The sequence below is a fragment of the Zalophus californianus genome, chromosome 17 (genome assembly GCF_009762305.2).
Source record: "Zalophus californianus isolate mZalCal1 chromosome 17, mZalCal1.pri.v2, whole genome shotgun sequence".
In the NCBI taxonomy this organism is placed as follows: domain Eukaryota; kingdom Metazoa; phylum Chordata; class Mammalia; order Carnivora; family Otariidae; genus Zalophus; species Zalophus californianus.
Genome location: NC_045611.1, coordinates 55,199,992 through 55,344,170, shown reverse-complemented (window position 1 = coordinate 55,344,170; position 144,179 = coordinate 55,199,992). Strand labels below are relative to the sequence as shown.

General features: G+C 41.4%; 1 protein-coding gene and 2 pseudogenes across 1 annotated transcript; all 3 read right to left on the bottom strand.

Annotated features, from left to right (window-relative positions):
* Nucleotides 1-45,615: 45,615 nt before the first annotated feature.
* Nucleotides 45,616-45,927, bottom strand: LOC113935892 (annotated as a pseudogene).
* A 12,261-nt stretch (nucleotides 45,928-58,188) lies between these two features.
* LOC113935851 lies at nucleotides 58,189-105,996 on the bottom strand (annotated as a pseudogene).
* A 12,127-nt stretch (nucleotides 105,997-118,123) lies between these two features.
* On the bottom strand, nucleotides 118,124-134,772 carry LOC113935811 (zinc finger protein 677-like). Its single transcript, XM_027618329.2, has 4 exons — nucleotides 134,652-134,772; nucleotides 134,326-134,440; nucleotides 130,582-130,708; nucleotides 118,124-119,995 (listed from the first exon to the last, which is right to left on the bottom strand). Exons 2-4 carry the CDS (start codon nucleotides 134,338-134,340, stop codon nucleotides 118,248-118,250), a joined length of 1,890 nt encoding a protein of 629 aa, XP_027474130.1. The 5' UTR covers nucleotides 134,341-134,440; nucleotides 134,652-134,772; the 3' UTR covers nucleotides 118,124-118,247.
* Nucleotides 134,773-144,179: the final 9,407 nt, after the last annotated feature.

The following is a 144,179-nucleotide window of genomic DNA, read 5'->3' as shown; positions in this document are numbered from 1 at the left end:
CAGATGCAGGTACCCTCCTGCAGAGGACCAGCACAAATCATGCTAACAACACACCTCCTGCCCCACTCTTCTGCAGATCTCCCCCTACAGTAAGCTCTTGTGTGGAGCCCATCCAAAGTGATGCCACAAGCCTGGCAGTTTGAAAGAAACCTGAACAGGGATTAGCACCACTCCAAAGTAACCCCTGACCTGGGGAAAAAAGATAACCATACACACAAATCCAACTGTGGCTCCTGCAATGGGCTGGGGACAGACAGTTGGTCTGATTGAATATCCCACCCACCAATGAGAGCTTCTCAAGGGACAACACAGGGAAAGTGCCCAGGTTGATGCTCCTACATCTCTGGCAAATGCCTGGTCTGACTCAACTCAATCCCAACACAGTCCCACACTGGCCTACTAATACCACAGGTACCAATCCCTGACTGCAACAGACAAAGAGAGCCACTGCAGACGATTGGACTGAAAGAAAAAGTGGCTCAGTCACAACAGCAAGGGGCATGCAACACATGTAAGACACCCCTGAAACACCAGGTTCTGGTGAACAGGACATTGCACTGCAGGACACTACAGGAACTCTTTTTCATAAAGCTACTACTTTCAAGAACAGGAGACATAGCTGACTTTCTTAACCCACAGAAAAAGACACCGAGAATTAGACAAAATGAGAGGAATATGTCCCAAATGAAAGAAGGGAACAAAATCACAGCAAGGGAGGTAAGCAAAATGAGAGAATTAACATGCCTGATAGAGAATTTAAAGTAATGATCATAAAGAGACTCAACAGACTTGAGAAAAGAGTGGAGGACATCAGTAATAGCCTTAACAAAAAGATAACATTAAAAAGTACAAATCAGAAATGAGGAACTCAATAAATGAAATTTAATATACACTAGCTGGTATAAATAGACTAAAAGAAGCAGAAAAATGAAACTGCAACCTGGAGGACAGTAATAAGAAGCAATCAAACTGAGCAGGTGAGAAAAAAATAACAAATGAGAATAGGGGCCCTGGGCTGACTCAGTAGAGAACGTGACTCTTGATCTCAGGGTCATGAGTTAGAGCCCCACGTTGGGTGTGGAGCTTGCTTAAATAAATAAAACTTTAAAAAATAACAAATAAGAGGGGCACCTGGGTGGCTCAGTCGGTTGAGCATCTGCCTTAGGCTCGGGTCATGATCCCAGGGTCCTGGGATCGAGCCCCACATCAGGCTCCCTGCTCGGCGGGGAGCCTACTTATCCCTCTCCCTCTGCCCCTCCCCCTGCTTGTTCTCTCTCTCAAATGAATAATCAATAAATAAAATCTTTAAAAATAAATGAGAGGGCGCCTGGGTGGCTCAGTTGGTTGGGTGACTGCCTTTGGCTCAGGTCATGATCCTGGAGTCCCAGGATCGAGTCCCACATCGGGCTCCCTGCTCAGCGGGGAGTCTGCTTCTCCCTCTGACCATCTTCCCTCTCATGCTCACTCTCATTCTCTCCTCTCTCAAATAAATAAATAAAGTCTTTAAAAATAAATAAATAAATAAAAATAAATGAGAATAGACTTAGGGAACTCAGTGACATTATCAAATGTAGTGATATTTCCATTATAGAGATCCCAGGAGAAACAAGAGAAAAGGGGGCAGAAAATTTGTTTGAATTAAAAATACTGAAAAGTTCCCAAATCTGGGGAAGGAAACAAATCCAGATCGAGGAGGCACAGAGATCCCCTAGCAAAATCAACCCAAGTAGGTCCACACCAAAACACTAGTAATTAAAATGGCAAAAAGTAGGGGCGCCTGGGTGACTCAGTCAGTTAAGCATCTGCCTTCCGCTCAGGTCATGATCTCGGGGTCCTGGGATCTAGTCCCGCATTGGGCTCCTTGCTAAGCGGGGAGCCTGCTGCTCCCCCTGCCTGTGTGTGCACTCTTTCTCCCAGATAAATAAAACCTTTAAAACAATTTAGGAAAGGGGGGGTGGAGCAAGATGGCAGAGGAGTAGGAGACCTGGATTTCATCTGGTCTCAGGAATTCAGCTGGGTAGGGATCAAACCATTCTCAACACCTACAAACTCAACAGGAGATTGAATAGCAACAACTCTATGAACAGAAAAGCGACCACTTTCTGGAAGCTTGCAGGGAACAAAAGCTCCCGAGAGCAAACTCGACCAGATTGCTTAGCCTGGACCAGCAAGGGCGGGGCAATTCTGCCTTAGGCAAAGACATTTGGGAACCCCGGCAACAGGCCCCTCCCCCAAAAGATCAGCACGAACAGCCAGCCAAGACCAAGTTTACCAATCAATGAGAACGGCAGAAGTCCAGAGCTAGGGGAATACTGCATATAAAATTCATGACTTTTTTACCATGATTCATTAGTCTTTCAAAGTTAATTTAACTTTTTTTTAAAATTTTTCTTTTTCCCTTTTTCAACCATCTTATCATTTTTTAAAAAAACATTTTTATTTTTCATTTTTAGAGTCATATTCTATCCCTTCATAGTAGTTACCCTTATTTTTGGCAGATATATATATAAGTTGTTCTCTCTTTAAAATTTTGAGATACAGTTTCTTCTAACATATCAAAATATACCCTAAATCTCTAGTGTATGGCTTTGTTCTAGTCTCCTGCCTGATCACATTCTCTCCCCTTTTTTTTCCTCTTTCTTTCCTTTTTTTGAATCCTCTTATTTCTTTCTTCAAACATCTTATCAATTCCTTTTTAAAAATGTTTTATAATTTTCATCTTTAGTCATATTCCATCCCTTCATCGTATCAACCCTTATTTTGTACATATATAATTCTTTCTTTAAAATTTTAGGAGGCACTTTCTTCTAACAGACCAAAATACACCCAAAATCTAGTGTGTGGCACTGATCTATGCACTAGCCTGATCATATTTGATCATATTGTTTTTTTTTTTTGTTTTGTTCTGTTTTTGTTTTTTTTTTTTATCTTTTTCTTTTTTTTCTCTCTTTTTTCTTTCTTTCTCTTACTTTTCCCCTGGTTTCAGGTCTTTTCTGATTTGATTAGAATATATTTTCTGGGGATGTTATTAACCTGTTAGCATTTTGTTCTCTCATTCATCTATTCTCTGGACAAAATGACAAGATGAAAAAAATCACCTCAACAAAAAGAATAAGAGGTAGTACCATCTGCCAGGGACCTACTCAATACGGACATTACTGTGATGTTGGAACTAGAGTTCAGAATCATGACTTTAAAGATATTAGCTGGGCTTGAAAAAAGCATGGAAGTTATTAGAGAAACCCTTTCTGGAGAAATAAAAGAACTAAAATCTAACCAAGTCGAAATCAAAAAGGCTATTAATGAGGTGCAATCAAAAATGGGGGCACTAACTGCTAGGATAAATGAGGCAGAAGAGAGAATCAGCAATATAGAAGACCAAATGATGGAAAATAAAGAAGCTGAGAAAAAGAGAGATAACCACTGGATCACGAGGGCAGGGGAATTCGAGAGATAAGCGATACGATAAGATGAAACAACATTAGAATAATTGGGATCCCAGAAGAAGAAGAAAGAGAGGGGCAGAAGGTATATTGGAGCAAATTATAGCAGAGAACTTCCCTAATATGGGGAAGGAAACAGGCATCAAAATCCAGGAGGCACAGAGAACCCCTCTCAAAAATCAATAAAAATAGGTCAACACCCCGACATCTAATAGTAAAACTTACGAGTCTCAGAGACAAAGAGAAAATCCTGAAAGCAGCTCGGGAGAAGAGATGTAACCTACAATGGTAGAAACATTAGATTGGCAACAGACCTATCCACAGAGAACTGGCAGGCCAGAAAGGACTGGCATGATATCTTCAGAGCACTAAACGAGAAAAATATGCAGCCAAGAATACTATATCCAGCTTGGCTGTCATTGAAAATAGGAGAGATAAAAAGCTCCCAAGACAAACAAAAAACTAAAGGAATTTGCAAACACGAAACCAGCCCTCCAAGAAATATTGAAAGGGGTCCTCTAAGCAAAGAGAGAGCCTAAAAGCAGCATGGACCAGAAAGGAATACAGACAATATACAGTCACAGTCACCTTACAGGCAATACAATGGCACTAAATTCATATCTTTCAATAGTGACCCTGAATGTAAATGGGCTAAATGCCCCAATCAAAAGACACAGGCTATCAGATTGGATTAAAAAACAAGACCCATCAATATGCAGTCTGCAAGAGACTCATTTTAGACCCAAAGACACCCCCACATTGAAAGTGAAGGGGTGGAAACAAATTTACCATGCTAATGGACACCAAAAAAAGCTGAGGTGGAAATCCTTATATCAGACAAATTAGATTTTAAACCAAAGACTGTAATAAGAGATGAGGAAGGACACTATATCCTACTTAAAGGGTCTATCCAACAAGAAGATCTAACAATTGTAAATATCTATGCCCTGAACATGGGAGCAGCCAATTATATAAGGCAATTAATAACAAAAGCAAAGAAACACATTGACAACAACACAATAATACTGGGGGACTTTAACACCCCCCCGACTGAAATGGACAGATCATCTAAGCAAAAGATCAACAAGGAAATAAAGACTTTAAATGACACACTGGACCAAATGGACTTCACAGATATATTCAGAACATTCCATCCCAAAGCAACGGAATACACATTCTTCTCTAGTGCCCATGGAACATTCTCCAGAAGTGATCACATCCCAGGTCACAAATCAGGGCTCAACCGGTACCAAAAGATTGGGATCATTCCCTGCATATTTTCAGACCACAATGCTTTGAAACTAGAACTCAATCACAAGAGGAAAGTCGGAAAGAACTCAAATACATGGAGGCTAAAGAGCATCCTACTAAATGAATGAATGGGTCAACCAGGAAATTAAAGAAGAATTTAAAAAATTCATGGAAACCAATGAAAATGAAAACACAACTGTTCAAAATCTTTGGGATGCAGCAAAGGTGGTCCTAAGAGGAAAGTATATAGCAATACAAGCCTTTCTCAAGAAACAAGAAAGGTCTCAACTACACAACCTAGCCCTACACCTAAAGGAGCTAGAGAAAACACAGCAAATAAAGCCTAAACCCAGCAGGAGAAGAGAAATAATCAAGATCAGAGCAGAAATCAGTGAAATAGAGACCAAAAGAACAGTAGAATAGATCAACAAAACTAGAAGCTGGTTCTTTGAAAGAATTAACAAGATTGATAAACCCCTGGCCAGACTTATCAAAAAGAAAAATGACCCAAATCAACAAAATCATGAATGAAAGAGATCACAACCACACCAAAGAAATACAAACAATTAGAAGAACATATTATGAGCAACTGTATGCCAGCAAATTAGATAAGCTGGAAGAAATGGATGCATTCCTAGAGATGTATCAACTACCAAAATTCAACCAGGAAGAAATAGAAAACCCGAACAGACCTATAACCACTAAGGAAATTGAAGTAGTCATCAAAAATCTCCCAACAAAAGCCCAGGGCCAGAAGGCTTCCCAGGGGAATTCTATCAGACATTTCAAGAAGAATTAATACCTATTCTTCTGAAACTTTTCCAAAAAATAGAAATGGAAGGAAAACTTCCAAACTCATTTTATGAGGCCACCATTCCTTTGATCCCCAAACTAGACAAAGACCCCATCCAAAAGGAGAATTAGAGACCAATATCCCTGATGAACATGCATGCAAAAATTCTCACCAAAATCCTAGCCAATAGGATCCAACAGTACATTAAAAGGATTATTCACCACGACCAAGTGGGATTTATCCCTGGGCTTCAAGGTTGGTTCAACATCCACAAATCAATCAACGTGATACAATATATTAACAAAAGAAAGAACAAGAATCATATGATCCTCTCAACAGATGCAGAAAAAGCATTTGACAAAGTACAGCATCCTTTCTTGATCAAAACTCTTCAGAGTATAGGGATAGAGGGTACCTACCTCAATATCATAAAAGCCATCTATGAAAAACCTACAGCGAATATCATTCTCAATGGGGAAAAGCTGAGAGCTTTTCCCCTAAGGTCAGGAACGTGGCAGGGATGTCCACTCTCACCACTGCTATTCAACATAGTATTAGAAGTCCTAGCCACAGCAATCAGACAACAAAAAGAAATCAAAGGCATGCAAATCGGCGAAGAGGAAGTCAAACTCTCACTCTTTGCAGATGATATGATACTGTATGTGGAAAATCCAAAGGACTCCACCCCAAAACTGCTAGAACTCATACAGGAATTCAGTGAAGTGGCAGGATATAAAATCAATGCACAGAAATCAGTGGCATTCCTATACACCAACAACAAGACAGAAGAGAGAGAAATTAAGGAGTCGATCCCATTTACAATTGCACCCAAAACCATAAGATACCTAGGAATAAATCTAACCAAAGAGGCCAAGGATCTGTACTCAGAAAACTATAAAATACTCATGAAAGAAATTGAGGAAGACAGAAAGAAATGGAAAAACGTTCCATGTTCATAGATAGGAAGAACAAACATTGTGAAGATGTCAATGCTACCTAGAGCAATCTACACATTCAATGCAATCCCCATCAAAATACCATCCATCTTTTTCAAAGAAATGGAACAAATAATCCTAAAATTTGTATGGAACCAGAAGAGATCCCGAATAGCCAGAGGAATGTTGAAAAAGAAAAGCAAAGCTGGCGGCATCACAATTCCGGACTTCCAGCTCTTATTACAAAGCTGTCATCATCAAGACAGTATGGTACTGGCACAAAAACAGACACATAGATCAATGGAACAGAATAGAGAGCCCAGAAATGGACCCTCAACTCTATGGCCAACTAATCTTTGACAAAGCAGGAAAGAATGTCCAATGGAAAAAAGACAGTCTCTTCAACAAATGGTGTTGGGACAATTGGACAGCCACATGCAGAAGAATGAAACTGGACCATTTCCTTACACCACACACAAAAATAGACTCCAAATGGTTGAAAGACCTAGATGTGAGACAGGAATCCATCAAAATCCTAAAGGAGAACACAGGCAGCAACCTCTTTGATCTCAGCCACAGCAACTTCTTCCTAGAAACATCGCCAAAGGCAAGGGAAGCAAGGGCAAAAATGAACTATTGGGCCTTCATCAAGATAAAAAGCTTTTGCACAGCAAAAGAAACAGTCCACAAAACCAAAAGACAACTGACAGAATGGGAGAAAATATTTGCAAATGACATATCAGATAAAGGGCTAGTATCCAAAAATCTATAAAGAAGTTATCAAACTCAACACCCAAAGAATAATCCAATCAAGAAATGGGCAGAAGACATGAGCAGACATTTTTCCAAACAAGACATCCAAATGGCCAACAGACACATGAAAAAGTGCTCAACATCGCTGGGCATCAGGGAAATCCAAATCAAAACCTCAATGAGATACCACCTCACACCAGTCAGAATGGCTAAAATTAACAAGTCAGGAAATGACAGATGTTGGCGGGGATGTGGAGAAAGGGGAGCCCTCCTACACTGTTGGTGGGAATGCAAGCTGGTGCAACCCCTCTGGAAAACAGTATGGAGGTTCCTCAAAGAGTTGAAAATAGACCTACCATACGACCCAGCAATTGCACTACTGGGTATTTAGCCCAAAGATACAAATGTAGGGATCTGAAGGGGTATATGCACCCCAAAGTTTATAGCAGCAATGTCCATAATAGCCAAACTGTGGAAAGAGCCAAGATGTCCATCGACAGATGAATGGATAAAGAAGATGTGGTATATATACACAATGGAGTATTATGAAGCCATCAAAACGAATGAAATCTTGCCATTTGCAATGACGTGGATGGAACTGAAGGGTGTTATGCTGAGTGAAATAAGTCAATCAGAGAGACATATATCATATGACCTCACTGATATGAGGAATTCTTAATCTCAGGAAACAAACTGAGGGTTGCTGGAGTGGTGGGGGGGTGGGAGGGATGGGGTGGCTGGGTGATAGACATTGGGGAGGGTATGTGCTATGGCGAGCGCTGTGAATTGTACAAGACTGTTGAATCACAGATCTGTACCTCTGAAACAAATAATGCAATAGATGTTAAGAAAAAAAAGAAGAAGATAGCAGGAGGGGAAGAATGAAGGGGGGGAAATCGGAGGGGGAGACGAACCATGAGAGATGATGGACTCTGAAAAACTGAGGGTTCTAGAGGGAACGGGGATGGGGGGATGGGTTAGCCTGGTGATGGGTATTAAAGAGGGCACGTTCTGCGTGGAGCACTGGGTGTTATGCACAAGCAATGAATCATGGAACACTACATCAAAAACTAATGATGTCATGTATGGTGATTAACATAATAAAAAATTAAAAATTTAGAAAAATAAATAAAATGGGAAAAATTAGTGATAGTGAATTTTAAAGGCAGCAAGAGAAAACAGCTATATATGAGGGAAACCCCATAAGTTTTTCAGCTGATTTTTCAGCAGAAACTTTGCAGGACAGAAGAAAGTGGCATGGTATATTCAAGGTACTGAAAGGAAAAAACGTGCAGCCAAGAATACCCTATACAGCAAGGCTATCATTTACAATAGAAGGAGAGACAATGAGTTTCCCAGACAAACAAAAGTTAAAGAATTCTCGACCACTAAACCAGCCCTACAAGAAATGTTAAAGGAGGTGGACTGGGAAGATAGCCAAGTAGGAGGACACTGTGTTCACCTCATCCCATAGATACAACTAGGTAACACTCACATCAACGTAAGTAACCCAGAAAACCATCTGAAGTTTGGCACAACAAACTCCACAACCAAAGATAGAGAAGCGGCCACGTCGAAGAAGGTAGGAAAGGCAAAGATGCAGTCTGGGAGCAAAATGGACCCTGGCCATGTGTGGTAGGGAGGGAGCTGGTGGCACAGAGAAGGGCGAAATACAGCCTCTCACACCAAGGGGCCCACGAACAAGGAGGACAAATCCTCATAACATTTGCCACTGAAAGCAAGCGACGCCAGGGGCGCCTGGGTGGCTCAGTCAGTTAAGCATGCGACTCGATTTCAGCTCAGGTCATGATCCCAGGATCCTGGAATCCAGCCCCATGTCAGGTTCCTCGCTCAGCAGGGAGTCTGCTTGAGGATTCTCTCTCTCTCTCTCTCTCTCTCTCAAATAAATACATAAATCTTTAAAAAAAAAACAACGATGCACTTCGCAAACACTGTCCTAGTGGGTTGTTGCAGGTTTGGAAAGAATATAAAAGGTGCAAAAGGTCCCATTTTTTCGGTGTTCCTGAGGTCTGGAGGCACTAATATTCTTCCACATATGAATATGTGATCATAATACATGCATTGATGTGGTTGAGTAATGTGATCATATGAACATTGTAGAGGCCCCTTTTAGGCAGCAGGGTTGAGCTGTGGAAACCTGAGTAAGGCAAAAGGCCCCCAGTGACAAACAAGCTGAATGCAAACAGGCTCATTAAGTATTCCACCTTGAAATAACCATAGACCCTAACTGACCCATTTCAAGCAGGCACAGGCACATTTCCTAAGTAACCAGAAAAGGGAAAATTTCCTACATCCCTATGATCCCTCCCCCTGCCCTGTAGCTGCAACCTCCCACCACTGCCTCATCACAGTCTCTCCTTTACTGCCCTGACCACCACTCCTCTGGAGTGTATTCAGTAAACTCCTTTATTCTTCCTTGAGTGAATTCTTTCACCACCCACACCGGTGGTCCTCACCCAGTTGGGACACTCCACATTTGGTGGATCCCATCTGACTGGAGCACCCCACAAATGTGAGTACGATCGCATGAGATTGTGTGTGTTGTTGTGTAAATGAATCCAGTAGAGTTTGCAGTAATTGTGTGGATGACAGTACTTATGATAGAGAGCATGTGGTTGTAAGTAGGTATGTATACATGAATGTGATTGTGTGCATGTCCATGAGTATCTGCATCTGTGCTTGATGTGTATGTGTGTTTTCTCCACCATCATGACTCTAATCCCTGACTTAGAAATCAAGGATAATTAGATAGTGAACGAGGATCAAATTTTGGAATTGTTAATTTGAAATATCAAGGATTTGTGTGTACTCATATTTTATATTTCTTCATTTCTTACAAAAGTAATGAGTGCCCATGACAGAAGATTCAACAAGTGTAGAGTATGGTAATTATTCAATGCTCTTGAACTTAGTGAGGGGAATCTTACATTTTTTAAAGGGGAGAATCTGCCCATGAAACCATCTGATGATGGTCCTTTAGTTATTTACAATTCTTTCTCTGATGATCCTGATTTATTTAGACTTCCTATCACTACTGGGGTCCATATTGTTCAGTCATATCTTCCCACAAAAATTCCTTATCATTTAACCTTCAAATTCATTAGAATCTGCAATGAATCTAATAATTTTTTTAAGGTTTTATTTATTTGCCAGAGAGAGAGAGAGCACAAGCAGGGGAACCAGCAGGCAGAGGGAGAAGCAGGCTCCCCGCTGAGCAAGGAGCCTGATGCGGGTCTCGATCCCTGGACGCTGGGATCATGACCTGAGCTGAAGGCAGACGCCTAACCAACTGAGCCACCCAGGCATCCATGAATCTAATAATTTCTAATGCACATTAGTGACTTCATGTTCTTTTTTACTTGTATCTCAGTGAATATCCTTATCAAATATGTTGTCAGATTCTAAATTTGTGCCATAAATTAAGAGATGGTACCTCTCTGTGCTTGCCAATTAGTAAAGAATTCATTTTCAGGCAGAACTACTCAGCAAAGCAGAGTATCCAGTGAGTCAATGAGCTTCATTGTTATATTGCAGGCCATCACAAATCAGACCTCAGAATTTCCTGCTTCCTCTATATGAGATCCTATCTGCATCCAGGGATCATACAAAAGGTGAGCTTCTCCTAAGTTCCACACAAATGGTCTCTTCAGAGATGTTAATAGAAGATGGTGATGATTTTTAGTAGTTAGCAACAGGGATTTTTTCCCCCCCATAACGTTTCCCAGGTCCCTAACCCTGCACTGTCATTGCCACTACAGGTGAAATAATAATTTGCTGTTCTGAAGGGAGGTGAGGTCATAGAATCACACATCCATATCTCAGGGTCCGGCTGCCTCCCTGTCACACATGCAAGAGTTGTTACAACCTTCACACTCAATCCACCTTCCTGGAAGCAGAAAAGCATTATGTATTTACTGCCTCAGTGTGAGGAACAGAGTCTGTAAGGGAAGGAAGCAGATCAACAGCCTGGGTGATCATGTGAGTAAATGGAATTCTGGGGTGGACTGTTCTCCAGTTCAAAAGCTACATGGGAATGAGGAAAATTCCTGAGGCATGAGCTGAGCTGGTTGAAATGGAGCTTTCGACACCACACCAATCCCTGATGTCTCAGTGTAATTTACCACACTCCTTACTGGCAGTGGTTGTTGGTGTTGAATCCAAATAATAATGAAATCTGATTTTCAGGATTCTTAAGGTTTACAGTTCTTAATCTCTTCAGTTCATCTGGACTAACTTTTCAGGATAATACATCCATACTTGTAATAATGAGCAGGGTGGATCTCTTGGAATCACATAATCCTATACAAGAACAGTCTCTTAGTGAGTTTCTAAAATACATTTTTCTCTATTTATGGGTTAGGATACATATAAGGGAGACATTGATTATCTACTAGAACATGTTTTCTGATTATTATAGACTGTTCAAAGTAGGAATTTAGGGGGAAAGTATTAAAAAAAATACTTTGTGTTGTATGTTTCATAGAGCAGTTGCCAGGCTCAAATGCATCTTGAGACATTTTCTCTGGTTTAAGAATATTTTGGTATCAAACCTAAGCTCAACATGTATTTCTCTACAACTTTGTACCATGCACAAGATTTCACATATCTCACTTTCTTGGTAATAGTTTAACTCAGGTGTGAATAGAGTAATAGGTGCACTATTTGCTGCATGTTTCCCAACTGTCTGCCCCTCTCTTCTCATGAGTCATTACTCTAGTCTGTCTGGGCTCTGCTGGGACAGAAGAAGGAATACCAATCCCCTAATATAATCAGAGAGATGTACATTCTGTTTTACACAATGTGCAGCTATTTATTCATTCATCTCGCATTGAATCCTAAGCTCTATTACTGAACACATTACAAGCAAGTATTGACTAAGGAAGACTGAGCTTTGCCTCACTAAACTGTAATAGCAATTCTAAAGGAAATGCTATTTATTATGGACTTGTAGAATTCAAGTTTTATTAATGTTTACCATGGAAAAGTTCAGAGTCTATGCATTAATAAAACATTAGATCCTAAAACAATCTGGAAAATATAGAGAAATAAATACTTGAGCACTATAACTCTCAATGTGACAAATGAAAATTTTCCCAATGTTAACTGGGCATGAGAATTTAAGACAATTCTCTCAATAAAAAGGTGCATATGAGGTGGTCATTCAAGCAGCTGAAGAAAACAATAGAGCCACAGAACAATGATGTAAGTAGGCTGAGGTTCAGCTGGATGGCAAATTCAGAATTGCCCACCACAGAATGGTGGGTCAACAAGTTTTGCACAATCCATCCGCACTTGATCGTAGCCAAAAGGCTGAAAATGACTGCACAATCTTAGATAATATTCATTTGAAATAAAGTTATGGTAAAATATCATTAGGTACTTAAATTATACTCATGTGAAAATGGCCATATATAAACTCGATTATGTCGAAGAACACCACAAAAAGATGTGCTTGCTGATCTTGCAAAGATATCCAATGACTACCAAAAATTTACAAATACACAGTCTTGGGTCAAATGGCATAATTTAGGGATCTATAAAAGGTAATTTTTTCCCCTTTATTTAGTGATATGTAAATTGACTATAGTGGTTTTATGACTCTTTGGGGTTCACCATCATGGTCTCCAAACTGATAAAGTTTATTTTTTAATTCTTTTATAAAGATTTTATTTTATTTTATTTTTTTGAGAGAGAGAGCGTGAGTGGGGGGAACAGCAGAGGGAGAGGGAGAAACAGACTCCCCACTGAGCAGAGATCCCGATTGGGGCTCAATCCCAGGACCCTGGGATCATAACCTGAGCTGAAGGCAGATGCTTAACCGGCTGAGCCACCCAGACACCCCTAGAACCTACACTAACTTTAATGGCAAACTTCATTATAAACATCATCAGTTTTGGAGCCCCTGGGTGGCTCAGTCAGTTAAGCATGTACCTTCGGCTCAGTTCGAGCCCCATGTCGGGCTCCCTGCTCATTGGGGAGCCTGCTTCCCCCTTTCCCTCTGCCTGCTGCTTTGCCTACTTGTGATCGATTTTTTTTTTGTCAAATAAAATCTTTTTAAAAATAAAAAAAATAAACTTGGAGTAGGTTCTAAATAGCCATTTAACTAGAGGATGTTTTGTTTATGGGGAGCTTGTGACTTTGGGATTTCTATGGGAGCATAATGGATATCCCTTCAGTCCTAGGAAATATTTTAACATTGTTCTCTCTGTAATAACATTATAAACCTGACACAAAATATAAGCACTAGAGTCGGAGGGAAGATGGCAAAGGAGTAGGGGACCCTATTTCAACCAGTCCCCTGAATTTAGCTACCAAACCATTCTGAACACCCACGAAATCAGCCTGAGATGTAAGAACATATATCTCGATCTCTACAAACAGGATATCTCCAGTGGTCTCGAGGTATGAAGGTCAGAACCATGATTCTGCTGGCAGATATCAGAAGATAAACAGAAGGGGGAGGGAGCCACCATAAGCTGGTGCCAGGAAGGTGATATAACACTGGAGCACAAAAGCATCCCACAATGGGGACCTGGCACAGACTGGTAGCAGCAGGGAAAGGACTTTAGTGCAGCCCCCAGACAGGATCCAGGACCTGTGGGTGTGCACGCGCACAAACCGGGCCCGCTGGTGGTTTTAGGAGCAAAAAGGGCAGAGACGTGCTGGGCCCTGGGACTGACCTGTGGGAAAACTGCTGTGGGGCGCACAACCAGTTTTTTAGCAGTGCAGACATAAACAGAGACCATATGTCCTGGAGTGCTCAGTGTAGAGCAGACTGTGATTTCTCTGCTCTGGGACATAGGTTTCCATGTGGTCACTTCTGCTCTGATTCTCGGAAGCGACGCAGAAAGCCTCCAGGAAAAGCCACCAGAGAACAAAAGCTCAAAAAGACCAGTTTTCACTGAGCCCACCCCCCACCACACAAGGGGCAGGGCAACTCTGCCCAAGCAGGGTTGCCTGAGTAACAGCACAGCAAGACCCTCCCTCACAAGACAGGCTGGAAAAACAAGAGGACAACAACCCTAGGGTCCCTGTAAAACAGGTGCACCTTGCTTGGGTCATGGTTAATACTTTGGACTCTGTATATACCCTCAACCACCCCGCAACAAAATGACTAAGAGAAGGAACCCCCAACAAAGAAAAGAATCAGACTATGGCCTCTGCCACAGACCTAATGGATATGCATATAAGCAAGATGTCGGAGATAGACTTCAGAGCAATGATTATGGAGTCGATAACAAGACTTGAGAAAAATATTAGTGACAATATAGAATCTCTAAGGATAGAAATGAGACCTAATCAGGCCAAACTTAAAAATGCTATGAATGAGATGCAGTCTAAACTGGATACTCTGGCAGCCAGGGTAAATGAGACAGAAGAACGAATTAGTGAGCCAGAAGATAAGATGATAGAAAAGAAAGAAGCTGAGCAGGCCTGGGATAAACTCCTGAAAGCCCAAGAGATCAGACAGAGAGATTAATGATGCCATGAAACGTTCCAATGTCAGAATTATTGGGATCCCTGAGGGGGTGGAAATAGAGGACTAGAAGATCTATGTGAGGAAATCATAGCTGAGAACTTCCCTAATCCGGGGAAGGAAACAAGCATTCATGTCCAAGAGGCAGAGAGGACCACTCCCAAGATCAAAGAAAACAGATCAACGCCTCAACATATATGTAAAATATGTAAAACTCACAAATCTTAGGACCAAGGAAACAATCCTGAAAGAAGCTAGGGGGAAGAGATTTCTTACATACACAGGAAGGAACATCAGAATAATGTCTGACCTGTCCACAGAGACGTGACCAGCCAGAAAGGGCTGGCAAGACATATTCAGGGTACTAAATGAGAAGAACATGCAGCTAAGGATACTTTATCCAGCAAGGCTGTCATTCAGAATGGATGGAGAGACAAGGAGCTTCCAGGATTGGCAGAAACTGAAAGAGTATATGACCACCAAGCTGGCCCTGCAAGAAATATTAAGGGGGGGGGGGGTTCTATAAAAGAAGAAAGAACCCAAGAGTAGTCTAGACCAGAAATTTACAGAGACAATCTATAGAAACAGGGACTTCACAGGCAACAACAGGATGGCACTAAAATCGTATCTTTCAATAATCATTCTCAATGTGAACGGCTTAAATGCTCGCATAAAACAGCACAGGGTTGCAGATTGGGTCAAAAGACAGGACTCATCCATATTCTGTCTATAAGAGACTCATTCTGAACCTAAAGATACATCCAGACTGAAAGTGAGGGGATGGAAAACCATTTTTCATGCCTATAGACCTCAAAAGAAAGCTGGGGTAGCAACTCTCATATCAGACAAATTAGATTTTAAGCTAAAGACTGTAGTAAGAGATACAGAGGGACACTGTATTGTTTTTTTTTTTAAGATTTTTTTTTTTTTTTGACAGAGAGACATAGCAAGAGAGGGAACACAAGAAGGGGGAGTGGGAGAGGGAGAAGCAGGCATCCCACCGAGCAGGGAGCCTGATGCAGGACTCAATCCCAGAACCCTGGGACCATGACCTAAGCCGAAGGCAGACGCTTAACGACTGAGCCACCCAGGCACCTACACTGTATCATTCTTAAAGGGTCTATCCAACAAGAAGATCTAACAACTGTAAATATCTATGCCCCCAACATGGGAGCAGCCAACTACATAAGCCAACTGTTAACCAAAATAAAGAATTATATTGATAATAATACTTTAATAGTAGAAGACCTCAATGCTCCACTCTCAGCAATAGACAGATCATCTAAGCAGAAGATCATCAAAAGAAACAAAAGCTTTGAATGACACTTTGGACCAGATGGACCTCACAGACATATACGGAACATTCCACCCTAAAACAGAACACTCATTCTTCTCGAATGCACACGGAATACTGGGTCACAAATACATACTGGGTCACAATCAGGTCTCAACCGATATCAAAAGATGAGATTATTCCCTGCATATTTTCAGACCACAATGCTTTGAAACTGGAACTCAACCACAAGAAGAAATTTGGAAGGAATTCAAACACTTGGAAGCTAAAGACTGTCCAGCTTAAGAATGTTTGGGTCAACCAGAAAATTAAAGAAGAACTTAAACAATTCATGGAAACCAATGAGAAAGAAAACACATTGGTCCAAAACCTAGGAACACTGCAAAGGCGGTCCTAAGGGGGAAATATATAGCCATCCAAGCCTCATTCAAAAAAGTAGAAAAATCCCGAAATGCACAAGCTAACCTTACACCTTAAGGAACTGGAGAAATAACAGCAAATAACACCTAAACCAAGCAGGAGAAGAGAAATAATAAAGATTAGAGCAAAGATCAATGAAATAGAAACCAGAAAAACAGTAGAGCAGATCAATGAAACTAGAAGCTGGTTCTTTGAAAGAATTAACAGGATCGAGAAACCTGTGGCCAGACTTATCCAAAAGAAAAGAGAAAGAACCCAAATTAATAAAATTATGAACGAAAGGGGAGAGATCATGACTAACACCAAGGAAATAGAAACAATTATTAGAAATTATTATCAGCAACTATATGCCAATAAATTAAGCAACCTGGAAGAAATGGATGCCTTCCTGGAAACCTAGAAACTACCAAGACTGAAATAGGAAAAAATTGACAATCTAATAGACTAATAACCAGTAACAAAATTGAAGCAGTGATCAAAAACCTCCCAAAAAACAAGAGTCCAGGGCCAGATGGATTCCCAGGGAAATTCTGCCAAACATTTAAAGAAGAAATAATACCTATTCTCCTGAAGCTGTTAAAGAGAAACAAAAGGAAAACTTCCAAATTCATTCTGAGACCAGCATTACCTTGATCCCAAAACCAGGCAAAGACCCCACCAAAAAGGAGAATTACAGACCAATATCCCTGTTGAAAATGGATGCCAAGATACTCAACAAAATCCTAGCCAATAGGATCCAATAGTACTTTAAAAGGATTATCCATCATGACCAGGTGGGATTTATTCCTGGTATGCAAGGGTGGTTCAACATTCACAAATTAATCAGTGTGATAGAACACATTAATAAAAGAGAAGACAAGAACCATATGATCCTCTCAATAGATGCAGAAAAAGCACTGGACAAAATACAGCATCCTTTCCTGATTAAAACTCTTCAGAGTGTAGGGATAGGGGGAAGATTCCTCAAGGTCATAAAAACCATCTCTGAAAAGCCCACAGTGAATATCATTATCACTGGGAAAGAGCTGAGAGCCTTTCCCTTAAGGTCAGGAACACGACAGGGATGCCCACTCTCGCCACTGTTGTTCAACATAGTACTAGAAGTCCCAGCAACAGCAATCAGACAACAAAAAGAAATAAAAGGTATTCAAATTGGCAAAGAAGAAGCCAAACTCTCTCTCTTCGCAGATAATATGATACTTTATGTGGAAAATCCAAAAGACTCCACCCCTAAATTACTAGAAGTCATACAGTAATTCAGTAATGTGGCAGGATACAAAAAAAAAAAAAAAATCAATGCACGGAAATCAGTTGCTTTTCTATACACTGACAAAGTAACTGTAGAAAGAGAGATTAGGGAATCGATTCCATTTACAGTAGCACCAAAAAACATAAGATACCTAAGAATAAACCTAACCAAAGAGGTAAAGTATCTGTACTCTAGAAACTACAGAACACTTATGAAAGAAATTGAGGAAGATACAAAAAGATGGAAAAACATTCCATGCTCATGGATTGGAAGAATAAACACTGCTAAAATGTCTATGCTACCCAGAGCAATCTATACTTTCAATGCCATCCCTACTAAAATACCATTGGCAGGGTGCTTGGGTGACTCAGTCATTAAGCGTCTGCCTTCTGCTCAGGTCATGATCCCAGAGTCCTGGGATCAAGCCCTGCATCGGGCTCCCTGCTCTGCGGGAAGCTTGCTTCTCCCTCCCCGACTCCCCCTGCTTGTGTTCCCTCTCTCACTGTGTCTGTTAGTTAATAAACAAATAAACAAACAAATAATACCATTGGCATTTTTCAAAGAGCTGGAACAAACAATCCTAAAATTTGTGTGGAACCAGAAAGACCCCGAATGGCCAAGGAATGGTTGAAAAAGAAAAACAAAGCTTCGGGCATCATGTTGCCTGATTTCATGCTATATTACAAAGTTGTGATTACCAAGACAGCATGGTATTGGCACAAAAACGGACACATACATCAGTGGAACAGAGTGTCCAGAAATTCACCCTCTATGGTCAACTCTATGGTCAACAAATGAGGAAAAAACATGCTGTGGAAAGAAGTCTCTTCAATAAATGGTGCTAGAAAAATTGGACAGCTATATACAGAAGAATGAAACACGACCATTCTCTTACACCATACACAGAGATAAACTCTAAATGGATGAAAGACCTCAGTGTGAGACAGGAATCCATCAAAATCCTAGAGGAGAACATAGGCAGTAACCTCTTTGACCTCGGCCACAGGAACTTCTTTCATGACATGTCTCCAAAGGCAAGGGAAACAAAAGCAAAAATGAACTTTTGGGACTTCATCAAGATAAAAAGCTTCTGCACAGCAAACAGTCAACAAAACAAAGAGGCAACCCACAGAATGGGAGAAGATATTTGCAAATGACACTACAGATAAAGGGCTGGTATCCAAGATCTATAAAGAACTTCTCAAACTCAACACCCAAAAAAACAAATAATCCAGTCAAAAAGTGGGCAGAAGACATGAACAGACACTTCTCCAAAAAAGACATAGAAATGGCTAACAGACACATGAAAAAATGTTCAACATCATTAGGCATCGGGGAAATTTAAATCAAAACCACATTGAGATACCACCTTACACCAATTAGAATGGCAAAAATTAACAAGGCAGGAAATAATAAATGTTGGCGAGGATGTGGAGCAAGGGAAACCCTCTTACACTGTTGGTGGGAATGCAAGTTGGTAAAGGCACTTTGGAAAACAGTATGGAGGTTCCTCAAACAGTTAAAAATAGAGCTCCCTGGGCACCAGGGTGGCTCAGTTGTTAAGCATCTGCCTTCAGCTCAGGTCAGGGTCCCAGGGTCCTGGGATTGAGTCCCACATCGGGCTCCCTGCTCAGCAGGAAGCCTGCTTCTCCCTCTCCCACTCCCCGTTGCTTGTGTTCCCTCTCTCACTGTGTCTTTGTCAAATAAATGAAATCTTAAAAAAAAAAAAAAATAGAGCTCCTCTGTGACCCAGCAATTGCACTACTAGGTATTTACCCCAAAGATACAGATTTAGTGAAAAGGGCCACATGCCCCCCAATGTTCATAGCAGCAATGTCCACAATAGCCAAACTGTGGAAGGAGCTGAGATGCCCTTCAACAGAGATGAATGGATAAAGAAGATGTGGTTCATATATACAATGGAATATTACTCAGCCATCAGAAAGGTTGAATACACACCATTTGCTTCGACCTGGATGGAACTGGAGGGGATTGTGCTAAGTGAAATAAGTCAAGCAGAGAAAGTCAATCATCATACGGTTTCACTTATTTGTGGAACATAAGGAATAACATGGAGGACATTAGGAGAAGGAAGGGAAAAATGAAGGGGGGGAAATCGGAGGGGGAGATGAACCATGAGAAACTATGGACTCTGGAGAACAATCTGAGGGTTTCAGAGGGAGGGGTGGGGCGATGGGTTAGCCCGGTGACGGGTATTAAGGAGGGCACGTGATGTGATGAGCACTGGGTGTTATACACAACTAACGAATCATTGAACACTACATCAAAAACTAATGATGTACTGTATAGTGACTAACATAATAAAAAAAATATAAGCAATAAAGTAGGCAGAAAAATTTCACATAATGATAATCATATGTCATAAGTATATACGAACATATGTATATGTGTATGATTATATGTATATATGTGTGTATATATATGTGTGTATATGCATTATATGTATTTCTATCATCCTGTGCCATGAAAGGAAAAAAACACAAAATGAGGTTGGAGACTTGTGGAGCCAAAAATACTTCCTAAAATATTTTTCTTGGTTGCTAATTAACAATTGCAAGTTTCCTTCTTTTTTCTTTAAGATTTTATTTATTTATTTGACAGAGAGAGACACAGCGAGAGAGGGAACACAAGCAGGGGGGGTGGGAGAGGGAGAAGCAGACTCCCGCTGAGCAGGGAGCCCGATGCAGGGCTTGATCCCAGGACCCCGGGATCATGACCTGAGCCAAAGGCAGACGCTTAACGACTGAGCCTCTTAGGTGCCCCAATTACAAGTGTCTGTTAGGAGGGCATAGATATCTGATCAGATCGTTAGGGTTTGCAAAGAAATTCCATCCTTTCTATCATCGCTGGAGAGCAAAAAGCCTCTCATATAAAGGAGAGTAGACCATGCTGAGGGTGACACATGAGGGATAGGCAAAAAGCTTGTGTGTTTTACTGGATTCTATGTTTCCCTGATAAATTCTTCTACTGCAACTTGAGTTCTTTCCTCATTTTCAGACCACTTAACCGTGCCATAGTTCTTTAGCAGAGAAAAGCAATCAGACAAACAGCCTAGCAATTTTAGTACCAAAAGAATTAAAATGAAATGACAATAATTTGTTATGCTGATTTGCACAACTCCATGAAAATCAGTTTGGAAATTAAATAATATGGACATTTGGTGGGAAAATATAATCTAACAATATTGGTCCCAGGACTAATAGCAATTCTAAAGAGAATATCCATGAAGACAGCAAATGTTATAAAAGAGCCTCTCACAACAAACCAGGAAAAACGTTTAATAAGCAGATTCTGAAGGGGAATAAAAGCAGATTCTGCTATTTTAAAAAGTGTCATTAAGTTATTTCTACTGAGTTTAAGAGCACTGAATAGTTGGCATAGTTCTCACATTTTTGTAATGGGCTTCAGTTTTCTAATTATTGAAGAAACATTGAAAAAGTAACTTCAATCCTTTCAAATTTCAAGGAAACCTATCCATATTTGATCCTGTCTCCTTCCCAAAGCCACCACAATTGCCAAGGCATGGATTAGAGCCATAATAGGCGACAACTTATATTCTATACACATAGAGACCACATCTATACACAGGTACAAACACAAGCCTGTATTAACACTCAAACATTCAAACACAGAATCACATATACACACACAGTCACTTGCATACTCACTCAGTCCCACATTCACAGACACCCATGCAGACACACACCACATACAGGCTCCCTTTCAACATACTCCTAGTGAAACACTTATGACAATACAAACTCACACAGTCATTCTCAGATTCACAAAAATCTCATTCAGTCACATGACAGAGGTGTTTGTATATGGAAAAAATAAGACTACCCACGGTCCCCTGGATGTCTGAAAACAAAAAGCCCTTTCCACTCTTTACACTCTTTGCAACATAGCAAACCTCCATAAGGACCATACTCACAACATGTGCCACTGAAAGAGTAAAGAGCACTACCACTTTAGGTCGAGGTGCTTGGCATGAAGATGGGGAGTGATACAGTGAGCTCAGAATGAGGGCACAGAGTCTGGGCGCTTGGGGTAAGAGAGCCACAGGGGGAGAGACGACAGGACCTGTGTTAGGTTCCTAGGGCCGCTGTCACAAATTAGCACAACTGGGTGGCTAAACAAAAAATTCTGTCTCACAGTTCTGGAAGTTCTTAGGTGTCTGAAGTCAAGCTATTGGCAGGGCCACACTTTATCTTAAGAATTGAGTCTTCCCTCTACCTTCTGGGGTCCGTCAGCTGCCCTTGGCCCTCCTCAGCTAGTAGATGCAGCTCTCAGTCTCCGCCTTTATCATCACACACTGGGTGTGTGTGTGTGTGTGTGTGTGTGTGTGTGTGTGTGTGTGTGTGTGTGTGTGTGTGTGTGTGTGTCAATTTCCCTCTTCTCATTAGGACAGCAGTCATTTAACTCAGGTTTACCTGAAACCAGTATGACCTTGTATCAACTTAATTACATTTGCAAAGACCCTATTGCCCAGTCAGGTTACAATTACAGTACTGTGGATTAGGACTTGAGCATATTTATTTGAGGCACACTATATAACCCACAACAGGATTGAAAGGCATTAGGGAGTTAAATGTCACTGAGGGATTCAAGTGCACTACAGGTTTTAAGGTTCGGGTAGGTGTATGCAGGGGTATTAAAGATATGAGGGATATGTATGTTGAGGGTATAAAAGGGTGAAGGAAATCATGGGAAGGAAGGGGATAATGGATGAGGAAATAATTGGCAAAAGGGAATTAAGAGGCAAGATTGGGTAAAAAGCATGCAAACCTTATTGCCTATGAAGGGTTAAAGAACATAGGGATGGAAGGGGGATAGTTGCTTGTGAATGGAGTCCTGGGGGGTATTCAGTGCTCTAACCAGAGATAAAGGGTGGGAAGAAAAGCTGAGGCCTTGGGAACATAATGGACACAGGTAGTTAATGTGGGTGGAGGGGGATCATCAGACCTGGGAGAAGAGTGGGCATCAGTAAATGAAAGGGCCCAGGAGAAAGACTTAGGGACTGGGGTCATGAGGAAACCAAGGATTCCTAATACATTATGGCAGCAGACCTAAAGGACACAATAAATGGGCTGAAGTCATGGAATGGGGAAAGACATGGCAGTGGAGAAGGAGGAAATAATGGAGGATGGAAGATCTGAGGGCAACAGAAGGGGAGGAAGTCTGAGCCGAGGCCTCTGAGATCAGGCGAAAAGGAGTTTATTGGTATAGAGGTCCAAAATCCTGATGGACTTAGAAGAGCAAGGAAGAAGACTGGAAGGATCATTTGCAGGGAAAGATTGAGGTCTTGTGGCTATCTAAAGGTCAAAAGGGTGGAGATATTGAGGTCACAGTGGGGAATGGGGGGGGACTGGGGGTGACCAAAGTTGCAGGGGTTCAGCTGGAGGTCATTAATTCATTCTCCTACTCATTAATTCTCTGATTTGCACTTGATTCATAATTGTCAACGGTTTCTAATTTTAGCCCATGAGACAATAACCTTACATAAAATACCCAGAAATCCTTTCAATTAAATATACAGTAAAGGACCATAGGTCAAATTTTGAGTAAACAATGAGAGTCAATGTTTTCTCTCTTCTTTGGGGACGCCATGCACAAGGTATGACCATGTAGGGGGTCACATGGCAACCATGAGAAGAAAGTGGATTCTACTAACAGCTGAATGGTCCTGGAAGTGACTGCTGACCCAGAGGTTCCTGAGAAGATCCAATGCCTCATGAAGCGTTAATTTTAGCCTTATAGGGCCCTAACTAACCAGAAAGCCCAGCCAAACCCACTGAAATTCAGACATATAAACAACAAAGTCATGTTTTTGTTGTCTCTTAAATACCTGCAATTGGTTATGGAGTGATAGAAAACGACTACATGTGGGCATATCATTAATTATAAACTAAAAATTAAAAAAATATAAACTTATAAAATATTTAAAGTAAAAATTCCCATTAATTACCCCCAATCAATAATAGTTTGATCTTTAGACATAACAGTTTGTCAGGTTGAGGTGGTTCCTCCCTCTTATGCAATTTCAGACTAACAGACGCTGAAATATTTTGTATGTGGTTCATAGTTTACATTATTATATCAGACTTAATCAAATTGCTTTCCTTAATCAATGCTGCATGAAGGTGGCATTTTCACACCAGTAGAAATGGATCTACAGCAACACAAATACACATCATATCCCACGGTAATTATAAATAGAACACCCTGTTGAAACACTCTTATCTATACAATTACATAGTTGAATATTATCTGTCTCCTGCTTTCACACATCATGAAATGTGGATCTCCAATTTATACACATGTGACTTAACTGGGTAGTTCTGGGACATGAGATTGTTGCACCTTCATGACTGTGCATTCTTACAATGGGTGGACAATTGCTAAACTACCCTTGCAAATGGATTTAAAAATGTATAATATCCTACCAATTGTGTTTCCACTGTTAAATAAAATCTTAAAAAAAAATTTATGTATTTGGAAGTGCGAGTGAGAGTGCGAGTTGGGAGAGAAGCAGATGGAGAGGGAGAGGCACTCTCTCCACCAAGCAGAGAGCCCGACGCCAGGCTCCTGGGATCATGACCTGAGCCGAAGGCCGGCGCTTAACTGATTGAACCACCCAGGCACCCCAGTGTTAAAGAAATTTAACAGGGAAGCCATTGGACTCAGGTGGCTCTAATGCCTTGGTAACCTCTATAAACAAACCTCAACTTATTCCACAGTCACTGCACTGGAATGGAAGAAAATGAACTTAAGAACAATTACAGTCAACTAGGCCTTCCAAAAATAAGTCGACTGGGTAAGGTATATCCGATCAGACACCGTCTTTGCTTTTTGTTTTTCCTCTCTGGAAAAACCTTCCCGCTATCTCCTACAGGTGGACCATGCCTAACCATTTGGATAGACAGATTTAACTGGCCAATTCTTAAAAATCTGAATGTACATCATCAGTTCATCTTCTAACACCACCACCTTTCATTTTGAACACTTTACTCATCTGGCCTAAACATCTTGCCCACTTAGAAAGTGGAAACAAGACTCAGAGTAACGCCTTCCCCTGCCCCTCTCCACCCACTTTTGCACATGCACACCACACACCAACATAACTCTGCCCTCACTTGCTTGGACTTCACTCTTGGTAATGGCTCGCCACAGCGCCTGAGCAGATCGTGTTCCACCAAGTGTCACACATGCGCAAAGAGGACTTCTGGCGCATAGAGGACACTGCCGTTCTCAAAGCCAAACCTGCCGTCATGTGTTCCTCCCTTCACCAGCCCAGGTCCCCAGAGCACCAGGCTTGAATCCCATCTTAACCAAGCCCACATACCTGAATTCCCAGTTCAGGCAAGCTAGAACCAGAGTCTATGGACGGACCAGTCCTCCCTTTGACCAATGTTGTTATCATACCCAGAGTTTTTGATGCCTTCTCCCGTTTCTGCCTTCCTAGTGCCAAAACTTCACACATGCACACAGAGAACACGGGTGAACCCCTCAAGGACAATAATTCCACACCTCCCACAATGCAGGGGACCTCAAAGCAGATGGGGATCAGGGACTGGCCACCCAGGGTCACCCTGTGCAATATAAATGCATAAGGCACCCATCAGTCCCATCCCATCGGACTTTCTGATGACCCCAGATTCCTGTTTCATACTTCAGGCCTAACATTGTGGGCGCAGAGCTCAGCTGCCCAGAATTTGCATCCAGATACATTCCCCCTATGTCAAAATGGGGCTTGCAGAGCCTAATAGAGAATTGTCAGTTCAGATTCTGTCAAAAATGACCTCCGACCACAAAACTGTCCTCCACGGCCCCAGTGGCAGTCCCTGATCCTCCTTTCTCAGAACAGCTCGAAGATCAGAGTTCCTGGCAGGTCCACCTGCTGGGGCGGGGGGGCGGGCTGAGTTGGCATCCCCACTTTTCTGAGGCTCATACTGAGATAAAGGTGAGCAGAGGACTTAGAATTTGGTGAGTCAGCTTCACCTTTCTTGTTAAAACAAAGCTTCCAGAGTAACAGGTAGCATCCTGTCTTCCATTACCGGGTGTCCATTGGAAAGTCCACACATTAAAAACTGACAAAAATGCATATATACAAACGAATGACCCATCAAATTTCCCTCAGAACCCTTACCTACCTTCTGTCTCCCAGTATAACATCTATATTTCTGCTATCAAATACATTATTTTTATGATTACTGATAATGAAAAAGCAGAGAAAGACCCTCTACTCCCAGGAAAGCAAATCCAGTATCCAAATCTTCCTGGGAAAGATGTCTATATAGTATCCAATTCTCAGGGTATTTCAAAGATTAGCTCAGATAATATATTTATGATATCCAGCACAGTGTCCTGGACACAATGCATCCTCACAGATCTGTGAGCATGTAACTCAGTAAACATTGAATCCATAAAGGAGTACAATTTTTTCCCCCAAAAAACAGCCTATCTCAGATACCACAAGTCTTCCCAAATTGCAGGGAGTGAGCAGAGAAGGTCTTCTTTCCAGAAGCTGTTAGTGATCTTCACTGGAAATAAGCAGCATATGCATGGAGATAGGATGCTAGGTATGAGGGACTCAGCTGTCATCTTCTGCTTTCTCTAGCTTAGGGCTACCGGAAATTAAGTGTGGGGACAACCACCTCAGTGGTTGTTAAAAATACCAATTAATGGGCTTTGTCCCAGACCTAGGGAGTCAAAAATCTCTGAGTGTGGGAACCCAGAGTCTGTTTTTAATGAGAACCTCAAGAGATTTCTATATTCATGAAATTTTGATAAGCAAAGTTTAGCAAAGTCATTCTCACCTCGGGCTTCCCATTGGAATCTCCTGGGTAGTTTTTACAACTACCATCTCCAGTGTTCCAACCCCAAAGATTCTGGCACTTTGTACTTGATGGAGCCTAGCATCAATTACGTCTGAATGACGTGACCCAGGATGTTCCACTGTGAGGCCAAAGTAAATACTGTGAGGCTCCCAGGTACGTTTCTGGAAGATACAAATACAGGGTCTGATCAATGAGGAAGCCTCCATGGGGAGGACTGCTCTGCATAAGATCTGATAGGGAAAGGTCAGTCCACCCCATATTCCTGATGTTGTACCAGGGTTTTTGTCTCCGGAAGACAGGTACACCCCAAAATAAGGGAGGGGTAAATCACATTGGCGCTTCCACTTAGAAACTCCCTACACGTACAGATTTTCATATGCCGCCAGAAGCAACAGAAGAGCAGTCAGATCACATAGACCCTCACTGGCCATGGGGAGGCTCTCAACTCTCACTGGGAATGCCATGGAAGACACTGGAGCAGAAGGTAAATCCTTAGAGGATGTAGGAGCATGTGAAGAGTGAGACAGGAGATGTCCCTCTGTGACCACCAGAGAATTAAACCTAGGCTTCCAGAGTCATTCCATTCAAGCAGAACTTCCCAAACCACATTGAAGGCAGAGTTTTCTCCTTTGACCTTCGGCTCTCACCTGTGTCATCTGCTTTATTCATTCCCCCTTATCTGGGTGTGTGACTACCGTGTCCTTTCTCTTTATGTCCTAGGGCTCTTTCCTTTTCCCAACAAGGTGACCAGATTCAGGCTAGAAACAGCAAGACCTGTTCATGAGGAAAAGAAACATGACTCTTGCTGGAAAATCTTCAATTTCAAATCCAGCACTATGCTCAGTAAAGAGCACATCACAGAAAGTTATAGAAAATTATTTCTCCAAATGCTGTTTCCTGATGGCCTCTTCAGAATACTTAGGAGGCATTTTCAATTTCAGTTCCTTAACTCCACTTTCAAGAACTACTGAATCAAAAATAAGGAACAGATGTCTAATTTTGAGATGTGGGCAACAATATTCAATGCCATTTAATGAGTTATCACTAATCTAGAGTGATGGTTAGAGATAACTTTAGAAAAGGGGAAGATTCATGATGTTTCATCTTAACATTTCCTTCTTTACACCAACAAATGCCTAATTCCTTAGAATGATTTCGTTTATAATTTGTGCTGAGTTACACTATAGAATTTAAGATGTTTGAACACACAGAAATTATACAATACTTGCTTCCTTTTGCTGAAAATAAAAGCAAAGAAGAAAATATGTGACATTAAGGGTAATAAAATGGAAGCTTACAGGACCAAGGACGAATTTAGAACCTTTGCTTACAAAAGCCAGGATCTCCCCAAATCAAATATGAGGGACTTCATTTTCCAAAGCAAACTACAAGAAAGAGAAACTAGAAGATGGGAGTTTCCACATTAAATATGATGGTTTATGCACATCTTTCAGTAAATCCCCTCCAGATTCTTATTAACGATAATGGGAACAATACTAACTTTATTTTTTTTACAAGATTTATTTGACAGAGACACAGCGAGAGAGGGAACACAAGCAGGGGGAGTGGGAGAGGGAGAAGCAGGCTTCCCGCGGAGCAGGGAGCCCGATGCGGGGCTGGATCCCAGGACCCTGGGATCATGACCTGAGCCGAAGGCAGACGCTTAACCACCGAGCCACCCAGGTGCCCCGGGAACAATACTAACTTTATAGAGGGGAAATCTGGCAGAGAGACCCTCAACCAAGTTAACAAAATTAACAGCTGTAATGAGACAAACTGGTATCAGCTGCCTGATGCACATACAAGGACTCATCACTGCTGTAATATTGTTTGCAAAATAAATATTAATTCGGGCGCCTGGGTGGCTCAGTCGTTAAGCGTCTGCCTTCAGCTCAGGTCATGATCCCAGGGTCCTGGGATCGAGCCCCACATCGGGCTCCCCGCTCAGCGGGAAGCCTGCTTCTCCCTCTCCCACTCCCCCTGCTTGTGTTCCTGCTCTCGCTGTCTCTCTCTGTCAAATAAAATCTTTAAAAAAATAAATATTAATTCATAATAGGATTCTAATCATTAGAAAACAGTTTTATGCACATTTCAAGTGACACATAGCTCCCATATCCTGTAGTCTTTTTTTAAAAGATTTTATTTGACAGAGAGAGACAGCGAGAGAGGGAACACAGCAGGGGGAGTGGGAGAGGGAGAAGCAGGCCTCCCGCCGAGCAGGGAGCCCCATGCGGGGCTCGATCCCAGGACCCTGGGACCATGGCCTGAACCAACGGCAGTCTCTCAACCGAGCCACCCAGGCACCCCCATATCTTGTAGTCTTTAATGTATTTTAAATAGTCTTTCTTTGAAGCAATCTAGACAGCAAGGCTTTCTTTTTCAGAATGTTGAGTTATTCTGGGGACCCAATAGCCACCTTGTTGACCGTTTCCTCAATCCAGTTTCCATAGACTCAGGCCACACCAAGACAGAACCTAAATATTATATATAACCCTCCTGCACTGGGGTCCCCAAACCCAACCCATCTGCACTGAGAATCTTGGGTATCAACACATCCCCATGTTGATCCATCACGGAATAATTTTCCATAGTTACAGGTCGTGAATTCATGGTAGGAATTCTTCACACTGTATCGAAAACCTGGCTCAAGAGAATGGAGAGACGGCCCCAAGCTACAAAAGACTAATATCTCGGGGCGCCTGGGTGGCTCAGTCAGTTAAGTATCTGCCTTCGGCTCAGGTCATGATCCCAGGGTCCTGGGATGGAGCCCCATGTTAGGCTCCCTGCTCAGCTGGGAGCCTGCTTCTCCCTCTCCCTCTGTTGCTCCCCCTGCTTGTGCGCGCTCTCTCTCTGTCAAATAAATAAAATCTTTATTTGGGAAGAGGGAGAGCGGGAACACAAGCAGGGGGAGTGGGAGAGGGAGAAGCAGGCTTCCCGCGGAGCAGGGAGCCAGATATGTGGCTCGATCCCAGGACCCTGGGACCATGACCTGAGCCGAAGGTAGACGCTTAATGACTGAGCCACCCAGGCGCCCCAAATAAAATCCTTTAAAAAAACAAAATAAAAGAATATCTAAAGAACTTACTATTATAAAAAACAAATTTCCTAGGCAAGAACCCCAGAGGTAGAGAAGTCAATTTTTACAACTTCTAACTATACATTTCAGTCAGAAATGAGGACACAGCCCCTGAGCTAAATCAAGACAAGGTTTACCTGAGAAGCAGCCATTTCTTCCTCTCCCTTCTGTTACAGCTTTCTTTCCCAGGTGAGATTATATAGAGAAATCACACCTGTAAGCCTTTAAAGATCTCAGCATGGCCTCTTCACTAACATCACCTCAGAGGCAGAAGGATCCTGAAATGCACCAAAGGCCACCCTCTCCTTTGCTTTGTCACAGGAAAGCTTCAGAGAAAAGGAGCTCCTACGGGGACACTTGTGTGTGTTTCTCCTTCCCGGTTTCAGATGTCCTCCCCTCCCACAGAAAACCATAAATCCTGCCGCGGGGAACATGGGCTGCACTGACCCGCCCCTTCCAAGGGAAGCCCGAACACTCTGATACCTTCTCCTCAACTGAAAGCAGCTCTCACAAATATATCTGTGAATCCTTGGGCTTCACCCTGGTCTACCCGAGAAGCACCTGAAGCACACGGTTAAAGCAGCACTGATGTCCTCACCCTGACCAATAGACAGACTCTGGCAGAGGGCCCAGGTGATGGTGGTTCTTAAAACTCGCCATGGGATCTTTATTATAAACCCAGGCTGATAAGCAATGATGTGCTTTCAAGTTTTAATGTGCATAGAAATCATTTGGTGATTCAGGTTCCATAGAAGAAATGGTGATTCTGCAGGTTTGGAATGGGGTCCGAGAATTGGCATCTATCACAAGTTCCTTGTTAGTGCTGAGGCTGCTCCTGGAGACCCTCGTTTAGTGGCTACACTAGAGAATGCAGGCACAGCACACCTGAGCCCCCCACACCCACCATCTTACGTCAACACAAACACGTCCTGATGAGTTCCCCGTAAAGAGTGTACTTTTCACTGTTGTGAGTTTACTGTCAGTTCCCCACAAAGACTACAGTCACAATCCTGAGGGACTATATGCTTTCATAGCACTTTAAAGATTACAGAAAGAAGGCTAGTGAATGCACTGATGTCTGAGCAAGTCTCTTTTTGGAAAAGAACATCTATACATTGATTACTGCAATGGTGATTTGAGCCCTTGTGTTTACAAGGTTATGGTGCACCGTGTTGGGAACATCACACATATAATTTCCTCCCCATAATACCCTGCGAGCTGGGCACTACGTGTCCTATAATAACTATGAGGATGTAGATACTGGGCCCTACCTACCTGCCTTGTCCTCAGTTTCCCTATTGATTAAAAAAAAGCGTGTATACAATAAGAACTAAATAAATATGAATGGAAGGATACAGAAAGGGTAGATTAGAAGTTCAGAGTTTTCATTGTTGTGATTACTTTTTATTTTTATTTTTTTAAAGATTTTGACAAGGAAAGAGATAACTAGAGAGAGGGAGCGCGCTCTCGAGCACAAGCAGGGGGAACAGCAGACAGGGGCAGAGGGAGAAGCAGGCTCCCTGCTGAGCAAGGAGCCTGACTCAGGACTCGATCCCAGGACCTGGAGATCCTGACCTGAGCTGAAGGCAGATGCCCAACCAACTGGGCCACCCAGACACCACAGAAACCTTTTATTCTTAACAAGAATGTAAAATAAATGCTCCTACTACTGCTAATAAAAATGCTTTGGTTCATGGATGACCCGTCAGGGGTAAAGCAGAAACTCACACAACACAGAAAGGGAACTGTCCCGACTGAAGCAAAGTCCCCTTTTTACTACCGCTTCCTTGCACTGACCCTACAATCCTGAATTCAACCATGTACCCATTTGCTCTAGATTAAAGGTTCCTGGATGTAGGGATCATGACTCTTTATGTTTTTCTAATGACCAGATGCCATGGAAACAATCAGTTTCTATCTGTTTGCATCTCTACACTTGCTCAGTGTTCTTTACCACAGCACGAAGAACCTGGAGAGACTCCCATCTGGGTACCAAAGTCATGAACAAAGAATATACGGGTAATATGTAAAAGACAAACGTACACATAATTTTATTGGTAATTGATAGATGGCTGATTCCTATTTGAATTAAATCCTACACTGTCTTCAAATGTACTGAGTTGAAAATTGTTATCCAAAAACATAAAACATAGATTAAAAAAAACCCAAAAACACAGTAAATTAATATTGTGGAAACTGTCATACAAAAGGAAGCATTGTTATGGAATTGTAAAACAAGACTAGGAAAAAAATTAACCCCCCAAATTCTGAATAAAACGTACACTCTTAAAATGATGCTTCTATTTATAATTTTAAACTGGGGTTGTGCACCCATGAAAAGCAAGTATTTGAAGCACCAGTAGGTGTTGTATGGCAGTAAAATTGCTCAGAAAATTCATTACAATCAATCATAAAATGCCCAAATAAAAATTTTATGAATAAGCATTTAAATAACATTGAGAAATTTGTTATTAATATAATTCTCCCGGTTTTACACAGAATGCAAAGGCTGCGGTTCATCCTTTAGAAGCAACAAAACAAAACATTTCTGAATAAAGAAACACCATGAGTTGTAAAATATGCTGCACTTCACTGGTATAAAAACATTTAGGTATTAATTATGCCACATTTCAGATACATTTTGAGGAAAGTGGTTGCAAATACTGATGATTACATTTATATTTATGAAGAAAACCTTTTAATAAACATGGGGATTTTTACTAATTATCTAACTTACTTCTTATAAAACACATGTATATTTAAGCATATTCTATCAGAACTTTAGAATCTAAAATCACAGCTGAATTTCACAGAAAACTAATCACAAATTGAAAACATATAGGACACAGTCACGGGAACTTCATATAAATAAGACAAAACTAGAAAATCATAGTTTTTAAGAAATACGGTAACAACTGACATCTGTCATGATGCAAAAATAGAACTTAAGAAATGGCTTAGCATAGAGTTCCTCAGAAATATGCACAGATTTCCCTAGGCCCCCCAAAGTCAGAAAAGCAGATCACACAAGCCCTCACAGGCTATGGAAGGGTCTTTGGCCCTCCCTGTGAACATGATGGAAGCCCAGGGGGGCCGAAGGAGAATCTTAGAGGATGTAGGATGTTAGATAGGATTGTCCCTCTGTGATAGCAAGGGAAATGAACTGAAGATTCTGGAAAATTATTTCCATTCAAGCAGAACTTCCCAAACCACATTTTAAGTTTTGGCTTCCTCCTTGACCTTTGGAACTCACCTGTGTCATCTGCTTCATTCATTTCCACCTACCTGGTTGTACAGCTACTGTGTTCCTTCACTTCGCATCCCAGGACTTTTTTTTCTGTTCCAAAAAGGGTAAGCAGGTCTGGCTTAGATGTAGCAAGACCTGTTTATTTAAAAAAAGGAATATGAGTTTTGCTGGAGATTCTCTAATTTGGAGTCCAGTATTGTCCTCAGTAAAAAAAGAGGAGATTGTAGAATTCTAGAAAATGATTTCCCAAAATACTGTTATTTGATGAGCTTGAATGGAACAATTCTTATGGCAATTACAGGTTCTACTAGAACACCAAGAATGGCAAACAATAATCCTTTTTAAACATTTACTAGTCACTAGATAGCATTACAACAGTTTTTCATAAGTTAATGCAAAAAAAAACACACAAAAATAATTTGAGATCAAATATTTCTATTTTTATTTTTTATTTATTTGAGAGAGACACAGTGAGAGAGGGAACACAAGCAGGGGGAGTGGGAGAGGGAGAAGCAGGCTTCCCGCTGAGCAGGGAGCCCGATGCGGGGCTCGATCCCAGGACCCTGGGATCATGACCTGAGCCGAAGGCAGACGCCTAAGACTGAGCCACCCAGGTGCCCCTCAAACATATTATTCTTCCTCTTTTATGAGTCTTCTGTCAAACATCCAGTAAATGGAAGAAATTCGGTTTTAATCAAGGTCATCTGATCTAGAGTTTATGTAACATGACACACAGGTATATATACAGGGACTAAAGCAATGTTCCGCAGGGGCCAAGGGCAGGCTGTCCCAAGATGGGACACTTTGGCATGAAGTGTTTTTTGAGTTAAAGGCAACTGACATCCTGTAGGCCCAAGAGAAACTTTTGCCCATCTTAACTATGTAGAAGGATCTACATTCGGGGTCTTTCCCAGAATAAGGGCTATCATCAGAGATAAATTTTATCTAGGTAACCCATCTGTGTGCCAGGTCAAACATCTAATTACCAAACATCTGCTCTTCTTATTGCTTTGCAAGAACATCCCTATCTTCAAAGTACCAGACCATTCTTAGTCCAGGATGCCATATATACTTCATTTTGCCTGACTGACTTTGAGATTTCCATGTCTGTAGGTTCCCTTATACTTATGATATTAAATTTGATTTTTCTTTTCATCTGTCTCATGTCAGTTTTGTTCTTAGTCTAGCTAGAAGACCTTCTGTCCCCCAGCTAGGGGACAGAAATTCTTGCTCCTTGAAAGTATCAACACAAAATATATCGAATGAAGCCAGCATTGGTCTTGTCAGTTCAGATGACAGAATGCCCCTTGGCACAGCTGTACCAGGTAAGGAACATAGAGCCTAGGCTCAAGAGATAGGAATGTAAGCCACTAACTTACAAGTAATCAGCACTACCCTACAGATGTAACTACCAGATGCACCTAATAAAACCTCTAAGATAAAGAAGAAAGATATTTTTCTGATTCAAAGTCTTTTGAGGGGCGCCTGGGTGGCTCAGTCGTTGAGCGTCTGCCTTTGGCTCGGGTCATGGTCCTGGGGTCCTGGGATAGAGCCCTGCATCGGGCTCCCTGCTCCGCGGGAAGCCTGCCTCTCCCTCTCCCCCTGCTTGTGTTCCCTCTCTCGCTGTGTCTCTGTCAAAAAATAAAATCTTAAAAAAAAAAAAAAAGTCTTTTGAGATAGAATACACCTCCGGGGTACTAGGTGAAGTAGCACCAGAAGTTATCAAGGAACATCTGCTAACATGGCCTCATGGGTCTCCAACAAACAGCATCCATCTTCTCCGTGATACTGAACCAAACCGTGCCCTTGGGCTCTCTGAACAATAGAATTTGACAAGAGGCCAAACAGGAGTTTCAGGCAAGGCTTTACTGGGGCTTATGCTCCAGCACGAGGGAGAGAGCGCAAAAGAAAGTGTCCTCAGGCTGACTCCCTGAGGAGAGGTCAGGGAGAATTTTTAAAAAAGAAACTTAGGTGGAAAAAGAATGCTGTCTAAACATATAGTGGCAGGGATCTATTAGCACCTGCATGCTTAAAGGTCATGCTTTTTCACCTACTGCTTGTCTAATTAACATATTAAATCTCCACCCCTGGGCATGATTTTTGGTATTAGAATGAGGGAAAGAGTCAAAAATTTCAGCACTGTGGTCCATCGTGGCACAACCTGGTTTGGTCCAACCTTCATTAGTGTTCATAGTTAGCACACTTCCTCCAAATTCCTTCAACATAACCTACTTGGGAGGCATAAAGTTTTGGCTTCCCTCCCCGCCACTGCCACCCCCCCACCCTTTATGGAGGCAGCCAAAGAATGCTGGATTTCACAGTCAGTACTGACAGAGCCTGAGTCCAGTCTCTGCTCTGTCTCAACACTTGCCCCCAATTTTCCCCTTAAAATTCTTCACTTGCAAGCCATCAAGGAGTTCAGGACTTTTGAGCATTCACTTCCCCATTCTCCTGGGTGGTACCATAACAATAGCTGGAGGAAATATAAAATGGTGGAACTTCTATGAAAAACACTATGCAATTTCCTCAAAAGATTACAAATAAAATTATCCTATGATCCAGCCATCCCACTTCCAGGTTTATATACAAAAGAATTCAAAGGAAGATCTGAAATTGATATTTGCACATCCATGTCCATTGCAGTTGTATTCACAAAAACCAATAATAGGTAGAACCCACACAAATGCCCGCACACAGATGAATAGATAAATAAAATACAGCATATACATACCATGGAACACTTTTCAGTTTTCCAAAAGTAACAGATTTTGTGACGTGATATAACTTAGATAAGCCCTGGGGACAGTATGTTAAATGAAATAAAGGAGTCACAACAACAGATACAATAGGATTCCACTTTTGTGAGTAATCTAAGACAGTCAAACTCAAAGAAAATTGTAGTGGTATGTGCCAGGGACTTAGAGTAGAGGGAAAAAATGGTGGTTAAGAGGTCTTAAGTTTCACTTTTGCAAAAAGAAAAAATTCCAGAGATAGTTTACACAGTAATGTGAATATACTTAACAACACTAGCGTGCCCATCTAACAATGGTTTGATGGTAAATTTTGTCATGTGTTATTTTTAACCACAATTAAATTTGTTTAAATGCCTAAAAGAGAACAGATGAAACTGTCTTCATTTTCATGACTACTCATCTAGACAGAATAAAGCAACCACTGACCATTAACCAAGAATAGAAATAAACAAGAAGTCATGAACACACCAGGTGTAATATTTTTATAGACAAAAGCAGATATAATTTTGTTTGTAATATACATATAGATGATACACATTTGAATTAAACCTTACATTATCTGTAAAGTTACAGAGTTGAAAATTACGATCCAAAATTATAATATACAGGTAACAACCTAAATTAATCAATATTGGGGATCCTACCAAGAACAACACAAAGTGATAGTACTGGAACACAAAGAAAATTTAACAACCCAAATTCTTAATATTAAAACCAGTTTCTATTATAACTATAAACATTAACCATGACTGTGAATTCATGAAGAGTAAGCATTTTGAATCATGGGTATGTATTGTATGGAAGGAACTTTTCACAGGAAATGCTTTATAATCAATCATGAAAGCTCACATGAAAAGTTTAATGAATGAGAATTTAAAAGGCACAATAGACACTTACTATGGTGTTACTACAGCATTCCTACTCTTACACTACATGTAAAGGCTATAAGCCAACCTGTAGAAGAAAAAAAAATCCTAGATTTCTAAATAAAGGAACAAATGAAAGCTGTATAACATGGTGAACATCACTAATATATAAAATAAATATTTGGGATTAAGTTATACCACAATACAGATACACATTGAGGGAAGTGGATCAAAAACCTAGTAACATTTTGACTAATGTAAATTTAAATTTATGAACCAAATATTTTAATTTTTAGGTAATCTCTATATCCAATGTGGGGCTCGAACTCATGATCCTGAGATCAAGAGTCACATACTCTACCAGGTTAGCCAGCCAGGCACCCCTATGAACCAAATATTTTAATGAATATGCATGCCAACTATTATCTAACTTCTTATAAAACGTGTGCATTCAAGTTCTGTTATATCAGAACTTTTGAATCTAAAGGCACACACAAATTTCACATAGATCCAATCAGAACATGAGAATATTCAGGGCAGTCCCAGGAATTTTTGTACAAAACAATTATAAAATGACATGTTAAACAGAAATAAGGTAACAGAGACTGTACTATATGGTGGACAATGTTCTAATGTCCTCTATAGCACTCATTTAAGAATTCTATGAGGTTGGGGTGCCTGGCTGGCTCGGTTAGTAGAGCATGCAACTCTTGATCTCAGGGCTGTAACTCTGAGCCCCATGTTCAGTGTAGAAATTATTTAAAAAAAAAATAAAATCTTTAAAAAAAATTCTAGGAGGTAGATACATTAAGTATTTTATCATTGTGGATTTGAGCATATAAAAGAAATTTCAAATGATAGTGCATAACAAAAAAAGACATTTTGAAGTAAAATAGAGAATTACATTTTCTCATTTTAGGGAAGTGCTCAGTGCTATGATGAAATTACCGAGTCTGAATTTTGTGGGGTCATGTTTGAAACTGCCATAGGTTTGGAAATAATAAAGCAGACAACACATCACTTCTATCCCCAGTGTTTCTGGAATTTCTGCACCAAATCTCATTATCTGCACCACTCTTCTCACGCACTTCCAACAAATAAAACTTAAAAGATAGCTTAATATAGAGTTCCTCTATGTGCACAGATGTTCACAGATAATGAGGAGTGAAGAGCAAACAGATCACTGAGGCCCACAGTCCAAGGGAAGTTGTTGTTGTTGTTATGCACTGAGGATGCGATAGAGATCTCTGGAGCTGAAGGAGAATTCTTGGAAGATAGAAGAGCACAATAGTGTCGGACAGATGACCCTCTGTGAGATGAAGAGGAATGAACTTAGGCTTCTCACAATCATTTCTGTAGAAGTAAAGCTCCCCAAATCACATTTTCAGGTCTGGCTCCTTCCTGGAACTTTGGGCCTCACCTCCATCATCTGCTTAATTCAGTCCCACCTACCTGGGTGGATGGATACAGGTCTGGCTTTGACACAAGATCGGTGTATTAGAAAAAAAAGGAAAACGAGTATTGTTGGAGATTCTAACTTTCAATCCACAACTGAGCTCAGTAGAGAAAAGAGGACATTATAGAATTCTAGAAAATGATTTCCCAAAAGCTGCTGCCCAACAGCCCCTTTAGAACATGCAGGAGGGGGGCCCCCGGGTGGCTCAGTCAGTTAAGCATCTGCCTTCGGCTCAGGTCATGGTCCCAGGGTCCTGGGATCGAACCCCGCTTCGCTTCGGGCTCCCTGCTCCGCGGGAAGCCTGCTTCTCCCTCTCCCACTCCCCCTGCTTGTGTTCCCTCTCTCACTCACTGTCTCTGTCAAATAAATAAAATCTTTAAAAAAAAAAAAAAAAAAAGAACATGCAGGAGGGATTTCCAATGTTCACATCCTGACCTCCACTTCCAAGTACTACTGCTACAATAATAAAGAGTAGAAATAGGGAGTTTAAGATGTAGGCAATATCATTTTATGCCACTCGATGTTTAGAATTGCCACTAATCTACAGAAGTGATGATGTCACCCCTTTAAGGAAGGGGAAGCTAAGGCTGAAAAGCAAACATCAGGAAGATTTTTCTGTACATCTACAAACTCCTACGTATTTCCCTTTCTGCCTGGATCTGAATTCCAATCATGCAAAGAGGAATCTTCCAAGAGACAGTCTTCAAAGGAAGGAACAAAACCCTGAGTGTGGTTTGGGAAATCTGGAAGGAGTCATCCTCACCCAGGAAGAGGAGGTGTCCGTAGTTCTCTAACATCACATCCCTGTACAGTTCCCGCTGAGTGTGGTTCAGGCATCCCCACTCCTCCTGGGAGAACTCTATGGCCACATCCCTGAATGTCAGCAGTGCCTGCAATAAACACCACAGTGACCGAGTGGCTAGGCAGAGTTCACAGTCCCTAAGATGAAAGAGGAGGTTAATGTCACCAACTAGACCCCAAGACCCGACCTTCACTGCTTACCGGCTTTGTACCCATCGACCCTTGTCCCACATTTTAATCTCTTCTTTCCGCCTTATCTTTTACTTCAGGCAAAAGACCCCATGTGCATAGTCTCCTGTGATGGAAACAGAAACTACCCCACACGTAGTAACAACTGCCATGGCAAAGAGCTCATGCTGGTCCCTACCACCCAGCACAGTTTGAGTTTAACCCCTGACTCACACCTGCAGATGGACCAGAGTGACTGACACTTACTTTTACCTCATTATGATCCTAAAATCTCTGCTCATGCCTCATTTACATAATATACAAAGTATGTAAAGAACTATTTACTTAAGGCGCATGTGCAACCTATGCCCACCTCTACATATGATGACAAGGCTCCCATTTCTAAATATTCATCCTAACTCTAAGTAAAAGGAACCCTCACCTTTGCTTGGGGAGTCAAGGCTTTGGAAGTTATTCCTTGTGATCTCCTTATTTGATACAAAGTTTCGTTTGTGTGACAACCCCACCTGGTGTAGTTTCTATCTGATACTCAGCAAGGAGGGAACTCATGTTCATTTAGTTGTATTAGGAGAACTGGTTCTGGCTTAAGTGAGTTTCTTGCTTTATGCAGTAAGATGATTTTTAGCATGGTAATACGCTTGAATGTTTTCTCTAGCTCTGAGATAAGAGGATGGCATACGATCCACAAAACCAGTATAAATACTGTGTATTTCTCCAAGATAAATTGTAAAATGAAGGCATAAACACAGGCATACAGATTGTTGAGTATGTGTTTATATCATACAGTATAAATTGCATCTATTTCTTAGATGGAAATTTTTGGTGGGTTACAAATATACATATCAAATTCTAATGTGAGTTAGAATTTCACAATAGTGCATTGGAAATCTTGTTAAAATGCAGATTCTGTTCAAGAGTTCTGGGGTGTTCAGGGTGCCTGGGTGGCTCAGTTGTTACGCGTCTGCCTTTGGCTCAGGACATGATCCCAGGTCCTGGGATCGAGCCCCACATCGGGCTCCCTCCTCAGCGGGAAGCCTGCTTCTCCCTCTCCCACTCCCCCTGCTTGTGTTCCCTCTCTCACTGTGTCTCTGTCAAATAAATAAATAAAATCTTAAAAAAAAAAAAAGAGTTCTGGGGTGGGATCCTAGTCTGCATTTCTAATAAGGTAGTAGCCTATGGGCCAAGGGATCCATTTCTGAATAACAAAGAGGTAGAACTCAAAGGCAAGAATTCTTGGAGGACTTGGAACTGAACGAGTTTTATAGCAGTTACAGGTTTCTTACTAGTACAGCAAGAATGGCAACAATACTTTTTGAGCATTGCTAGTTACTAGATAGCATTCTAACAATTTTTCATAAATTAATGCAAAATAATAATAATCTAAGAGAGCAAACATACTATTCTTCTACTTTCATGCAAATATTTTGTCAAACAGCCAGTACACGGAAGGGATCAGGTTATTAACCTAACCTCGAGTGATCTCAAATGACACACAGGTCAATGTACAGAGAAGACTCTAAAGCAGTATTTCATAGCCAGTGTCAAACCTGAGAAGAGTGTTGGAAACAAGAAGGGATCCGCATAAAATCAGCCTCCCTTTTACATTTTATGTACACATCCATATATTTAAAAAGTAATTACATGATCTCAGGGTCCGTGGGGAAAATGTCATGGCAATTTACATTAAGGAACATTTTCAATGACATAAAATTTATGTATCTACTTGTGGAAGATGATGCTTCTTTTAATCACACTATAAAGACAAATGCACAGAATGGTATAAAGAAAATAGCCAGTTTCTGAGTCCAGTATTTCACTGACAGTTTTTGTTTCAATCATTTGTGCTACATTGTTTCAGAATTTTAAGACACTTGAACGTGTTAATTGAACGTGTTATGTTTTCTTTTTCTGAAAATACAAAGAGAAGATTATGTCTGTGACATGGGTGGAGTAAAATGGAAATTTATAGGCTCAGAACCACCGTTCCCAGAAGTCAGTAGCTCCAGTGCACAAAAGTGAGAGCCTTCATTATCCAGTGGAATTCATATAAGAAAGGAATTTCCAATTTAATTGTGGAGGCTTCTGCACATCTTTCCGTAAATCCATCTCACATCCGCATGAATGATAAAAGGGAAAATATTAACATTATAGAGGAGCAATCTGGCAGAGGGCACCAAACCAAGTCAACAAAATTAACACCAGCTGTAAGGAAGCAAAGTGGTACCAGCGCCTGAGACACACAGGACACATTATTACTGCTGTGTTCTTGTGGCCCCCCAAAATAAATCAGACTAATCTAATTATGAGAAAACAGTGGATTTATGCAAATTCCAAGCCACATACAGCTCCCATGTCCTGTAAGGTCTAGCATATTTTTTTTTAATTTTTATTTATTTGACAGAGAGAGACACAATGAGAGAGGGAACACAAGCAGGGGGAGTTGGAGAGGGAGAAGCAGGCTTCCCGCTGAGCAGGGAGCCCGATGCGGGGCTCGATCCCAGGACCTGAGCCCAAGGCAGACGCTTAACGACTGAGCCACCCAGGCACCCCATCTAGCATATTTTAAATAGAGCATCTTTCTTTCACATTCTAAAGAGCAAGACTATTTCTTTTCCAAAACTTTCTGAGTCATTCTGGGCCTAATATCCAACCATTCTGCTTATTTGTGCACTTAATTAATCCTGATCTACACAGAGCTCAAAAAGCATCCAGAAAGAACCTAAATGTGAAATGTTCTCCCTGACTGGTATCCCAGGATCTGACCCCACCCACAAGAGGAATTGTGGATTCAACGTCTTCCCTTGTGGATCTGTCACAAAGGGAGTATTTTCAATGGTTGCAGGACATTAATTCAAAGTGACAATTGTTGTCACCCTATTGAAAGTCAAGTTGGAGAGAAGGGAGAGAAACCTCTGAAATATAAGAGAGAAGTGGTCTAAAGACCTACCCTTGAGTATTATTTTTTAAAAGGTTTTAAAAAGTAGGTGAAGGGGCACCTGGCTTGCTCAGGCGGTGGAGCATGCGTGATTCTTGATCTCGGGGTTGTGAGTTTGAGCCCAACACTGGGTATAGAGATTACTTAAAAATCTTTAAAAGGTAGGTGAAAACACTCATGAGGCAGAAACATCAGAACTAGAGCAATAAACATTTGCAATTTCTAAATGCACGAAAATTCAGGAGGAAAAGATGACACTGCCTCTGACCTGGGAAGCAAGGCTTACCTGAGAACTGGCCATTTTTTTTCCTCTTCTGGTCCTTTAGCTTTCTTTCTCGCAAGGTATTTGTGGAAAAATCACAGCTGCATCAGGAGAATATGCCTTTAAAGTCACCAACAGAGCTTCTTCACCTGCAAACTGCTAGCCAGTGGGCCAGATTTGCAAATGTAGAAAAGGCCCAACTTCCTAGGCCTTTGTATCAGAAGCTATTCGGAAACTATGAGCTCCTACGTGGAAACCAATCTCTGATTTTTTCTTCTGTTTTCAGGGACTTCCCTCCCACAGACGCCCACAAATTCAGCTACAGCATAGGAACCCCTACAGCATAGGAACCGTGTACTGCTTGGACCTGACCCTCCCAGACTCATGTAGCGGAGACCCTGTTACCTCTCTGAGAGCCAAAGACTGCTCTCAACTCATAAAATATGGGAAAGCCCTCGTGCTTAACCCTGGCCTCACTTAGAATCACCTGGAGTCCTTAATTAACACAACACTGTTGTTTTCACCCAAACCAACTGACAGAATTGGAGGGGCACCAGCAATGATCATTTTTGAAACTCCACACATGATCCAGATTGAGATCCATGTCTTCTCCACTGGTCAGAGTTTCTGGAGATTGACACATTCTCCCTCTTTCCGCTGCACAGGGGGAGACACCCTTACAAATGGAGTTTTCCCTTATAAATGCAAATGTCTCTTTCAAGAGGAAACTTTTACTGGGTTTCACAGCTTTTCCTTTGCTCTTTCTTTAAAATAACCAGCCTAAAATAATTCTTACACCAAAGAGAACTATTTTGAGATGACAAATTCTGCTCTCCTTCCAGTAGGTAAATGTTTATTTTCATAAGTAACTGCCACACAGTTTTCCAAAGTGAATGTACAACTTACCCTCCCATCAGCAATATATGAGGATTTTAATTCTTCAACATTTTCAAGGAAATTTGGTGTTATCCTTTTTTCTTTATTTTAGCCATTCTAGAAAATATTAAGTGGTTTCTCACTGTAAAATATGAAGTGGTCTTGCTATATTTGTCCTGGTGACTGGGATGAATGTGTAGGAAAAGAAACTTTTTTTGTTCTTTGCATCTAGATTCTTTGGCTGGTCTAATGATCAAACTGACATAAGACAGATTCACGGGACAAAAACAAGTTTATTTCTTATTACAGGAATCCCAAAGATATGAGGCTCAAGATAGGCAATTGATGCTTATATGCCATTCTGACCTAAGGAGAAGAGGGTAGGGATTTACAATTTCAAAAAGGGGAAGTACATTCACAGGAGAATGGAAAGAACAAATGTTTGCCACACCAGGCAGGTAATTCTTTCTGATATAAAAAATTATCTCTGGTATTGGCTGTCTTCCTGGTAGAGGTCTCCCATCTAATTTCTTCTTGGTATATATGTCAGCCTCAGAAAAGAAGGAAATCCTACTTGCAGCAACAGAATAAAACTGGAGGAGACATTTGTTAGGTTAAATAAGCCACACAGAGAAAAACAGATACTGTATGAAATCACATATATGCACTGATACGGTTTGGAGTTGTGGGGTCTGGAGCCGATGACCAAGAAAGAATTCTTGAGAAGTCTCTGGTGCAAAAAGGTGGTTTCATTGAAGCACGGGGACAAGAAAGAGCTGCACTGGGGTGGTGAGGAGTGACTGATTATGTAAGATTTTCTATCCTATGAAGGGGATGGTGATGTTAGGGCAGGAAATTGAGTCTATAGGTTTCTGGAAGTTTGGCTATTGATAAAATTGCTTCTTTTCTTGTAAATCTTTAAGACAGTTGCAAACTGATGGATACTCCAGTCCTGCATGACTGTGATCTCTATCAGTTAACCATTTGTTTTTCCCTTTCCTTTATTCTAGGGCAGCCAGGGTGCCTGAGGAATGTCACAAGTATCCCACATGGTGGGGGGGGGGGTTAGGGGGAGGTGGCATTGCCGGATGTAAGCTAGTGCTTTGTCCTCAGCTTGCATTCTGCTCCCTCATCATGTGGGATCTTAAAAAAGTCAGAATCATAAAAGTGAAGATGACCATGTTTGTTGCAAGGGGCTAAGGGTGGGGCGTATGTTCAGGTGTTGGTCAAATGGTCAAAAGGTTCATTATGCAGGATCCATGAGCACCAACCATCAAAACATATAGCATGTATAGTTAATAATAGTGCATTGTACACTTGCAATTTGCTAGAAGAGCCTTTTAAGTGTACTCACCCCCCCCACACAAAAGATCTTAACTATGAGAGGTGAGGGTATGATCGTTAGCTTGACTGTGGTAATCACTTTTTTCTTAAAGATTTTAAGTAATCTCTACACCCAAAGGTGGGGTTCAAACTCACAACCTTGAGATCGAGAGTCGCATGCTCTACCGATGGCGCCAGCCAGTGCTCTGAATGTGGCAATCATTTTGTAGCTGGGGCCCAGGGGGGTCCCAAACAGACCAGGTTTGGCCACTGGCCCCTGACAAGATCCAAAGGCAGAGAAACAAGCGGAGGTGAGACAAGAAAGGGATTTACTTCGGTGACACCAAAGGGGGTGACACCAAAGGGGACATGACCAAAGGGGACGTGCGGGTGGGCAAAGCTCTGATTTCCAAACATCTGTTTTTAGCACCCTGTGAGGTGCATTCCTTGCCTCTGAAACCCAAGATCCCTACCCGTTTCTCCTTACTCCAGAATGACATATACATCTCATTCTGCCTGACTGTATTTAAAATTTCCGTGTCTACGTGGTATTCCCCATGGGTATGCTATTACATTTGATTTTCCCATGTTAATCTCTCTCGTGTCAATTTGAGTCTCTTTTTTTCCTTCCAATTTGATTCTCAGTCCAGCTAGAAGAACTCTTGAAGGGGACACAAATTCTTGCTCCCCCACAGTAGATTTCTGTCCTGCCAACAGATGGGTCACTCAGATAAAATTTATCTCCTGTAATAACCCTTGTTTTAGAAAGAGCCCCCAATTTAGATTCCTCTCTGTAGTTAAGGTAGGAGCAAAAGTTTCTCTTGAGCCCACAGGGTCTCAATTGCCTTCAGGTCCAAATAATCCACATGCCAAAGTGGCACATTCTGGGGGGGCCTGTCCCAACCCTTTTCAAGGCACTGAACTTAATGAGAAAAACAGAAATTAAGGCACCAAACCATACAATCTTTGCTCTCATATATCTGCTTTTGGATTTCAGCAAAATGTTAGCATCTACCATTGAGACACAGGAAGAACAGCAAACCAAACCTCTGACCTGCTCTAATCTGCTCACCAAGGGGAGAGCCCAGAGTGGGGCCACATATGGAAAAGCTTCAGAAAAGAGGATTCTGGATGGAGCTGGGAGGCAGAGGGCTCTAGGCTTCTGATCTCCCTGCCTATGGGATATTCCCAGTTCTGTCTTCCTAAATTTGCCTAGCATAAGCTTTCTATGATTGTATTCTACTTAAGCCAGTTCCCTGTCCATTTTATAATATAAAATAATAAGCAATTTAACATAAACACTTAAGAGTTTTTTTTTTTTAATTTTTGTTTAATCAAATGGTGGAGCTTCTACTGGTCTTTCAACTCCGTCGGTCTTCTGATGGCGGACTTTACTGTGACGGCAGAATTCACTGCGACGGCTGAAGTGGTGTTGTAGGTCCAGGTGCCACCAGTGTCAGTTTTCATGCAGAAGCCACAATGCCAGATCCCCACAGCCCGTCTTTTCATCTTGGTTTTGCCACAGAAGGAGCAAGTGTGCTTGGTGTGCTGGCTTATCTTATAATCTTCACCATTTTCCTGAGGGAGGCACCACAACAGGTCCCGTATTTACCCATGATTCTGACCTTCTTGGTGCATTTAGCCATGTTGCCGCAAGCCCAGAAAGAACATTCCTAGAGGGCACCTGGGTAGCTCAGTCGGTTAAGCATCTGCCTTTGGCTAGGGTCATGATCCCAGCATCCTGGGATCAAGACCCACGTAAGGCTCCCTGCTCAGCAGAGTCTGCTTCTCCCTCTCCCTCTGCACCTCCCCTCTACTCACGCTCTCTCTCGCACACTCTCTCTCAAATAAATAAAATCTTAAAAAAAAAAAAAAAAGACATTCCTAGAGCTGAAAGTTGAAAAAAGTTTCTTCAGCTTAAAAGGATTTATGTATATTTCAAAGATATGGAGAAGGAAATTACAAGATAGCTAAACTGAATATTCTAAGAAAAAGGAGGCGAAGGAAATCTTTTCCCTATTTTGAGCTGAGAGTATTACACTTCCTGTGTCGTATATGTATTTGTTCTTAGCACAACCAGGTCTAGGGCCCTGATCACCTAGGGCTAGTGGACATCTAGATTCCCACAGGCACAGGATTTGGGTAGCTAGGGGTGGCCTTGAGCTCACTGGGCTCCTGCACAAGGGTTTGAGCAGGGAGGAAGGGGTAGCACTGGACAAGGCTCAGCACGCACACAGGAGCGGGGAGACAGCACAGGCTTGGTGGAAGGACTGCTTTGTGCTGCAGACACTGACTCAGGTTGGGGCTGTGCTCTGCCTTACTCCTGGGTGCCTGCAAGCAGATGGCATCATGAGGGATGGTCCACAAGCCCAGGCTGATGGAGGGCCAAGGTTGCTGCAGGAGACTCGGGGCCAGGTTTCCTGTGGGCACTTATGAGGGTTTGGGTGGAATCTTAGGAGCACAGGCTCTGTAGCCCCACTTCACAAGAGGGAAGGTGTGTGTGTGTGTGTGTGTGTGTGTGTGTGTGTGTGTGTGTGTTGTGGGGGAACACTGTGTCATTGCTGAGTGCACAGAAGTCACATGGTGATAGCAGTGGGTGAGGGGGACTCAGTGCCAGAATTCTGTCCTCCAGAAACTCCCCAGTCTGCAGGCCCAGACGACTCCAGGGGAGACGTGGAGTCACAGGATGAAAGAAGATTTGAAGGCCTGGAGCAGGTAGCGGATTTTCCCTCCAGCCTAGGCGCCCGCAACCAGGTCAGATTCAGGGTAATGCACTCGTGTCCTGCCCTAACCAGGCTCATTGGCTGCACACATTGGGTCTAAATGTCAGAGCCTTAGAGCGACAGCACTTCTTTCCTCTGGGAATCTCCCAGGGGGTGGCATCAGGAATTATCACAGCTGAGCGTACAGGTGTCTTCACCACAGCCTTGTTTGAAATGAGCAAAGGACCACAACAGGGGACAGTTTAATCATCCGTGGTGGGAACAAAAGGAAGCCTTTGATGGTGGTGCCATAAACACATATTTGATTGTAAATTATGACTGATGTTTAGTAATAAAGATTATAACTGCACTAATGGACCAGATTTTGTTCACTGTTGCTTCGGTTCCATGTCTGTCTGTGTTCTCTGGGAGTTGTGCCACCATAGGTCTTTCATCTCCATCCTTTAGGTACTTGTATTTCCTCACATCTTGAAATAGGTAATAAAAAACTCGTTGAGGAAATACGTGATTTTAGGTCTGGGACAGAGAAAAGAGTCTGGAGCATCTTGTACTGGTATAAATATGGAAATTTCCCCAAAAAAATACTGGAACCAAAGCCACATGAAACAGAAACTTAAAGGGCTCCTGATGGCCAAAGCTGGAATAATTTGAGCAACAAAATAAATAGTATCATACTGGATTATAATACCTAGTGTAAGTTACTATATACCAGTTTACACTGACACGAATAAATAATTGAACAAATAAATGAAGAGACAAATCTTCCTGGCAGAAAAATGCTAGAGGATACGCACGCACTCACACACACGTGTGTGTGTATGCCTGGGTCCAGGGAATAGATATTAACTTAATTCCCCCCAGTTGTTTTTTTTTTAAAGACTTTATTTATTTGACAGGGAGCAAGAGAGCACAAGTAGGCATAGAGGCAGGCAGAGGGAGGAGAAGCAAGCTCCCTGATGAGCCAGGAGCCCAATGGGGAACTCGATCCCGGGACCCTGGGATCATAACCTGTCAAACAAGCAAAATTTAAATACATTATGGAGACCCATGTCCCATTAACCACCACTCACCCAGATCTGGGTTCCCCTTCTTTCTCCCCCCGAAGGATTTCTGTCTATCCATCTGTTCGTGTCTTTCTCTTTCCTGATTCACTCTACTGTTTCTCCTTTCCTGTGATTCCCGTCTCCAGTCTTGCTTTCTCCCCTTTTCTCTCTTCCTTTCCCTGCACCTACACTTTCCGGGGGCACTCCTGAGACCTATTTCACCTTCCCTTACTCCTTCTGCCCAGGCTTTCCGACTGCTCCGAGCTCCATCAATGCCGGCCTCGCTCTCCGCCCCACCCCCACCTGTGTCCTGCGCTCTCCCAGGTCCGCTCCCCGCGCCCCGACTCACTGGCACCCCCTCTGGCTGAGCTCTCGCACTGCTGAGTCTCTCTGCGCTGTCAGCCCCACCGCCTCAGTCCCAGCATCTTCTGCCCACAGCCCTTTTCTCCCCGCTGTCTGCGTCAAGTACCTCGCCCTCGTGGCCCCACCTCTGCTAACCGAGGGCCCCGACTGTCCTGTCCCCCTTCTTCTGGAGCGCCTCCCTTTCCTCCACATTTCGCTCTTCTCTTTTCTCCGCTTGCGACTTTCCGCTCTTACGGCCTCATTGCAGGTCCCTCCCGCGTCCTCTATCTTGCCGTCTCTTCACGGACCCTCTCACGGATCTCTCCTCCGCCATTCCCCTTCTCCTGCTCCCCCTCTCCCCCTCGTCTGCCGCCGTCCCGGCCTCCCTTCCGCGGTCCCGGCTTCCCCAAGGCCCCCCATCCTCGCGGGGAGGGGGAGGGGACCTGCTCCGTGACTCCCCGCGATCTTCCGTCCCAAAGCCCGCGCGGACGAGGGTGCCGTCCCTGGGCATCGGTCCTCTCACGCTACGCGGGGCTGCACGGCGCGGGGGCACCTCAGGAGGGCGGCGGGGTCTGCGCAATCCCAGGGCCAGGGCCAGACTCCGCGCCTCGACGGGCCGAGCCGGGCCAGGCTGCGGCGCGAGGCGCACACGCCCATCTCCCTGGACTCCCACGGCGCGGGCGGGAGGGGCGCCCAGGGACGGCGCGAAGCGAGGAGACAACGCGGCAGGCGGCGTCTGAAGGCCCGAGGCCCGGGGGACCACAGGCAGGGGCCGACTCCGAAAAATGTGAACCTAAACGCACCGGGACCCCCGGAGCCGCAGCGCCGCCCGCAGGGTTCCGTGTGTATCTCCGCGACGCCCTACTTACCGCGGTGGGAGGCGGGGGTGAGGGGACTCTAATGTGCGCGGAGACCCCAGACCCCAGGCTTGTAGGCCTGGGGACTGAGACGCTCACGTACAGAACAGAAAGGACCGAAAACAGTCGCACCCGTCGTAACCTCCCAAAGGGACCTAGCCGCTGGGGGCCCCGGAGGGCTGTAAAAAACTGCGCGTGCGCGCTGGCGGGAGGGCGGGGCTATGGCGTGGCCTGAGTAGAGCGCTTCCGGCAAAGGGAGGGGTAAGATAAGTTTCGGGCCAGTACGAGAACTCAATGAACCCGGGGTGGAGCGCGCCTGACGGAGCGATCCCGGCAATAGGCAGGTTGTGAAAAGTGGCCTGGCCAGGACGCTCCCCGTCTGAGGGCGGGGTTCGAGCGGGGCCTGGGTGCAGCGCTTCCGGGAATGACCCGGACACACGCACTGGCCAGAGCGCGGCCGCAGTTCCGGGAGACGGGATGGGGCGGGGCGCTTCCGGTAATGGGAGGGGAACGGATAAGATCCGTCGAGAAGGGCGGGCGGGGCCGGGCGGAAGCTGGGCTGAGAGTTTCGGGGCCTGGGCGCGCCCCACCAGCTATGCCCCTGGCTGGACCTTCAGGGGAGCGGCCAGGACTGCCGGACGGGGTCTGGGTGGGGCCTGCTCTCCGACAGCCCGCCCCCAGGACGTGTCTTTGGAATTTCCAACCCCTTGAATTTCTGTTGTGTCCGGTGGGACCGGAGTACTGCCTGCCTATTTTAAGTTGTCTCCAACAGTCTGAGGTGGAGCTATAGTCGTCTGGACCACTTGTGTTGAAAGCTAACATGTTTACATTTTCTCAAGGTGAGACGGTTTTCGTTAAAAACGGTTTTGTCCTAGACGGAGAGACGCTGCTCCTTGGAGAGGCCAGCCAGACTCGGTGGTCTCGGACCCCCGTCCTCGGTGGGGAGTAGATGTGGGGCCGCGGCTGGAACCAGAATTTAAGCAGTTTAACTAAGTAAGGAGTGCACCTGTCTGTACAAGGGATGCAAATTGGAATGTGAAATGTGAAAACCTACCAATGCGAAATATGCCATTTTAACCAACCCTTTCCAGCCACAATGCTATGAAACTAGAAATCAGTCATAAGGAAAATTCTGGAAAGAGCACAAATACATGGAGGTAAAATAACATGCTACAATCAATGAGTCAAACAAGAAATCAAAGAGATAAAACTTACATGGAAACAAATGAAAACAAAACAATAGTCCAAAATATTTGGGATGCAGCAAAAGCAGTTCTAATAGAAAAGCAATACAGGACTACCTCAAGAAGCAAGAAAATCTCAAATAAACAACTTACACTTGAGGGAGCTAGAAAAAGCAGAATAGACAAAACCCAAAACCAGCAGAAGTAAATGATAAAGATTAGAAATAAATGAAATAAAAACTAAGAAAACAATAGAACAAAGAAACCAGGAGCTGGTTCTTTGAAAAGATCAACAAAATCAATAAACCTTTAGCTGGACTCATCAAAAAGAAAAAAAAAAAAGGAGAAACAGTGTACTCTGATAAACAAAATCAGACATGAAAGAGGAGAAATAACTGACACCACAGAAATACAAACAATTGTAAGAGGTTATGAGAAACTATATGCCAACAAATTAGACAACCTAGAAGATATGGATAGGTTCCCAGAAACATATAAATTACCAAAACTGAAGCAGGAAGAAATAGAAAATTTGAGCGACTAATTACCAGCAATGAAACTGAATTAGTAATCAAAACACTCCCAATAAACAAAAGTTCAGGACCATATGGCTTCACAGGCAATACTCTGATACCAAAACCAGATAAATACACCACACACACACACACACACACAAAAATACAAGCCAATATCCTTGATGAACATAGATGCAAAAATCCTCAACAAAATACTAGCAAACCAAATCCAACAATACATTTAAAAAATCATTCACCACGATCAAGCAGAATTTACTCCTGGGATGCAAGCATGGTTCAATATTCACAAATCAATGTGATACAGCACATCAGTAAGAGAAGGTATAAAAAACATGATTATTTCAATAGATGGAGAAAAAGCATTTGACAAAGTCCAACATCCAATCGTAAAATCCCTCAACAAAGTAGGTTTAAGGGGAACATACATCAACATAATAAAAAGCCTTATATGGAAAACCTATAGCTAACTCAATAGGGAAAAACAGAGCTTTTCCCTTAAGGTGAGGAAAACGACAAGGATGTCCACTCTCACCACCCTTACTCACCACAGTACTGGAAGTCCTACCCACAGCAATCAGACAACAACAAAAATAAAAGTCATCCCATTACTAAGGAAGAACTAAAACTTGCACTATTTGCAGATAACTTGATACTATACATAGAAAAACTGTAAAGACTCCACCAAAACACTACTAGAACTTATAAATTCAATAAAGTCGAAGGATATAAAACCAATGTGCAGAAATATGTTACATTTCTATATTCCAATAATGAAGCAGCAGAAAGAGAAATTAAGAAAACAATCCCATTTACAATTGCACCAAAAATAATAAAATACCTAGGCATAAACAAAAGAGATGAAAGACTTCTACTCTGAAAACTATAAAACAGTGATGAAAGAAACCAAGGACAACACAAAGAAATGGAAAGACATTCTGTGCTCATGCACTGGAAGAACAAATATTAAAATGTCTATACTACCCAAAGCAATCTACATATTTAATGCAATGCCTATCAAAATATCAACAGCATTTTTCACAGAACTAGAACAAACAATCCTAAAATTTGTATGGAACCACAAAAGACCTTGAATAGCCAAAACAATCTTGAAAAACGAGGGGAGGGGAAGGGAAATAAAAAATTAAAATAATTAAAAAGAAAAACAAAACTGGATGTTATCACAATACCAGACAGTTATATTACAAAACTGTAGGAATCAAAACCGTATGGTACTGGCACAAAAATAGACACACAGATCAATAGAACAGAATAGAAAACCCAAAAACAAACCCACAATTTTATGGTCAATTAATCTTTGACAAAGGAGGCAAGAATATGCAATGGGAAAAAGACAGTCTCTTCAGCAAATGGTGTTAGGAAAACCAGACAGCTATACATAAAGGAATGAAATTGGACCACTTACTTACACCATACACAAAGACTCACAATGGATCCATGATCTGTGAGACCTGAAACCGTAAAAATCCTAGAAGAGAGGCAGTGATTTCTCTGACATTGGCCATAGCAACATTTTTCTAGATATGGCTTCTTAGGCAAGGGAAATAAAAACAAAAATAAACTATTGGGACTATATCAAAATAAAAAGCTTCTGCACAGTGAAGGAAACAATCAACAAAACTAAAAGACAACCTATGGAATGGGAGAAGATATTTGCAAATGTCTTATCTGATAAAGGGTTAGTATCCAAAATATATAAAGAGCTGATACCACTCAACACCCAAAAAACAAATAATCCAATTAAAAAATGGGCAGAAGGCATGCATGAATAGACATTTCTCCAAAGACGACATCCAGATGGCCAACAGATACCTGAAAAGATGCTCAACATCACTCAACATTAGGGAAATGCAAATCAAAATTAAAATGAGCTATCACCTCACGCCTGTCAGAATGACTAAAATCCAAAACACAGGAAAAACAAGAGCTGGTGAGGATGTGGAGAGAAAAGAAATCCTCTTGCACTGTTGGTGGGAATGCAAACTGGTGCAGCCATTGTGAAAAACAGTATGGTGGTTTCTCAAAAAGTTAAAAATAGAACAACCCTATGATCCATTAATTGCACTGCTGGGTGCAGTGCACCCCAAAATACAAAAACAGTAATTTTCAAAAGGATACATGTACCCTGATGTTTACTGCAACATCATTTACAATGGCCAAATTATGGAAGCAGCCCATGTCCATCAACAGATGAATGGGTAAAAGAGTTGTGGTGTGTGTATACAATGGAATATTTTTCAGTCATAAAAAAGAATGAAATCTTGCCGTTTGTAACAACATGGTTAGAGCAAGAGAATACAATGCTACGTGAAATAAGCCAGTCAGAGAAAGACAAATGGCATATGATTGCACTCATATGTGGAACTTAAGAAGCAAAACAAACAAGCAAAGGGAAACAGATAAACTAGGAAATAGACTCTTAACTATTGAGACCAAACTGATGGTTACCGGAAGAGAGGTGGGGGGGGGGGGGGAGGTGGGCTAAATAGGTGATGGAGATTAAGGAATGCACTTCCAGATGAGCACTTGGTGAGGTATGGAAGTGTTGAATCACTGTATTGTACACCTGAAGTTTATTACACTGTATATTAACTGGAGTTTAAATTTTAAAAACTTAATAAAACAGAGAAAAAAAAAACACCTAGCACCAAACAATTTCAAGTTTCTGTCTTTACAGGGAGAGGGGAGAAAAAAGAAAGGAACATTGATGCTAATTTATAAGGCAAATAAGTTTTCTTTCAGCTCTTAAAAATCTGCCTGAAGACCACCAAAGAACATTGCCACATACTTAAAAATCAGCCTGGTTCTCCTTCTCACTCTCCACTCTATGCACTATAATTCAATAAGGGCAGAAGGGTGGAAGTGTGCAAGGGTGAGAGGAAACTGGAGACAGATGGCCTCAGGGTGACAGGTAGCCCCTGAAACCTGATGGCCCACAACAGTCGATCATTGCACACGTACACGACCTTAGTGTCTCACCCCAAACTCGCAGAAGAGGGTCCACTGAAAAGAAACCACTTTTCTTTCAGGGTTTATCCTCTGTTTGCTCCAGACTTAAGATTTCAAAGGCAGGTGAAAGGGGGGGGGGGGGGGGGGGAAGAAGACGTAAAAAGGAGGGTGGAGTAATTAAAAAGAAGAGATGATTTTTCCAAAGCTGTAGCCTCTGCCCTAAAAGTGATCAAATCCATACTAACTTGGGAGAAAGTGTTAAAAAGGGCTCCATCTAAGACCCCAAAGGAATACACCCTCGAGAGAAAGTACAGGAAGATAAAAATGTCAACTTGATTTTCAAGAAGGATCACTCCGCTGGTGTGACCCAGACGCCACCACCCAGCACCTGGACCCTGCTGTGCCCCCAGTGAAAGTGGGAAAGGAACTATATGGCAAGTTCCAAGTGCAGACTGTAAGGCCTCCGAGCACCCCGGACTCCAGAGGCCCTGTGTGGGGCCACCACGTGCCAGTTAAGGCCTGGGACTGGAAGGCTCTTCTGTGGCCGCCCCTGGTGGCACTGAGCTGCGGTTTTCCATCCCAGCATGCTCCCTCCCTCACAGGAGCCTGACTCCCCCTCAGGACGCCCCCTGCCCTTTTCCCAAAACATTCAGCTTTCAGCTAAGTTGCTCAGGAAACAGGCCAGCTTTCTTTCAATGCCAAACCTCAATCTTTAAGGCTCCCGGGGGTGTTGGGTGTGGGCAGGCATAGCATCCCCATGTCCTCCCTGGGGTCCAGCCAACACTGGCTATCATGATCACTGAAGTCCCCAATTCCCAGGGGCTTTGGTGGCTACTGGCAAGCTCTCCGGGATCCAAGTGGCTACATCTAGAAAGCATTCATGCAGCCACCACTGGGGTGGGTGGTGTGCCTACCTGGTTCCAAGGGAATATGAAAAGGGGACTCTCCCGAAGAGTCCCATTGTGAGAAAGGGAGAGTCCCAATATGTGGACCCATCCCAGGTACTGGAAAGTGGGAGCTAGGGGAGTTCCACCTGAAAGTGAGAAGTGCTGCTACCTGTGGGAGTTTTCCTCGGGTGAAAACGTAGACTAGGGGGCGCCTGGGTGGCTCAGTTAAGCGTCTGCCTTTGGCTCAGGTCATGATCCCAGGGTCCTGGGATCGAGCCCCGCATCGGGCTCTCTGCTCGGCGGGAAGCCTGCTTCTCCCTCTCCCCCGGCTTGTGTTCCCTCTCTCGCCGTGTCTCTCTCTGTCAAATAAATAAAATCATAAAAAAACACAAACCTTAGACTAGTAACATTAACAATAAACATGTCCAGGAACTTCGAAGATCTTTGAATGACACTAAAGGACCCTGCACTTTGATATGGCTGTTGTGTCTGTTCCTCTTATGTGCAAACACATCACCAAGGGGAACAATGCTGCTAAAAATTATAGAACTATGATCATTTCTAATGGGGAACCAACGTAAGTGGAGAATATTGAATTGCAGTGGACATGATAAATGTAGCCCATACATCATATTCCCATGCAGGATCCTCTGACTCTGAAGACAAAAGAATTTCATCAGTCACTGTAAGTTGGCAGGATGGCTTCAGGAATGTGACCATCGGAACAATCTTCTTATCACAGACAGGATTCAGAGTGGGAAGGGGTGTGTCCATCAGCAGCACCTGCCTCTTGAGTCTCTTCCAGGCCATCCCAGTCAGCCCCAGAAACTCCACATGGGCAGAACTGGGAGTAAAAGCTCCCAGGCACACTGGCTCCTTTGTTTCGTTGTGCTGTATCCTGCCAATACTGGTAAATATCTCTTTTCCTGTGTGTGTGACTGGCAAATGGAACAATGCAAACATCACAATGAAAAAGGATTTGGGATACTGTTCTGGGGTAGGTAATAACAAAACCACACTATCACTACAGGCAACATTGTTATCATTCTCTGATATTTGCTGCTTGGGGGTCGGCTGTGAGCCCGTGGCTCCATGGTTTCCATCTTGCTTAAGCACAAGCAGTGGGTCAGGCACATTCATACCAACAATCTCTCCCCAAGATGCATCCCCGGGTCCACAGTCACCCAAAGAATCCTTGTCCTTGGGAGCACCCTTGTATCATTTTATACCGTCTTCCACCTTCCAAGTCTGCACTGTTCTTATTAATAATAAGACCAGTTGGTTGCTGGTGAACATCTCTGCCTTAAACAACAGATTTTTCCCAACTGTAGGCCCCTTTGTTCTCATGAGCCATGGCTCCAGTGTGTCCAGGCTCTGTTTTGTCTGGACAAACGACTAAACCTCCTGATGTCATCAGAAATGTAAAGTGGGGCACCTGGCCAGCTCATTCAATAGAGCATGCAACTCTTTTTTTTTTTAAGATTATTTATTTATTTGAGAGAGAGAACGAGAGACAGAGAGCGCATGGGGGGTAGGGTCAGAGGGAGAAGCAGACTCCCTGCTGAGCAGGGAGCCTGATGCAGGACTCGATCCCGGGACTCCAGGATCATGACCTGAGCTGAAGGCAGTTGCTTAAACAACTGAGCCACCCAGGCGCCCGAGCATGCAACTCTTGATCATGGTCGTAAGTTCGAGCCCCACACTGGGGCTTGAGTTTAATGTAAAAAAAAAAAAAAAGAAAGAAATGAAACATATAAAGTTATGTTTATGCACAGCATCCATTGTTTATTCACTCCTCTTCACCGAGTTCTACAGTGATGACACAATCACCTCTTAAGTTGTGTGCAATAATAAACCATAAACACAACAACTGTAAATGGAGTTACTATGTAATTATTATTTAAATCCTTATGTAATTGTTAGTCATGTTTATAGTGGAGCAGTTCGAGTCTATGAAATAAAAAAGACATGGATCTCACACAACCTGGATATTATGGGGATGTCTTTGAGCGCAGAACTTCCAGTTTGACATAATATATTTATCCAGAAATTAACTAAGCATGGAATATCTGGTAAAGTTCCATGGAAAAGGAACAGTATGTGAGATGGCCATTCAAGAAACTGAACAAACAAAATGTTCTCTGGGAAAAATGAAATAGAATGGGGTGAAGCGGAAATGGAAATCAGGTTCAGGTAGTAGGTGTATGTGGGGGCCAAGGTATGAAATTAGTACATTACAACCTTATAGAGATGGTGGTTGTTGGAAAGATAATTATATGGAGGGAGAGAAGCACAATATTTTTTTTTCTGTAGAAACATCCAGATTAAACTGCAGTGGGAAAAATGAAAGCACGAAGATGTATGGCTAATTGTTTAAACGACATCAGGTGAGTGAGAGACAAAAAGGCAAAATGTCTAGGGTAAAGTGGCATGGGTTTTGGCAACTGCAGAGGATAGACTTTTCTGTATCACGTGAAGATGACAATTCTCATGTTGGAAAGAAAGAAACCTGGGGGCACTCATGTCAGTTAGGAGGAAGTAAGTGGAGTTTTTGACTAAACCTGTAGCAGCTCAGGAACAGTCATTTAGAAGGAAAGTCAGGAATCCTGTTTGTTTATGTGCAGTTTGTGGCAGGAGGATTTCCACAAGGACAAAACAGTTGTTACTCAAGTACAGGAAAAATTACAATATAGCTAGCTCTGTATTTACCTAATGAAGCTGTAGTAAAATATTAAGGATTCAATAATTTGAAGAGAATTCGTTTGACATAATGAATCTTGTTATATCGAACCCTATGGCACAAAAATAGAGAAATACTATTTTTAAGATTAGAGCCACTCAAATATTTACCACACATTAGACCACAAATCAAGATGCAATACACACACACTCATATATGTCTGTGTGTCTGAATGCGTACGTATGGTGAGTTGTTAGTCAGATTTTCTGTTATTCATCAATAGTATTGGCAAACTGTACATTAATAAATGAGAATAATACCACTTACAATGATTATAATGACAACCTACATTAAACTCTATTATACAGTCCTGTTGGCAGTTTACTAGGTTGAAATGCCATGAGATTATATTTCATTATTTTACTTTAATCCTAATGTTTTAACTCGTGAAAAAAAAATTACTGGAGTCAAACAATGTTAGATTTTAACAAGAGCTATTACCAATTTATGTTCAATATAAACAGTGGTAAGTAGGGATTAGATTTACCAACATGCAATAGCATGTTCTTCATTACCCATGGTCTATTTTCTTATTTTCTATCTTCTGTGTAAATTTTCAATAATTCTCTACTTTACCTTAATTTAGGAGGTTTTACACTCAATATCTTCATGTTTCACCTAAGAATTAGAGCACATCTTTTAAAAAACAAATTACAGTACTATTTAATGTCTTTACAATAACAAAAGGACGTGAAAACATTAATCTACTTACCTTCTCCTGAATTTTTAAAAAATTGGTGACAGGTATTTCAAAACAATTTTCAAGATATACATATAGGTCTTAAGTACAAAGCACAGTAAAATAGCACAAAGTGAACACATCTCTGTATGTATTTTGTAGTTCAAAAAAACCAGAAGATTTCCAACCCAAAAAACCTCCCAGTTACTATCCACCACAGTAAACAGTAATGTGACATTTAACAGCACAGATCACTTTTCAAAGTGCCTGTTTGGCACTTTATAGAAATGGACCCATACAGAATAGAATCTTCTGTATTTGGCTTCACATTCCAAATGATTTCATGAACTCATTCCTATTAACACAGGTTGTAAGTCATTTACTAGCATTAGTTCCATTGTGTGGACTCTTAACATTTAATAGAATTCCATTGTATAAATATCTAACAATTACTTTAACCTTTCCACTCCTGATGCACATGTGGGTGGTTTTCAGTTTGGGGCTATTATGAATAGCTCTGCTACGTAAATTCTAGAATTTGTGCTTTGGTGACACATGCACAAATTTCTGTTGGAATAGTAAATTTCATGGTCATAGGCTTGCAACTGTTCAGCTTTCATTCATACTTCCAATACTTTTCAAAATGTTTTACCAATTTTCACAACCATCATCATTTGTATGAGATTCCATATTTATCCACATTCTACAGGGTAGGCTGAAGGGAGAACAGTGTTAGTGAAGCAAACTCCCCAGGCATTTCCTTTCAGTGTATGGGTGAGAATATACTACATTTATCTCAACCCTCTGCTGTCAGTGTTTCCCTATGTGGATGAATTGTTTGTTGGAAAGTTACAGACATTAGTCTCAAAAGCCCTGTCTAGGACATTCCTTCTCTGCCAGTAGGTAAAGCTGATAAAATGTAACAAATTCAGAGTCCTTTTCCAATTACAGTTTACTGGAATTATATGGGCAATGTGCAATGCTCATTCTAGCAATAAAGAAAAATACACTGTTGTATCTTGCCCACAACCACCATCAAAAAAAAAAAAAAAGGCCCAGCCCTTTAATAGACTTCTGGAGTATCAGAGACAATGCAAAACTGTGCCAGATTCCACCATTTGGAGTCTCTGACAAAGGCGGGCAGTCTCCATCTGGAAAGCTCCCTTGGGGTTTGGACTCAGGTTTGTTTGTTTTTAAAGATTTTATTTATTTGACAGAGAGAGAGCACGAGCAAGGGGGAGGGGCAGAGGGAGAGGGAGAAGCAGACTCCCTGCTGAATAGGAAGCCCGAGGCGATGCAGGGTTCAATCTCAGGACCCTGAGATCATGACCTGAGCTGAAGGCAGATGCTTAACCAACTGAGCTACCCAAGCGCCCCAGAACTCAGGTTTGACATAACCAACAGGTAAATTGCTTTCGAAAAGCAGCCATTAGCTTGCTACCAAACATTTGTCAAAAGTGAAGCATGATCCATTCAGGACTTGTGACTGTCTGGTGTAACATTCCCATGTTGATGAGGCAACTTGAACCCTACAGCCAACAACGCAGAGAGGTCCTAAAAGACTTGCTGGTCAAATGGAGAAGGTATATTTAAGGGTGAATCCTGACTGGCATCAGTAACATCTCAGCTCTACAGGAATAAATCATATCTGCAGCCTGCAGCAGAGCCCCTGGCACCGTGAGGACCTCAGTGATCCCAGATTCCCCTCATTGTCTGACACTGGTCCACTGATGGTTCACCAAAGCTGAAACCTCGTGGATTCACTGGGCTGGATGTTTAGCCTCTCTGTTGGACATGCAGAAATGAGAGCTGATGTGGTTGTTTTACTCAGTGGTCAGAATCCAGGATCTTGGGCTATCGCCCAAGCTGGAGTTATTGGACCTGCCACTTGAAAAACTACAGACTGAGATTAAGGGCACCAATCTTTGTGTAAGATGCAGAAACAAATCATTGGTGCTGACATAATCATCTGTGTTCACTCATTCAGAAGCCATGGTGGGCGAACACCTGTTCACTAAAGAAATGGACTATATTCAAGCTGTTGATCAAGCCTGTATTTTCGTTTTTAAACTTTCATTTTTTTTTTTTTTTTAAAGTAAACTCTGCAGTCAACGTGGGGCTCAAACTCACAACCCCGAGATCAGGACTCATGTGCTCTACCAGGCCAGCCAGGTGCACCAAAGCTGTTTTGTAACTGCCACCGCATGGTACCACTGTGGGTCTTCTGTAGGCTGACACATTTGGGAGGCCCTCATCTGTTTAAAAAACCCTCTAATCTCTATCCTAAAGCTTTCTTTCTTCTAACATTCCCTGTGAATTCTCTCTCCTATGACAACCCCAGACTCTACTGCATTCCTGGGACTGCATTGGTCATGTGAGGAAAAGAGATTAATCAGCTGTGTCTAAGAAATCGCAGGTGACATGTTACCTCACTTTTATCCTCAGGCAAACCCTCCAGGTTAGGACAACAGGAGATTAGGTTACAGGGGTGAAGGTAGAATGCAGAGGGATGATGTGGGTGACTGAGAATAGCTTTTGGGGTGGTATGCTCTCAAGATGAAATGGAGAAGCACCTGAATTAGGATACTGTATCACATGACCTGTAACTAGTATAGGAAGGCACATGCATGTACAATGCCTTCCATCAATCATATGATTTTACAGAAAGGTCCCCACACAATGTGCAACTGAGCCTTACAGGGAAGGCACCACCCTGAAGGAGCAATCTGAAACTTCTCCAAAGTCAGGATCTAGAAGTTCTGCCACCAAACTCAAGTAATAATCCTCACACTACGCCAGAACCAATCCTTATACTCCTATTCTTGTCTCATAATGTGTGAAAACAAAAGAATCTTCCCATTGCCACTTTAGGAAATGTATGTGTATGTGTGTGTGTATTTCATTTCAGGGACTGTGACGTTCACCAGTACTCCACTGTATTCTCCTAGAAGCACAGGGACTGCACAGACCCTGCTCAGAGAGCTTGTGTGCACAATCATGATATCAGAGACCTACACAAAACTGGTTGTCTTGTGTGAGGGCAGCTTCCCTCCCCAAGGCAGGACCTCTCCTTGTGTAGCTCTGCCTCTTCTATTGCGTCTTGAGAACCTCTGTCCAGAATGAGGAGTTTCTGACCCTGTTCTTAAGGGAAAGATGGAAGCTTCGTTCATTCAGACAATAAGAGAATTTCAGTGGTACTTCCGGACTCATCTTCCCCTTTCCTCAGACCCTCTGCCCACTTCATGCAAGATTAGAGGTGGTTCCAGAACAAAGTATCCACCAATGCAGAATAAAGCAAACACTTTGAACATCCAATCCTTTGGTTCTACTCCTGTGCTGCTGATTCAGTTCTTAGAAGCAGAGTAAGCCGCACGTTATGTGGGGTGGAGGCATATCTCATTTACGGTGTTCTGGAAAATTACCAAGGAGGTGACAAGTTTTCAGAATTTAAGTTTTAAGAATGACTTCTGGATGTACCTATAATGTCCTTTATTCTCATATGAACAAAGAGCTGCCCCTGAACTTTCTAAAAGCCACAGCATATCATGTTGCCTTTCGTTACTCTTTATTTTGAAGTAATTACAGATACACAAAATGTGCAAAGACTGTATGAAAAAGTCCTTGTAAACTTCACCCCTTCACCCAGGTTCCTCAGATAGTTACATGTTACATAACATAGCACAGTATCACTCTATGACCCAGGAAACAAATTTACATCCACAATCAGCGAAATGTTCCTACCCAAAAGCTGTCACTGTGCTGGAGATTCCTGTAAAGATGATGACTAAGGAGCTGGCTATAAACAGGTGCTTGACACTCAAATCTGTGGATCTTAACCTTCACCTATGACAAAAAGGAAGATATACTGGTAAAGAAAGAAGAAATTCCCCAGGATTCTAATTGGCACCTGTGGTAAGAAGACCATTCCTACTGCCAAAAACCTGGAGGCCATCTGATGGTTCACAATGAGTGACGTTCTTCCTTTGGGGGATGCTGCATGGGAACCTGAAGTCTCGCCTACATTTACCATTTCAAGTGTAAACCAATATTCTTCACATAGGCTTACTTCCCATTAAGACATATTTACTTCAGGGGCGCCTAGGTGGTTCACTGGGCTAAGCATCTGCCTTCAGCTCAGGTTATGATCATGGGGCCCAGGACTGAGCTCCATGTCAGGCTCCCTGCTCAGCAGGGAGTCTGCTTCTCCCTCTACTGCTGCTCCTCCCCGCTCTCTCGTGCTCTCCCCCTATCAAAAATAAATAAAATCTTTAAGAAAAAAATATTTAATTTTAGCTTCATTAAAAGCCTTCTAAGAGTTGAATGGGGAATTCTAAAGAATGCTCACAACGTAAGAATCTCTGCTGTCAAGGCACTTGAAGTCTTCATCAAAAATCAGGGATGGGACTACTACTAGTTTCATTCTAAGGAGGAGAACTTAGGCACACAGGGTTGAGTGATTTCACTATCTTCACTCCTTGTTTAGCAGCAGACTGGGGACTTAAAGTTACTGGGGGAGGTATCAAAGCACATGATTTAACCATTATGGTATACTGAAAAAGCTGGATGGCTATGTTCTTATAATAATCTAGCTCTACACTTGGGTGTTTTCATAACTTGTACTATTTTAGATTAGTGGCGTATTATTTATAATTTTGGCTGGGACCAGTTTCCATTTATGTGCAAAGATTTTTTTTATATGCCAATACCAATGATGCATGAAGCTTCCAAGACCTTAATAAACCGGATACTCTGACTGCAACACAATACATCCAGAATTTGCACCATGACCAAGTTGAACTTAATGACTGCAAGATTTGCTTAATATTAGTACAGTAAGAGAGAGTCCTGTGTTTTTATGCCAGGAACAAGACAGAGTGGCACCTGTCACCAGAACTTCGGAAATATCTCATATGATGCACCACAGGTATGGTAGAGAAAATGCTAATGTGCAATTATACCAAGACTGCAAGATACAAGGTCATAATACAAAAGTTAACTATCTTTCCTAGATATCAGCAAGAAACAAGTGACTTGAAAATTAAAAAAAAAAACACCATTCACATCAGGACCAAAACAAGAAGTTCCATCACAGACATCACTGTGGCAACACATGGAAAGTCTGTGATGGAGACATAACATCATTAACAGATTTCCAACTACAGGTCCAAATTCAATAATAAAGTAAATAAACCTCATCATGCAATCTAAATGAATAAAATGACTGTATAAACTGAAGATACGTGGGCATTTCCACAGATGCCCCTGCTCCTTTGATACCCATTGTCTCAGGAATTTTCAATCATTTTGACTTTTAATTTTCGGGCAGAATCTAACATTTGATTTGATTAATCTTCAAGAACTAGATTTAGTTCTCACTAGTAAGAATTTTCTCATGCACAGTACATTGTACCACCTACTTAAGCAATTTACCACATGTTGTGTTTATAGGGTTTTCCCCAACATGAAATCTTTGGTGATTCCTGAGGTCAAGTCATGGCACGAAGGCCATGCCATTCTTTTGTAAAGTTTCTTTGCAGTATGCATTCCCTCATGACTCCAAATGTGAGAACATTTAATAAAAGCCTTACCACAGGTTCTACATCTTTATCTTCATTCTGTGTATATTCTGGTGTCTACTCAGGCTTGAATACTGCTTAAAGGCTTTCCCACATTCCTGACATCTGTAAGGCTTCTCCCCAGTATGAATTCTCTGATGAACTGTAAGGCTTGAATTCTGACTAAAGGCCTTGTCACATACATTACATTTATATGGTTTCTCTCCAGCATGAATTCTCTTATGTTGAGTAAGATTTGAACTCCCGGAGAAGGCCTTTCCACACTCATTACACTTGTAAGGTTTCTCTCCAGTGTGAGTTCTCTCATGACCCCAAAGGTGTGAACGGGTGATAAATTCCTTACCACACTGATTACATTTATAAGGTTTCTCTCCAGAATGGATTCTTTTATGTTGAACAAGATTTGAACACTCAGAAAAGGCTTTGCCACACACATTACATTTGTAAGGCTTCTCTCCAGTATGAATTCGCTCATGTCCCCAAAGGTGTGAACGTATCATAAAATCCTTACCACATACATTACATTTATATGGTTTCTCTCCAGTATGGATTCTCTGATGCCTCGTGAGGTTTGAGAACCTGTTAAAGACTTTGCCACACTCATTACATTTGTAAGGTTTCTGCTCAGAATGAATTCTTTGATGAGTAGCTAAGGTTGAGCAATGGCTAAAAGTCTTCCCACACTCTTTACATTTGTAAGGTTTTTCTCTTTTTGGTGTTTTTTGGTGTTGTGTCTGTAATGAAGAATGTGTAAGAGCCTTCCCATATTTGTTAAAAATGTTGGCTTTGACACTAGAAGGAATCTTTTGAAGTGAAACTGAAGTCTTTTTGGTAGACTTCTCAACTTGATTACTTTCATGAATTTCCTCTTGGGTTTGAAATCTTTGCAGTTCAGCCAGATGTGAATGAAAGCTTAATCCAAGCCCACTGTCCAAACAGTTCCTATACTTGCTTCCTGAAGAGCCTACCTTGTTTTTTAGTGTCTTATTCATATCATGTTTATAATACTGAGATTTACTATTTCTTATGGAAACACTATGCTTTACAGGGAAATTATTCCAGAATTTGTGATGTTGTTGGTCTTCTCTACAAGTGAGATTTTTATAATGGGATGTAGTCACTCCTTTGTAATTTTTTTCTTCATATAGCCACTGAGTCTCAAATTTGTTCACATCTTGCTGGACTTCCCTCAAACCAAAGTCATCAAAGTCATGACTTACGTGTCTTTCCAAAACCAACGTTTGGAATAATTCTCCATTATTAATGTTGTCTTTTGGTGGTAATTCTTTGCTCATACATCTAGTAGAGATATCTGTAATATATAAATAAAGACAGGCTTCATATTAACCAGAGTTTATAAAGACGGATATTTTATATGAAAAAGTATTACACCAGGGGCACCTGGGTGGCTCAGTCATTAGGCGTCTGCCTTCAGCTCCGGTCATGATCCCAGCATCCTGGGATCAAGCCCCGCATCGGACTCCCTGCTCAGTGGGGGGCCTGCTTCTCCCTCTCCCTCTCAAATAAATAAAAGATTAAAAAAGAAAATAAAAGAAAAAGTATTATACCAAAAGTAGAATTCATAATTAACAGAGTTATCAAGCTTCTCAACCATGGTGTGCAAATGTTTAGAAACACAAAAAAACATAAGATTCCTCAGTAATGAAAGAGTGATTACATGTAGTTCAAATTATTTTCAGGTAAGCCTATTTAAATGCTCTGTGATCAAAAGTTCCAGTGCCCTGAAAGACAGGAATTTTCCATAGGCACCCCAAAACCTAAAAACCTCATAGGAGGGATAGAGGTGAATCATACTTGAAAAAAAATATATATATATATTAAAGTCAATTCTTGAGGGGCGACTGGGTGGCTCAGTCGGTTAAGCGTCTGCCTTTGGCTCAGGTCATGATCCCAGGGTCCTGGGGATCGAGTGCCCGCACTGGGCTCCCTGCTCAGTGGAAAGCCTGCTTCTCCTTCTCCCTCTACACCTCCCCCTGCTCATGCTCTCTCTTGCTCTGCAATCTCTCTCTCAAATAAATAAAATCTTTAAAAAAAAAAAAAGGTCAATTCCTGAATACTTGTTGTCTACAATATTAAAATAACATTCAAGGATAATAAAATATTCTTCTGAATACTTCTTCCAAAAATATACCCAGGCAAAAGAGGCATACTGCAATGTAATAATCAGTGAATTGTGATTATATACCATAATATATGTAGAAATTAATTATGTGTCAATCATAATGAAAAATAATAAACATGTTAGTAACCCAAGGCGAATCCAGAAATAATAAATACGGTCATTTATTAAAAAATGTATATAGACTTCAGAATTCTAAAGAGCTCACCCATAAGAGAAAAAGAAAGAAGTTGTATTTCAAGAGAAGCACACAATATCATAAACGGAAAATATGTTGAAATCATCCATTGTGAAATAGAAGTTCTGATAAATATGTAATAGTATAGAGATTAACAGTGGGGCTCTGTGACATGGAAATGGCAAAGAAGGGAACTTCAGGAGACTCCAGCAGGAGATGAACTACCAAAAACTGTCAGAATGAACTTTATAAGAACCCTGGAAATTAATCACGGGATTCCAGCAACAAGGCACCCTCTTCATCAAGAAAAAGGTAGCTGTTTTAACTTGCCCTGACTCTGTGCCCTGCACCCCAGCTAGGAAGTGGCCTTGAAGATGGCAGTCTGCAAGGGATACAGGCTTCCCAAACCTCAGGGAAGAGATGGCATCTTCAAAGAACTGTGACTGGTTATTTGTTTGTTTCTTAAGTCTGCCTGCTGGCTCCCTGAAGGAGTGGCTCAAAATGCTTGCTTTCTTTGGCCTACCTCAGATCTCTACCTAAATGGAGATAATAACCAGGGGCCATTCGTCACAAACATTTAAAGGTAAGTCTAGTAGCCACTGCCACCTAGGGCAGGAGAACAACTGGGGCAAACAATGTGCAAACTGAAAACCCTGAGGAAAACACTGGGGAGTGAGGTGCACTGGGGAGTAAGGCTTTGAAAATTCCCCACACATTTTAGGGACCCTAGAAGGTTGCGGGCATGCCCAGGACCAGACACATGAGAAAAGACCTGAGAAGCCCCCAAGCGTTCCTGCTGACCAGCAGATTGTGAGCAAGCAGAAGTGAAGGATAAGACACTAAGGCACTGTTGTCTTAAACTTCTACCCTGTATGTTTCATGCACTCCCCAACACACACACACACACACACACACACACACACATACACACACACACACACACACACACACACACACACACACACACACACACACAACTCATCTACAAAGAGTGGAAAGTTGATTTGTTTTGTGTTTGGTTTCAGCAGTTTCAAGAAATCTGTTGAATCACTAGCTGACCAATAAGCGAACCAAAGGCATCAATGGCTACACGTAAAAAAGAAAATACACCACACAAAATTTGTTGAGGGAAACAAACAAACACACACACAACAACAATCACAAGAGACATAAAAAAATCCACCACCCTCGGAAGGGAGAATATTATGATTTCCAAAGTTTCAACATATTCAAAATGTCTCATTTTAAACATGAAGTTACAAAGGAGGCAACACAACAATAAAGCAGGACCCATACAGAAAAATATTTAATAAATGACAAAACTTGGCCCTAAGGAAGCCCAAACTTTGGACTTACTAAACACACACTTTAAATTAACTGTTTAAGCTAAAGGGAATGATGGACAAAGAATTAAAGAGCAATCAGAAAAACACTGTATCAATAAACAGAAAATATCAATAAAGAGATAGAAGGTGGAAGAAGAAACTGAACATATATTCTGAAGCTGAAATGTAAAATACCTGAATTGAAAAATATCATAGAGAGGTTCAATATCAGGTCTAATGAGGTAGAAGTAAGATTCAGCTAACTGGCAGGGAGATCAGTTGAGATTACCCTGTATGAGGAGCACAAAGAAAAAGACTGAGTATAAGCGAATAGAGTCTAATGGTGCTGCAGGACAACATCATGTGGGCCAACATATGAACAATGGGAGTCCCAAGAAGAAAGGAGAAAGAGAAGGAGCCAGGATTATTGAAGAAATATGGTAAATAATTTCTTAAATGTTAAAGACAAGACTCTACAAATCTAAGAACTCAGTGAACATGCAATTAAGAAAAACTGCAACAGAGACGCACACTGCAACAAATCATAATCAATATGTGGAAAGACAAAGGTAAAAAAGAGAACTTTGAAAGCAGGAAGGGAGAAGCATGATATACAAAGGACGCACAATAACTTGCAGAGCTGATTTTTCAGCCAAATCATGAAGTCCAGAGACAATGGCATAACGTACTTAAAGTGTTGACAAATGAAAAAACAAACAAAACAAAAATCTGTTATCAATTCTATCCCCAGAAACACCGTCCTTTGAGCATATGGGAGAACTTAAGGCTTCCAAGAGAAACAAAAGGTGAGAAAGTTCCTTGTAAGTAAAACAGCACTATAAGAAATAAAAGATGGAACACTTCTTACTTTATTCTCAGAGGCCAACATTAATCTTATTGCCCCCAAAGATTATTTATTTTAGAGAGAGAAAGTGAGTGAGTGCTGGAGGGGAAGAGCAGAGGGAGAGGCACGGAGAGTCTTAAGCAGACTCCACGCTGAGCGTGAGAGCCCGACAGGGTGCTTGATCTCATGACCCTGAGATCAGGACCTGAGCTGAAACCAAGTTGGACCCTTAACCGACTGCACCCCCTTGGTGCCTCTGAGGCCAACATTATTCCGATACCAAACCAGACAAAGACATCACAAGAAAAGAAAACTACAGAATAATATTCCTCATTAATACAGATGTAAAAGTCTTCATCAAAACACCAGCCAACTGAATAGAAAGTTTTATTAAAATTATACAACAAAGGGACACCTGGATGGCTCAGTGGGCTGAGTGTGTGCCTTTGGCTTGGGTAGTGGTCTTGAGTCCATGTTGGGCTCCCTGCTCACCAGGGAATCTGCTTCTCCCTCTTCCTTTGTCCCTCCCCCCATGCTCTGTCTCTCTCAAATATATAAAATCTTAAAAAAAAGAGAGAGAAAAGAAAAAAACTTACACAACATAAATAAGAGGGACTTGTTCCAAGAATTCAACAATGGAAGTTTCAACCTATAAACGCCCATAAACATAATAATCCATATCAACAGTAAGACAAACAGAAAAAAACCTACATAATGATCTCATTGTATGCAGAATATCTGAAAAATTCTAAAACTCTTATGACAAAAACACTCAGCATACTCAGAAGAGAAGGGACTTTACTCAACCTCTTAAAAGATTTACGAAAACCTATAGCTAATATCCTAGCTGAAACAGTAAAGATTTCCTCCTGAGATAAGAAATAAGACATGGACATCCATTTTCATTGATGGTATCTAACACTATTCTGCAAATTCTAACCAGAACAATAAAACAAGAAAAAAAAAAGCCCAGATATTGGAGGGAAAAAGGAGAATTATCTCTGTGTGAAGATGTCATAGATTTACATATAGAGAATTCCATGAAATATCCCCTGAAAGAGGTAAACACACACATACAAAATCTTATAATGTTATAAGTGATGTCAAGAAAGTTGCAGGATACTCAGTTGTGCTTTATACAATATACTGAACAACCGGAAAAGGAAATTTTAGAAATGATACTATGTATAATGTACCATCCAAAGAATAAAATGCCGTGAAATAAATTTAACCAAGGAGGTGAAAGGCCTGTAAAGCTGAGAATTGTAAAATGCTGCTGAGAGAAATTAAACATGTTTACATAAAGGGAAAAAACAGAGCATACAATGGATTGGAAGATTGCATATTTTTAAATGCAATGTAAAATACCTGAATTGAAAAATGTCATATTGACCAAAGTGGTCTGGAGATTCTATACAGACACTATCAAAATTCCAAAAACCATTATGGTAGAAATGGAAAAACATGATCCAATAAATACGGAACTGCAAAGGGCCCCTAAGAGTCCAGACAATATTGAAAAAGAAAAATTCTGCAGAATACATAAACAGAGACAAAACATAGGCTGGTAGTTTCCAGGGACTGGGAACAGAGGAAAATGTGGAGAAACTGCTTAATGGGTAAAAAACAGTAAATTGGAGGGTTGGAAATAAACAACCAGACAGAGGTAGTAGTTGAACAATTGCTAAATGCAGTGAAATGCCAATGAACTATTCACTTTAAATGGTTGGTTTCATGTTATGTGAATTCTACTCTAATAAAGCGTTCCTTTTATTTTTTTAAAAAGATTTTATTTATTTATTTGAGAGAAAGAGGACGAGCAAGGAGAGAGGCAGAGGGAGAGGGAGAAGCAGGCTCCCTGCTAAGCAGGGAGCCCAACATGGGGCTAGATTATGACTGGAGCTGAAGGCAGACGCCTAATGGACTGAGCCACAAAGGCACCCCTAAAGTGTTCTTTTTAAACTAGCTAACAATCTAAGTGATTTATTTTGCAATAGATCTAAAAATAAATATTTTCCAATTTTAGTATGTTAAATTTGGAACTAAGTCTGATTATATTAGGTAAAAGTAATAGTTTTTCTTAGGCTGGCTTCCTCTCATTACCTGAAATTCTATCATGGATCTCTCAACATAATTCCGCACGTGAAACAGAAATGAGGGGAGGGAGGCTTTTACTATATTAGTAAACATATAATTATCATGAAGAAAAATTACTGTGCACATGCCCAAAATTATTAAGTCCTGAATTCACGAAGATTATCAGGAGACTATAGGTAGCCTTGAGTCACTGCATTGAAACCACAAGGAATAACTTCTAATGAAGGCAGTATTATCAGCAGCAGTTAGGGCAAAAACAGTATTTGCCAGTGCCAGGGGATTCATGCAGCAGGTGGCTGTGCAGGGGTAACCCAAAAATGTAAGAAACAAAAATGGCCAGAGAACAATAGAACACTGAGCTATGGGACAACAAGCACAATGTGAACACTAATTAGAGTTCAGCTTAAATAAAAGATGGAAAACAAAACAATCATCATGAGTTAGCTGAAAAATGGGATTTCCAGGACCTTACAAAATTTTGTGGAAAACTGTATCATGAGTAACAGTGATGAGGTACACGAAGTGCAAGAAATTGGGATTTATCTATAAAATAAAATTAGATATTTAAGTATTAGTTTAGTATGCGAAGAGTTTCATGGCAAATCTAGATAGGGAAATGATTTCTTAAAACACTTGAACCAAAATAAAAGTCTATAAAACTCATATAAAACCCAACAAGATATGTTTAGACAAATTAAAATATACCACAGAGAAATGAAGATATCTTATGTAACTAATTATGGATGAATCACCTCTAATTCTGGGAGGAACACAGTCACTTCAAAACAAAAGTATATTCTCAAGATATCCAAGTTTCCCAATTTAAAAAATCCCAATTCATTCAAATGAGAAAAGTATTTTAAGTTTATTTTTTTTAGCAATCTCTATACCCAAAACAGAGCTAGAACTCATGACCCTGATCAAGAGTCACATGATCTTCCGAATGAGCCAACCAGGCACTCCAAGAAAAGTGTTTCTTTTCTTTTAATTTTTTTAAAAAGATTTATTTATTTATTTATTTATTTATTTATTTATTTGAGAGAGAGAGAGAATGAGAGCTAGAGAGCACGAGAGGGAAGAGGGTCAGAGGGAGAAGCAGACTCCCTCCTGAGCAGGGAGCCTGATGTGGGACTCGATCCCGGGACTCCAGGATCATGACCTGAGCCGAAGGCAGTCGCTTAACCAACTGAGCCACCCAGGCACGCGAAAAGTGTTTCTTAATAACCAATTATAAAGTCAAGCAACACTCATGGAAAAATTTAACTATGAATATATTTTCTCTATTCTGGAAGTTATATAGGTTTTGGGAAAACAGCTGATCATCTACAACCCTTAACATTCAGGAAGGAAATCTTTTTTTTTTTTTTTTAAGATTTTATTTATTTATTTATTTATGTGACAGATAGAGACATAGTGAGAGAGGGAACACAAGCAGGGGGAGTGGGAGAAGGAGAAGCAGGCTTCCTGCAGAGCTGGGAGCCCGATGTGGGGCTTGATCCCAGGACCCTGGGACCATGACCTGAGCCGAAGGCAGACGCTTAACGACTGAGCCACCCAGGCGCCCCAGGAAGGAAATCTTATAAAATATATGAACCAACATTCATTCTTTGATCAGACAGTCCCACAAAAAAAGGGTATAAAATAAAGAACACCGAGAAGTGTCATCAAATACATAACCAATGATTAAATACAAAAATAACAGGTTTACAATACCCTGCAGATCAAAGTACAAACATTTTCAAATACAGAAATGTGGTAGAGTTCAATAAGGTAGGCACCATGAACTCATAAGTTCCCTCAACACAATAAATCAAATCTTATTTGTTGAAGAAGGAATACAGCACACACATGGAATGAACACTGTTGCATGAACAATAGTTTGGACAACAGCCTCACAGATAAGGTTATGAAGGCAGACAATTTTCTCCCTAGAATAAATTCCTGTACTTGTTCACGGGGCCTGGGTGGCTCAGTTGGTTAAGCCTCTGCCTTTGGTTCAGGTCATGATCCCAGGGCCTTGGGATCAAGTCCCGAGTAGGGCTCCTTGCTCAGTGGGGAGCCTGCTTTTCTCTCCCTCTCTCCTCTCTCTGGTAAATAAATAAATAAAAGACTTTAAAAAAAAAAAAGGGTGCCTGGGTGGATCAGTCGGTTAAGCATCTGCCTTTGGCTTGGGTCATGATCCCAGAGTCCTGGGATCGAGTCCTGCGTTGGGCTCCCTGCTCAGTGGGGAGTCTGCTTCTCCCTCCACTCCACCCGCCCGCCCCCCCATTCGGGATCTTTCTCTCTCAAATAAATAAAATCTTTAAAAAAAAAAAAAAAGAGCACAATTATGTTAAAAAAAATTTCTGTACTTGTTCATGCATAATCAAGTATACTCCTTAGTGTACTCCATCAACATTGCCACAGTGTCCTCAAGACACACTTTGGTGACACGCCAAAAACCGGAAGGACAACTGGAGCCATCAGCCAGGCTCTCGTGCCACACTCACTGTCAGCATCCTGGAACATGCTGACCACACTACTCAGGTGCTTCAGGGCCCACGTCTCTACTTAGCAGGGTGATGCTCTGACATCTAAATATATGTACTCTCCATCCAGAATGTTCTTTTACCCAGTAAAATTCTCCTGGGAGAGTTCACCACAAGGTGCCCAGTTGACCAAAATATGAGGATAAAATTTCAGACGCTGAGGAACTGTATTTCAGAACCAAGAAAATTTCACAGGCAACACCATACAAAGTTAGGAGACCAGGAAATCAGGGACAGCCAAGGGTTTCCCACACTCCCAGACTAAGGAGGAGCTGCAAGAGGGAGACAAAGACAGGAAATTAAGGAAGGGAGTCTGATTTTGTGGGGTGTTCAAACAGGACCTAAGGTCGGCCTACAGACTCCAGGCTGAGGGCCCAAATCCTGAGATACAGTCCCCTTGAAGGACTGGGAATCAAAGGTTTTCCCCGCCCTCTCTCTATACAGCACTGCTGAAAGCAATCTCAAAACACCCTTCTATTCCCAGTACTCATGCCCCTGAAGGGCGAAAGTGGAAATGAGGATATGGTAGAGGCACGGATCAGGCAGAGGGCTTGACACAGCCCATGCTCCTGCCTGGAGTCCCAGATGCAAAAGAGCAGCCGAGGTTCCCACCATGACAGGTCACTCAGCACATGGAATGGGATGCAAGCTGGAGAAGGCCTGCAGTCAGGACGAAGGGGAGCCTCAGATCAGATCTGTGTGGACGGAGTAGGGAAGGAGAGGCTAAGGAAGGAAGAATACCCCTTACAAAGAGCCCTTCATGTGCTCCCCAAGGTTGAACCAGTAAAGGGCCCTGGGGGGGGCAGAGAACTGCGTGTCTGGGTCATGTTAAAGACTGCCCTTGTTGCTGACAAGAGCAGCAGAACCACCGAGGAGGGCACAGAAACATACACATACAAAGAAGAGAGTGAAGGAGAGGGAGAACAATGAGTTCCTGTGAGAGTCCATGAGAAATCAACTCTTCTTTTCCAACCACCTCTCCTATGCAGAGGGAATGGTCCAAATGACATTTCAGGAAGTCACTTTCTGCCATCTATCCCTATTCATGTTCACATCTTTGACACCTTCCCACCCACCAGGGTTTTGTTGCTAGTTTTACCCCACTCTTAGCATTTCAGAGCAAGCACTCTGCACAGTGGAGATAATATTCAGCTCAGAAAGAGATTCCTGCTGATATGGAAAACAGCAGATGATGTCCTGGGGTTTTCCCAGTCCTTTGTCAGCTGAGACCAAGGACATTCATTACAGGCGCGTCTAGAATAGCATTTCACAAATTTGTTCAATGACATTCTTCTTCCTAATGCTTAAATGTTTGACAGATATCCAGCTCTCTTCCCAGAACGACCAAGTCAAAATTACAGGTGTAAAACCAGGGAATGTGGTATTTTAGTTTTGACATAAGGTCTTGTTCCTTCTAGCACCACCACTACCTGCATGATCATCTGCGTTTAAAATCCAGATACCACATTGTGAAGCTTTTCATTTCTGAATCAGCAGGGGCTGATTCAATTTCAGTCAAGCAGAGAAGGGGCTCCCAAGAAATCCCCAAGAAAAACACAAAGACACACCAGAGCAGTACCCAACCTCCGTAGGGAAACTAATCCTCACCCAGGAAGACCAGGTTCCTGTAGTTCTCCACCATCACGTCCCTGTACAAGGCCCTCTGAGCAGGGTCCAGGCACTCCCACTCCTCCTGAGAGAATTCTATGGCCACATCCCTGAAGGTCAACAGTTCCTGAAATGAAAGCACATTTCACCAAGAGGCCATTAGGGAACTACTTACTTCATAAAAATGAGAGGAGGAGAGAGGTGGAAGGGTCAAACAGAAATGAGGGCTTCCGTAGGTCCACAAAAGATCATTCTGAGCAAGTCATATACCCGATTTGGATTTGTTACACTTTTCCATCACAGGATTTCCTTCAGCTCAACTGAGGACTTTACAATATTGTGCCAGGTAAAATACACAAATGCAAAAACATCGACAAATGGTAAACTACATGCAAGTTCTAGGTAGTATGTTGTACACACCAAATGACAGCAAATTTCCACACGAGCTACAGCATGAGTAGTGTCTTCAGGGTTGATAAAGTCTATAGTAGTGTTAATGAAAGGTGTAAACTGCAAAATGGGAATCTCATAATAATAAAGCCATCTGAAGTTCTGAACACTTCCCATATGGTAAGCATTACTCTAATGCTTTACAAGTGTTAACCTGTAGAAGGACATTGCATCCAATTAAATTAGTATTTGTTCCCATCTTACACAGGACCCAACTCTGTCACACACACTCTAATGAACATGCCTCTGGTCAAACAGATACAAACGGCAGAGCGTGCACCTGAACCAAGTGGTCAGGCTTTAGGATGGAACTCATAATGCCACACAGTGAAGTAATGCATGCAACAATGAACGTCTGTTGACAGAGGGTTTGCTAATGAAGAAAACCTGAAACAAGTTCAAGGCTGAAACATAAGCCTGGATAAAAGGTCAATATATACGCATGCACACACACATGCACTTACACCATATTCCTACTGCTATTATCTCATTTCCATGATGGTGTAGAAATAAATTTAAGGCCATGGAAAATATGTCAGACATACTTCCAACGTTAAAATAAATAAAAGTTATTTATGAAAGGATGATGTCTTTTTTACACACCATGGGCTAATGTTCACACACACATGTGGACAGAAAACACATACACTGAAAACAACTGAAATCAAAATACGACTTTCTAAATGACATCTTTTTTTTTTTTAAGATTTTATTTATTTATTTGATAGAGAGAGACACAGTGAAGAGAGGGAACACAAGCAGGGGGAGTGGGAGAGGGAGAAGCAGGCCTCCCGCTGAGCAGGGAGCCCGATGTGGGACTCGATCCCAGGACTCTGGGATCATGACCTGAGCCGAAGGCAGATGCTTAACCGACTGAGCCACCCAGCCGTCCTTAAATGACATCTATTTTTACATAAATCTTTATTATCTATCATTTTTTACTCATGTGCATTTCTGGTACAAGAACACGTGCAAATTGTATTAGATGTAAATAAAACTGTCAATGTTATTCTATTTAGTCTGCTTACAAAAACAACCCTGTAAACACAATTTTTTAAAAAAATATTTTATTTCTTTGAGAAAGAGACAGAGAGTGAGAGAGAACATGAGCAGGGTGAGGGGCAGAGGGAGAAGCAGACTCCCCGCTGAGCAGGGAACCCAATGCGGGGCTCGATCCTGGGACTCCAGGATCATGACCTGAGCCACAGGCAGACGCCCCTAAACACAATTTTTTTTTTAAAGTAATCTCTACTACCAACGTGGGGCTCAAACTCATGACTTCCAGATCAAGAGTCCCATGATCTACCCCCCAAACAAGCCATGCACCCCCTGCAAGATTTTTCTAAAACTAGTAACAAGTACTTTTGATCTCCATTAAATAGATACATGGAAGTGTATGAGCTGGAATCTGCATGCAGATCGAGGGGCTGAGGGCAGGTCCTGGCGTGAGCATGAGCAAACATGTCAGGAGGGACACCAGAGTGTGGCGAGCACGGCCACCTGGAGGTGAGGACACAGACGACAGAACAAGGAACTGAGATATGACTTTACCTGAGAATGAGTCATTCCTGACTCTCTGGGCTTTCCTCCTCTCCCTCCCCTGGGCTTCTCTGCCAGGCTAGATGGGTCTTGAGACGTCAATCCTGAGTGTCAAATATATGCTGTTTAGAACTTGGTCAACATACGCCTTCCTGTTGCACAAACACACACACAGGAAGATCCTCCCCTCTGCTGCCCACCGCCACAGGAGGGATTCAGGGACACCGTACTGCTACATGGAGACCAGCAAGTGAGTGTTGTGACCTCTTCCCGCAGAACTCACTCCCCTCCTGGTGAAGCACACACATGAGCTGCAGCAGTGGGGAATCTGGGCTGCATTAACCCTCCCGTTAAAGCCACAGACCCGCCCCGATGACACCCCATGTAGAGAACAACCCCCCTCGCCTCTCTCTAGATCAGGGGCTGCTTTTAGTTCTCATCACTGGATGAGCCAGAGCCCTAGTGCTTGATGCTGGATACTGAGGCTGGGCCCCATTATGCCCAAACACAAGAAGAGAAATCTCTGGGGACTGGGCACATGAGGAATGTGCAAAATGCCTCACAATCCCATGGGAAGTCAGGGTGGAACACCAGAGGAGACCAGCCTAGCACCCCACCCACCTGCGGCTCTGCTCCCTCCTAGGGCCCTGTCCCCTGCATGCAAACAGTGGAAGAGAAAGGAGCAGAGAGACCCATGCAGAGCAGGCATCACAGGTCAGAATGGGGGGTTGGAGGGAAGCTAGAATGGGACATGGCAGTGTCAGAGATGGCCCCATGAGAAGGTGATCTCACAACAAACACCTGGGGAAGGAAGTTCACCACCTGCATTTGAAGTCAGAGAATTCTAGACAGAGGGACCACCCTTGGGAAAGCCCTGGGGCAGTGCTGACCCTGGCCTCAAGAACAGCAAAGGCATCTGTGCGCCTCAATCCCAGGGAGGGAGGAGGAGACAAGCAGGGGATCAGGTCACAGAAGTAGATCAGGAATGTCCAGCCATGGTCTTCAGACGATGTTCTCCTCCATCTCAAGTGAATTCTGGAAGCCCTGTAGTCTTTCACCCAGATTAAAGTCTTTTTCTTTAATTCTATCATAAGTGAAAACACACACAAACAATAGGCTGTGTATTTTGAAAACATGCCAAGATGGTTACCTACGCCCCAGGAAGGATGGCACTGCTCTTAACTGGGAGGTGGAGGACGGGAGGGAACACAGTCGGGGGAGTTCAGGAGGTCATGTTTGGAAACTGTAAGGTGGAGATGCCCGTTACATGTCCCAGCAGAGAGGCAGAAGAGACAGCTTAGAACACAATGTGGCGTCTAGGGCAGGGGTCTGAGATGGAGTGTGAACCTAGGAGACCTCGGGGTGTTTAAACCCTGAGACACGGTGATATGGAAAGTCACCAGGTGTAGACAGAGAAGAGAGGTCCAAGACTAGGCAATGGGGTACTCCTCCAATCAGAGAGGGTTGAGGAAAAATATGCAGAGGAAACGGAAGTTAACAAGGTGGGGAGAAGAAAACTGAAACACACACACACACACGAGAGGTAAGATTTGTCGATACTGTAATGTCCAGAAAGCCATTAAAAAAAATGTCTTCAAAGGAAGGAGTGGTCACTGTTCAACATGTTGCTGATCAGATGAAGAGAGTCAATCACCCAGTAGATTTAGAACATTGGAGGACATTACTGTCTCTGACAAAGGGAATGGAATGGTAGACCAAAGTCTGAGGGTTAAGAGTCAAATTCAAGCACAACTGCAGAGTACAGACAAATTTTCAGTGTTCTGCATAGAAGAGCTCTTTGTATCTTTACACTATTGTGAGAAATGCTGTGAACATAAGAGTACAAATACTTGTTCTGGTCCCTGTTTTCAAGTTCTTTGTGAATATACACAGGAGTAAATTTGGTGGATCATATGTTAATTCTACGTTTAATTTTTTAAAAAGCTATCTTATGATGCAAATAATTATAAAATGCACGAGTCTTATAAACAGTAATTCTCTTTCTCATCTGTTCAATTCAAACAAGCAAATTTAAAGTTAAATACATTATGGAGACACAGGTCACTCTATCACAACTGAATCACCCATGTCCCATTAACCACCACTCACCCAGATCTGGGTTCCCTTTTTCTCCCTCCGAAGGATTTCTGTCTATCCATCTGTTCGTGTCTTTCTCTTTCCTGATTCACTCTACTGTTTCTCCTTTCCTGTGATTCCCGTCTCCAGTCTTGCTTTCTCCCCTTTTCTCTCTTCCTTTCCCTGCACCTACACTTTCCGGGGGCACTCCTGAGACCTATTTCACCTTCCCTTACTCCTTCTGCCCAGGCTTTCCGACTGCTCCGAGCTCCATCAATGCCGGCCTCGCTCTCCGCCCCACCCCCACCTGTGTCCTGGGCTCTCCCAGGTCCGCTCCCTGCGCCCCGACTCACTGGCACCCCCTCTGGCTGAGCTCTCGCACTGCTGAGTCTCTCTGCGCTGTCAGCCCCACCGCCTCAGTCCCAGCATCTTCTGCCCACAGCCCTTTTCTCCCCGCTGTCTGCGTCAAGTACCTCGCCCTCGTGGCCCCACCTCTGCTAACCGAGGGCCCCGACTGTCCTGTCCCCCTTCTTCTGGAGCGCCTCCCTTTCCTCCACATTTCGCTCTTCTCTTTTCTCCGCTTGCGACTTTCCGCTCTTACGGCCTCATTGCAGGTCCCTCCCGCGTCCTCTATCTTGCCGCCTCTTCACGGACCCTCTCACGGATCTCTCCTCCGCCATTCCCCTTCTCCTGCTCCCCCTCTCCCCCTCGTCTGCCGCCGTCCCGGCCTCCCTTCCGCGGTCCCGGCTTCCCCAAGGCCCCCCATCCTCGCGGGGAGGGGGAGGGGACCTGCTCCGTGACTCCCCGCGATCTTCCGTCCCAAAGCCCGCGCGGACGAGGGTGCCGTCCCTGGGCATCGGTCCTCTCACGCTACGCGGGGCTGCACGGCGCGGGGGCACCTCAGGAGGGCGGCGGGGTCTGCGCAATCCCAGGGCCAGGGCCAGACTCCGCGCCTCGACGGGCCGAGCCGGGCCAGGCTGCGGCGCGAGGCGCACACGCCCATCTCCCTGGACTCCCACGGCGCGGGCGGGAGGGGCGCCCAGGGACGGCGCGAAGCGAGGAGACAACGCGGCAGGCGGCGTCTGAAGGCCCGAGGCCCGGGGGACCACAGGCAGGGGCCGACTCCGAAAAATGTGAACCTAAACGCACCGGGACCCCCGGAGCCGCAGCGCCGCCCGCAGGGTTCCGTGTGTATCTCCGCGACGCCCTACTTACCGCGGTGGGAGGCGGGGGTGAGGGGACTCTAATGTGCGCGGAGACCCCAGACCCCAGGCTTGTAGGCCTGGGGACTGAGATTCTGACGTAGAAACGCGAAAGTTAAAATCCCAGGCAGCCGATTTGACCTTCGCTCCCGGCTAGCCGCTTCCGGGTCGGCGACAATCTGCGCCTGCGCGCAAGTGGGACGACGGGACTGGGAAGGACCTTGTGGGGAGTGCTTCCGGTAACGGGCGGGAGGCGAATTGTGGCCTGGCCGAGATGCTCGCCGCCTATGGGCGGGGTTGGGGCAGAGCCTGGGTGGAGCGCCTCCGGCCGCTCCGGGAAGCTCGTACTGGCCAGGCCTTCGCCCTGAATTCGGTGGGTGGGTTGGGGCGGAGATTCGAAGAAGCATTTCCGGTAATGCGAGGGAAACACATGATCTCTGGAGCCAGGGCGGCGGTAGGGCGGAGCCAGGCGGAAACTGGGCGCAGAGCTTCCGGCGCTGGGCGCACCGGAGGGGTGGTCCTGTCTGGGCCGTCGGACTCGAGGCTACGACCGTTGGGCCGGGCCTGGGTAGGGCGTCGACAGAGAGGTCGGGCCTTCTGGTAGCCCCTACGACCAGGGGCTGGATCCTGGGGACGGAACCAGGATCTCGGGTAGGATCTGGCTGGGGCCTGGTTGCCTCTGCTCCCAGTACTTGTTTTTGACTTTCCATCCCTTCCCATTTCTGTCGCGTCCTGTGTCACAGGACTGCTGTCTGCCCATTTAAGTTGGTTTCAAAAGTTTGAGGGAAGGTTGGAGTTTTGTGGTCCGCCTTGTGTTAAAAGCTAACGTGGTTACGTTTAATTAAGGTGAAAGTGGCATTCCTGAAAAACTGTTTTGAGGACAAGGAACAAGTGTTGGCAAGGATGTGGAGAAAAAGGAACCCTCCTGCACTGTTTGCAGGAGATCAGACTGGTACACTCTGTGGATGACAGTCTGGAGTCTCCTCAAATAAAAGAACTACCTTCTGACCCGTAATGGAACTACCTGGTATTTACCCAAAGAATATAAAAACACTAATTCAAAAGGATACATGCACCCCTATGTTTATTGTAGCATTGTTTATAATAACCAAGTTACGGAACAGAGACGCATCAGTTGATAGAGGAATGGATAAAGAAGTTGTGGCACACACACACACACACACAAATGGAGTATTACTCAGCCATAAGAGTGAAATCTTGCCGTGTGTAAAAATAATGGATCCAGAAAGTATTATGCTAAATGAAATAAGTCAGAGACAAATAGCATATGACTCAGTAATATGTGGAATCTAAGAAACAAAATAAATGAACAAAGAAAAAAGAGATAAACCAATTTAGGACTTTGAACTACATAGTACTCCCTGAAGGTTGCCAGGGGGGAAGTCGGTGGGGGGATGGGAGAAACAGATGAGGGCCATTTAAAGCACACTTGTGTTGATGAGCACTGTGTAATGTATACAATTGATGACTCATTAAATGGTATACCTGAGGGCGCCTGGGTGGCTCAGTCTTTCAGCGTCTGCCTTCGGCTCAGGTCATGATCCCAGGGTCCTGGGATCGAGCCCCACATCGGGCTCCCTGCTCCGCGGGGAGCCTGCTTCTCCCTCCCCCACTCCCTCTGCTTGTGTTCCCTCTCTCGCTGTGTCTCTCTCTGTCAAATAAATAAAAATCTTTAAAAAAAAATGGTATACCTGAAACTAGTATAACACTGAATATTAACTATATTTGGCATTAAAATAAAAAACTTGGGGCGCCTGGGTGGCTCAGTCCATTAAGTGTCTGCCTTTGGCTCAGGTCATGGTCCTAGAGCCCTGGGATCGAGCCCCATGTCAGGCTCCCTGCTCAGCGGGGAGTCTGCTTCGCCTTCTCCCTCTGCTTCCCCACTCCTGCTCTGGGCTGTCCCTCTCTCTCACATAAAATAAAAATAAAATAAAAAACTTAATGCAAAAAAACTTCACTCAGAGATAGACATGTGCATCCTGCCACAGGCAAAATGTACTGAGTGGCCTGGGACCAGGTCCTCTGTGGAGAGTGATGTGGGGCCATGGCTGGATCCAGGAAATGTCTCCTGCATTAGAATGTAAGCAACTGAAGAAAGGAGTGCGGCTTTCTTTGCAAAGGATGCAAACTGAAATGTGAAATGCAATACTCAACCAATGTGAAATATACCATTACTGACCAACATTTTTCGGAATGTCATTTCCATTTCTAGCCCCATTCATCATGTGCTCAATCCTGTGTTCATATCTAGAGCTGTTCATAGGCACAGGACCTGGTGTGTGGGAGATGGGGGTTGAGACGTGATATTTAGGTCACCACGGTTTAGAAAAAAATTTTTTTAGAGTACATATCTAATTTGAGTTGTTCTTTATGTTTGTCAACGTATTCCACACTTGAAGTGACTGATAAACTCAACTTGAGGTAAACTTTTGTGACCTCATAGTTCATTTCTCAGTAATTTCTAAATATAATTGCAAATTCACTTTAGTTTTTTTATGGAGATTTTTGTATTGAGAAAGTTGACAGGTACACAAAACCCATTTTGGGGAGAAAATGAAAACACACAATAGAAAAAGTAAATACTGTTTGGGCCATAGCAGAACCCAGAGAATACATTTTTAATTGAAAAATTCTAGGCACTTCATAATTGACCTTTTGATACAAAATGACCTATTAAATTTACTTTTATCTAGAGTAACACTTTCATAAAAAATTATGTTAGCATTTTTGTTTTTCTATTTCTAAATGTTCTGTCAGGTGTGGATTATAATCCTGCTCTTTTGAGTATATATTCTCTAGAAGACTGTTGAGTTTGATGTCATTTAAAGAATACTTTTGCAATATTTCCAGGGTCATTTGACAGGCACGTGAGTTTTCTTTATATGAACACTAAGGAAAGTGAAGGTAGACTGTCAATTTTCCAAAGGTCTGATTTATACCTTCAATAATCTTTAAGGCAATATCCATGAGTTAATATCCACGTTTCTCTAAAATCCATACGTGTTAAAGATGAATTCTACAGTAAGAATTGAGGAGATAAAGGCATTTTGGATAAAAAGGCTTTTAATATATTAAATTTGTAAGGTTTCCTGTATACATTATGTGGTGTTTCATAAGTTTTAAGCCTGCTTATGGCTTCTGAAGTTTTTAATATTTGAATTACTTAACATTTACTAAGGCTTGAGTATCATTACTCATAAAATTCTTAAGTTTTCATTCCAAAATTAGTATTGTGGTGATCTCACAAGGAGTGAATTTTGGATGAAAACGTTGCCATATATATTACATTTGAAGATTACTCTGAGGTATTTAATGGATGTTTAATAATGTTTGACTTGGTTAAATACAGTGCCCCACTGTGTATAATTTTAAGATCTCTCCTGTATGAATTTCTGATTAGTAAAGATTCATCCTGTCTAAAGATTTTCCAAGTTCATTACTTTTGCAGTTTCTTTGTAATATGTAGAACTATATTATTTTGTTATCAACAAAAAAAGGGATCAAAACTTTCCCACCCTTATGCAAATGTTGGTTTTGACACTAGGAAGGATTCTTTCAGGTTGTGACACTAAAAACCTTTTTGATGGATTTCTTTGCTTGAGTACATTTACAATGTGTATCCTGTTTTAAATGTCTTCAAATAACCTAGATATAACTGAAAAGAGAATCCAATCCTATTATCACATCATTCCATGCATTTGTTTCCTGCATGTTAAAAAAAAATACAGTGCTGGGGATAGATGAGAACCTTCAGAAGGTAATTACGTAGATTATGCTGTATTATATAATATTGCCTACCAGCCATGTTGGCATGAAAGAGGTTTCACAGCATGGACTCCCATGATCACAAATAAGTGACCTGTAGAACTTTCAACAAACTCTCAACAGCTGGAGAGAAGGCAATTATACGTGAAAGTCATGGATCCATTTTGTTTATGGGGAATTTTGCTGCTTGTGAAATTTATATTATCCTGCATCGTAAAGATTTCCATCATGTTACGGTCCCTATGAATTCTCTCTCCCATGACGACCTCCGGCTGTACTGCAGTTGTGGAACTGCATCAACCATGTGAGGAAAAGGGATACAGGAAAAATCAATCAGGTTTGTCTAAGAAATGGCAGGTACCATGTTACCATTTTTCCCCCTCAGGCCAACTCTTCAGGAAAGGACAAACACCTACAACATTAAGAATCTGTACTGCAAAGACAGTTAACTCTATTCATCACAAATCTGGGGGTGGAAACTACTACTTCCATTCTAAAGAGGACTATGAAGCACAGTATTGAGTGATTTCAGTAACTTCATATCCTGTTTAGCAGCAGACTGGGGACTTAAACCTACTGGGGGTGGTAACAAATCACATCATGTAATCAACATGATATACGGAAAAAGGTGGTTGATGATGTTCTTCCAGTAATCTAGATCTACATTTAGCTCTTTTCATAAGCTGTCCTTGTAGTTTAAATATTTTATTTATTTATTTGAGAGAGAGAATGAGATAGAGTACATGAGAGGGAGGAGGGTCAGAGGGAGAAGCAGACTCCCTGCTGAGCAGGGAGCCCGATGCGGGACTCGATCCCGGGACTCCAGGATCATGACCTGAGCCGAAGGCAGTCGCTTCACCAACTGAGCCACCCAGGCGCCCTTTCGTTGTAGTTTAGATTCTGGTATGCTATTATAATTTTGTCTGTGACCAGGTTCCATTTATATGTAGAGATTTATTCCATATGGCAACACCAATTATGCATAAAGCTTCTGAGATTTTTTTTCTAAGACATTTATTTATTTAGAGGGAGAAAGAGACTGCAGGGGGGAGGGGCAGAGGGAGAGAGAGCCTTAAGCTGACTCCACACTGAGTGCGGAGTCAGACGCAGGGCTTGATCTCATGACCCCAAGATCATGATCTGAGCTGAAACCGAGAGTCAGATGCTTAACTGACTGCCCCACCCAGGCGCCCCAGCTTCTTAGATCTTAAACTGTAGATACTCCGATTGCCACATAATACAATAGGAACCTGCCCCATGACCAAGTTGGACTTAATGACTGCAGGATTTGCTTAATATGAGTACAGTAAGAGAGAGTCCTTTCTTTTTATCCCAGGAACAAAACAGTGGTACCTGTCACCACAGCACTGAACAATTTTATGATGCCCCAAATTATGGTAGATAAAACACAATATGGAAATTATAGCAAGGCAGCAGGATACAAGGTTAATGATCAAAAGTTAACGGCCTTCCTAGATACCAGAAATAAACAAGTGAATTAAAAATTAAAAACAAAATACCATTTACATTAGGGCCAAAACAAAAGGAACCATCACAGACACTAGTGGCAATTCACAAAAGGTCTGTGTTGGAAGACATAACATCATTAACAGATTTTCAACAAGTCTAAAGTTGATAATCAAGTAATGTCAACAAGAAATAGAAAATAAAAAGATCATATAAACTGAAGATAAGTAGGGTGTTCCACAAATATCCCTGCTCCTTTGACACCCATCATTTCATGAATTTTAAAACATTTTGACTTTTAATTTTCCTGCAGAGTGTAAAATTTGATTTGATTAATCTTCAAGAATTAGACTTAGTTCATACTATTAGAATTCTCTGATGCATAGCATATTGTGAAACCTGCTTAAGCAATGTACCAGCAATCATTGTATTTGTAGGGTTTTCTCTGACATGAAATCTTTGGTGAATCCTGAGGCAGGGCATGAAAGCTGTGCTACATTCTTTGGTGAGATTTCCTTGCAGTATGCATTCCCTCATGACTCCAAATGTGAGAACATTTAATAAAAGCCTTACCACAACCTCTACATCTATATCTTCATTCTATGTATATTCTGGTGTCTACTCAGGCTTGAACAGTGCTTAAAGAATTTGTCACACTCATGACATTTGTAAGGTTTCTCTCTGGTATGAATTCTCTCATGACTCCAAAGGTATAAACATTTAATAAAAGTCTTACCACACACTTTATATTTGTATCTTCACTCTATGTGTATTATGGTGCTTATTGATGCTTGAGTAGTGCTTAAAGGCTTTGCCACATTCATGACATTTATAAGGTTTCTCCCCAGTATGAATTCTTTGGTGAACAGTAAGGCTTGCATTCTGACTAAAGGCCTTGTCACATACATTACATTTATAGGGTTTCTCTCCATCATGAACTCTCTTATGTTGAGTAAGATTTGAACTCCTGATAAAGGCCTTGCCACACTCATTACATTTGTAAGGTTTCTCTCCAGTATGAATTCTCTCATGACTCCAAAGGTATGACCGTGTGGTAAAATCCTTACCACACTGATTACATTTGTAAGGTTTCTCTCCAGAATGGATTCTCTTATGTTGAGCAAGATTTGAACCACTAGAAAAGGCTTTGCCACACTCACTACATTTGTAAGGCTTCTCTCCAGTATGAGTTCGCTCATGACCCCAAAGCTGTGACGGTATCATAAAATTCTTACCACATACATTACATCTAAATGGTTTCTCTCCAGTATGAATTCTCTTATGAATACAGAGGTGTGAACGCGTGGCAAAATCCTTGCCACACTGATTACATTTATAAGGTTTCTGTCCAGAATGGAAATTCTTATGTTGAGCAAGATATGAACCATCAGAAAAGGCTTTGCCACACTCATTACATTTGTAAGGCTTCTCTCCTGTATGAATTCGCTCATGACCCCAGAGATGTGACTGTGTGGCAAAATCTTTACCACATATATTACATTTATATGTTTTCTCTCCAGCATGGATTCTCTGATGCCTCATAAAGTTTGAGAACCTCTTAAAGGCTTTGCCACACTCATTACCTTTGTAAGGTTTCTGCTCAGAATGAATTCTTTGATGAGTAGCTAAGGTTGAGCAATGGCTAAAAGCCTTCCCACACTCATTACATTTGTAAGGCTTTTCTCTTTTGGGTGTTTTCTGGTGTTGTGTCCGTGATGAAGGATGCATAAGAACCTTCCCATATCTATTAAAAATGTTGGTTTTGACACTAGAAGGAATTTTTTGAAGTGAAACTGAAGTCTTTTTGGTAGGCTTCTCAACTTGGTTACTTTCATGAATTTCTTCTTGGGTCTGAAATCTCTGCAGTTCAGTCAGATGTGAATGAAAACTTAATTCAAGTGTACTGTCCAAACAGTTTCTATACTTGCTTCCTGAATAACCTACCTTGTTTTTTAGTGCCTTACTCACCGTATCATGTTTGTAATATTCAGATGTATTTCTGTAATATTCAGATGTACTTCTTCCTATGGAAACATTGCACTTTACAGGAAAATGATTACAGAATTTATGATGTTGTTGATGTTCTCTACAGGCCAGATTTTTGTAATGGGTTGCAGTGTCTTCTACGTAATTTTTTTCTTCATAAAGCCACTGAGTCTCAAATTTGTTCACATCTTGGATTTTTCTCAAATCAAAATCCTCAAACTCATGTCTTATGTGTCTTTCCAAGAAAATTAATGTTTGGAATAATTCTCCATTATTAATGTCTTCTTTTGGTGGTAATTCTTTGCTCACACATCTGGTAAAGATATCTGTAAGATATAAAGAATCATAGGCTTCCTATTAACCAGAGTTTGAAGATGGGTATTTTATAATGAAAAGTATTACACCAAAATTAAAACTCATAATTACAGAGCTAGTACATTTGTCAACCATGGTATGCAAATGAACAGAAACACAAAGGATAAGATTTCACAATAAAGAAAGGCTGATTACAGGTAGTTCAAATTATTTTCAGAGAAGCCTATTTATAAATGCCCTATGATCAAAAGTTACAACAGCCCTGAAAACTTCGGAATTTTCTACAGGTATCCCAAAGATCATAGCAACCTAGAGGAGGCATAAAGGTGGCTCATATTTAAAAGAAAAAAACAAAACAAAAAAAAAGAAAAATACATATCACACTCAATTTTCGAATACTTATTGTATACAACATTAAAACAAAGCTTTAAGGATAACAAAATATTCTGAATACTTGCTATAAAACTGCATCCATGTAGAATAGGCATACTGCAATGTTAATAATCAGTGTCCTTATATTCTATAATATATGCTACAATTATCTATTAATAATGAAAAAATAAACATGTTAGTAACCCAAATTCAGCAGTTATTAAGGAATATGTATATTTGTAAGAAATATATATAGACATTAGAATTTTAAACAATTCACCCATAAGAAAAAAAGAAAGGTTGTATTTCAAGAGAAGCACACAATATCATAAACGGAAAATATGTTGAAATCATCCATTGTGAAATAGAAGTTCTGATATAAATATGTAATAGTATAGAGATTAACAGTGGGGCTCTGTGACATGGAAATGGCAAAGAAGGGAACTTCAGGAGACTCCAGCAGGAGATGAACTACCAAAAACTGTCAGAATGAACTTTATAAGAACCCTGGAAATTAATCACGGGATTCCAGCAACAAGGCACCCTCTTCATCAAGAAAAAGGTAGCTGTTTTAACTTGCCCTGACTCTGTGCCCTGCACCCCAGCTAGGAAGTGGCCTTGAAGATGGCAGTTTGCAAGGGATACAGGCTTCCCAAACCTCAGGGAAGAGATGGCATCTTCAAAGAACTGTGACTGGTTATTTGTTTGTTTCTTAAGTCTGCCTGCTGGCTCCCTGAAGGAGTGGCTCAAAATGCTTGCTTTCTTTGGCCTACCTCAGATCTCTACCTAAATGGAGATAATAACCAGGGGCCATTCGTCACAAACATTTAAAGGTAAGTCTAGTAGCCACTGCCACCTAGGGCAGGAGAACAATTGGCGCAAACAATGGACAAACTGAAAACCCTGAGAAGAACATTGAGGAGTGAGGTGCACTGGGAAATAACGCTTTGAAAATTCCGCAATTATTCCAGGGACCCTAGAAGGTTGAGGGCATGCCCAGGACCAGACACATGAGAAAAGACCCGAGAAGCCCCCAAGCGTATACCTCCAGCTGACCAGCAGATTGTGAGCAAGCAGAAGTGAAGGATAAGGCACTGTTGTCTTAAACTTCTACCCTGTGTGTTTCAAGCACTCCCCAACACACACACACACACACACACACACACACACACCTCATCTACAAAGAGTGGAAAGTTGATTTGTGTTTGGTTCTAGCAGTTTCAGGAAATCTGCTCAATCACTAGCTGACCAATAAGCGAACCAAAGGCATCAATGGCTACAGGTAACAAAGAAAATACACCACACAAAATTTGTTGAGGGAAATAAATACACAACAATCATAAACATAAGAAACCCTGGGAAGGAATAATATTATGATTTCCAAAGTTTCAACATATTCAAAATGTCCCATTTTTAACAAGAAGTTACAAAGGAGGCAACAGAACAATAAGGCAAACCCCATTCAGAAAAATAAATATTAAATAAATAATGAAAACCTGGCCCTAAGGAAGCCCAAGTTTTGGACTTACTAAACACACACTTTAAATCAACTATTTAAGCTAAAGGGAATGATGGACAAAATTAAAACGCAATCAGGAAAACACTTTAAATAAACAACAGAATATCAGTAAAGAGATAGAAGATGGAAAAAGAAACCAAACACATTCTGAAGCTGAAATGTAAAATACTCGAACTGAAATATTTCAGAGGGGCACCTAGCTGGCTCAGCTGGTTAAGCGTCTGACTTCAGCTCAGGTCATGATCTCAGGGTCCTGGGATCAAGCCCCACACTGGACTCCCTTCTCAGCAGGGAGTCTGATTATTCCTCTCCCTCCGCCCTTCCCTGCTCTCATGTTCTCCCTCTCTCTCAAATAAATAAATAAAATCTTAAGAAAAAAAAGAAAAATTTCATAGAGAGGTTCAGTATCAGGTCTAATAGGTGGAAGTAAGATTCAGCTAACTGGCAGGGAGATCAGTTGAGAGTACCCTGTATGAGGAGCACAAAAAGACTGAGTATAAGTGAATAGAGTCTAATGGTGCTGCAGGACAACATCATGTGGGCCAACATATGAACAATGGGAGTCCCAAGAAGAAAGGAGAAAGAAAAGGAGGCAGAAGAGTTATTGAAAGAAATATGGTAGACAATTTCTTAAATGTTAAAAGACAAGACTCTATAAATCTAAGAACTCAGTGAACATGCAATTAAGAAAAACTGCAACAGAGACGCACACTGCAACAAATCATAATCAATATGTGGAAAGACAAAAGTAAAAAAGAGAATTTTGAAAGCAGGAAGGGAGAAGCATCACATATAAAGGACGCACAATAACTTTCAGAGCTTATTTTTCAGCCAAACCATGAAGTCCAGAAACAATGGGATATTTAAAATGTTGACAGATAAGAGGGGGGGACAAAAAAGTCAACCAACTACAACTTCCAAGATAAAAGATGAGGAAGTTCCTTGTAACTAAACCACCACCACAAGAAATAAGAGGGAACACTTCTCTTTTTCCCCTCCCAGTCCCCCCAAGAAAGAACCTTTCTTAATTCATTCTCTGAGGCCAACATTATTCTGATACCAAACCAAAGACATCACATGAGAAGAAAATGATAAACTAATATCACTTAATATAGATGCAAATATCTTCAATAACATACTGTCCAATTAAATACATAGTAGATTAAAATTATACAACATAACCAAGTGGGACTTACTCCAAGAATTCAAGGATTGACAGACAATTCAACATGTAAACATCTACCAATATAATAACCTAGATTAATAGTAAAAAGAAAAAAAGAAAAACCTACATAATCATCTCATTGTCTACAGAATATTTGAAAAAACCTAGAACTCTCTTTCATGTTAAAAAACACCAGCATACTTAAAACAGAAGTGAACTTCCTCAACTTCTTAAAGGTCTATTATAAAAAACCCACAGTTCATATCATAGTCATGGTGAAAGAGTAATACTTTCCCCCTAAGCTAAGGAATAAGTGATGAAATACTGACTTTTATCAATGCTATCCATCACTGTACTGCAAGTTTTACCAGGACCAATAAAACAAAAAAAGAAAGAAAAGAAAAATTAAATATACATACATATTGGGGAAGAAAAAGGACAATAATCTCTATGTGCTGATGACATAACACTATGTATAAAAAATTCCATAAAATACACACACACAGGGCGCCTCAGTGGCTGGGTCGGTTAAGCCTCTGCCTTTGGCTTAGGTCATGGTCCCAGGGTCCTGAGATCCAGCCCCAGGATGGGCTCCCTGCTCAACGGGGAGCCTGCTTCTAGCTCTCTCTGCCTGCCCTTCCCTCTGCTTGTGCCCTCTCTCTCTGTCAAATGAATAAATAAAATCTCTAAAAAAAAAAAATACACACACACAACCTACTCTAAGAATGTGTCCTAATGATGTCAGGAAGGTTGCAGGACACAGTATCAACACATGAAAGCTGTTGTGCCTTATAAACTCTACTGAACAATCTGGGAAGGGAATGTTAAAAATATTCCATATATAATGAAACATCAAAGAAATAAAATACCTAGGAAAAAATCTTAACATAGGCAGTGAAAGACCTGTAGACTGAAAAGCATAAAATGCTGCTGAGAGAAATTAAACACCAAAATAAATAGAAAAGACATCTCATATTTATGGGTTGGAAGATATCATATTTTTAAAAAGATGGTAACATTTACCAAAGTGGTCTAGATATTCTATATACACATTATGAAAATTCCAGAAACCTTCCTTGGAGAAATGGAAAACATGATCCAATACATATGGAACTGCAACGGGCCCTGAAGAGTCCAGACAATATTGAAAAAGAAGAAATCTAAATAATAAACAGAGACACAGTGCAGACTGGTAATTTCAGGGACTGGCAACAGGAAAATGTGGAGAAACTGACTTATGGGTAACGGAAAGTAATTTGGAGTGATGGGAATGTTGTGCACTTAGGCAGAGGTGGTAGTTGGACAACTGGTAAATGCACTAAATGCCACTGAAATGTTCACTTTAAAATGGTTAATTTTGATTCCGAGCAAGAAGGCGGAAGAGTAGGGGACCCTATTTCAACCGGTCTCCTGAATTTAGCTGGACATCTATCAGACCATTCTGGACACCTATGAAATCAGCCTGAAATGTAAGAATATATATTTGGATCTCTATGAGCAGAAAATCTCCAGCAGTCTTGAGGTATGAAGGGTGGAGCCGTGATTCTGTGGGCAGATATCAGAAAATAAACAGAAGGGGGACGGAGCAGCCATAAGCTGGCACTGGGAAGGTGACAGAATACCAAAGAACAAAAGCTCAAAAAAACAGTTTTCACTGAGCCCACCACCCCCCCACAGGGGTCACTGCAACTCTGCCCAAGCAGGGTTGCCTGAGTAACAGTGCGGCAGGCCCTTCCCCCAGAAGACAGGCTGGAAGAACAAGAGGAAGACAACCCTGGGGTCCCTATAAAACAGGTGCATCTTGCTTGGGTCATGGTTAATACTTTGGACTCTACATTCCCTCAACCACCCTCCAAAGAATGACTAAGAGAAGGAACCCACAACAAAGAAAAGAATCAGAGACTATGGCCTCTGCCACAGACCTAATGGATATGCATATAAGCAAGATGTCAGAGACAGACTTCAGAGTAGCAATTATGAAGTCGTTATCGAGGATTGAGAAAAATATTAGTGATAATATAGAATCTCTAAGGGCAGAAATGAGATCTAATCAGGCCGAACTTAAAAATGCTATGAATGAGATGCAGTCTAAACTGGATACTCTGGCAGCCAGGGTAAATGAGACAGAAGAATGAATTAGTGAGCCAGAAGGTAAGATGATAGAAAAGAAAGAAGCTGAGGAGGCTTGGGATAAACTCCTGAAAGCCCAAGAGATCAGACTGAGAGAGATTATTGACGCCATGAAATGTTCCAATGTCAGAGTTACTGGGATCCCTGAGGGTGGAAGTAGAGAGAGGACTAGAAGATCTATGTGAGCAAATCATAGCTGAGAACTCCCCTATTCTGGGGAAGGAAACAAGCATTCATGTCCAAGAGGCAGAGAGGCCCACTCCCAAGATCAAAGAGAACAGATCAATGCCTCAACATATAATAGTAAAACTCGCAAATCTTAGAACCAAGGAAACAATCCTGAAAGAAGCTAGGGGGAAAAGATTTCTTACATACACAGGGAGGAACATCAGAATAATGTCTGACCTGTCCACAGAGGCGTGGCAAGACAGGAAGGGCTGGCAAGACATATTCAGGGTACTAAATGAGAAGAACATGCAGCCAAGGATACTTTATCCAGCAAGGCTGTCATTCAGAATGGATGGAGAACAAGGAGCTTCCAGGACCGGCAGAAACTGAAAGAGTATGTGACCACCAAGCCGGCCCTGCAAGAAATATTAAGGGGTGGGGGGGGGTCTATAAAAGAAGAAAGAACCCAAGAGTAGTCTAGACCAGAAATTTACAGAGACAATCTATAGAAACAGGGACTTCACAGGCAACAGGATGGCACTAAAATCGTATCTTTCAATAATCACTCTCAATGTGAATGGCCTAAATGCTCCCATGAAATGGCATAGGGTTGCAGATCGGATAAAGACATGACCCATCCATATTCTGTCTACAAGAGACTCATTCTGAACCTAAAGATACATCCAGACTGAAAGTGAGAACCATTTTTCATGCCAACAGACCTCAAAAGAAAGCTGGGGTAGCAATTCTCATGTCAGAAAAATTAGATTTTAAGCTAAAGACTGTAGTAAGAGATACAGAGGAACACTATATCATTCTTAAAGGGTCTATCCAACAAGATCTAACAATTGTAAATATCTATGCCCCCAACATGTGAGCAGCCAACTACATAAGCCAAATGTTAACCAAAATAAAGGAGACCTCAACACTCCACTCTCGGCAATAAACAGATCTAAGCAGAAGATCAACAAAGAAACAAGAGCTTTGAATGACAAATTGGACCAGATGGACCTCATAGATATATACAGAACATTCCATCCTAAAACAACAGAATACTCATCCTTCTTGAACGCACATGGAACTTTCTCCAGAACGGACCACATACTAGGTCACAAAAAAGGTCTCAGTCGATACCAAAAGATTGAGATTATTCCCTGCGTATTTTCAGACCACAATGCTTTGAAATAATTTGGAAGGAATTCAAACACTTAGAAGCTAAAGACCATCCTGCTTAAGAATGTTTGGGTCAACCAGTAAATTAAAGAAGAACTTAATTCATGGAAACCAATGAGAACGAAAACACATTGGTCCAAAACCTATGGAATACACAAAGGCGGTCCTAAGGGGGAAATACATAGCCATCCAAGCCTCACTCAAAAAAGAAAAATCCTGAATGCACAAGCTAACCTTACACCTAAAGGAACTGGAGAAAAAAGAGCAAATAAAACCTAAACCAAGCAGGAGAAGAGAAATAATTAAGATTAGAGCAGGGATCAATGAATTAGAAACCAGAAAAACAGTAGAGCAGGTCAATGAAACTAGAAGCTGGTTCTTCAAAAGAATTAACAGATCGATAAACCTGTGGCCAGACTAATCCAAAAGAAAAGAGAAAGAACCCAAATTAATAAAATTATGAATGAAAGGGGAGAGATCATGACTAACATCAAGGAAACAGAGACAATTATTAGAAATTATTATCAGCAACTATATGCCAATAAATTAAGCAAGAAGAATAAATTATATATCTAAGTTAAAATAAATTATATATCTAGGTTAAATAAATTAACCTAGAAGAAATGGATGCCTTCCTGGAAAGTTATAAATGACCAAGACTAAAACAGGAAGAAATTGACGATCTGAATAGACCAATAACCAGTAACGTAATTGAAGCAGTGATCAAAAACCTCCCAAAAAACAAGAGCCCAGGGCTAGATGGATTCCCAGGGGGAATACTACCAAACATTTAAAGAAGAAATAGTACCTATTCTTCTGACACTGTTTCAAAATATAGAAACAGAAGGAAAACTTCCAAACTCATTCTGAGGCCAGCATTACCTTGATCCCATAATCAGGCAAATACCCCATCAAAAAGAATTACAGACCAATATCCCTAATGAATATGCATGCCAAGATACTCAACAAGATCCTAGCCAATAGGATCCAATAGTACTTTAAAAGGATTATCCATCACAACCAGGTGGGATTTATTCCTGGGATGCAAGGGTTGTTCAGTATTTGCAAATCAATCAGTGTGACAGAACATATTAATAAAGGAAAAGAACCATATGATCCTCTCAATTGATACAGAAAATGCATTTGACAAAATACAGCATCCTTTCCTGATTAAAACTCTTCAGAGTGTAGGGCTATGGGGAAGATTCCTCAAGTTCATAAAAACCATCTCTGAGAAGCCCACAGTGAATATCATTATCACTGGGAAAGAGCTGAGAGCCTTTCCCTTAAGGTCAGGAACACGACAGGGATGCCCACTCTCGCCACTGTTGTTCAACATAGTACTACAAGTCCTAGCAACAGCAATCAAACAACAAAAAGAAATAAAAGGTATTCAAATTGGCAAAGAAGAAGTCAAACTCTCTCTCTTCCCAGATGACATGATACTTTATGTGGAAAACCCAAAAGACTCCACCCCCAAATTACTAGAACTCATACAGCAATTCAGTAATGTGGGAGGGTACAAAATCAATGCACAGAAATCAGTTGCTTTCCTATACACTAACAATGTAACTGTAGAAAGAGAAATTAGGGAATCGATTCCATTTACAGTAACACCAAAAACCATAAGATACCTTGGAATAAACCTAACCAAAGAGGTGAAGGATCTATACCCTAGAAACTACAGAACACTTACGAAAGAAATTGAAAACACAAAAAGATGAAAAAACATTCCATGCTCATGGATCAGAAGAATAAACACTGTAAAAAGGTCTATGTTGCCCAGGGCAATCTATACTTTCAATGCCATCCCAATCAAAATACCAATGGCATTTTTCAAGTGCTGGAACAAACAATCCTAAAATTTGTATGGAACCAGAAAAGACCCCAAATCGCCAAGGAATTGCTGAAAAAGAAAAACAAAGCTGGGGGCATCACATTGTCTGATTTCAGGCTGTATTGCAAAGCTGTGATCACCAAGACAGCATGGTGCTGACACAGAAGCAGACACATGGATCAACGGAACAGAATAGAGAGCCCAAATATGGACCCTCAACTCTATGGTCAACTAATCTTCAACAAATCAGGAAAAAATATGCAATGGAAAAAAGACAGTCTTTTCAATAAATGATGCTGGGAAAATTGGACAGCTATATACAGAAGAATGAAACTCGACCATTCTCTTACACCATACACAAAGATAAATTCTAAATGGATGAAAGACCTCAATGTAAGACAGGAATCCATCAAAATCCTAGAGGAGAACATAGGCAGTAACCTCTTCGACCTCGGCCACAGCAAGTTCTTTTCAGGACATGTCTCCAAAGGCAAGGGAGACAAAAGCAAAAATGAACTTTTGGGACTTCATCAAGATAAAATCTTCTGCACAGCAAAGGAAACAGTCAACAAAACTAAGAGGCAACCCATGGAATGGGAGAAGATATTTGCAAATGACATTACAGATAAAGGGCTGGTATCCAAGATCTATAAAGAACTTCTCAAACTCAACATCCAAAAAAACAAATAATCTAGTCAAAAAATGGGCAGAAGACATGAACAGACACTTCTCCAAAGACATACAAATGGCTGACACATGAAAAAATGTTCAACATCATTAGGCATCGGGGAAATTTAAATCAAAACCACATTGAGATACCACCTTACACCACTTAGAATGGCAAAAATTAACAAGGCAGGAAACAACAAATGTTGGAGAGGTTGTGGAGAAAGGGGAACCCTCTTACACTGTTGGTGGGAATGCAAGTTGGTACAGGCACTTTGGAAAACAGTACGGAGGTTCCTCAAACAGTTAAAAATAGAGCTCCCCTATGACCCAGCAATTGCACTACTGGGTATTTACCCCAAAGGTACAGATGTAGTGAAAAGAAGGGCCACATGCACCCCAATGTTCATAGCAGCAATGTCTGCAATAGCCAAACTGTGAAAGGAGCCGAGAGGCCCTTCAACAGATGAATCGATAAAGAAGATGTGGTCCATATATACAATGGAATATTACCCAGCCATCAGAAAGGATGAATATGCACCATCTGCCTCAACATGGATGGAACTGGAGGAGATGATGCTAAGTGAAATAAGTCAAGCAGAGAAAGTCAATGATCACATGGTCTCACTCATTTGTGGAACATAAGCAATAGCACAGAGAACATGAGGGGAAGGAAGGGAAAACTGAAGGAGGGGAAGTCAGAGGGGGAGACGAACCATGAGAGACTATGGTCTCCAGGAAACAATCTGAGGGTTTCAGAGGGGAGGTGGGTGGGGGGATGAGGTAGCCCAGTGATGGGTATTAAGAGGGTACGTGTTGCAAAGAGCACTGGGTGTTATACACAAATAATGAATCATGGATCACTACATCAAAAACTAATGATGTGCTGTATGGTGACTAACATAACATAATTTAAAAAAATATAAATGGTTAATTTTATGTCATGTGAATTCCAGTTTGATTAAAAGTTCATTTTTATTTTTTAAAAAATTTTTTAAAAAGATTTTATTTATTTATTTGACAGAGAGAGACAGTGAGAGCAGGAACACAAGCAGGGGGAGTGGGAGAGGGAGAAGCAGGCTTCCCGCTGAGCCAGGAGCCCGATGTGGGACTCGATCCCAGGACCCTGGGATCATGACCTGAGTTGAAGGCAGACGCTTAATGACTAAGACACCCAGGTGCCCTAAAAGTTCATTTTTTTAAGTAACTAAAAATGTGAGTGATTAATTTCACAATAGATTTAAAAAACAGGTATTTTCTGATTTTAATATGTTAAAATTTTGAAGCTAAGTCTGTTTATATTATGTAGAAATAACAGTTTCTCTTAGGCTGGTTCCTCTAATTACCTGAAATTCTATTACTGAATCTTCTCAACATAGTTTCACATATGAAACGGACATGAGGTGAGGGGTGTTATTGTCATATGGATTTGTAAACCTATAGTTATCATGAATAAATAAAAATTAATGTCCAGTTGCCCAAAATTAATAAATCCCGACTTCACAAAGATTATCAGGAGACTATATATAACCTTAAGGGTCATATGACCAAGATCAAGGAATAATTTCTAAGGCATTATTATCAGTAGCACTTAAGGGCAGAAACGATATTTTCCAGTGCCATAAGATCCATGTGCAGAGGTGGTCAACATAAGAAACAATAATAGTCAGAAGACTATAAAACACCTGAGAACATAACAGTCTTCATGGGTTATAAATAAAAGGATTTCCAGAACTTTACACATTTGGTGGAAAATTGTGTCAAAAGTCATAGTGATGTAAAGTACATGAAATGTAAGAAATTGGCTGTTTCTATAAAATAAACTTAGATATTTAGGTATTAGTTTAGCATACCAAGAGTTACATGGTGAATCTAGACACGGAAATGATATAACAATAAAGCATCTGAATCGAACTTTAAAATATCTCTATAAAATTCATATAATACCTAACAAGTTATGTTTAGTAAACTTAAGATATACTATATAAAGACCAAAATATCTTATAAAAGAAATTATGAATGAATTTCTTTGTATTTCTGAGGTTGAACACAGTCACTTAATAACAAAAGCATGTTCTCAAGATATCCAATATGCTAAATTTTAAAAATCCAAATTCATTCCAATGAGAAAGGTATTCGTCAATAAGCAGGTATTAACTCAAGCAAAACAGATATAGGAAAGATAACTATGATTTTATTTTCACCAAATTCCAGATAAAGGTTTTTGGACTAAGACTGCTCCTCCATATCCCTTAGTACTCAGGAAGGAAATCTTGTAAAATATATGAAACAACATTCATTCCCTGATCAAAGAGTCCCACGAATTACAGGTATAAAACAAAGAACATTGATGAGTGTCATCAAAAACACATAATAATTAAATACATATATAACAAGTTCATTTGTAATAGATGGAACCCTGCAGATCAAAGTAACATTCAACTACAGAAATGCAGTAGAGTTCAATAAGGTAGGCACCATGAACTCACAAATTCCCTCAACACAATAAATCAACATCTTATTTGTTGAAGAAGGAACAATGGCACACACATGCAATGACACTGGTGCATGAACGATAGTTTGGTCAGCAGTCTCACAGATGAGGATATGAAGGCAGACAATTTTCTCCCTAGAATAAATTCCTGAACTTATTCACGCCAAATTAAGGGGGATGATCCTTACAATACTCCATCAACACTGCCACAGTGTCCTCAAGACACACTTTGGTGACACGCCAAAAACCGGAAGGACAACTGGAGCCATCAGCCAGGCTCTCGTGCTACACTCACTGTCAGCATCCTGGAACATGCTGACCACGCTACTCAGGTGCTTCAGGGCCCACGTCGCTACTTAGCAGGGTGATGCTCTGACATCTAAATATATGTGCTCTCCATCCAGAATGTTCTTTTACCCAGTAAAATTCTCCTGGGAGAGCTCACCACAAGGTGCCCAGTTGTCCAAAATATGAGGATAAAATTTCAGACGCTGAGGAACTGTATTTCAGAACCAAGAAAATTTCACAGGCAACACCATACAAACTTAGGAGACCAGGAAATCAGGGACAGCCAAGGGTTTCCCACACTCCCAGACTAAGGAGGAGCTGCAAGAGGGAGACAAAGACAGGAAATTAAGGAAGGGGGTCTGATTTTGTGGGGTGTTCAAACAGGACCTAAGGTCGGCCTACAGTCTCCAGGCTGAGGGCCCAAATCCTGAGATACAGTCCCCTTGAAGGACTGGGAATCAAAGGTTTTCCCCGCCCTCTCTCTATACAGCACTGCTGAAAGCAATCTCAAAACACCCTTCTATTCCCAGTACTCATTCCCCTGAAGGGCGAAAGTGGAAATGAGGATATGGTAGAGGCACGGATCAGGCAGAGGGCTTGACACAGCCCATGCTCCTGCCTGGAGTCCCAGATGCAAAAGAGCAGCCGATGTTCCCATCATGACAGGTCACTCAGCACATGGAATGGGATGCAAGCTGGAGAAGGCCTGCAGTCAGGACGAAGGGGAGCCTCAGATCAGATCTGTGTGGACGGAGTAGGGAAGGAGAGGCTAAGGAAGGAAGAATACCCCTTACAAAGAGCCCTTCATGTGCTCCCCAAGGTTGAACCAGTAAAGGGCCCTGGGGGCGGGCAGAGAACTGCATGTCTGGGTCATGTTAAAGACTGCCCTTGTTGCTGACAAGAGCAGCAGAACCACCGAGGAGGGCACAGAAACATACACATACAAAGAAGAGAGTGAAGGAGAGGGAGAACAATGAGTTCCTGTGAGAGTCCATGAGAAATCAACTCTTCTTTTCCAACCACCTCTCCTATGCAGAGGGAATGGTCCAAATGACATTTCAGGAAGTCACTTTCTGCCATCTATCCCTATTCGTGTTCACATCTTTGACACCTTCCCACCCACCAGGGTTTTGTTGCTAGTTTTACCCCACTCTTAGCATTTCAGAGCAAGCACTCTCCACAGTGGAGATAATATTCAGCTCAGAAAGAGATTCCTGCTGATATGGAAAACAGCAGATGATGTCCTGGGGTTTTCCCAGTCCTTTGTCAGCTGAGACCAAGGACATTCATTACAGGCGCGTCTAGAATAGCATTTCACAAATTTGTTCAATGACATTCTTCTTCCTAATGCTTAAATGTTTGACAGATATCCAGCTCTCTTCCCAGAACGACCAAGTCAAAATTACAGGTGTAAAACCAGGGAATGTGGTATTTTAGTTTTGACATAAGGTCTTGTTCCTTCTAGCACCACCACTACCTGCATGATCATCTGCGTTTAAAATCCAGATACCACATTGTGAAGCTTTTCATTTCTGAATCAGCAGGGCTTCAATTTCAGTCAAGCAGAGAAGGGGCTCCCAAGAAATCCCCAAGAAAAACAAAGATACACCAGAGCAGTACCCAACCTCCGTAGGGAAACTAATCCTCACCCAGGAAGACCAGGTTCCTGTAGTTCTCCACCATCACGTCCCTGTACAAGGCCCTCTGAGCAGGGTCCAGGCACTCCCACTCCTCCTGAGAGAATTCTATGGCCACATCCCTGAAGGTCAACAGTTCCTGAAATGGAAGCACATTTCACCAAGAGGCCATTAGGGAACTACTTACTTCATAAAAATGAGAGGAGGAGAGAGGTGGAAGGGTCAAACAGAAATGAGGGCTTCCGTAGGTCCACAAAAGATCATTCTGAGCAAGTCATATACCCCTGATTTGGATTTGTTACACTTTTCCATCACAGGATTTCCTTCAGCTCAACTGAGGACTTTACAATATTGTGCCAGATAAAATACACAAATGCAAAAACATCGACAAATGGTAAACTACATGCAAGTTCTAGGTAGTATGTTGTACACACCAAATGACAGCAAATTTCCACACGAGCTACAGCATGAGTAGTGTCTTCAGGGTTGATAAAGTCTATAGTAGTGTTAATGAAAGGTGTAAACTGCAAAATGGGAATCTCATAATAATAAAGCCATCTGAAGTTCTGAACACTTCCCATATGGTAAGCATTACTCTAATGCTTTACAAGTGTTAACCTGTAGAAGGACATTGCATCCAATTAAATTAGTATTTGTTCCCATCTTACACAGGACCCAACTCTGTCACACACACTCTAATGAACATGCCTCTGGTCAAACAGATACAAACGGCAGAGCGTGCACCTGAACCAAGTGGTCAGGCTTTAGGATGGAACTCATAGTGCCACACAGTGAAGTAATGCATGCAACAATGAACGTCTGTTGACAGAGGGTTTGCTAATGAAGAAAACCTGAAACAAGTTCAAGGCTGAAACATAAGCCTGGATAAAAGGTCAATATATACGCATGCACACACACATGCACTTACACCATATTCCTACTGCTATTATCTCATTTCCATGATGGTGTAGAAATAAATTTAAGGCCATGGAAAATATGTCAGACATACTTCCAACGTTAAAATAAATAAAAGTTATTTATGAAAGGATGATGTCTTTTTTACACACCATGGGCTAATGTTCACACACACGTGTGGACAGAAAACACATACACTGAAAATAACTGAAATCAAAATACGACTTTCTAAATGACATCTTTTTTTTTTTTAAGATTTTATTTATTTATTTGATAGAGAGAGACACAGTGAAGAGAGGGAACACAAGCAGGGGGAGTGGGAGAGGGAGAAGCAGGCCTCCCGCTGAGCAAGGAGCCCGATGTGGGACTCGATCCCAGGACTCTGGGATCATGACCTGAGCCGAAGGCAGATGCTTAACCGACTGAGCCACCCAGCCGTCCTTAAATGACATCTATTTTTACATAAATCTTTATTATCTATCATTTTTTACTCATGTGCATTTCTGGTACAAGAACACGTGCAAATTGTACGAGATGTAAATAAAACTGTCAATGTTATTCTATTTAGTCTGCTTACAAAAACAACCCTGTAAACACAATTTTTTAAAAAAATATTTTATTTCTTTGAGAAAGAGACAGAGTGAGAGAGAACATGAGCAGGGTGAGGGGCAGAGGGAGAAGCAGACTCCCCGCTGAGCAGGGAACCCAATGCGGGGCTTGATCCTGGGACTCCAGGATCATGACCTGAGCCACAGGCAGACGCCCCTAAACACAATTTTTTTTTTAAAGTAATCTCTACTACCAACGTGGGGCTCAAACTCATGACTTCCAGATCAAGAGTCCCATGATCTACCCCCCAAACAAGCCATGCACCCCCTGCAAGATTTTTCTAAAACTAGTAACAAGTACTTTTGATCTCCATTAAATAGATACATGGAAGTGTATGAGCTGGAATCTGCATGCAGATCGAGGGGCTGAGGGCAGGTCCTGGCGTGAGCATGAGCAAACATGTCAGGAGGGACACCAGAGTGTGGCGAGCACGGCCACCTGGAGGTGAGGACACAGACGACAGAACAAGGAACTGAGATATGACTTTACCTGAGAATGAGTCATTCCTGACTCTCTGGGCTTTCCTCCTCTCCCTCCCCTGGGCTTCTCTGCCAGGCTAGATGGGTCTTGAGACGTCAATCCTGAGTGTCAAATATATGCTGTTTAGAACTTGGTCAACATACGCCTTCCTGTTGCACACACACACACACAGGAAGATCCTCCCCTCTGCTGCCCACCGCCACAGGAGGGATTCAGGGACACCGTACTGCTACATGGAGACCAGCAAGTGAGTGTTGTGACCTCTTCCCGCAGAACTCACTCCCCTCCTGGTGAAGCACACACATGAGCTGCAGCAGTGGGGATCTGGGCTGCATTAACCCTCCCTTTAAAGCCACAGACCCGCCCCGATAACACCCCATGTAGAGAACAGCCCCCCTCACCTCTCTCTAGATCAGGGGCTGCTTTTAGTTCTCATCACTGGATGAGCCAGAGCCCTAGTGCTTGATGCTGGATAATGAGGCTGGGCCCCATTATGCCCAAACACAAGAAGAGAAATCTCTGGGGACTGGGCACATGAGGAATGTGCAAAATGCCTCACAATCCCATGGGAAGTCAGGGTGGAACACCAGAGGAGACCAGCCCAGCACCCCACCCACCTGCGGCTCTGCTCCCTCCTAGGGCCCTGTCCCCTGCATGCAAACAGTGGAAGAGAAAGGAGCAGAGAGACCCATGCAGAGCAGGCATCACAGGTCAGAATGGGGGGTTGGAGGGAAGCTAGAATGGGACATGGCAGTGTCAGAGATGGCCCCATGAGAAGGTGATCTCACAACAAACACCTGGGGAAGGAAGTTCACCACCTGCATTTGAAGCCAGAGAATTCTAGACAGAGGGACCACCCTTGGGAAAGCCCTGGGGCAGTGCTGACCCTGGCCTCAAGAACAGCAAAGGCATCTGTGGGCCTCAATCCCAGGGAGGGAGGAGGAGACAAGCAGGGGATCAGGTCACAGAAGTAGATCAGGAATGTCCAGCCATGGTCTTCAGACGATGTTCTCCTCCATCTCAAGTGAATTCTGGAAGCCCTGTAGTCTTTCACCCAGATTAGTCTTTTTTTTTTTTAAATTCTATCATAAGTGAAAACACAAGACTAGCCAATGGGCTACTCCTCCAATCAGAGAGGGTTGAGGAAAAATATGCAGAGGAAACGGAAGTTAACAAGGTGGAGAGAAGAAAACTGAAACACACACACACAAACGAGAGGTAAGATTTGTCGATACTGTAACGTCCAGAAAGCCATTAAAAAAAAATGTCTTCAAAGGAAGGAGTGGTCACTGTTCAACATGTTGCTGATCAGATGAAGAGAGTCAATCACCCAGTAGATTTAGAACATTGGAGGACATTACTGTCTCCGACAAAGGGAATGGAATGGTAGACCAAAGTCTGAGGGTTAAGAGTCAAATTCAAGCACAACTGCAGAGTACAGACAAATTTTCAGTGTTCTGCATAGAAGAGCTCTTTGTATCTTTTCACTATTGTGAGAAATGCTATGAACATAAGAGTACAAATACTTGTTCTGGTCCCTGTTTTCAAGTTCTTTGTGAATATACACAGAAGTAAATTTGGTGGATCATATGGTAATTCTACGTTTAATTTTTTAAAAAGCTATCTTATGATGCAAATAATTATAAAATGCACGAGTCTTATAAACAGTAATTCTCTTTCTCATCTGTTCAATTCAAACAAGCAAATTTAAAGTTAAATACATTATGGAGACACAGGTCACTCTATCACAACTGAATCACCCATGTCCCATTAACCACCACTCACCCAGATCTGGGTTCCCTTTTTCTCCCTCCGAAGGATTTCTGTCTATCCATCTGTTCGTGTCTTTCTCTTTCCTGATTCACTCTACTGTTTCTCCTTTCCTGTGATTCCCGTCTCCAGTCTTGCTTTCTCCCCTTTTCTCTCTTCCTTTCCCTGCACCTACACTTTCCGGGGGCACTCCTGAGACCTATTTCACCTTCCCTTACTCCTTCTGCCCAGGCTTTCCGACTGCTCCGAGCTCCATCAATGCCGGCCTCGCTCTCCGCCCCACCCCCACCTGTGTCCTGGGCTCTCCCAGGTCCGCTCCCTGCGCCCCGACTCACTGGCACCCCCTCTGGCTGAGCTCTCGCACTGCTGAGTCTCTCTGCGCTGTCAGCCCCACCGCCTCAGTCCCAGCATCTTCTGCCCACAGCCCTTTTCTCCCCGCTGTCTGCGTCAAGTACCTCGCCCTCGTGGCCCCACCTCTGCTAACCGAGGGCCCCGACTGTCCTGTCCCCCTTCTTCTGGAGCGCCTCCCTTTCCTCCACATTTCGCTCTTCTCTCTTCTCCGCTTGCGACTTTCCGCTCTTACGGCCTCATTGCAGGTCCCTCCCGCGTCCTCTATCTTGCCGCCTCTTCACGGACCCTCTCACGGATCTCTCCTCCGCCATTCCCCTTCTCCTGCTCCCCCTCTCCCCCTCGTCTGCCGCCGTCCCGGCCTCCCTTCCGCGGTCCCGGCTTCCCCAAGGCCCCCCATCCTCGCGGGGAGGGGGAGGGGACCTGCTCCGTGACTCCCCGCGATCTTCCGTCCCAAAGCCCGCGCGGACGAGGGTGCCGTCCCTGGGCATCGGTCCTCTCACGCTACGCGGGGCTGCACGGCGCGGGGGCACCTCAGGAGGGCGGCGGGGTCTGCGCAATCCCAGGGCCAGGGCCAGACTCCGCGCCTCGACGGGCCGAGCCGGGCCAGGCTGCGGCGCGAGGCGCACACGCCCATCTCCCTGGACTCCCACGGCGCGGGCGGGAGGGGCGCCCAGGGACGGCGCGAAGCGAGGAGACAACGCGGCAGGCGGCGTCTGAAGGCCCGAGGCCCGGGGGACCACAGGCAGGGGCCGACTCCGAAAAATGTGAACCTAAACGCACCGGGACCCCCGGAGCCGCAGCGCCGCCCGCAGGGTTCCGTGTGTATCTCCGCGACGCCCTACTTACCGCGGTGGGAGGCGGGGGTGAGGGGACTCTAATGTGCGCGGAGACCCCAGACCCCAGGCTTGTAGGCCTGGGGACTGAGATTCTGACGTAGAAAAGAGAAAGTTCAAAACCCTCAGAGGCCGATTTGACGTTCGCTCTCTGCCAGCCGCTTCCGGGTCGGTGAAATGCTGCGCGTGCGCGCCGGTGGAACGGCGGGATTGGGCAGGGTCCGCGGAGAGTGCTTCCGGTAATGAGCGGGGTGCGAATAGTGGCCTGGCTCTGACGCGCCCCGCCTGTGGGCGGGGCTGGGGCGAGGCCGGGATATTGCGCTTCCGGCAATAGGGGAACTCACGCCCTGCCCACATCTTGGCCCTAAACCCAGGGGGCAGGATGGGGCGGAGCTATGGAGGAGCGCTTCCGGTAATGGGTGAGAAACTGAAATGGCCGGCGGAGCCAAGATGTCGGGAGGGCGGGGCCAGGACGAAACTGGGCGGAGAATTTCCGGCACTTGGTGAGTCGTAAGGTTTGCCCTAGCCAGGATTTCCGGAGAGTGGCCATGACCGCTCAGCGAGGTGGGCGGGGTCTGGCTTCTTCTGGGGCACGACGTCGGTCTTTTTTGGAATTTCTAATCGTTTCTATTTCTTTTGCGTCCAGTGGGACGGGACTACTTCCTACGAATTTAAGTTCATGTTTGAACAGTGAGGTAAAGATTGGAGTTGTGTGGGCGCCTGGGTGGTTCAGTTGGTTAAGCGACTGCCTTCGGCTCAGGTCATGATCCTGGAGTCCCTGGATGGAGTCCCGCATCGGGCTCCCCGCTCAGCGGGGAGTCTGCTTCTCCCTCTGACTCTCCCCCCTCTCATGCTCTTTCTCTCTCTCTCTCTCAAATAAATAAATAAAATCTTTAAAAAAAAGGATTGGAGTTGTGCGGGACATGTGTGTTGAAAGTTAACATGGTTATATTTTAAGGGTGAAAGTGGCTTTCCTCAAAAACTGTTGTGAGAAGAAAAGAAACAACTTTTGGCAAGGATGTGGAGAAAAAGGAACCCTCCTGTACCGTTTATGGGAATGCAAACTGGTGCAGACTCTGTAGAAGACAGTATGAATCTACTCCAAAATAGAAGTACCTTACTACCCAGTAATTGAACTAGTGGGTATTAACCCAAAGAATAGGTAAACACTAATTCAAAAGGATATATGCACCCATATGTTTATTGTAGCATTGTTTACAATAACCAAATTATTGAAGCGAAGAAGTGTCCATCGACTGATGATTGGATGAGATGTTATATATATATAATATATATACACGATGGAATATTACTCAGCCATAAAAGAGAGTGAAATCTTGCCATTCACCTCAACCTGGATGGAACTAGATGGTATGATGCTAAGTCAAGTAAGTCAGCCAGAGAAAGACAAATACCAAATGATTTCACTCAGATGTGGAATTTAAGAAACAAAGCAAAACAAAGGAAAAAAGGAACAAAAAAAAAGACTCTTAACTACAGAGAAAAATTAATGGTTACCAGCAAGGAGGTAGGGGTGAGGGATGGGAAAAGTAGGTGCTGGGGATTAGGAGTAAACCTATCATGAGTAATTTATAGGGTTGTCAAATCACTATATTGTATGTCTCAATATAACACTGAATGTTAACTACATTGGAATTAAAATTAAAAACTTAATTTAAAAAACCCTCTTTTGATGAAGAGATAGAGATGCATGTCTTGGGAGAGGTGAGCTGGAATCGGTAGTCTGGGACCAGGTCCTCCATGGGGAGTTATGTGGGATCATGGCTGGAATATCTCCTACATTAGAATTTAAGCAATTTAAGTAAGCAAGGAGTGCACCTGTCTGTGCAGCAGATGCAAACTGAAATGTGAAATGCAAAACTATGCTAAATGTACCATTATTTACCAACATTTTTCAGAACATAATTTCCATTTCTAACCCCATTCACCATGTACTCAATCATGTACTCATTTTCAGAGACGTTCATAGGCACAAGACCTGGAGTGTGGGAGATGAGGGATAGATTTAGGTCACCAACTACTGGTTTAAAAAAAATTTTTTTTTTAATGTAGATCTAACTCGAGTTGTTCTTTATATCTGTCAACACATTCCACACTTGAGGTGACAAACTCAAATTACTTTCAGGTAAACCTTTGTGACATCATAATGGATTTCTAAACATTATTTCTAAACATAATTTCAAATTCACTTTACTTATATATAGTTAATATTTTATATTATAGTTTTATTAGTATATATAATTAGTATATATTAGTATATGTATTAGTATTGTATTATTAGTCTATATATTAGTATTATGTTATATTGGTACATATATTGGTATATAAGTATATATATTACTATTATATTAGCAAATATATTAGTATATGTTAGTTTATATTAGTATATATTATATATAACTATATATAGCTATAGTTTAGTATTGTTATATATTATAGTGTATTATATATAATTATATATTATTTTATAATTATGTTATAAGTAATATAAATAATTATATTATGGCAAGATTTCTCTCTTTTTTATGGCTGAATAATATTCCATTGTGTGTATATAAATCAATATTATATATTTTTAATTATATATTATATATATATATCTCACAACTTCTTTATTCATTCAATCCTCAATGGATACTTGTGCTGCTGCCTTATCTTGGTTATTGTAATTAATGCTATTTTAATCATATGGGTACATGTATCCCTTTGAATTAGTGTTTTTGTATTCTTTGGGTAAATAGTGTGATTGCTGGATCATTAGATAGTTCTATTTTTAACTTTTTGAGGAATCTCCATACTGTTTTCCACAGTGGCTGCACCAGTTTGCATTCCCACCAACAATAGTGCACGAAGGTTCCTTTTTCTCCAAATCCTTGCCAACACTTGCTGTTTCTTGTGTTGTTGATTTTAGACATTCTCACATGTGTGAGGCGATATCTCATTGTAGCTTTGATTTGCATTTTCCTGATGGTAAGTGATGATGAACATCTTTTCATGTGTCTCTTGGCCTTCTGGATATCTTTTGCCAAATTCACTTTACTTTTATCCAAAGTAAATAATGTATTTTCATTAAAAAATTATTTTCTATTTTAGCACTTTGTTCCTTTTCTATTTCATTTTGTATAAAAAGACTTTTAATATATTAAATTTGTAAGGTTTCACTGCCATATACATTATATGGCATTTCATAAGCTTTAAAGTAATGTTTATAGTCTTGATGTTCATTACATTTGAATTCCTTAGCATTTACTAAAATTTGAGTTATTATTCCTCATAAAATCTTAAGTTTTCATTCCAAAACTAACATGTGATGATCCCACAAAGATTGAATTTTGGATGAAAACATTGCCATGTATATTACATTTTAAGATTTCTCTGAGGTAGTTATTTACTGATGTTTAGTAATGTTTTACTCTTGCTGAAATATAGTGCCCATCCAGTATAATTTTAAGATCTCCCCTAGTATGAATGTATGTTTAGTGAAAATTCATCCTAAAGTCTTTGCAAATTTTTTTCTAATAACTGTGATATTTTGTTATCAATAAAGAACCTTTATGCAAATGTTGGTTTTGACACTAGGAAGAATTCTTTCAGGTTGTGACAGTAAGGAACCATTTTGATGGATCTCTTTACTTGATTACATTTATAATGTGCATCCTTGTTTTTAAATGTAAGTCACCCAGATATAACTGAAAAGAGAATCCAATCATATTATCATATCATTCCATGAATTTGTTTCCTGCACATTAAAAAAAATAGTGTTGGGGATAGATTTGGGGATCTTGCAGAAGGTAGATTATATAGATTAGCTGTACTATGAATACTGTCAACCATCCATGTTGGTTTCAGCATGGATTCCCATGTTCACAAGCAAACTTCCATCAAACTCTGGACATTGTGGAACTTCCATCAAACTCTTAATTGGGGGGAAGCCAGTTATAGGTGAAAGTCATGCACCCATTTTGTTTATGGGGAATTTTGTTGCTTATAAAATTTACAAGTCAGCAAAATGAACACATTCACAGGGAAAAAAAGAGAATATTTCCTCAATCACAGGAAGACTTTGATATGTGTCGCCTTGTTATATCATTATAAAACAGATGCAAATTATTAAAGATTGAAGACTTCAAAATCATTAGACTTCAAATTTTAGAAAAACACAGGACCTAGTTCACCTAGTTAAGGTGAACTAAAAATTAAACTGTATCACAAAAACAGAGTATACATTTTTTAAGCATACATGGAACATATGATATTTATCACTATCAAAATTTAAAAATCTAGGGGCACCTGGGTGGCTCAGTCATTAAGCATCTACCTTCGGCTCAGGTCATGATCCCAGGATCCTGGGATCAAGCCCCACATCCAGCTCCCTGCTCAGTGGGAAGCCTGCTTCTCCCTCTCCCACTTCCCCTGCTCGTGTTCCCTCTTTCACTGTGTCCCTCTCTGTCAAATAAATAAATAAAATCTTTTTAAAAAATTTAAAAATCTAGACTTAGATAAGGAGAGACATATACAAAACATTCTTGCAATAGAGAAATTTCTCTGATCACAAAATGTACACAGGCCTCAAGGTCAGACAGAAAAAAAGCTTTTCTAAAAAGGAGTAAACAACACTAGCAAGAAGAGATGTGGTAGTATATGAGCAGGTAGCATGACCTATAGTTGATCAGGGAATTTTTTAAAAGATTTTTATTTATTTTAGAGAGAGAGTGGGGAGAGGGGCAGAGGGAGAGGGAGAGAGAGAATCCCAAGCAGACTCCCCGATGAGTGCAGAGCCTGAAGCGGGGCCTGCTGCAGAGCCGTGGGGGGTTTGATCCCACGACCCATGAGATCATGACCTACACCGGAATCACAAGTTGGACACTTAACTGACTAAGCCACCCAGGTACAGTGATCAGGGAATATTTTACCCTGAGGTCAGCCCTCTCTTTTCAGGGGCTATTAGCAGGAAGGGTTTTTCCTAATTACAATGCTTAAGGATGGGCCAGTGTTCAGGGACCTTGAAGGAGAGAAACTTAACATTTGATTAAGTCATGTTACAGGCATTAAATTCTGGTTGATCAGTAGGGACAATCAATTCACCTAATTATAGGACAAAAAATGGGAATTTCAAGAATTTGTGCCTGGCTTTTTTCCAAGTAAACTATGGACTATAAGTCCTACCAACTAATATAAGAAAGGGTGTTTTTTGCTGTAAGCTGTTCCCTGAAACAGAAAGCATTGGGGAATTTCTTAACCATACTATTTTCCAGGATTCCATGCTCAGATAAATTTCAATATTGTCATTACCTATTAGGAGACCCTAAAATGAATATAGTTCAAAAAATGAATGCATGTTTATTTGTAAAAAGTAACATTAAAAATGTGGATTAATAACAGTGACAGTGAACTTGCTTAGGAACTTTAAAGTATATGCCTGTGTATAGCATTGACAGTCCTTGCATCTTTATTATACCATTTTTGCAAAATTTTGACAGGAAATAGGCATACAGTTTTAAAATAATTACACAAGGGATGCCTGGGTGGCTCAGTCAGTTAAACGGCTGCCTTGGGCCTGGGTCATGATCCCAGGGTTCTGGGATCGAGTCCCACATCGGGGTCCCTGCTCAGCAGGGAGCCTGCTTCTCCCTCTCTCTCTCTCTGCTTGTGCTCTGTCAAATAAATAAACTCTTAAAAAAATAAAATACACAAAATAGGATGAGGTGCAGAATAATGACCCCATTTTTATGATAGTATGACATTTTGTGAGAGGCCATTTCATCCTAAAGGGGTCTTTTCTAAAAACCTTGAAAAGGGAGTTAGTCCGTATGTATTTTCCTTGGATACAGGGAAACAGATCATATTTACATAAGGAAAAGAACATGGAGGAGCAGGGGTCATACAAGTGACAAAAATGGTGTTTAGTTCAGCCCGTATGGTTATGACTGGGGAAAGATGGAATCAAGCTATGAGAACACCTGGTTGTAGCAATGTAATTTCACAGGTAACACCCATAGGCTTGTAAGTATAATCAGTAGTAGCATTTGGGACTAAAGAGAAATTGGTTACAGGTAAAACCAACTGGTCTTCAACATAGTGAACAGATCACAATTTCTGTGACAAATTTTGACAGATCCAACCGTCAGAAAGGTTTTCCCCTTCTGCAATGGGTTGAAACAGGCAGATTAGAGCATGGTCTAGGAAAAACCAGAAATGAAATCTTTTTGTGCAACTATACAAAAAAAGTTTCCCTTGCGCAAGCACATGAAAAAGTCCTGGAATATTAGAGGGGTAGTGAGAAAACCAAACCCTGACCCCTGCCCCCTCCAGGCCAATGGTTTATTTTTTGGTTGGGAGATTTTGATAACTGATTCCATGTCCATACTTGTCATTAGTCTGTTTAGATTTTATTTGTGATTTATGCTTTGTAGATTGTATATTTCTAGGTATTTTTTTTTTAGGTTATCTAATGTGTTGGACTGTTCATACTTTCATATGATCCTTTGTATTTCTATGTTATCTGCTGTAATGTTTCCTCTTTCATTTGATTTTGAGTCTTCTTTTTTTCCTAATGTAGCTTAAGTTCTGTCAATTATGTTTATTTGTTCAAAAAGCCAGTCTTTAATAATAAAGAGGACAAGCCAACAAGAAAATATAGCAATTTTAAATATTTATGCATCCAACATAGGAGCATTCAAATACATAAAAAGTTAATTACAAAAATAAAGGAACTAATTGATAATACAATTATAGTAGGGGACTTTAACACCCCACTTCCATCAATGGACAGATAACCTAAACAGAAAGCCAACAAGGAAACAATGGCTTTGAATGATGCACTGGAACAGATGGATTTAACAGATGTATTCAGAACATTCCATCCTAAAATAGTAAATATACATTCTTTTCTTTTTCTTTTTTTTTAAGATTTTATTTATTCATCTGACAGAGACAGGGACAGCGAGAGCAGGAACACAAGCAGGGGGAGTGGGAGAGGGAGAAGCAGGCTTCCCGCCGAGCAGGGAGCCCGATGCGGGGCTCGATCCCAGGAGCCCGGGATCATGACCCTGAGCCGAAGGCAGACGCTTAACGACTGAGCCACCCAGGCGCCCCAATATACATTCTTTTCAAGTGCATACAGAACATTCTCCAGAATAGGTCATATACTGGCCCACAAAACAAGCCTCAACAAATTTAAGATCAAATTCATACCATGCATATTTTCTGACCACAATGCTATGAAACTAGAAGTCAACCACAAGAAAAAATGTGGAAATATGACAAATACACAGAGGTTAAACAACATGTTACTAAATAATGAATGGGTCAACCAGGAAATAAAAAAACTTTTTTAAAAGTATGTGGAAATAAATGAAAATGAAAGCACAATGTCCAAAACCTATGGGTTACAGCAAAAGTGGTTCTAAGTGAGTTTTTAGAAATACAAGAGTGCCTCAAGAAGCAAGAAAAATCTGAAATAAACAACCTAATATTACACCTAAAAGAGCCAAAAAAAGAAAAACAAAACCCAAAAGCAGCAGAAGGAAGGAAACAGTAAAGAATAGGGCAGAAATAAATGATACAGAAACTAAGAAAACAACACATCAATGAGACCAGGAGCTGGTTCTTTGAAAAAAAATCAATAAAATTGATAAACCTCTAGCCAGAATTACCAAGAAGAGAAATGACTCAAATACATAAAATCACAAACAAGAGGGAGAAATAACAACCAACACCACAGAAATACAAACAATTATAAGAGAATGTTATGAAATACCATATGCCAACAAACTGGACAGCTTAGAAGAAATGGATAAATTCCTAGAACATAAACTTCCAAAACTGGAGAAAGGAATACATAAAAAATGAACAGACTGACAACCAGCAAAGAAATTGAATCAGTAATCAAAAAACTCTCAAGCCTGGGCCAGATGGCTTCACAGGTGAATTCTACCAAACATTTAAAGAAGAGTTAATACCTACTCTTCTCAAACTTTTCCAAAAAAAGAAAAAGGAAGGAAAACTTCCAAATTCAACCTAGAAGGCCAGTATTATCATGATACCAAAACAAGATAATGACACCACTAAAAAAAAGAGAGAACTACAGGCCAATATCCATGATGAACATAGATGCAAAAAACCTAAATAAATACTAGCAAACCAAATTCAACCAAATTCAAAGAATCATACACCATGATCAAGCGGGATTTACTCCTGGGTTGCAAGCGTGGTTCAATATTTGCAAATCAATGTGATACATCACATCAATAAGGGAAAGGATAAGAACCATATGATTATTTCAGTAGATAAAGAAAAAGCATTTGACAAAGTACAACATCCATTCATGATAAAAAAAAAAAAAACACCTCAACAATATAGGTTTAGAGGGAATATATCTCAACATAACAAAGGCCTTATATGGAAAACCCACAACTAACATCATCCTCAATGTGGCAAAATTGAGAGCTTTTCCCCTAAGGTCAGGAACAAGACAAAGATGTCCACTCTCACCACTTTTATTCAACATAGTATTGGAAGTCCTAGCCACAACAGTCAGACAACAACAACAACAAAAATAAAAGGCATCCAAACTGGTAAGGAAGAAGTAAAATTTTCACTGTTTGCAGATGACATACTATAGATAGAGAATACAAAGACTCCACCAAAAAACTACTAGAACTGATAAACACATTCAGTAAAGTTGCAGGATACAAAAATCAATGATCAGAAATCTGTTGTATTTCTATACAATAATGAAGCAGGAGAAAGAGAAATTAAGAAAACAATCCCATTTACAATTGCACCCAAAATAATAAAATACCTAGGAATAAACCTAACCAAAGAGGTGAAATTCCTGTAAGACCTGTACTCTGAAAACTATAAAACACTGATGTAAGAAACTGAAGATGACACAAACAAATGGAAAGACAAATAAAAAAAAAAAAGGGAAAGAGAAAAAAAAAAGAAAGAGGGAGAGAGGGAGGGAGGAAGGAAGAAAAGACACTTCATGCTAAGAGATTGGAAGAACAAATATTGTTAAAATGTCTATACTACCCAAAGCAATCTACACATTTAATGCAATCCTTGTCAAAATACCAGCAGCATTTTTCCACAGAACTACAGCAAACAATTCTAAAATTTGTATGGAACTGCAGAAGACCCTAAAGAGCCAAAACAATTTTGAAAAAGAAAAGCAAAGCTGGAGTCATCACAATTCTGGACTTCAAGTTATATTACAAAGCTGTAGTAATCAAAACTATGGTTTTGTGCCAGTATGGTACTGGCACAAAAATATTCACATAACTCAATGGAACAGAACAGAAAGTCCATAAATAAACCCATAATTATGTGGTCACTAAATATGAGATCTGAAACTATAAAAATCACTATGAGACCTGAAACTGTAAAAAACCTAGAACAGAACACAGGCAGTAACCTCTTTCACATTGGCCATTGCACTTTTTCCTAGATATGTCTCCTGAGGCAAGGGAAACAAAAGGAAAAATAAACAAATGGGGCTTCATCAAAATAAAAAGCTTCTGCACAGAGAAGAAAACAGTCAACAAAACTCAAAGGCACCCTATAGAATGGGAGAAGATATTTGCAAATGACATATCTGGTAAAGGGCTAGTATCTAAAATATATAAAGAACTTATAAAACTCAACACCCAAAAACAACTAATCCAATTTAAAAACGAGAAGACATGAATAGACATTTTTCTAAAGAAGACATCCAGATGGCCAAGAGACACATGAAAAGATGTTCATCATCACATCATGAGGGAAATGCAAATCAAAACTACAATGAGATATCGCCTCACACATGTGAGAATGTCTAAAATTAACAACAAAAGAAACACATGTTGGCAAGGACTTGGAGAAAAGGGAACACTTGTGCACTATTGTTGGTGGGAATGCAAACTGGTGCAGCCAGTGTGGAAAACAGTATGGAGGGGCCTCAGAAAGTTAAAAATAGAACTACCTAATGACCCAGCAATCACACTGAGTATTTACCCAAAGAATACAAAAACATTAATTCAAAGGGATACAAGCCCTCCTATGTTTATAGCAGCATTAATTACAATAGCCAAGATATGGAAGCAGCCCAAGTGTCGAATGACTGATACATGGAGATGTGGTATATATGTACCTTGAAATATTATTCAGCCATAAAAAGAATGGAATCTTGCCATTTGCAATGACACGGATGGACGTAGAGAGTATAATGCTAAGCAAGGTAACTCAAAGATAAATAACTTATGATTTCACTCATATGTGGAATTTAGAAACAAAACAAATGAGCAAAGGGAAAAAGGAGGGGAGGAGGGGACAAACAGAGAAACAGACTCCTAATTATAGAGACCAAGCTGATGATTACCAGAGGGGAGGAGTGTGGGAGGGATGGGTTAAGTAGGTGATGGGGTTTAAGGAGTGTCCTTGTGGTGAGCACAGGGTGATGTATGAAAGTGTTGAAACACCACATTGTACACCTGAAGCAAATATAACACTGTGTTAACTAACTGGAATTTAAAAACTGTTTAAAAAGTAGTCTTCAGTTCCCTTAATCTTTTCTATTGTTTTTTCCTATTTCATTTATTTCTGTGCTGATCATTATTTTCCTTCTGCTAACTTGGGGTTAGTTTTTTTTTTTTTTTCTTGTGCCTTGAGGGGTAAAGTTAGGTTGTTTGAAAAGTTTTTCCTTAATGTAGGTATTGTTATCAACATTCCTTCTAGAATTTCTTCTGATCCATCCCATAAGTTTTGTCAGGGTGTGTTTCTATTTTCATTTGTTTCAGAATATTGTTTCTCTTTTCATTTCTTCTTTGACTCCTCAGTTGTTGAGTAGTGTGTTAATTTCCACATATTTGTGAACTTTCCATTTTTAATCCTATCATTTGTTTCATACTATTGTGTTCAGAAAAGATAATTGGTATGATTTCATTCTTATATTTACTAAGGTGCATTTTGTAGACCTAACATAGGACCTATCCTGGGTAATGTTGTGCGTGTGCTTGAGAAGAATGCATATTCTGGTTCTGTTGGATGAAATAATCTGTATATGTCTGTTAGGTCCTTTCTGTCTGAAGAATAGCTCAAGTCCAATGTTTTTGTGTTGATTTTCTGTCAGAATATTCTATCCATCGTTGCAAGTAGGGTATTGAAGTTCCCTACGCTTATTGCTATTTCTTATTGCCTTTAGATCTGTTAGTATTTGCTTGATATATTTAGGTACTCCAGTGTTAGGTGTATATATGTTTATAATTGTTATATCCCCTTGATGAACTGATCCCTTTTTATTATATAATCACCTTGTCTTGTTACACCTTTGGACTTGAAGTTTATTGTATCTGATATAACTAGAGTGACTCCTGCTCTCTTTTGGTTTCCATTTGCATGGAATATCTCTTTCCATCCCCTCACTTTGAGCCTATGTGTGTCCTTAAATCTCAACTCTTTTGTCAGCAGCATTCACTTGCGTGGTTTTTGTTTTTGTTTTGTTTTTTGAGTAAAGCGATAGTAGTTTATCAAGTGAAGATACAGAAAAAGCTCTCAATAGTGAGAGGGGTCCCAACAGGGTTGCAAAGGGAGAAACTTTTTTTTTTTTTTTTAAGCCATCCAGTCACTGTAGGTCTTTGACTGGATAATTCATCCATTTATAGTCAGACTAATTATTGATAGGTAAGGGCTTACTGATGCCATCTTATCAATTGCTTTTCTGGCCAATTTGTAGTTCCCTTATTCCTTTTTTTCCTCCTTCTGACTTCCTTTAGGAATTGATAATTTCCTATAATGGAAATTTCCTATAATTGATAATTTAGGATAATTTAGGAATTATCACATTGGCCATTGCACATTGTATATTATCAACAGATTTCAAACCTCAGGATGAAAATCATTGATAGTAATTTGGCCTGTTCAAGAAACCTGAAATAAACTATTTAATAAAATGAAGGTAACAGGACCTTTCCACGGGGATCCTTGTAACTTTAACAGCAATTGTAGGTATTATAATTTTGATTTTTAATTAATCAATTATCAATTATTAAATTTATTTAGAATTTAATTGAATAATCTTTCAGAAGAACTTAAGAGACTGTTTTCTCTACTATGAATTATCTGATGTGTAGCCAATTGTGAGAAATGGTTAAATAATTTATCACATTCATTACAGTTTTAAGGTTTCTCTACAATGTAAATTCTTTGGTGAATCCTGAGGTCAGATCATTGTCTAAAGGCCTTATCATTTTCAATACATTTGTATGTTTTCTCTCTGATGTGAATTCTCTCATGACCCCTCAGGTAAACATCTGAACATCTGATAAAAGTTTAACACCTTCATTACATTTATAAGGTTTCTCTCCAGTAGGAGATAATATTACATATGCTTGATCTTTGGATAAAAGCCTTGCCATACCCATTACATTTTTGTGCTTTCTTTCAAAGATGCATATTCTGGTGTCTAATTAACTGTGAGCCCTGGTTACAGGCTTTGCCAAATACATGACTTACATGGTTTCTGTTCAGTATGGATTCTTTGATGTTGAGTAAGGCCTGAACACACATTAAAGGTTTTGCTACACACATGACATTTGTGAGGTTTCTCTTCACTACAAATTCTCTGATAATCCCCAGTGCTTGATCTTGGGATAAAAGCATTTCCACATATATTAGGTTTACAATGTTTCTTTTCAGTATGCATTTTCTGATGTCTAGTAAGATTTGCAAATTGGGTAAAGGCCTTGTCACATTCATTACATTTATAAGGCTTCTCCCCAGTATGGATTCTTTGATGTCGGGTAAGGCTTGAACACACATTAAAGGCTTTGCCACACTCGTTACATTTATAAGGCTTCTCTCCAGTATGAATTATCTGATGTATGACAAGGTTAGAAGACTGGTTAAAGGCTTTGCCACATTCCTTACATTTGTAAGGCTTTTCTCCACTATGGATTCTCTTATGTTGAGTAAGGCTTGAACGCTCCATAAAGGCTTTGCCACACTCGTCACATTTGTAAGGCTTCTCTCCTGTATGAACTCTCTGATGAATTCTAAGATTTGAATGTTGACTACAGACCTTGTCACATACACTACATTTATATGGTTTCTCTCCAGTATGGATTCTCTGGTGTCTAGTGAGGTGTGATATGCGGTTAAAGGATTTGTCACACTCATTACATTTGTAAGGTCTCTGCCCAGAATGAATTCTCTGATGATTGGTGAGATTCGAGCTTCCTCTAAAAGTCTTCCCACATTCATTACATTTATAAGGCTTCTCTCCAGTATGGATTCTCTTATGTCGAGTAAGGCTTGAATACTCAGAAAAGACTTTGCCACACTCATTACATTTGTAAGGCTTCTCTCCAGTATGAATTTTCTGATGCCGTGCAAGATTTGAATTTTGACTACAGCCCTTGCCACATATATTACATTTATATGGTTTCTCTCTGGTATGGATTCTCTGATGTCTAGTAAGTTTTGCAAATTGGGTGAAGGCTTTGCCACACTCATTACATTTGTAAGGCCTCTGCTCAGAATGAATTCTCTGATGATTAATGAGGTTTGAGCTTTCTCTAAAAGCCTTCCCACAATCATTACATTTGTAAGGTTTTTCACTAATAGGTGTTTTTTGATGTCTAAGTAATGAAGGATGCATAAAAAGTTTCCCAGATTTATTACAAACGTTCATGTTGATGCTAGGAGGAATTCTTTGAAGTGGTGAAACAAAACTACCATTGATCAACTCAACTTGATTATATTCATAAATTTTCTCTTCAGTTTGAAACTTCTGAAGGTCAGCCAGATGCGACTGAAACTTTAATCCAATTCCATTTTCAAAACATTTTATATACTTGTTTCCTGCACAGGTTATGTTATTTTTTAGTTTTAACAAATAACTTTTATATGACTTCTCATGTTTGTAACTTCGATAAGTACTTTTTCTTACAGAAACACTCTGCTTTAGAGGGAAATCATTCCAGGATTTGTTATGCTGTTGATCTCTTCTACCAGTGAAATTTTGGTTATGGGCTGCGGTTACTCCTCTGTAATTTGTTTCATCATACGTATACTGACTTTCAAACTCATGCATATTTTGCTGGACTTCTCTGAAACCCAAATCCTTGATGTCATTTCTTTTGTGTCTTTCCAACATCAATGTTTGGAATAATTCTTCTTTGCTAATATCCTCTTTTGGTGATAATTTTTTAATCATACTTCTAACAGAGATATCTGAAAGATATAAAGGACCATAGGTTTCCTATTAATAGAGTTATAAAGTGAATATTTTATCTTGAAAACATAATATTAGGCCAAAAGTAATGCTTATATAGTAATAAAACTTCTCAACCATAGTATGCAAATATTTAGGAATAAAGGGAATCGGATTCCTCAATAAAGAAAGGGTGTTTACACACAGATAAAATTATTTTCAGGAAAGCCTAGTTCCAACACCCTATGATCAAACCACTCAGAGTATTTACATAAGCCCTGAAACAAGTGGTATCTTCCTGTTGCCACCCCAAAGTACTCACCAATTGGCACTAGACATTTGGGTGTTTCATATTTGAAGGAAAGCAATATTATATTAATGCATATACACATACCTAATTATTTAGGTACAATTATAAAGGCTAAAGCAGAGGACTATATACTGTAATGGTAAATAATATCTTAAACTTATCTAACAAAAAATGGCAATTCACAATTATAAAATAAAAATAGCGCTGAGAAAATGAGAAGAACCTGATAAAACACCATCGTAAGAATAACAAAATATTGGTCTGAATTTCTATAATTAAACTATCTATATTCATGCAGACTAGGCATTTTACAACATTAACCATTGGTGCATGACAGTCATAATACATAAAAGATATTTAAAAACCATTATCTGTAAGTCATAGTAAAAATGAATCAAACATTTCAGAAACCCACAGTAAATCCAGAAGATAAATAATAAGCCAACACAATTACAAACCATTATAATCTGTGGCATTCTAAAGAATTCTTCCTTCAGAACAAAGGACAGGGCTCCTATTCCCAAAGGAATACATAATATGAGCATTGAAACCTATGTTAAGAACCACTGACTTTTTAAATATCTGGTTCAGGTACATACATAATATTTTAAGATGAAGAATTTGGGAAGGCAATCAGAAATCAGAATTATGATGTCACACGTGCAATTAACAACCAATAGAGCTATTTTCTTTTCCTTTTTTTAAATTTTATTTTATTATGTTATGTGAATCACCTTACATTACATCATTAGTTTTTGATGTAGTGTTCCATGATTCATTGTTTGCATATAACACCCAGTGCTCCATTCAATATGTACCCTCTTTAATACCCATCACCAGGCTAACCCATCCACCCACCCCACCCCCCTCTAGAACCCTCAGTTTGTTTCTCAGAGTCCATAGCCTCTCATGGCTCATCTCCCCCTCCGATTTCCCCCCTTCGTTTTTCCCTTCCTACTATCTTTTTTTTTTTTTAACATATAATGTATTATTTGTTTCAGAAATACAGGTCTGTGATTCAACAGTCTTACACAATTCACAGCACTCACCATAGCACATACCCTCCCCAATGTCTATCACCCAGCCACCCCATCCCTCCCACCCCGCCCCCACTCTAGCAACCCTCAGTTTGTTTCCTGAGATTAAGAATTCCTCATATCAGTGAGATCATATGATACATGTCTTTCTCTGATTGACTTATTTTGCTTAGCATAATACCCTCTAGTTCCATCCACGTCATTGCAAATGGCAAGATTTCTTTTTTGATGGCTGCATAATATTCCACTGTATATATATACCACATCTTCTTTATCCATTCATCTGTTGATGGACATCTTGGCTCTTTCCATAGTTTGGCTATTGTGGACATTGCTGCTGTAAACACTGGGGTGCACATACCCCTTTGGATCACTACATTTGTATCTTTGGGATAAATACCCAGTACTGCAATTGCTGGGTCGTATGGTAACTCTATTTTCAACTTTTTGAGGAACCTCCATACTGTTTTCCAGAGTGGCTGCACCAGCTTGCATTCCCACCAACAGTGTAGGAGGGTTCCCCTTTCTCTGCATCCTCACCAAAATCTGTTGTTTCCTGACTTGTTAATTTTAGCCATTCTGACTGGAGTGAGGTGGTATCTCATTGAGGTTTTGATTTGGATTTCCCTGATGCCGAGCGATGTTGAGCACTTTTTCATGTGCTGTTGGCCTTTTGGATGTCTTCCTTGGAAAAATGTCTGGTCATGTCTTCTGCCCATTTCTTGATTGGATTATTTGTTCTTTGGATACTGAGTTTGATAAGTTCTTTATAGATTTTGGATACCAGCCCTTTATCTGATATGTCATTTGCAAATATCTTCTCCCATTCTGTCTGTTGTCTTTTGGTTTTGTGGACTGTTTCCTTTGCTGTGCAAAAGCTTTTTATCTTGATGAAGTCCCAATAGTTCATTTTTGCCCTTGTTTCCCTTGCCTTTGGCGATGGTTCTAGGAAGAAGCTGCTGTGGCTGACGTCGAAGAGGTTGCTACCTGTGTTCTCCTCTAGGATTTTGATGGATTCCTGTCTCACATTTAGGTCTTTCATCCATTTTGAGTCTATTTTTGTGTGTGGTGTAAGGAAATGTCCAGTTTCATTCTTCTGCACGTGGCTGTCCAATTTTCCCAACATCATTTGTTGAAGAGACTGTCTTTTTTCCATTGGACATTCTTTCCTGCTTTGTCGAAGATTAGCTGACCATAGAGTTGCGGGTCCATTTCTGGGCTCTCTATTCTGTTCCACTGATCTATGTGTCTGTTTTTGTGCCAGTAACATACTGTCTTGATGATTACAGCTTTGTAATAAGGCTTGAAGTCCGGAATTGTGATGCCACCAGCTTTGCTTTTCTTTTTCAACATTCCTATTCAGCTATTTGGGGGTCTTTTCTGGTTCCATACAAATTTTAGATTATTTGTTCCATTTCTTTGAAAAAAGTTGATGGTATTTTGATAGGGATTGCATTAAATGTGTAGATTGCTCTAAGTAGCATTGACATCTTCACAATGTTTGTTCTTCCAATCCATGAGCATGGAACATTTTTCCATTTCTTTGTGTCTTCTTCAATTTCTTTCAAGAGTATTCTATAGTTTTCTGAGTACAGATTCTTTGCCTTTTTGGTTAGATTTATTCCTAGGTATCTTGTGGTTTGGGTACAATTGTGAATGGGATCGACTCCTTAATTTCTTTCTTCTGTCTTGTTGTTGGTGTATAGAAATGCCACTGATTTCTGTGCATTGATTTTATATCCTGCCACTTTACTGAATTCCTGTATGAGTTCTAGTAGTTTTGGGGTGGAGTCTTTTCGGTTTTCCACATAAAGTATCATATCATCTGCAAAGAGTGGGAGTTTGACTTCTTTACCCATTTGGATGCCTTTGATTTCTTTTTGTTGTCTGACTGCTGTGGCTAGGACTTCAGTACTATGTTGAACAACAGTGGTGACAGTGGACATCCCTGCCGTGTTCCTGACCTCAGGGGGAAAGCTTTCAGTTTTTCCCCATTGAGAATGATATTCGCTGTGGGTTTTTCATAGATGGCTTTTATGATATTGAGGTATGTACCCTCTATCCCTATACTCTGAAGATTTTGATCAAGAAAGGATGCTGTACTTTGTCAAATGCTTTTTCTGCATCTATTGAGAGGATCATATGGTTCTTGTTCTTTCTTTTATTAATGTATTGTATCACATTGATTGATTTGCGGATGTTGAACCAACCTTGAAGCCCAGGGATAAATCCCACTTGGTGTGAATAATCCTTCTAATGTACTGTGGATTCTATTGTTTGGTATTTTGGCAAGAATTTTTGCATCCATGTTCATCAGGGATATTGGTCGGTAATTCTCCTTTTTGATGGGGTCTTTGTCCGTTTTTGGGATCAAGGTAATGCTGGCCTCATAAAATGAGTTTGGAAGTTTCCCTTCCATTTCTATTTTTTGGAACAGTTTCAGTAGAATAGGTATTAATTCTTCTTTAAATGTTTGGTAGAATTCCCCTGGGAAGCTATCTGGCCCTGGGCTCTTGTTTGTTGGGAGATTTTTTATTACTGCTTCAATTTCCTTAGTGGTTATAGGTCTGTTCAGGTTTTCTATTTCTTCCTGGTTCAATTTTGGTAGTTGATACATCTCTAGGAATGCATTCATTTCTTCCAGATTATCTAATTTGCTGGCATAGAGTTGCTCATAATATGTTCTTATAATTGTTTGTATTTCTTTGGTGTTGGTTGTGATCTCTCCTCTTTCATTCATGATTTTGTTGATTTGGGTCATTTCTCTTTTCTTTTTGGTAAGTCTGGCCAGGGGTTTATCGATCTTGTTAATTCTTTCAAAGAACCAGCTCCTGGTTTCATTGGTCTGCTCTACTGTTCTTTTGGTTTCTAGTTCATTGATTTCTGCTCTGATCTTTATTATTTCTCTTCTCCTGCTGGGTTTAGGCTTTATTTGCTGTTCTTTCTCCAGCTCCTTTAGGTGTAGGGTTAGGTTGTGTATTTGAGACCTTTCTTGTTTCTTGAGACAGGCTTGTATTGCTATATACTTTCCTCTTAGGACCGCCTTTGCTGCATCCCAAAGATTTTGAACAGTTGTGTTTTCATTTTCATTGGTTTCCATGAATTTTTTTAATTCTTCTTTAATTTCCTGGTTGACCCATTCATTCTTTAGTAGGCTCTTTAGCCTCCATGTATTTGAGTTCTTTCTGACTTTCCTCTTGTGATTGAGTTCTAGTTTCAAAGCATTGTGGTCTGCAAATATGCAGGGAATGATCCCAATCTTTTGGTACCGGTTGAGCCCTGATTTGTGACCTAGGATGTGATCTATTCTGGGGAATGTTCCATGGGCACTAGAGAAGAATGTGTATTCTGTTGCTCTGAGATGGAAGTTCTGAATATATCTGTGAAGTCCATTTGGTCCAGTGTGTCATTTAAAGCCTTTATTTCCTTGTTGATCTTTTGCTTAGATGATCTGTCCACTTCAGTGAGGGGGATGTTAAAGTCCCCTACTATTATTGTATTGTTGTTGATGTGTTTCTTTGATTTTGTTAATTAATTGGCTTATATAATTGGCTGCTCCCATGTTAGGGGCATAGATATTTAAAATGGTTAGATCTTGTTGGATAGAACTTGTAAGTAGGATATAGTGTCCTTCCTCATCTCTTATTATAGTCTTTGGTTTATAATCTAACTTGTCTGATATAAGGATTGCCACCCCAGCTTTCTTTTGATGTCCATTAGCATGGTAAATGGTTTTCCACCCCCACTTCCAATCTGGGGGTGTCTTTGGGTCTAAAATGAGTCTCTTGCAGACAGCATATCGATGGGTCTTGTTTTTTTATCCAATCTGATACTCTGTGTCTTTTGATTGGGGCATTTAGCCCATTTACATTCAGGGTCACTATTGAAAGATATGAATTTAGTGCCATTGTATTCCAATAGAGCTATTTTCTAACTGTGAAGCAGCCTTTAATAATGCGATTCTGTGTCACAGAATACATATACCACAGAGTATGTGCCTTGAAAATTTACTAAGAAACAACACTGAGATGAAATAAGTTACAAAACGAATACAAACAATATACTGCAGACAAAGGTCAATCACATATTAAACATAGGAGGAGGTCAAGAAGTATTAGCAAAGAAAAGCAAATTTCCAGTACTCGCTATATGTTATACAATGTTCAAAATCTAACAGCATTAACATATTTAAAATATTCTCAAGATACATTATCATAATATTTCAGATAAAAACAACGGGCCCATCGTGTTTATGTACCCAACACTAATTCACACAGAAAAAAATGTGAAAGCCAAAATTTGAACCTGGGCCTGCAGGCCCAGACCACACGTTCTTGAGCACTAAACATTACTGCCCACTCAGGAAGTGAGTAAAGGTCATAGCAAACCTCACCAGCATACAGGGAAATGCTTCAAGAAAACTACAGGAATTGAGTTGTGTTACTAATATCGTTACTGACTCATCCCACCTGGATAAGAGCATCTGAGTCATCACTTCCTGAATGTGTTGATTTAGACAGTGACTAGGCATGGTGCTATCCTGAACTAGCTGTCCTCTGGAAGAGTAGGGATCTTTATAAAATGCAGAAGGGGTAAGGATAGGGGCTGTTGAGGAGACTTGGGTGTCCAAGGGCTCAAAATTAATATGCTAAGGAAGAAACAGTGTGCTTCATCCAGATCAATGAACAATCTGGGGGAAGGTGGAAGAACAGAGCCTGTGCTTGCAAATTTATGGGAATACAATTGCGCTAGGACAGTAAAATTCTTTATCTTAGAAGAAGACATGAACTGATTTAGCAAGTGGCACAATATTGACCCATTCTGTGGGAAATGTACTATGGGTGTGGGGGGACAGGAGAGAATGGAAGATATGAGGAAGGCAATTACCATGATACAGTGGAACGAATACAGGTTTACCTCTATTCTAACACCTTCCCTGAAATTTCTCAAATGGGATATCCTTGGCTTTCTATTTATAAGCATTTACTCAAGAGAGTCCTACATATATATTCCATGAGACATGTTTAAAGTGTTCTTAAAAGGCAACCAAAGTCTGGACATGGCCATCAAGGGGAGAATGGATGAACTCACTCTACATACACATACAGATGCCATTAAAGTCTGTCAAGAATTCAGCAATGGAGAGTGACATGGATGCAAGATGATGAATCCCCGGTGGGGAGGACAAAGAGCTTGCTGGAGGGAAACAAAGGTAGCAGGTTTTGTCAAGGTCTGAACTTTGGGGGAGATGTGGATAGATTAGCTAAAAAGAAATAACATACCAACCAAATTATTAATTACATGTTTTATAAATATAAATTTACCAATTTGGCATGCTAACCTTTTTGAGGCTAAGTGTGCTTGTTTGTTATATAAAAATCATAGTGCTTCTTGGGGTGCCTGGGTGGCACAGCTGGTTAAGCATCCAACTCTTGGTTTCAGCTCAAGTCATGGTATCAGGGTCCTGGGATTGAGCTCCACGTTGGGCTCCATGCTCAGTGCAGAGTCTGCTTGATAGTCTCCCTCTCCCTCTGCCCCTCCTGCTCATGCTCTTCCTCTTTCTCTCTCTCTCAAATAAATAAATCTTTAAAAAATAATAATAGAGCTTCTTTTGCAGCCTCCTCTAATTATCTGAACTCATATATTTGGATCTCTTCACACAATTGCTGGCATAAGGAGACATGAAGTGAGGGATGCTCTTTATTTTTTATTTTATTTTTTTAAGATTTTATTTATTTATTCATGAGAGACAGAGGGAGAGAGAGAGAGAGAGAGAAGCAGAGGGAGAAGCAGGCAGCCCGATGCAGGACTCGATCCCAGGACCCTGGGATCATGACCTGAGCCGAAGGCAGACGCTTAACCACCTGAGCCACCCAGGCGCCCGAGGTGAGGGATGCTCTTACTATATATAGGCAGATATATAGTTGTTATTGTGGATCAATGGAAGTTATGTGTCCTTATCCAAAATTAATAAATTCTGACTCTGTTAACTATCACCACAACATAGGCAACCTCAAAGGGAAAATAATTTAATGACACACAGTGGGGAATGGATTTTACTGAAGGGCAGTGTTAGTAGCAGGGGACTGCAGAAGCAACTTTTGGCAGTGCCATGCAGGAGTTAGATGTGCACAGAGGTGGCCAGCAACATAAGCAGTTGGCTGTAGTCAGAGAGCAGGAGAGTACTGACATGAGGGTCAACAAGGACCAGGTGAACTTTTTACGGAACCCAGTTTAAAAGACGAAGATCAAAACAGCCTTCAAGTGTTAACTGAAGAATGTAATTTCCAGAACATGAAAAATTTTGTGAAAAACACAACGAGTTATAAGCAATAGTGGTGAGGATGTACATGGAGTGGAAGAGACTGGCTAACTTCCCAATAAAATACATCAAAAACTAATGATGTAATGTATGGTGATTAAATAACATAATAAAAAATAAATAAAAATACAATGAGGAAGTCAAACATTAGCTTAGTATAATAAGATGTGTACCTGATGAATCTACACAGGGAAATTAATTATTAGAATAAAGGATTTTGTACCAAAATACAAAAGTCAGTAAAATTCAAATAAAATCCAAGAAGTTGTATTTAGAAAACTTAAATTATACTACAGAATAAGCAAGATATCCTATGTAACAAATTATGGCAAATCAATTTAATGATTTCTAGGATGAACACAGTAATTTAATTAAAAAAAAAAAAAGATATTTTCTCAAGATATCCAATATTCCCGGGCGCCTGGGTGGCTCAGTTGGTTAAGCGACTGCCTTCGGCTCAGGTCATGATCCCGGAGTCCTGGGATCGAGTCCCACATCGGGCTCCTCGCTCAGCAGGGAGCCTGCTTCTCCCTCTGACTCTCTCCACTCTCATGCTGTTTCTCTCTCTTTCAAATAAAATAATTAAATCTTTCAAAAAAAAAAGATATCCAATATTCCCAATTTTACAAATCCAATCAATTTGAGAAAGGGGTACTTTAATAATAGGCAAATCACGTGAAAGAGAAATAAAGGGACTAAGATAATTTTTTCACAAAATTCAGGAGTTTGAATAGGTTTTGGGGAAACTGTTGCTGAGCCATAACCATCAACACTCAAGAAGCAAATCTTGTAATATATATTTTAAAATATTTATTCCTTGATCTAGCAGCCCACAAACCAGAGCTATAAAACAGAATTCTGAGTGTCATCAAAAATAGGTAATTAATGATTAAATTTTTTAAAGTTTATTTTTAATCCATGGAAATGTACATGATGAAAACTGCAGTGGTTTAAACACAACAAATTAGAATTTAAAAATGGAGGCATAAAATTGTACACCTGAAACTAATATAACACTGTATATTAAAAATCCTGGAATTAAAAAAAAAAGAAACAAGAAGCATCATTTAACTTCGTAAGTTCCCTCATATGCATCACAATCATATCTGTTTGGAGGAAAGAACACTGTGGCATGCAGGGGGTAAACAATTTGGCACGAACCCTAGTTTGGTCAAAGCCTCACAGATAAACAGTTGCAACAATGTTCTCCTTGGGATAAGTTCGTACATCTATGATTGCTGGCTCAAAGGGAATAATCATTAGATATTTGAGCAACATTGCCACACTGCCCTTGAGAGACTCTGTGACACTCCACAAAGAGCAGAAAGAGAACTATAATCACTCATCAGTCAGACTCTCCTGATACTTTCTATCTCAGCCTCCCTAGGACTTGCTGACCACTCCACTCAGGGGCTTAACCGGGCACTTCTGTAAGCGGCAGGACAGCACTGTAATACATTAATCAAAGTATTCTCCTTCAAAAATTTTGTTACCCAATAGACTCCCTCCACGGATAAGTTCACCAGAAGTTGTCCATCAACTAAAAGTGGGTTATCACAGCAGAAAAAGAGGATATTTCAGACCCTAGGAAAACATGTTTCAAAAGCAAAATTGCACAGACTTAGGAAGATATAGAATCTGTACGAGCCAAATTTTATCTGCATCACTAGCCTAGGCAGAGTGCAGGGCGGAGAATAAGGCACGATAACAGAAGTAAAGCAATGGGTTCGATTTTGCAGGGTCTTTGAGAAAACCAAGAGACGCTCCCCATGTAGGACTGGGTTTCAAAGAGCCAACCTCTCCGTCCACTATCTGTAGAGTACTGCTGACTAGCCGTCTCAGAAGATCCACCCCATTGCCTGGTTATACTCTTGATGTGTGGCAAAAGCAGGCCTGACAAAATGGCTAGGAGGCCTTGAGACAGTCCCATGCAGCCTTGGGGCCCCAAGTGCAATGGAGGAGGAGCCAATGTTTTCCTATCTCCCGAACAGAGGAACTGAGGATGAAACCCAGACAGGTCCTGGAGTCAGGACTGTGGAGGAACTGATGGAGCAGCTGGAATCAGATGGTATCAAGTATGGAAGGAGAGACCAGAGGAAAAGAGGACCCCTATAAACAGCCCTTCTCACCCCTCTCAAAGCCAAGGGACCAAAAAGGTCACAGCAGCCAGATAACAGTGTTGCAGGTCATGATAAAGACTGCCATTGTCTCTGCATCAGCTGGAATGCCGTGTCTGCAGAACAGAGTAATGGGGGAGATTTCCTCTGAGTGCTCACAAGTACTTTTCTTTTCTCATAGACCTCTCCTCTTTGGGGAACGTTTCTCAAACAATATTTGATGAAGCAGTTTCATCTCTGACCATCTCAGCTGTTACGAGTGTTCACCTCTTGGATATAGTCCCACCCACTTGGTTTCTTCTCTATTTTCACCTCACCCTCCACAGCCCTCGGCTCTGTCCCTTGCTCCAAAATGGAGATAACATTCAGTCAGAGAGATTCCTGCTCATAAAAAAGGAGAGTTACATGTTGGGGCTTTTCCAGAATATAATCCCAGCCTTTGTTCAGCAGAGGATGGAAGATGTTATAGATGGGTCTACACTAATTTCGTCCACTGACTGGCTTAGGAAATATTTTACATGTATAGGCATCTAGCTCTCTTCTGGACTTACTGACTCAAATGCAGGGGAGTAAAACCAGGGAATGCAATATTTTAAAATTTTGTTACAAGGTTTTATGATTACTCAAGTGGTAAAAGCAACACTAATCTAGTGAGGAGTGGGCAGACCATCTGAAGAAAGGAGGAGATGAAAGACCAGGTGCCACCACATGAAGCTTTCAATTCAGAGTCAATATAGCTTCAATCACAGTCTAGTATGGCAGGGGCCCCCAAGAAACTCACTAGGGCAGATCCCAACATTTAGAGGGACATTATCCTCACCCAGGGAGACCAGGTTCCTATAGTTCTCCAACATCACATCCTTGTACAAGGCCCTCTGAGCAGGGTCCAGGCACTCCCACTCCTCCGGAGAGAATTCTATGGCCACATCCCTGAAGGTCAACAGCACCTGTAACGAAAAACACATTAAACTAAGAGACCACAGGGAGAGTTCTTATCTTCACACAAATTATAGGAGAGAGGTGTTAAGGATTGATTTGGCTGTGGTGACAAATCAGTATAAGATAATTTTGAGCAAATCATATATCCCTAATTTTGTGTTATTATACTTCTCAACCAGGATACATAAATCCACAAAATCACTGTGCGTTCCACAATTTTGTGAACAAAATATATAAATAAAAAATGCATCACAAGATGGACTATATAGAAATGCTAGATAATACATTTTACACACCAATTATTTCTCTGATGAGCTACACTATGAGTAGTGTCTTTAAAGATTACAAAGTTGACAGTGCCTTTTAAGAAAGCTTAAAATGTAAGAATGTGATGATTATAATGGCAGAAACAAAAAGTTTTTAAACATTTATGATGTGCTAAACATTACTCAAATGGGTATTATTTTGTGTAATAATATTAGAGAAATATCTGTGTCCACCTTATAGAGGAGGCAATTGTCACAGAGACTCTAAGAAACTAGCCTCGGGTCAGATAACTAAGAAAGGGCAGAGCCGGCACCTTAACCAGGTGTTCTGAATTTAGAATTGAATCTGAAGAATCACACAGTTAAGTAACAGATACAGTGTTAAAAGTAGTTCTCTACTTTTAGTGGGCTTCCTAAGTGAGAAAACATGAAACAAATTCAAAGCTAAAAACAGGGACCTGCAGAAAATGTCATTATCTATGCACATATGTAGTATGTTATTATTGTTACCACTATTAATTCACTAATGAGTTAGTAGAGAAAAAAATTTAAGGCCACGAAAAATTCCTAGGAATAATTTTCAAAGCTTAAAATAAATATAAAAGTTATTTATGAAACAATGCATCTTTTATACACACCAGAGGTTTCTACTCGCATACACCCACACACACATAAACACAATTTCAGTAAAAGTAGTCCTTTCAGACAGATTTTTGGGATGAGTTTTTTTAAATTTATCTTTTTTTTTACTCGTGTATTTCAGTATTTTTGGTAAAATGGACATTTAGAAATTGTACTTTTTTTTCTTTAAAGATTTTATTTATTTATTTGACAGAGAGAGACACAGTAAGAGAGGGAACACAAGCAGGGGGAGTGGGAGAGGGAGAAGCAGGCTTCCCGCGGAGCAGGGAGCCCGATGCGGGGCTCGATCCCAGGACCCTGGGATCATGACCTGAGCCGAAGGCAGAGGCTTAATGACTGAGCCACCCAGGCGCCCCTGAAATTGTACTTATTTTTAATTAGGTTGTTGTCAACATTACTCTGTACCAGCCTAGTTAAAAAAATACAAAAATGAAAATAGAAAACTTTACCTTTTCCACTAAATACCTATATGTAAATATCAAAATTTTGTCCATTTAAATGCCCATTTAAACATAAGCCAAGTGGAGTTTATCCAATAATAAAACAATGCTTGAAGATTATAAAATTTATTAATATTCTACATTTAATAAATTAAAATAGAAAAAAATTATGAAAGCATTAGCTCTTTTAAGAAATTATTGAATAACTAAAAATCATGCTAAAAAAATTAGAGGCATCAAGTAAGGAAATTCCAGTAAACATCATGATTGACAGTAAACAACAGAAGCATTTCCACTAAAACTGAGGCTGACACAAGCGATGATGGCCAGGACTCCCGCTATTCATCACTGCACACAATGTCTGGACATTGTGAATCATGTGGGATCCATGTGTCTTCATCCAGAGAATGTTTTCATGAGGATCTAAAAGAACAAGCTATCTCTATGTGTATTAGCACGAAAACAACTCCAAGGTATGTGTACAGAATAAAACATCACAATATAACATTCACTGAAGAATTTTAACTAAAATCTGCTAATGATAGGTAAATGCATTTTTATAAGACATACACTTAATCTTCCATAGAACAGGCAATAGTGATTACAAAGGTGGTGAGTGATGATGGAGGGCATGACAGGGAAGGAGATGTTTTACTTCTTAGTCCAAAATGTGCAACACTGTTTGTGGAGTTTTACCTCAAAACAAAGATACATGGTATGTAATGTTTAAATCAGGGGCGCCTGGGTGGCTCAGTCATTAAGCGTCTGCCTTCGTCTCAGGTCATGATCCCAGGGTCCTGGGATCGAGCCCCGCATCGGGCTCCCTGCTCGGCGGGAAGCCTGCTTCTCCCTCTCCCACTCCCCCTGCTTGTGTTCCCTCTCTCACTGTGTCTCTCTCTGTCAAATAAATAAAATCCTTAAAATTAAAAAAAATAAAAATAAAATAAAAATTAAAAAAATGTAATATTTTAGTAACAATTGCTGGAAACAGAATTTGGCTCCATCCACTCTGATGACAAAGACTAGTTTTTTGCTCCAATATAATAGCTGAAACATTTTTAGGTAAAACACCTGCTACACAAAAGTCCCTGAATGAACAAGGGTCTTCATGGGATGGATATGCTGTGAGTGATATTAAAGAACATACTGTTAAAACAAATTATACAATAAAACATCCTTTATCATTGACATGTTTCAGAACTTTCCATTGTAATCCAAATCATTAATATTTTAGAGCCAGAAACATGCTGATTCACTTGTTTAGCTTCAAATGCCTTGTAAAATCAGGAACAATAGGTTTCCCTTTCTTAGTCTTATTTTCCAGCTGTTCCTGCACATTAATATAGCACATTAATGTGCAGTTTTTTTTTTCCTTCTTTTTCAAATTTGTATTTAAGTTCTAGTGAGTTTACATGTAGTGTAATATTGTTTTCAGGGGAATTTAGTGATTCACCGCTTACATGTAACACCCAGTGCTCAACAGGACAAGAGCCCTCCTAAATACCCATCACCCACCTACCTCCCTCCATCACCCCTAAGTTTGTTTTCTATCATTAAGAGTCTTTTATGGTTTGTTTCCTTCTCTCTCTGTTTTTCCCCTTCCCATATGTTCATCTGTTTCTTAAATTCCACATATGAGTGAAACCATATGATATTTGTCTTTCTCTGCGTGACTTATTTCGCTTAACGCTGTTTTTCTTAATGCAGTTCTTCTTTATGCAGCTCTACAAGGAACTGACGATGCGTTCATATGCAACTCCTAAAACAATCCCCTTGGCCAGCCGCAGTGACACCAAAGTCCCACTCCCAGTTTCTGATTCACACCTGCGTATGAAACCCTGCCCATGATAATCCCCCAACAGGGCCTCTTCACAGGTTCCATGTCTCTGGGTCATGGTGAGACGGGATGTAAGTGGAGATGACAGGCGCTGAGGCAAGGCCGGGGTGAGTTCTAGCAAACGTTAGGCAGGACCCTTGAGAGCTTGAGAGTACATTACCAAGTCCAAAAAAACCCCCAGCATTTCAGGAAAGAGAGAAGAAACAACCAAGAATGTGAATTTTAGGGGCGCCTGGGTGGCTCAGTCGTTCAGCGTCTGCCTTCGGCTCAGGTCAGGATCCCAGGGTCCTGGGATCGAGCCCCGCATGGGGCTCCCTGCTCCGCGGGGAGCCGGCCTCTCCCTCTCCCGCTCCCCCCGCTTGTGTTCCCTCTCTCGCTATGTCTCTCTGTGTCAAATAAATTAAATATTTAAAAAAAAGGAGAGAGAATGTGAATTTTACCTGGGAACGCGTCATTTTTGCCCCCTCTTCCTTTCCTCCTCTTCTGGACTTAATTCTCGGATAAGATCAGTCTTGACAAGGGGACGGTGAGCGCTGAACACAGGCTGCCTAATGCCTAGAATGAACATACCCCCTTCCTGTGGCACAACCGCACGCAGAGGGAGGACCTCAACCAGTAAAAAGGCACTCCTCTGCCGCCCACTGCCCCAGGAGGGGCTGGCGCACACCGAGACAAGCCAGTGGGGCGCTTTCTCCGCTTTTCCCCCACAGCTCACTGCCCGGCTGCAGCGGCCCCCAGCAAACGCCGCACAGAACACAGCCCCGACCTTCCTGGATCCGGGACGGAGGACCCGGAGGGCAGGGAAGCAGCCGAGGCGGCGGTCTCCACGAATCGAGGGGCTAGAAGCGGCCGCGGCCGCCGACGCCGCGACCCGGCGCCACCAGGCCTCGGAACGTCTCACGGCGACGCCGGGACTCGTCGTGGGCAGGAAGGCGACGACCGCGGTTGTAACCTCCAGGGAACCCCGGTGTGGAAGACTGGAGGCTGCGGGGCCGCCAAGCACGGGTTTGAAACTGAACGTCCGAAATTTCACTCCCCCGAACGTTTCTGTCACTCAGCTCAATTCACTTCCGGGTCTGCCGGCGACTGCACACGCGCAGACGGGAAAGGAGGGTACAGGGGGCGGGACTCGGGCAGGGCCGCGAAGAATGGTTGAGATTGGGCAGGAAGCGCGCGTGGGGGCGGGGCGAGCTTGTGGGTCTGTTAGTCCTGCCCCGCCGTGCTTGTTTCTCAGCCTTTTTTTGACCGCTGTGGAGGAGAGCTGCTTCCTGCCTGTTCTAAGTTGATGTTTATAAATTTAAAGTAAAAGGGAGTTATGAGGGCCGCTTGTATTAGAAGCGGAGGTATGCTCAAAAAGTTGAGAAGGGCTAAATTCAAAATCTTTCGGTGCGAGCAGGTGGAGACGTGTGTCTTGCAAGTGATGGAAACTGGAATGCGATCACTCAGGAGATCGTCGGGACGAAGCCTCTCCTTGGACATGTTTACAACAGGGCAGCTGGCTTCCCCCAGGGCAAGTGGTTCAGGAAAGAAAGAGGGAATCTCAGGGGGAATCCATTATCTCTCATAACCTAACCTCAGAAATGACAGACGGTTACTTCTGCCAGATTCTGTTGGGTCACACAGGCTCTCCCGTAATTGCCGCAGCTCAGGCAACCAGCTGTCCTGCTTTTCCCTGGCCTGACCAGGTTCCTGAGAAACAGGACTTTTCGTCCTAAAACTGGGAAAGTCCTGGGCAAACTGGGCCAGTGGAGCACACTAGCTGATGTGCCACTCACCTTCCCAGCCACTCTCCACCCAGTCTGCCTTCTCTCCTTCCCTCCTCTTCTTTTCCCCACCTCCACCCCTTCTGTGTTCTCTCCTTTGCTCCTCTTCTCTTCCTTTTTTGTCACTTCCAGGTGTGAAGAGAGGGTGGAAAACATACTCCTGGCCTGGGTCCTAGTGACAACTTTGGCCAACAAAGAATGGAGAGGTGGGTGTCACCCTCAAGTGTGTAGAGCTTGTCAGGGGGCATGACAGGGAATAAAAGCTGAGTATGAGAAACAAGCCCGCAGAAGTTCTTCTAACAGTGAAAACAAGCACAAGCCAGACAGGCTCTTCCCACTTTGGGCCATCCTTGTGTCCCAATACCTGCAGTTGGTACCCCCACCCAGGGTGTTCACAGACACTTAGTGCCTGTGGGATGGGGTGGGTGGTCAATTATTCCATTACCAACCAACTCATCAGTTGATGGAACTAATGATGTAAGGTGTTTCCTGGAGGTCCCCAAACAGAGTGAGGCGATAAAGGGTCTGCCTACTGTAGCAGACTGACAGAAATTTGAGAAGGAACATACTGTGGCCTTTAAGACTAGGTGACAACATCTATTTGGCTAGCAGAAATCTTATCCATTAGAGAACAGCCAAAGCTGTGCTTTGTGTAGATGCTGTGAAAATCAATAACGAGAAACCTCACTAAAAGGGAGTTAGGAACTTTTGGCAGGGGGGAGCTCTCATGCCCTAGCCTTCCTGATCACTTGCAGACCCAATAGGAAAAGAGGGACTTGACCTTGCACTTGGATACCACTCTACTACTCTAATCCCCCCAACCTGGGCAACAGCTCAGCCAATGAAAAGCTGCCATACTTTGAACTCCCAGTGGACACCAGTGGGCTGTTAGTTTGTCATGGCCTTTCCAACTTAACCTTTTCTCCTTATAAAGCATATCTTAAAAAAAAAAAAAAAAAAGCGTATCTCTCTTTTGTTCCCCATTCTTGCTTAGGGTTTTGCAGTAGCTTGTTTGTCCCAGATTGCAATTCTCCTTTATTCTCAAATAAACCCATCTTTTGTTGTAAAATAACCAGTTTTTATCTTTAAGGCTAACAAAGCTGAATTTTATCCTTCCATGTGTGGGAAATCCAACCCTACAGGAAGCAAACATGCAGAAAGAAATGTGGTGGCACTGAGGGGCAGCTGCCATTACAGGTCATCTTCTAATGGAAGGAGGAAAAAGATGTGGGTGGTAGGGGCAGGATTTGTTGGTGCGGAGTTTAGTAAAATCCAGTTTGTTTCTAACTTGAACACGGTGGAGAAAGGTGGAAAGGCGATGAGGCTAGGTGGCCATGAGCCACACTGGGGCCGTTGTGGACTTTATCTTTGGAAGAAGAGTTCATTAAACTCAACCCACCAGCTAGAAAATAAAGATGATGATGAGAAACCTGACCTTACCTTGAATCACCAGGGACCCTGGGACCATAGTCTGCTAAATTAATCAGGGTGAAGAATGAAGCAGCATAGACTCTCCTGGTGACATGTGTAAAGCTGGCATGCTGGTACCAACAAATTCTCTGTACAATAGCCCTGTATGACTCATGAAAAAAAGTAGATGGCTCATGGAGACTAACAACAGACTACTGAAGCTTAAATAAAGCAATGCCACCCATAGCATCAGCCGTCCCTCACATGATTCCAACAGTGCAAGAATTTCAGCAGGCTAAAGGAGACTGGTCCTCACTGATTGTGCAAATGTTTCTTTTCTCAGCCTTATCTCAGAAAAGAGCTAACTACAGTTCAGCTTCATGTAAGAAGGATCATAGTTTACGTTTGCTCCATTGCCACAATTACTTGAATTCACCAGTTTGCTGTCTCAATTTGGTTAGAAGGGATTTGGCCTTAATATAGGTCCTGAGTGTAATAATACGCTATATTGATGATATAAGAATTTCAGAAACTGAAGAATAAGCTAGGTAGAACTGACCTAAATGCATTAGTGGTACCAAGAGACTCGTTAAATCCAAAAGATCTAGGGACTTACCCAAATGGTGAAATTGTTAGGAATATTCTGGGCAGAAGCCACCATGATGATTCATGGGTGACTAAAAAGAAACTGATATCCTTACCTACCCCTAGAACTAAACAAGAAGTCCAATGTTTGGTCTATTTGGATTGGGAAAGATGCATATTCTACATCTGGGAATATTGCTAACTCTTAGTCATGAAACTATTTCCAAAAGGAGTCCATATTTGAATTAGGACCTAAAAAAGACAGGTCATTTCTCGTTTATAAAAAGTAGTGTCTCTCAATCTCTGTCTGTCTGTCCTTGAAACCCTGTGATCCATTCAGAAATGATTTTGGAAATGGCTGCAATGCATAGTAATGCAAATTGGAATTAATGGCAAAAGCCTTTGAGTGCCACCTAATGGTGACCACTAAGATTTGGGACCAGAAAATTTTTGGATGCTGGGGCATGATATATACCATCTGAGATACAGTTACTAGCTTGCTACTGGGTGTTAATTAAGATGGCCCCTGGGACTGAAGGACATAAAATAATATTGAGACATGAAATTCTGATAATGTTTTGGACAATGTTGGAGAAACGCTGTAATATGAGATGCAGTGCTCGTAAGTATTCCATAATAAAAAGGAAGCCATTTTTACAAGAGCATCTACAGGGGGAATGCAAGTAGGCAGCCATCATATCCACAATCAGAAACCTCTTTTCTCATAGGAACAACTTTAGAATCCCCTGAGTTGCTGCCAGAGCCTACGGTCACTTGTTTTTGTGGATGGAAATCTATTAAACAGAATAGGGGTAAATGATGGGTTTCTGATAACCAGTAGGCATCTTACAGTGGGTCTGAATTCCCCTGGAAACTGCCCCACCCTGAGCCTAGGAAGGCAATGGGAAACCCAATGACATACTCAAACTAAATTTCATCTAGGTGTAACTACTATGCATTTAACTCTAGTACGGGGGACTCAACATTTTTGGATACAAAACATGTAACACCCCCACATACATACACATATGTTGGTGGGCCTTTATCCATATTGCATTGAGTTTATAAATTACTATTGTTAAGAATTTATATATTCGTGTCATAATGTCCTCTCACTGACAAAGTTGATCTTTATTCAAGTCTTTCTCATATCCCTTCACTCTGACACCAACTTTCTTTGAGCCTTGTCCCACATAGATAATCTAAGATATTCTCTTCATCTCAAGATCCTTAATTTAATCACATCTCCACAGTCCTATTGGCCTTATAAGGGAACATATTCACAGGTTCCAGGAATTAGAATGTGGATATCTTTTGTGTGTGTTGGGGGGCATTATTCTTTCTACCATAGGTTCTAAACTTCTCTATTACATCAATTAATAACATGGAAAATATATATAATAAATATATATATCATGCTTATATAATAAGAATTGAGCACAGTATTTGTCAATTGTCAATGCCTGCTGTTCCTACTAAATTATAAATCTTATGTGGGCAGAGACTCATACTGTTCACACTCTTACAGTTAAGTGACGGCTCACTGGAGCTTAAAATTCTGATATGGATGACTGAAGAAGTGACTGTAATTGTGGGGGAAAAACATAAAATTAGATCTTTCATATAAGATTGAGAGATTTTTTAAAAATCTTTTTTTAAAGATTTATTTATTTTAGAGAAAGAGGGAGCATGTGGAAAGAGGGGCAGAGGCAGAGGGAGAGAGAGAATCCTCCAGCAGACTCCCGGCTAAGCATGGAGCCTGACTGAGGGCTCAGTCCTAGAACCCTGAGATCGTGACCTGAGCAGAAATCAAGAGTCAGCCACTTAACTGATTGAGCTACCCAGGTGCCCCAAGGTTGGGAGAGTTTATGTAACTTCTACAGGTAAAGGAAACACAACAGAACCAGGATAAATGGGGGTGCCAACTGTCAAAGGGGCTGAGGGTTGAGAAACATGAAGTCATTAGAGCAGAGGTGTTCAAGAGCCAGCAACTAGGATTCTCCAAAACCACCACATAAACTGAATAGAGGAAAGAGATGACGTAAAACGATACTAAGGTGTTCCCCAAGACAAAGACATATCAGGTAGCCCTTGTCCCAGTGGAGGACCTGGGAGAGAAGTTGGTCCTATGAATATATGTCTGTATAGGAAGAACATCATGGAGCTTCTGGAGCAGTTCTTAAGTCCCAAACATGCAACATCAGGGAAGATAACAATTCTGCATGTAGTAACTGTGTAATTTTGTCACCTATTCCAGAACAGTATGCCCAATCCTTTTGCTTTGTGATGTTTTTGCTGTCCTATTTTTCTGTCCGTTTTTTGCCAGACACATAAATAGGAATTATGATGCTTACTAGCATTTGCAACCTCCAACATAGGGTAACCAAAAAGCCAATGTACTTGGAAGCTTTCATTTTAAGCTCTTCTGCTCTGAGTTCCTGAGGTTGATCATGATGGCCTGGAAGATACTCAATAGGCAGGTGGTGCCAATGGACATACTGCTGGCAACTCTGAACACACTGAGTGAGTTTACATCCAAAATTACTGAAAAAAAAAATGCTTTAATCCAAAGCTTCCACTGTATGGGGGACTCCTCTAAAAAGAATAAACAAGGAGTTGACTAAAGTCAGGTGCTTGAGAATCAGATCTATAGACCTTAACATGCATCCACCAAAACAAAGGTATATGTAGTGGTAAAGAAGAAAGAAAGTCCCCAGGATTTCAACTACAGTCTATAAAGATCGTCCCTGAGGCCAAATTCCTAGCAGCCATTCTTTCATTTCTCAGTAAATAATATTTATATTCAGAGTCCTTTCTGGAGACTGGAAGTTTGGGTTATTATCATCATGGCAATTGAAATCCTATATTCCCCACTTAGAATTACTTCCCACACATAAAAACTTACCAAGCTATATCTCCTGTTCTAATGAGGTTTTCTAAGTTTATACATTCTACCCAAGGAGAACCCCTTTTCCACATGTGAGCACTTAATTACCTGGATTCTTGATAAACCCCCTTCTGTTAGAGACCATCACTCAGACTGAAATAGAAAATACTCACCTGATTCTTCCCTGCTGTTATGGCCACCTCTGCCAAGATCACTCACTGGAGATACTCAGCTTAACTGTCACGGCAGAGCTGGCAGTCAATTAAATTTAAGGTACTTGCAACAGTTGGAGTGCTGTAGCAGGATGGAGGTTATTTGCTTCTGGAGGGAAGCCCTAGGGATGGAGATTCAGAAAGACAAAATATCACTAACACTCTCTCTTCTCATACCTCCTGGGGCTAAGGTATTCCCTAAAAAAAAAAAAAAAAAAGAGTGCTAGTTTTTGGCTTTTCCTTTGCCTACAAAAAAATCAATGTGTCCCATTACAAAATCTACAATTTCACTTTTTTTCCCCAGTCACCGCTTATTTCTACCCAGACATTTCATCCCAGAGAGTCAGGTGTAAAAGAGACAAATTCTTCTCTATAAAACGTAACCAGACTTACATTTGGGTCTCATAACCACCTTTGCGCTTGGCTATCACTTGGAGGTGTACAAACCGTGCTGGCCTGCGGTGGCCACTAAGGCAGGAAAGCCGCATTGTGCCAAGGAATGGTCAGTATGGAATTCAGATTTGGAAAATAGTTCCATATAATCCCCACTACTCCTTCCATCCTTTTCCTGGAAGCAGCTGAGAGAAATGATAATCCCTTTTTGAAGGACAGTCACATCTACTCACCAAATTGCCTAACCAAGACGTTGGACCAGGAGGAAGTGAAATCGGTCAGCCCAGTTTTTAGTAGTTTTTGTGATAAAAGGCATAACATAGGTCAAGGTGCAAATGGACTGGAAAGTCTAAAAGGTGATGCAGATTCATTTCAAAGGCCACAGTGGTGTGGCTGGAGTCAACCCATATGAATGTGTCAGCAGTGGTGAAGCATGACCAATGAACTGGAGAGGCAGGTCAAAGGTCCACTGGAGTCATTCTGCCAGGAGTGAGCTGGAGCCTCCCAAACCATGGGACAAACAGGTCAACTTTCTCCTGCAACCACAACTCTGACATGCAGTGATAGCCTCTGCATCAACACAGAGCCAGGCTTGATCAGCACCTTGACTGTTGTCAGTGCCCTCAGAAAAGAGGTCCTCACCATGAGCTTTCAAGTGAATGACCCAGACAACAGATCAATAGCTGAGGTTTATTTCTATTTTGCAGCCCCAAAGAAGGTGCCCTTAATCAGACAGTCTGTAGGGTCCAACATGGAAGACCAAATCGCTAGAACGTGGGCAACAACCCCAAACCCTGAGTTCTGACCCCTGAGTGAAATGATTATAACTTCTTTCAGTTTTGCATGGCTGGCTCTGAAGCCAAACGGCCACAGCAGCCCAGTGGACACCATCGGGTGTCAGCTCCTGTGACCCATCAGTGAACCAGGGACAGATATTTAGAAGACACTTGGTGAATCAGAGACCCTATAGAACCAGCAAGATTTGTTTCAGGCCCTGGAAGGGTACAAATGATGATTGGAGAAAATGTCCACCAAACACAGCTCCTGACTTTTCTTGTATAGATGAGAATTTGCTTGGGTGAGTCAGGTTTCCTTTTAAATATACTGTATCCAAATAAACTGGTAAATGTAAGTAAACTTTTTCTGAGTTCTGTGAGCTGCTCTTGCAAATTAATTGAACCCAAGGAAGAAGGTCATTGGAACCTCCAATCTATAGCTGGTTGGTAAGAAGCACTGGTTGACAACCTGGGTTTGCTACTGGCATCTGAAGAGAGGGAGGAGGGCAGTCTTGTGGGACTGAGCCCTTAACCTATGGAATCTGATGCTGTCTCTAGGCATCAGAATTAAGCTGAGTTGTAGGACAAACTGCTGGTGTCTCAGAGAATTACTTGTTGGTGTGCGGAACCCCCCTGCCATGATGGAATTGGGTTCTCAGACCCCCTTTTAAGGATCCATACCTAAATAGCACATATTTCCATGTGTCTGACTTCTTTCACTCAATATTAGGTTTATGAGATTCATCCATGTTGTTGAATACAAATGAATTTCATTTGTTTTTATTACTGCAGAAGTATCCCATTCTGTGAGTAAATTACAATTGTAAGCCACACCAAAATACACACACACACACACACACACACACACACACACACACACACACACACACACACACACCCCATATCTATTTGGCAAGCAAAATCTTGGGTCTTCTCTACCTACCAAGTTCACCTACCCCAAAATGAAAACATTGGGCTGGCGAGGTCCAAGTTCTCTATGGGTCAGGTTTCAGTTTTAATCAGAGCTCTGTAGCAACTGGATAGCCTCTTTTAGAATCCACATCACTATTAGTTGTGTCAGGGTAGCTTTGAGTCCAAGACCCCAAGAGGGGGCCTTCAGGTGGAGGCTGTCTCCCTTTGCCGGAGGCTCCAAATGACAAAATCACCAAGTTTTCTTTGATCACTAGAAGAATCGAGTGTTGTAAGTCTGCTCACATAGTTCCAACAAACTTTAATTGGAAAACAGGACTCTAATTATTTTCTGGTTTTATCAGCCATCCCTAATGTCAGAGATGTAATACGGACAACTCAGTGCTATTGACACTGAGATTTGTTACTTGCCAACAAACAGACCGTCTATAGCGTGAGCATTTGGATAGCAGAGGGTAGAGACACTTATGCTAGATTCCGACCTGCCCAAAGGGGGCAAATGTCTCTTGTGTCTCTTGAACACTTTGGAACCGAAGCCAAGTCCATCTGCCCAATGCACAGCAAAACCAATCACTGAGACATCAGGTTTGTAAGGAAAGGTTTATTCAAGAGGCAGCCAGACAAGGAAACAGGAGGGCAAGCCTCAAATCCACCTCCCCAAAGGAGGTAAGAACAATTTTGTTGTTGTTGTTGTTTTAATCATCACAGGGGTTGAGATTAAGTACATATTAATGAAAAGTTGGAAAGAAAGGGACAAGGTCCCTTTGTGGGTCTGGTTAGGGAAAAAGAAGGCTCTCCAGGACCAATAGCAAATTCTCTCATCCAGGTGTTAGACTGTTCATGAGGAAAGAGGGAGCATGAATGTTGAACAAACATATATGTATCATACATCCCATGTTCACGTTGAGGTGGAGACTTAACACTAGAAGGAGGCAAAATTCAGCCCCTGATGTCAGGAGGTTATCTTAGGACAAGGAGAGAGGGTACCGGCAAGCTCTGAGAGCCAGTATAAACTGGATGGGGTCATGGTCTGATTACCCCAGGTAAGGAATGTAGGGCCTAGCTTGCTCATGGGCTAGAACTTTATCAGTTGACCTTAAGTCCAGGCTTCTGCAGAAACAGGTAGTAGGTTTGTTAGTGGGGTCCGAAAAGACACAATGGCTGATTAGGAGAAAGCAGTTCCCTGAAAAAGAAGATTTAAATCTTCTTCTAGTCTCAACCTCATTAACCCTATGCAGCATGGTTTCAACTTCTCTACCCGCACCTCAGCAGATGGGAATAATCCCCTCTGGCACTACGGGACAAGGAAGTACAAGGACATCCTGCATCAGTCCCCAC

Bases quoted from the DNA above. Each gene is read 5' to 3' on its own strand.
- LOC113935811 (XM_027618329.2), bottom strand. The intron at 119,996-130,581 runs GTGAGGATAATG...TATATCTTTCAG, and splicing joins TAGGAACCTGGTCTCCCTGG to ATATCTCTGTTAGAAGTATG.